Genomic DNA, 142414 nt, shown 5'->3' with positions numbered 1-142414 from the left:
TGCATCGCCAAACTGTTCCAAAGTAACATCTGCATCTGCTTCAATGAATAAGACACATTCGCCTGTACATTCAACAAATAGCTTCCGTCCCGGCCCTTCCCTCAATCTGCCTGCAAAAGGGTAGTAAAATACCAACGTCTCTGCAAGTGTCTTTCGTATCACATCTACAGGATCTCTTCTGTCCATGCTTGGATTATGTGGATAGAAAAATATCATTGCAACTTGAAATCTGAAGCCTTATTGATCATCGATATCTGAAAGTTGTTTAAACTCATATGGTGTCGGTTTTGCTGGAGCACCCAATTCCAGTTGACATCTTTGTACCTGGAACACAAAATTATTCTCAGACGACATAGCCATTAGAAAGAAACGAGTGAGTAAGAACCGTTGTTTGAGAGCATTAATGTTTTGAGTGGTGGGAGGGAAATTGTTGTATTTATAGCAAAAGGACGTACCATTTAAAACTCGGTGGCCTTTCATAATTCAATATGTTTGAATTCACTAAGTTGTTTCCAAATTGAAAGTCTCTTTAAATATGTACACGTTTAAAATAAAAAAAAACATTTTCAAATTTTATTTTTGAATTTATTTTGTTTTTCAACCCTTAAAGTTCTAAATTTAATTCATAAAACTTTCAAAATTTTATTAAATTCATGTTATTTAGAATTTTTTTTACCATACATTTATATTTACTAAATAATTTATTTTTAGAATATTTAAAATTTTCATTAGAAAAAAAAATTAAGATATAATAGAAGTTTAATAAATTATTAAATATTTAGGTCATCAACTAACAACTTTACGTTCCACGAACAAGAAAAAAAAAAGTAACATCAATAAATATATAAAAATTATTCAATAAGTAGCTCGCTTCGAGACTCCGATAATATTTATTTGTTGGGTAAATATGTTCTCCAATTATGGTGGAGAAACAAGTCATATCCCAATGAAGAGTGCTTAGAAGAGCAGCTGAAAAGGACCTCTCCCAATGAGAAACAACTGAGTGGTTCTATAGTCCCTCCCTATCTCTCTTCCTAAGATCATGAATTTTCAATAATTTGCACGATTTTGGATGATCAACCCAAACGTATCAGAATCATCTGAAGCTAAAGCTAGATCGGAAACTGAGGGTTTTTTAGTCTATTAAGTACGATTAATCAGCATTTCGATGATTTTTGGAGGTGATAAAAGAAAAGTTGACAAATAAGAAAATTCCCTTCTTTGACAGCACGGGCTTATTTAAAAAAAAAAAAAAAAAAAAAAAAAAAAAAAAAAAAAAAAAAAAAGAGATAGATTTCCAAACTTAAATAAACCTTTGGACATTTTTATTCTTAAAAAAGTTTTCTATTTGTATGAAGAATGATCTTGTATACATGTATTAATATAAGGTATGCTATAGGATCGACTTCGACCATATCTTATCTTTAGAAAGGCCTGTCTTTTTGCGATGAACAACCTTGATTTTAGCATTAGATTAATCAACACGCTATTGCGGTATGACCCTATGATCGGCCTCAACTAGGTATAACTCTTTGCTTCGCCTTCCATCATGCCTTGCTTCAACCTTCAAAAACATTACCTTCACTTGCCTCGGTGACTCATAATTGGGTAACCCTATTGGGCTAGTAATTATATTTTAACATTCCCGCTTAGCACTAATTCTCATTTGTCGCACCACGTTGAGCTGACAGTGAAAGCCCTCATATTTACCAATATACAACCCTTTTGTAAACAAATCTCCCACTTGATCATTCGTCTTCTTCCTTCGAGACTTTCTCTCTAATTAAATGGTAGTTCACTTCCACCTGATTTGTTCTAGCATGAAACATCATATATTTTACTGGGTAAATCACACATTGGTTGGACATCGGACAGTCAACTTTCTGGTGAAAATCATCCATTAAAAGTTTCAGTCACTTACTTTCTTAAGTTGCTTTAGTCGGTTCTCTATTTATTTTTGTAGTTGCAATGATTTGTTTTTTTTTTTTTTTTTTCTTCACTAAGAAATTATTTCGGAACCAAGCTTGAACACATACCCAGTGGTTGAACTTCTCGTGGTCTCCTTCATAGTTAGTATCATAGTATCCAACTAGCTTACAATCTTTGCTTCTTTTGTCAAAAAAAAAAAAATGTAACATTGACATATATCAGGATCCGTTAGCCGAATCCAAATGAGAATTCTTTGAACTTTACATGTACCAACTAATGATACCAACTACATTTTTAAAGCCCTTTGGTTGGTTCACGTATATCTCTCAGTCCAACTTATCATGCAAGAAAGCATTTTTCCCATCCATTTGCCACAATTTCTAATATTTACTTGCTGCAAACTCTAGCGAAGCCCATACGATAGTGATCTTCGCCAATGGACTAAACATTTTATCATAGTCTAGTCCATATTATTTAGAGAACCCTCGAGCTACAGGTTGAGCCTTGTATATTTTGATTCATCTATTTGATGGACGCTTTATTTTGTAAACCCACCTGCAAAAGATGGATTTCATATCTCCTAATCTTGGCACTAGTTTTCTAGGTTTGATTTTGATCTAAATCTATAATTTTTTCCTCCATCACCATTTGTCCGGCCGAAATTTTGTGGTGCTTTTCTATGAACTTTTTAACTGTCTTCTGTAATAGCTATATTGGCATTACTTAAGATTTGACGTTCTGATTCTTTCTTATCATCTAAGTTGTTACTTTGTTGTTTTCTTTTCACCGGGTTCACTTTGTTGAGTCACTTCTTGCTCACCAATGTTAATATCACTTGGATCTTCAGGTGCATCAACACTTGATCAAATATGTGTCGTTTGCTCTTCTGTCTTCTATTTTAGAATTTCTTCAATGCTCGAGTATGTTAAGCTTTTCTTCTCTGAGAACTATCATAAGTTGTGCCACTTTGATCGCCAGACATGTGATTTGAGCACCCTGAATCAATGATTCAATCATTCTCATAAATGGTAAGCTCACCTACTATCACCATGAGTGTTAACTGTCTTCTTCTAAGGCACCAAGTACCTTTGCATCTCATTCATCCTTCATCTCCTTTTTAGAGGTTGTCACATTCCTTTTGACGGACTTTTTTTTTGGATAAAAAATTCTTGGACATGTAGCCCTTCTTCTCACAATTGTAGCAAATGCATTCAAATCTCTTCCCTTGAGAACTCCTGGTCGTTCTTCTGAGCTCACACAGGTTGTGTTGTTCTTTGGTCACTTCTTCCTTTGTCACTATTTTTATATCCACGCAGCTTATTATTGCTCAAACTTTCACTTGCGTAGAGCACTTCTTCTTTAATCTGCAGCGTGATATTTCTCATTTGCTTAGTGATGACTTCTTCGCAAGCTAGCAAATTTTTAAACTCTACAGGCGATGGATGAGCGATCAATGTGATGTTTCTCATTTACTTAGCCATGGCTTCTTCGCAAGCTAGCAAGGTTGAGCAATCAGTGTGATGTTTCTTATTTGCTTAGTCATGGCTTCTTCGCAAGCTAGCAAATTCTCAAACTCTACAAGTGATAATGAAACTTCTATATTGAGGTTGCAATTCGTTGATAATAATCTAGCTCAGTAATATCCCGACAGATCGGCTTGATCCTATGGAAGTACTAAGCAATTGTTATGTCATGTCGTGAAATTGATAACAACTCATTCTCCAAAAATTGAAATCTCGTATCGTTCTTTGAGAAAAATGCCACGAACATGTCCCATACTTCTTTCTGTGTCTTATCATCTCGAATGCGCTCCAACATTTCTTATTCCACAATGTCTTCAAAGCAAACATTACTCAGCCACAAGGTAAACATTGCACAAGGTTCTTGTTGTAGTACGATATGCCCATAAAACATTTCGTAGTTCTTCTGTCTAACCCCTTCAATCCTTCCAACATTCATTCTTCAGATTTTAATTGATTCTGAGCTAGAAAAGAACATAGATGGTCATTGTTAAGATTTGGACTTGATTTCATAAAACTTGCATTCTCAAACTTCATCCCATTGGCTGATATTATAAGAACATTAAGAATTCCAAAATGAAACAATTTAGAATGTGATATGCTCAAAACAGGTCCAATCAATCAATGTAACTTATTGTGTAATTTCTAAAAAGCAAACCCATCTTCCAAACCACAAGTGATTCGTTTGGGCTTGCGAGCATGTAGTTGTTTGAATTTAGAACAGAGAAGTGCCACATCAATGATTTACCATGTCCAATCTCAGGGAACTCCCCCATGAGATCCTCAAAAGGCCACAACTCTTGAGCTGCTGCTCCTATGAGTTAGAAGCATCCGAGCTTTTAACCATACCCATACCCAAACTCAAATACACTCGACATTGCCTCGTTCGATCACTCACGAGAAAATTTCAAACCTCCTACATAAAAATGGCATTCTATACATGAGCATGTAGAATTCAATCCACAACCTAAGAGAAAACCCTTCATTCTTACATATTTTAGAGCAGGAAACCATGAGGTTCACAATATGAACACGATGCAACATCAGGCTGTTGACATGTTTACCAATAAATATCGACATACGCAGGTCTATATCTGGGAAACATGTAAGTTTCAGAGATTATGACAATTGAAATGTGCACCACATACCAACCAATCTATAAAAACAAGTCAGTTTTAAATGTTGATTTAATCAGTGGCAACTGGTTTGCTAATATCATAGTATCAAGAAGTCTAATGCGACTCAGATTCGGCTTACACCAGAGGAGGATACTGCTTGGCTTGTTGGCGAACCCTCTTCTTGTACTCAACGGCATCCTGCACAAGGACAAATTCTTGCATTTAACAAAAGAAAATCATAAAAGTCAGGTGGTTATCCAATTAACACCTGATTCAAGTACAAATCAAATGGTCGTAGGAACCAACATCATAACTCTCATTTTGAAAAATAACTATTGTGTACTCTTTTGTTGTATCTAATCTAGAACAATTAATATAAAGAATACATGAAATGTTTTCTCTTGAAAAGTGTTTTCACACAGTTCAATCAAACCCACAAGAGCATGCACAAAATCCATTTTAGATATATCTCTACATACTGAAGAGGAATTATACGAAGTAGGAGTGATAGCCAAAATAATCAAGGTGAAGACAACACAACAGTAAGCGGATCACAGGTCTACACATGAACATGTTGAATACCATTACAGAATACGCAACACAACAGTAAGCGGGTCATAGGCCTACATGAACATGTTCAATACCACTACAGAGTACACTTGGCCAACCATCACAAGCAAGGATTGAGCTTCCACTTCCGTATTGAGGAAAATTATAGAGCACACGTGATCAGATTTACATTCAAAAGGAAAAAAATGCATCTAGTGGTTGACGTACCTGGATGAAGAGATGATACCCTTCTGTCTGGGCGGGATCAGCAGGATTTGGTTGATCCAGCAAATCCTGGATTCCCACAAGAATTTGTTTAACTGTTATGGCTGGTCTCCACCCCTACACATGAACGGAGAAAATTCAGGGACAGGTCAGTTGATGTCTTGATAAACATACAGCCATAAGTTTCCATTTACTACTCACACTATCTTCATTGAGAATTGACAAGCAGACTGTTCCTGATGGGTACACGTTAGGATGGAAGAAACCCTGAGGAAATCTACACTTTGGTGGCTTACTTGGGTAGTCTTCACTGAAGTTGAGTGTAAGGGGAAAGAAACCACCCTCCCAGTCTGTCTGTAAAACAATAAGGACTATGTCAACTTTAAATAGTATAAAACTTCAGTGCATGGTAATACTGAGAAAGTTGAGAGAAAGAAGTCCACAGAACAATAGACATCAATGAAAAGAAGGCCTATTGGAAACATCTTAAAGAACAGCGAACCTAACCCGGAAATAGAGGGTTGGGTTGGGTTGTGAAAAATTTTGGGTTGGGTTGGGTTGTGAAAAATTTTGGGTTGAGTTGGATTACCAATCCAACCAACCCGAACTTCTAGGTTGGGTCAAAAAAACCCCTCAACCCAACCCAACCCGGACCATGTACACCCCTACCCCTAGGACTTGAAGAAATGATGAAAGCAGCTCAAAGAACAGAGGACAAAAATATGGCCAAGCTTGCCAAATTTGGGTCAGGGTCTGACCCAAGTAAATTATTGAAACCCATGGAACACGTTGAAAAATCCGAGAGAAGCAACCAATCGTATTGTCTGTGTCAACTACCATTTAGCTAATAAGCCCGTGGATAACAAGGTTCCCAAAATGATACTTCCTGATATTGTATTTGAAGCAATTGTTCGAATATCTTAAGATATGATCGTGTCAAGGGCATATCGGTTGAAGTAGATTCTTCTTGAAGTGATTTTTAGAAGTAGGAAAAAAGATTAAGAGTTGAATCATTCACGAAATCGGTTTATTGATATTGATTTGATCAATGCAATGAATTGTTTCGAGCAAATTGTCAAACATGTTTAAGGTACCTATGAAAGCAATAGAAGCAAATCCTATCCACACAATTACCTGGGCAAACCCACAACCTACCCAACGTATGAAATTATGTTACATGGGGTTGACAAACACTGTACTACAGTCCCAAAAGAGAGTGGATTGTGTTACTGATGTGATGAGAAATTCTTCGTGGGGCACAAATGTAAAAGTTACAAATTAAGACTTAGTTGTAAGCCCGAAGAAGCTAAGATTGAAGAAAGAGAAAAAGGTGGATAATTTGACAAAGACAAGGAGCAATTAATCGAGCTTTCGCAGAACACCATGATGCTCCACACCTAGTACAATCGAAGTAAAAGGCATAACCGAGAACTTTCCTACCTTGAATTGGATAGCATCGATATTATTTTGGGCATGCAATGATTACGAACTCTGGGGGGTGACTAAGGTCGACTAGAAATTATTTTGGGCATGCAATGGTTATGAACTCTAGGAGTGACCAAGGTCGACTAGAAAGCTCTCTTGTACCATGGGTAACAATGATAAAAAGGTGGTAATCCCTCTCTAACAAAGCAAAAGTCTCATTGAAGCGTCTACATTGGTTATGAGAAAGGCAAGATCAGGAGTTTCTTGTGGGACTTTGAGCCCTCATTGCCCAAATGCAAAGGCTCGAGATAGTGGAGTCAGCCCCAACCTCATCCCCACCTTGATCAATCCATAGGATGATAGACGAATACAAAGAAGTGTTCCTAGAACCTGCATATCTACCTCCCCCATGGGAACTAGATCATAAAACCAAACTGAAAAAAGGGACAAGAGCCCATTAACATGAGGCCTTACCGATACCATTTTGTTCAGAAAGAAGAGATCAAGAGGTTGAATAACGAGATGTTGAGGGCAAGCATCATTTGACCAAGTGTCAATCCCTATTTTAGCTTGGTGTTGTTGGTAAAGAAAAAGGATGGGAGTTGGCACTTTTGAGTCAATTATCATGTGTTTAACAATGTTATCATGCTAGATAAGTTTCCCATACTTGGGATGGAAGAATTGTTGGATGAACTACATGGATCTTAGGCATATTCAAGTTGGATTTACGCTTGAACTATCACCAAATAAGGATGTTTGAAGATGATATTTCCAAAATGGCATGTCAAACACATGAAGGCCATTATGAATCCCTAATCACATCATTTGACCTCACCAATGCTCCATCAACCTTCCAAGCACTTATGAACCTAGTATTTCAACCTTTCTTACGCAAGTTTATTCTTGTAATCCATCAAGATAATCTGACTTACATTCCAAATTTGGATACTCAAATGGAACACTTGGTTGTTGTGTTGAATATTTTGCGAGAGAATTCATTGGCCACTAACCTTGAGAAATGTCAATTCACAAGGGATCGTAAGGAGTACTTGGGGCATTGGGTGCCTACTAAGGGAAATCTTATCTCAAAATCAACAACCCATCACTTTTTTCAATCACGCATTATTAGCTCAGGCCCAAACTAAATCAATTTATGAGAGGGAATTGATGGCCATTGTCCTAGCAGTACAAAAAATGACATCCTTACTTATTGGGTCAAGGATTTGTAGTGCTCACATACCAACAAACGCTTAAACAGTTGTAGGGGTATGGCTTTGAAAATCAGTATCGACTTGAGTTAGAAAATAAGGTCGTCAATGCTCCATGTTGAACGTCACCCACATTGGACTTGGCGAAAATAAGGTCGTCAATGCTCCATGTTGAACGTCACCCACATTGGACTTGGCCTTGGCCATGTTGACAACATCTGCTATACATGGTATTGAAGTGGTTAGGAAAGAAGTTAATGAGCTGAAGTTTTGAAACAAATTCAAGGAAGATTCGGGAAAAGACCCCACCAGTCACCCTAAATTCTCAATACACCATGGAAATATGCTTTATAAGAATCATTTGGTTCAATCCTCAACCACTGAATTTTTACCAATTGAGTTGTATTCATTTCATGACTCCATATAGGAGATTATTTCAAGTTCCAAACGACCTGTAAATGGCTAATGGCAAAGTGTACTGGTTGGGCATGAAGGGGAATATAAAAAATATGTGAAGGGGTGTCAAGTGTGCCAACGTATCAAGTCTCTCACTTTATCTGGCATGACTTCTCCAACACTTACCAAGACCTAATCAAGGGCTGGAGGATACTTCGATAGACTTAATTGAGGGTTAACCACCGGCCAATCGCCATGACATGATACTTGTAGTAGTGGACAGATTTGAGTAAACATGCCACTTCTTAGCTTTAAATCACCCCTACATTGCCAAACAATGGTTGCTTTGTTTGTGAAGGAGATTGTTCGTTCATACGACTTCCTCTTCTCCATTTTATCCAATCAGCAAGATCTTTATTAGTCACTTTTGGGCTGAATTATTCTGAGTTCAAGGTCCTCAGCTACGTTGGAGCATAGCATACCACCCTGAGACTAACGGCCAGATCAAGATTGTTAACAAGTGTTTGAAGACGTATCTTCGATGTTTTTGCAAGAGAAAAACTGAAAAAATGGCTGCAGTGTGGCCCTCATGGTAAGAATTTTAGTACAATACTACCTACAGAAGTAACACACCAACTAAGAACCAGCTAATTCTCTCTAAGGACTTTGAATCGGCAACCTTTCCTAGGATGTCAGCTTACCAACTGAACGATGAGATAAAGGAATGGAAACTTTAGATTCAATGGAAAGGCTTACCTAATTATGAAGCTACATGGGAAACGCTTGACATGTTTCACAACAAATTTCCAACATTTCACCTTTAGGACAAGGTGTCTTTCAAGACGGTGGATACGTGAGGCCCCCAATCGTAAATTTCTATGTTATAAAGGGTAAAGATGGAACTAAACCATCCCCTAGTTAAGTGGTTAGTCGTTAGTATATATTTTGGATTATGCCTAGTGTACTCTTCATACTTTTGAATAGTTTATAGAACCAGACTTGGTATTTAAGGGGGAGTCCCATCCTCTCGAAAAGGTTGTTTGAATATCACTAAGCAAGCAGGATCCTTACGGTCATTTCCTACTACAATAATGAGCATGTATATCCTAGAAATTACTAATACTAGTATTTATATCTAAAAATTGAGAGATTCTCAAACGCCTATTGACCCTTGAATGAAAAAGTAGTTTCAGTGTAAAACTAAAAAGAAATGTTAAGTTTCAACCAAAGATCAGGAATAAACCGATAACAGAAAATAAATCTAAGTAGAAATCAAGTTGCGGTGGATCCATTTAGATAGACGAGAGATGCATTTCAACTAATCTTTTCACATACTCGAATCCAACAGATATAAAGCATAAAAATTTAAATGTTAATTTAGCAATGAAAACTCCCAACAATCGTTGCAAAGCAAGCTACAGCCACGTATAGCGCTAAAAGTTACGCAATAGTAGACTTACTTCTACTGGCACGGGAATAAGGAATAAATAGAGAGTCCTTTCCACTTAGTAGTGGAATTTGGGAACTTATGAACTGCTACTTCCTGATGGGATTATATTACCAAATTAACTGCTTCTCAGCCTAGACAATTACTCGAGACTCCATTTCATCCGATTTTCAATATTAACATTGTACAGCAACAAAATATTGTTATATTATATATTGAAGATGCTGGAATAGGGGCATAGGAATTTTCAGTTTGCTATCATAAGAATCTGCGTGATGGTGTCAGCTGATCACCATATACTACTGAAAGAAAAAAGGCAATAATACCCAATAAACTTCGATCCTTTCATCACTGCCAGGTTCGAAAAGCTTGATTTAGTGATCAGAAATTTCATATAGGTGGCCCAAAGGATCTTGAGCCCTGAAATCAAGATAGTTTGTCATGGAAAAGAAGGTTGTGTTCTAGCCACAATAACAGTTGATTGCGGCTATGAGCTTCAAAAGATCAGCCAATTCGTGATCCCAAGTTGAAAAGGAAATAAAAATGGATTAAGGAAGGAAAGAAGCAAAGAAACAAAGCAGATCAAATCACGAACTAAGAGGAGTTCAAAGCTTATCCTTCCTCAAAAACCAACACAGAATTACAGAGAGCAGAAGATGAATTAGGGCGTGCAAGATTGAGAACAAATTCGGAATGAACTTCATAATTTCAAGAGAAAAAAAGACAATCAATCCAACAATTTCAAGCATACCCCAACTTTCCCAGGAATAATGCAATGCCAAACCATCAAATTCACCGTCCCATCAGGCAGAGTCTCCGGTTTCGCAACAAAACCCTAAAAACACAAAAATCATTAAAAAAAAAAAACAAAAAAAAAAAAAAAAAAAAAAAAAAAAAAATCCTTCCGAAACAGAACACATAGCAAAACATGATGAAGACGAACAATAAGGAATACCCACATGCGGATGATTCTTCCGCCACGACTTCCGCTCCTCCGTCAGACGACCGCGTGCAATACCACCCGACATGCCTCTCTCTCTCTCTAGGAACTCAAAATTCCGGCAACGAATCAGAAATCCAGAATCAGCGATCCCAACACAGCCAGAAGCAGAGAAAGACTCTCAAAGTCTTTGGAGCCTTATAGGAACGGAGAGGGAGGAATTAGGAGCAGTCGCAGAGAGAGAGAGAGACTGCAGTTGAATCGAACGTACGGCTGAGATTGAATCGAGAGAAAGGGTAAAGGGGAAAATGGAGGCTGAAGCGGATGGAAGAACATATAAAAATTTGTCTCGATTATGTTCTGAAATTTGGATAAATATTGAGCTGAAATTAAATTGGGCGACAACCTCGCAAAAGTCAAATCAGAATCTGTCGAATTTTCTTTTCCAATTCCGAAATTTCGCTTCAGAATCACGCCAATTTTCGATTTGCCATGATGACGACTTTGGTATGTTCCCTCCAATTTCAATTTTTTTTTTTTTTTCTTTTTTTCAAGAGTTCAAACCCAATCCAATTTTTATGGTTTGGGTTGAGTGGTCCAAGTTAGTCGAATTATCGAATCCTATGAACACTCCTACAATTTTACTCTGTACGCTTTTGGTTCAATTGTAACGACTCAGTCCACCGCTACCAAATATTGTCCTTTTTTAGCTTTCATTTTCAGGATTTCCCTCAAGGTTTTTAAAACGTGTCTACTAGAAAAAGGTTTCCACACCCTTATAAAGAATAAAGAATGTTTTATTCTCCTCTCCAACCGATATGAGATCTCACAATCCACTCTTCTTCAAGACCCAGCATCCTCGCTGGAACTTGTTGCCTTCTCTAATCGATGTGGGACCTCCCAATCCACCTCCATTCGAGGGTAGCATCCGTGCTAGCACACTGCCTTGTGTCCACTTCCCTTTAGAGCTTAGTCTTCTTGCTGGCACATCACCTAGTGTCTGGCTCTAATACCATTTATAACGACTCAAGTCCATCGGTAACAAATATTGTCCTCTTTAGTATTTATTGTTGGGCCGTTACATTAATATTTATTTATTCTCTAAATTAGTTCTTAAACTTTTAAATTTATATTTATGTGGTTTTTAAGCTCTACAAAGTGCGATAAATAATTAAACTTTTAATTTTGTATTTAATAAATCTTAAAATTTTCAATTTAATTTGAATAAAATTTTAAAATATTTGATATTTTTTTAAGTTTAATAAAATTAGATATAAAATTGAAAGTTTATAATTATATTAGCATAAAATTAAATTTTAGATAAAAAAAAATATATTTTTTATGAATCAAGAATTTATTAAAACAAAAGAATTGAGGGACCAATTAGACATTCGGTCATTAATTTTCTCTTGATTTTATCTGAGTAATTCATATATCCGGTCAACATTTAAGTAATCTTCCATATAATAAAACATGTGCGATGGTGATTGGATCATCAAACCTTTTGATCAGACATATAACGTCTTAATTAATTGTGACGTATAACGTCTTAATTAATTGTGTTTAACTCAAATTGACGAACATAGTTCATTAAATAAGGAAAATGATAATTTGATATCTCATTTTAATCATGGTTGAATAATTAAATCAACCGTATAAAGGATTATAAATTAAATAAACTCAACCATCATATTATTAATAAATTTAGGTTAAATTATAAACGCGACCTTTAATATTAAAAATGTTAGAATTAACTTAATGTTATAAAATAGTCGAAGATTCTACTCTCCAACCGATGTAGGATCTCACAATCCACTCTCTTAGGATCTACCATCTTTACTGGCACATCGTCCGGTGTCTGACTCTTATATCATTTGTAACAGTCCAAACCCACCGCTAGTATAATACTATCTGTTTTGGCCCGTTACGTATCACCGTCAGCCTCATGATTTTAAAATGTGTTTGTTTAGGAAAAGTTTTTACACTTTTATAAAGATTGGTCATTTCTCCACCGTAATTGTTTTTTAGAGAGAAGTTTACACGCCCTTATAAAAAATGTTTGGTCATACAGATTTCAACATTCAGATAATTTAATCGACGTATGATCATACAGTTCAATATGTAGTGATGTCGGGGTACGAGGCTCGAGGTCAAAGTTAGTGTAGGTGGACATTTAAAAACATAGTTGTCCTGCTCAATTACTTTTCTCCCCTATTTTAATATTAATCCAAAAATTTTAAAAATGATAAATTTAGATAAATGATAAATTTCTAACGGATAATTATCAAAATAATTAATTATTTTTAAATTTTGAAATTAAAATATATATTAGGAAGGTTTAGATAACGTAATAAAATAAACTTAAAAAAATAAAAATATTCAGAAAATTAACTTCTGAGCACTTTTATATTTGATATATTTTATTTTATCTTTCAGATTTGGTTAGTAAAATATTTTAGTTTGTATTTTATTTAAACATGATGATCATTAATGAAGATTAAACTTTTGATCACATTTAACAGACTTTTATTCTCACTCAAGTTCTTGTTCTTAACATGATATCAGATCATTCTTAACAACATGTTTCTTGTTCTTTACATGATATCAGATCATCATTCTTAACAACATGTTATAATTTAGCTCTACACAAAGGACATGAATTGCTACATTGAAACCAGGTGAGGATGCATGATTTGTGAAACATATGACCGCATGGGATCCTAGCCACCTCCTTATCTCCGCCCTTCTCTTCATCATAGCATTCGTAGCACACGCTGCACTCTTCTCCTGCCATCCCCTGTTTTCCGGCCACCGTTGTTGCCGCCACTCCAGCTTCCTCCAGAACCACTCTCTCCTCCACCATTACACCTCGCCGAACAGGACTACGGCTCTCCACCCTCCAAAACATTTGAATGTAGTCAATATCCGCCACCAATTGGAACTTCGCATCGTAGTCTACAGCGGCCCACTGTGTGACCAACGACGTGATCTTCTGAGCAATGGGGTTGCAGGATATGGAGTCGAGGTTCAAAGAGGACACCAATTCAACCAAGTAAGCATGACAGAATAACGGATCCTCCAGCTCCCGCAGAGGCAGAGGAAACAGAGCATCCGCTATCAGGGTCGACGGAGTTTCTTCCAGGATATCGTAGGAAAGCCCCGAATACGGCGATCGGGAGATCAGACGGCTGGAATAGCCCAGCCGGACTTGGAGGAGTTGATCGGTGCCGTCTTTGCGGCGGAGAGAGTAGCGGAGGGTGGAGGAATTTGCAAAAAGCATTGTAATTGTGAGATTGTTGGATTGGAAAATAATAATATTAATAGGGAATTTGAAGTTTTAATTATCAAATTAGAATTTGTATTTGAAATAATTCTCAATAATTCATTTTCAACCGCTTATTTTATGGAAACTCTCAAAATTAAATATTTAATTTTTTATCTTTATTAATTTGACTTTCGTTACACTAAAATAAATCAATAAAATACAAAAGTTTTTGTTATTCATTTAATTACTTTCCAAAAATACAATATTTTTTCAAACATTTCACGTGACATAAAATTGAAATTATGACATTGTTGCGTTAATATTTATTTGGTTGATCCACGTTTCAAAACGAGCGTTTTAAATTTTAGCTTTCGTCTCAATCTCAACTTGATCTTTTTGTTTGTTTTTTTTTTTTTTTTTTCTCGACTAGGCATTGTAAGTCTGGTACCATCGTGTTGTCCTTCTAGGGTTTTGTACTCGAGGTATGCCCATAGTGTCACCCTTCGCACTTATTATGTAACGTTCCTACTTTTTCTTTTAAAATAAGATCGTTTAATATGTATGTTATGATTATTGTATGCGACAACTCGAGGTATGCTTTAAACGTCTCGTTTTAAATTTAATAATATCATCGTAAAAGTAACGGTTGAAAACTAGAAAAATATTTATTATCTAATTTTGGAAATAGATGCGATCGACCTACCCTAATATAAAAATTGTGACTTAAATGCGCAAATCTAACTATTGTGACGTTTCATGGCTTCCTCAACTGACGACATTATCCGTACATGGGACCCTTACCTTTATATGGAAAAAAAAATGAAACGTTAGTTGAGTATTGAAAAATACCTCCGTAAATGTCCCCACCGTGTGAATCGAGAAATGCAATCATATGAAAATATGGAACATGGTGGGACTTATTTTTCGTGACTATTCATTAGGCTCTACTTTCTGTCTTGAATATGGTTGGATGCAAGTACTTTGTTACACATTGTTCACAAACGCACGGACCCACTGGGCGTAGGGGTGTTCGTGGGTTGAGTTAGTTGAGTGGGGACATTTTTTAAACCCAACCTAATTATTGTTCGGGTTATAAAATTTTTTAAACAAAACAACCATTGTTAAATATTGACCCTAACCCAACTCAACTATAATTTTTTTTTTTTGTGTTGGGTTGGTTCGGATTGTTCGAGTCATTTATTTAATAACATACTCCCTTATGTGGAAATAGACATTTAAAATTTTATCATAAAATAAAACACTGTCATGGACTTACATATTCGAAAACATCTTTAAAACAACGCTACGAAATACTAAATAAAACAAATAAAACATTAAAAGTAAGAACACCCTATACTAACCTAAGTCTAAGAAAATGAAATATCACTATTCTATGCACATGTCAAGGTTTCTACTTGCAATGTCATTATCAGCCGTACATCTTGTCTTTGCCTAAAATAGAAGTAGCACACGAGTTGAGTATTTTAAGAAATACTCATTAATTGACCCACTATTTGGGTTAGGGAATTCAAACACATGCAACTCATTACTAGGGACCTATCCTTAAAACTATCATAGGGGTGGCTTCTTGGATGTATAATACTTTTCTACACACGACTCACACGTGCGAGCGTGAATGGCAGGTGGTTCGCACTCCTTGGACCCATCATAGTCGGGTTAGCTGTCTGTAGCCGGACGTCTGGAGGTCAGCAGACCCTCGAGTATCATTCAAGGCATGATGATCATCATCATCATAGTGTACGTGTCCGTACTCATCATCATAAATTGGGAAGTACGACATAATCTCATCATCAAATAACATAAAACATAAATCACACGTGCAAGGGCCACTGAGTACGTGTCGTCATACACAAGTCAAGTCTTCCGACCGAGCCGATGGTAAAGCCACTTAGTTGGTTGGCCTTAACCGACGTTCTCTCTAAAATAATCACTCAAGTTCGTTTGAATTTTGTCCCTTGAAGTTGCTCCAAGTATCATTGGAAACAGTTTCCTATTAGAACGTCCATCTCGTTTCTTTAATAATTCACATTTCTAACTTCATTCAACTTAAACTTGGTAATATGACGTTATACTAACTTCAATTGCTTTAATTAAGATCAAATTCAGCTCCGAAAAGGTAAAAATATAATGGGCCAGTGTCAAAAATGCCAAATCGAGCTAAATACACCATTTTTTAGCCGAACCGCTGCGTAAAGACGACATACAACTTTACACTTGTTTTCTCTAAGCTAAATCCAACCAATCAAATTATGTCACGTGGTGACCGAACTTAAAATAATTAAGATCGAGATCAATTAATGAATATGAGCCAAATTTAAATATTTTAAATTTATTGAAAAAAAATTAAATTAAGCTCAAATAAATTAAATTAAATGAACTTAAAATAATTTATTTATACAAATTTTTTTTAACATAAATAGTTATTTTTTTATTGGCTTTTAAACCTTGAAGTATTTTATTTAAGCACAATAAACTTTTATTTTACTTAATTTATTAAAAACTATAAATTATTTTTTTAAATTAAAAAAAAAAAATATGTAAACAAATGACAATCTTATCCAGAAGCAAATACTTTCCTTAAAAAAATATATATAAAATATTATTTTTCCCTTAAATCAAATCTCAATAATAATAATAACAATAATAAAAAGAATATTAAACCTTTTTATTTTACACGTTGACATTTTAACATGTCTATGACAGACATTAAGAAATGACGCTTCCAGAAGTGAAAGGTCAAAAAGAAATATCGTCCGTAATTTATATTTTTGCCATCGAGAAACTGTATCAAAACTTTATGGCTAATTTATACTCTTTGTTGGATGATGAAAGTCGCACATCTGCTAATTTAGGGAATGATCCTGAGTTTATAAACAAAAAATACTCTCTCCATTGGAATGTTGCCTTTTGGGGAAGCTAGAGTAAAGTCATGAGAGTTTATGCTCAAAGTGGACAATATCATACCATTGTGGAAAGTCGTGTTTATCTAACATGGTATTAGAGCCATGCCCTAAACTTAAGTCGTGTTTATGTAACATGGTATTAGAGTCATGCCCTAAACTTAGTCGTGCCAATAGATTGATAAATCCATAAACAAAGAATAGTTTGGATTTATAAAATATAACGAATGTGAATATAAATAATAAATATTTTAAAAATATAAAGTGAAAAAAAAAAGTTTATTAATCGATTGAATAACTAAAAATAGCATTCAGTGGAGCAGGCGTAATTCCTCTCGGCGTTGCAGAGCCTTTGCCGTCAAAGTATCTGCGGAGCTTGAGAACACCAAAAATCATCTGATTATTCCTTTTCTTCTTCTTCTTCTTCTTCTTCAATCTTCACTCATGGCTACCGACTTCACATCCTTTCCTATAATTGGTAATCGCACGGACGAATTCTAATTTCAAGTTTTTCTGAATCATGGATTTGGTTTTGTTCTTCTAATTAACTCGAATCTTGTTTTGTTTAGATGTTGGTCCAATTATGGAAAAGAAAGATGACCCCCAAATGTGTGAGGATGCGAATGTGTTGGAAGTCGTGAAGCAATTAGATCAAGCTTGTAGACAGACTGGCTTCTTCTACGCGGTACATTTATTGTTCTCTCCCTCTCTGATTGATTTGTCACATTTTGTTGTGATTGTTAGCCATCTCTTTTTCGAAATGGATGTTCTAAGGAACTCATTCTACAAGTTCTTCGTACATGATTGACTTGGTGTGTGAATTAATTTAGGAATCCCTTCATTCCACACAACAAAACAAGACGTTTCTTTCAAAACCCCAATAATTACTTTTGATCTTTGATTTATCTAATCTCTTGATTCAAGAAATCTATCTATTTGAGAGTGACTTTGGATTAACCAAAATCACTTATTCCGAGCATGGAAAAAATTATTTTGACCATTCCAAAACCACTCTAAAAACAGTGTTGGACCTAAGAATGGACCAAGGAAATCTTCCATGAACCAAAGCGAGGTTCAATGAGGCCAGATCTTATATTTAATCTCCAAACGGCCTAAATTGACTTGTAACTTTGCCACCATTAAATTTTCCTGAGGGAAACCTTGTTCGTTAAAATCACTTGCCGTGACTTGTGAGTCAATTTGACAAGGTTTTGTGAGATACTAGAAAGGGTTATGTTGGAAACATTAGTAGGTTATCAATAAGGGCAGAGTCATAATTAGTTAGGGGTGTCTTAATTATAAATAAGGAGTGTTATTGTAACGGCCCAAGCACACTGCTTGTTGTCTTCTTTGGGCTTTCCCTTTCGGGTTTTCCCTCAAGGCTTTAAAACGTATCTGCTAGGGGAAGCTTTCCACACCCTTATAAAGGGTGTTTTGTTCTCCTCCCCAACCAATGTGGGACATTACAATCCACCCCCGTTCGGGGCCCAGCGTGCTTGCTGGCACTTGTTCCTTTCTCCAATCGATGTAGGACCGCCACCAAATCCACCCCCGTTCGGCGCCCAGCGTCCTTATTGGCACACCGTCTCATGTCTACCCCCTTCGGTGAACAGTGAGAAAGCTGGCACATTGTCCGGTGTCTAGCTCTGATACCATTTGTAACGGCCCAAGCACACCACTAGCAGATATTGTTCTCTTTGGGCTTATGACTTTATGCGCTATTATTTTTTGAAGATGTAATCCATTGTGAGATTTGGGAGATAGTCCTCTCAAAAGGCTATGATTATATTGGAAGTATTAGTAGGTTATCAATAGGCTAGCTGCATTGAGAGAAATTATCACAGGAAATATTCTCTTTCAGTGCTAATGCCTTTAGGTACTGATGATATCCCTTCTTTTTACTTGCCCCCCATTTCTATATGTTTCTAGCATAAATTTGTGTCTATTTAAAAAAAAAAGCATATATTTGTTACTATAATGTTTGACAATAAAATATCTTGTGATTTATCAGAAGGGCCACGGTATTTCTGAATCCCTCCTTGGTGAGGTAAAGAAAGCAACACGCACGTTTTTCCAACATCCTTATGAAGAAAAAGTCAAGATCAAGTTGACTCCAGCTAGTGGATACAGGTTTGTTCTAGAGGATAGCAGGCTACTAGCCAAATGAAATATTCTGTTTATAATATGAATTTATAACTTCATATGCAGAGGATATCAAAGAGTAGGAGAAAACATAACCAAAGGAGTACCAGATATGCATGAAGCTATAGACGTGAGTTTGCCCTCATTTCTTGAATGAGTTGTTCATATCACTTTTGAGAAGTCATCTGTTCTTATATTTTTGCATTGCTGAACTTCTATGCTATCACGTTTGCAATTGGACAGTGCTATAGGGAATTTAAACCAGGGATGTATGGAACCCTTGGCAAAACTATGGAAGGGAGTAACCAATGGTAAGCATAGTTCATGCATTTCAAACGTAGTTTTAAACAATTTGTCTTTAATTGCCTCTTTTGATCAATATTGTAAGAAAATGTTGGGAATTTGCGGTATTGAGATAAATTCAATCATGAAAGACATTGTTTTAATTTGTGTTAGGCCTCTTGATCCTCCCAACTTTAAGGAACTGATGGAAGAGTACATCAATCTCTGCACAGGCAAAGTTTCTTTATAAGCTTCCCTCTTCAACCCAAAAAAATAATAATAAACCAAGATTTTTACTAGTGAAATTTAATGCGTTATTAGATGTTTCGAGAAATATTATGCGCGGAATTGCTTTAGCATTGGGTGGATCCCCATATGAATTCGAGGGGGATAGAGCTGGAAATTCATTTTGGGTTATGCGTCTTATTGGTTATCCGGGCGCCTCCTCTTTGAAGGCTTCTGATATCCCAGAAAATGACATTGGATGGTAATTTACAGCATTAGTGGTTTTCTGTACTTATAATCTTTCTGGCTCTAATGCTGTCTTTATTTGGTTCATCTTCTTCTTTGCTATCCCTTTGCTTTCAACTTTTCATCATTGAGCGACGTTCAGCGGGGCTCACACCGACTATGGTAAAAAGAACAGTAAAAAAGAAAAACGTGTCTTTTAGATCATTAGTATCTGTTTAATCGATTGTATATTATACTAACTATCGGTCTTTGATAGGTCTGTTGACATTGGTTAATCAGGATGATGATATTACTGCACTTCAGGTAAAGGTTAAAACAATCATGGTGTTGCTTCTTTCCTTTCCTCCATTCTTCTGCTGCTCTAGTTTTGTTTCATAAACTGATGGATAAGTTGGTGGAAGGTGAGAAACTTATCTGGAGAATGGATATCAGCTCCACCAATTCCTGGAGCTTTTGTTTGTAACATTGGCGACATGCTCGAGGTACATGATCACGTCTGAATATCGTACTCTAGATTAGTCGATTATTTTCATCCATAAACTTCTTAAATTTGTAGATCTACTCGAATGGGCTGTACAAGTCAACTTTACATCGAGTTATCAACAAGTCTCCGAAATATAGAGTTTGCGTCGCATTTTTCTACGAGGTCTTTCCCTCTCTCTTTCTCTTACTCTCTGTTATCCATTAACGTCTAATCAGCTTGCTATTGTTTGGAAAAGCAGACGAATTTCGACACGGCAGTGGAGCCTTTGGAAATTTGCAAGAAGAAAACAGGTGGAGAATCAAAATTCAAGAGAGCTGTTTATGGGGAGCATCTGGTTGGTAAAGTTCTCACAAATTTCGTTTGAAAGTTCAGAACTGTAATCCTCGTTGATCTGTTGTCTTTATATTTACACTTCTGTGTATTTTATGTTGGTTTATGTTGTAAACTTTCTTTTGTGTATTATAATAAAGAGAGCTTTGTAGGGAAGCATCTGGTTTGCAAATTCATTAAAATCAGTTGCTATGACTTGTGAGCCAATTGGGCATGGTGAGAGTACTAGCAAGGGTTAAGTTGGGAGTATTAGTAGGTTCTCAAAAGGCTAAGTAATAATTAGCTAGGGGTGTCTTGATATAAATACGAATTGTTATGAATCGTTTTAGTGGAATTTGGACTATTATTATGTCATAACTTCTCTTTGACATTCCAATATATTATTCTGTTGTGTTTTTAATCTTCGATTACCTAACAGGTGGTAAGCTTATTTCACTTTTGTAAGTTAAGATGACTTAATCTATCAATATTTTGAAGCTTATATTAACTTACAACAGATTGAAAAGTGTTGGAAACTTTTGTATATTTGTAAAGAATATATTTTAACTCTAAGGATGAGAATTACTTGTTAAGTTCGAGCAAATTATTACTTCAAAAACATGGAGATAATCTCTTGAGCACTTATCCTAAGAAATAAGAATCAACTTAGTAGGAAGAAATTTTGACTTGATAATGTCATTTTCGAAACCTAGCAGTTAGAGCGTCCATAAACATACAACAATTGATATGAAATGGAAGTGAGCATTTAGTTGATATCAATCGTTTCTAGACTACCACATACCAAAATATGCCAAACAGTCTCATCTCAATCCAAGTTCTAATCATGGTGAAAAGATGTTTATAGAAAGATTGACCTCGAATAATTAGGAGGTTAAAAACACTACTAACAATCGAACTCTTTCAATACAAGAAACGTTTTTACCCAAGAACGGCGAACAAGATGTAACAAGAATAAATGAGCATAGCCAAAAATGTAGCTGTTCAATCTCTATATCGTCCTTAATCTAATCAATTAAGGCTACAATTTGAACAATAAATACAAAATCTTATCTTCCTTGTGCAATTAAGGCTACAAGAATGATAATTTTGTGTGAATATTAGTGGTACAACAACAGAATGAATCTAGTTTTCGCAAAGAATCCTTCAAGTTAAGACCAGTAAGCCTATCAATCAATCTGTGAAGCAGTCAACCATTGGCCAAAATTGCAGATGCAGGAGAAGAATCCTTTATATAAAGAGGAATTTTTACCTGCAACTCTCTCAAACGCTCCACCATATTATAAAGAAATTCAAAGGTGAGCTTGGATTGAGCATTGAAGTCTTCTCTAATGTGTGGATGAAGCTTGAACCAATCTCCCAACAACTTGTGTACGTGTGAACGAATTATTCGCCATGGGACGGGGTATTTTTCACAAAGCTTCAAGTAATCCACCAGCAGATCGGCTTGATCCAGGTTTCCATCCCTGGTACTTTCTTCATAGCCCTCAATCCATTCTGCTGTTCGAAACCCAGCAAAAAGTGCAGGATTCTCAAGAAGGGTTTCGGCTGAAAGAACACCCTCGACCCCGGTCTCTTGCAAATAGTCGTAAACATCTTCCATGTGCCTTATATTCCCATTGGCAAGAACTGGAATTCGTACAGCATTTTTAACAGCAGTAATGGCACTCCAATTAGCCCGGAATTTCTTACCATCTTTTTCATCTCTTGTGCGGCCATGAACAGCTAAAAGAGAGCAACCAGCATCCTCTAACATTCTTGCATAGTTAATTGTATCCTGTAAATTTGGGAAGATTCGGATTTTGCATGATACAGGAACCTCAAGATTGGAAGCCAACTTCTCTACTATTGCTTTTACAAGAGGTAAGTTATCCATTAAAAACGCCCCATAATTTCCTCGCTTGGCGATACGCTGAGGACACCTGCATAAATTAGTACAGCGCTCAATTCATGTTCAGAAACTGTAAGTAAACAATATGGACACAATGTAACATATTTGGCATGCAATACATTTGGAAAAACAGGTGACATTAGATTATCCTTAATGTTGTTTCTGTTAGTTTCAGACACATAATTGAGAGGGAGAACCATGTAGAAAATAGCACAAAAGGAATAAAATAAGCGGCATGAATTTCTTTAAGAAAAGTTTCGTGGCATGAATTTCTTTAAGAAAAGTTTCGTAATTTTAATTCTTAGGTTAATTATGTAACGGCCTAAGCCCAGCGCTAGCAAATATTGTCCTCTTTAAGTTTTCCCTTTCGGGCTTCCCCTCAAGGTTTCTAAAACATATCTGCTAGGGAGAGGTTTCCTCACCCTTATAAAGAATGCTTTGTTCTCCTCCCCAACCGACGTGGGAACTCACAAAAAATTAGAAGTTATAATAAAAGCTACTTTAATCATAATAAGGGTCTACAGTGTCTTGATCTCTTAATATCAATTAGATACCCAAATCCTACTTGATTTCAATGTACTTGCTTAAGTCTAATAGAATTGTAAAGCATGATAGTGGTAAATATAGTTAGTCACAAAGACGTATAAATACCGAAGTTTTATTTGTCAATTTTGAAACCTTTTTGAGTTCTTGAGGTACTTTCAATTTTTCTCGTGATATCTACTGATATTGAAATTTCTACCCGTTAATATTATAAGTTTAAAATATAATCAACATGGGTTTATGCTACCTTCCTCTTTGGCAGTGACTTGAGAACAATGGAAAGTTATACAAGGAGGAGAGCCTCTCAAATTAAGGGAGACAATAGAGAGGAAATCAAAATATAATCAAGTCTCCATAATTCCTTGTTGAAGTTTTTTTCTAATCCGATTTTCCAAAGCTCCCATGGCCTTGGGTCTGATAACGAACTAATTGAACCTTTCAAATATGGATAAAGTATCAATTCTACACGAGGAAACAGAGTATGAACAAACAAAAAAGAAGAGGAAACAAAATCAAATCCAAAGCTCCCAAGGCCTATTAGGATAACATTTTGCAAGGACACCTCTTACTTCGAAGAAGTTTTTGATCGACTAACGATGACTCTAGCTAGGATTACACCTGTTCAAAATTTGATCCCCAAAGTTTAACATTCAAAATAATCTTGCAGAAGAGGAAATTCCTTGAACCAATGAGCCCAGGCTACTCTTCTACAGAAATTCCCATGAACAGATAAAAGAGAGCAACCAGCATAATTAATTGTCTCCTGGAAATTCTTTAAACCAATGAGTCCAAGCTACTCTTTTATACAGCAACCAGCATTCTCTAACATACCAAATCAAGAAATTCAATGGGTAATTTTCCTTAGTAATAGGAAAGCTACATTAACTAAGTTGGCAAGCTTCCTCAAATTGGGGCTAGACAAAGTCAATTATTCACCTTAACACAGGCACAAGCTTTTTCATTTTCAAATTTTCCTTCAATTGCTCTCCAAAACTACACTTGGTTAGGATCTTCAACCAAGAGTGTCACACAAACCAAGAGTATAAGAAATTTCTAACCAGTTACCACAAGCTATGCTCCTTGTAGCAAAACAGGGAGGATATATGTGTCTAGACTCAATATGGTTTCCTCACTGCACCCAAGTAAAACTAATAACATCACTGAACCATTGACACATCTTAACATCAAACCGATTAACAACCAAATGGATTTCAGGCTATCCCACGTAGTATCGAACCCGTCAATCAACCTATAATCAGGTATCAACTTTTCAGTCATGACGTTAGTTCACGTATATTCCTAGTTTCAAGTTAAACCGAAATACTCAGAGTTTGCAAGCCCTTAGGCAAGATAGCATTTTCCCATCGTTGGCTCTCAGTGAAACAAATTAGGATTTGACAAACATATAATGGTTTGCGAACACAATACCAATAGTCACCTTCAATTGATGTAACAAATTGAAGCTAATAATTAGAACTTGGGAACAGTTTCCCCAGTATTAATCAACAAAAAAATATTTTGGTAAACAAATTCTGACTCCACCAATCCACGAGAAGCATAGCAGGTAAGCATTTGGCATATAATATCATAAGGAATGCAAAAATTCGTATGAGTTGCCCAATAGAATACGAATTAGAGAGATGATCAATAGAGATTACCCAAGGTTAAGATCGACGTAATCACAATATGGCTCCACTCTTCTAGCAGCTTCCAACAAAACATCAGGATCATTGGCACAAAATTGAACAAACAATGGGCGATCCTCCTATAAACCATTCCAAAATTTCAAAAACAAGGAAGAATGAACAGAAATACAGAAAGAAGGATAACATAAACTTGGATTGAACTTTTCATATACCTGACAAGTGGTAAATTCCACGTTCCTATACTTGTCGTTCTCGGTAAATATCCGTGAATGCAGCATAGGCGTATACGCGGCCTCAGCACCATATTTCCTGCAGAGCAAACGGAACGGTAGCTCCGAATTATCCACCATAGGAGCTACAATCAACTTCGGCCGGCCAAGCTTCGACCAATGAGCCCAGGCTCGCTCAATTCGCGACCCGCCATTCAAATATCCACTCCGCGAGACCACGAGAAGTGATGGGTCATCGGATTTACTTTCCTCTTGTTGATGTTGCTGTGGATCGGAGCAGAGAAGGTCATCGAGGTCTTGAGGGAAATCTGGTTTAAGGGTTTGGGTGACAGAGGAAGCCATGAGAGACTTATGGAGAGAGATTATGGCTTTGAGATGGAGATTAGAAGTGGAAGGGGATCTCATAAGCTAACGATGACGATGGTTGCGCAGCCCATCGCCGCCGCCGCCGCCGCCGAACACTCAGCAAAAGACATGTATTTAGGGCTTACGGATTAGAATTAGTTTTTTCATTTTCGCACGAATTTTAAATTTTAAAATGGAGAATTATATTTAATAAGAAATACTATTTTATTTTTAAAATGCTCTTAAATTTAAAACATCTAATAATATCCTTAAAATAAAAAATAAAAAATTTATAATTTTAAATACACTTCAATATATTTAGTATGGTACTGACTAAAGATACCCGAACACTCAGCAACTTCTTCATTTTCGATTTCTCCATCGCAATGAGTTACAAGTTTCCTTATAGAGTCTACGATTGCATTTGGATTGCTCCAAGCCGTTTTTTTTGTTCGTTATCAATAAATCACAGAGTGTTACAGACATAAATTGATATTGAAGTTATTGATCTAAGTTGGTTTGATTGGACTAGTCTCGCAGTCCAATTCAATTAAACTAGTTACGGGAAGGTTAATGTACTTCGATTTTTATTTTGTTTCTGCATTTCGGAGTTTTACTAGTAGTTGAGAACTAAATTTGTGAGATCCCGCATCGGTTGGAAAAATGAACGAAACATTCTTTATAAGGGTGTGAAAACTTCTTTCTAGCAGACATGTTTTAAAATCGTAAGACTGGCAACGATACGTAACGGGTCGAAATAGACAATATCTACTAGTAGTGGGCTTACGCTAACAAACACCTATTTAGTTCGAATTTTAATATATTTACTTCATCACATAATATTTTTTTTATTAAGTCAAAGATTCAAACTTCTGACCTCTTATATTAAGCTACGAATATTGACATTTCTTCTTTGTCGCGTAACGTCGAAAAGTTTGGTAGAACGTAAATAATATTACGAAATAACATTACTCTTTCTTGTAAATAATTATGTTGCAACTAATTAAAGTTAAAGTTCATTAGACGACAACAAAAAGTTGTTTTCAAAGTTGTTTTCAAAGACAGTTCGCCCATCAAAATAAACCAAAGAAAAAGATTGCTAAATGGCAGAAAATCAAAGCAATGTAGGGTCCTAAGCCACAAAAGTCAAAGCTGTATGATTACAAATAATTGAATCCATGCATAGTTTGACCACTTTACCAACAGAATTTGTACGTTTCCTTAATCAAATCAAATCAAACACTCTAAGTAATCGTGTTACTTACATATGTCATAATACGAACGAGTATTATAAGATAAACGCCTTCAGACAGTGTTGGATAACATGGGTATGTCGACTAAACACCCCAACCCATGAATTACAGGCTGGTACATAAAACCGCTCTCAAGTTCGATTTTCTTTACGTATTCTTAACTCTATATTCCAGATAAGGCTAGTAACCTTATCCTTTGAACCGTTTCTACAAGTTTAGAACTATCTGCATAGACAGGACGTGGGGCAAGCACGATGGGTCGGGTATGGTCGTGGGCATATTCTTGCCCACCATTTTTGACTTTGCTCCATTACTTCTAGTGTGTGGCCTTAAATTCTTCATCTTTGAAAAGTTCCAATCTTTTCTTCAATACCAAACAAAACAAGATTCATTTCTCTCTTAGACTGCCCAACCCACTTCCAATTTGTTTCTTCAAGCCATTGACCAATTCCACTTCTCAAGTTTTCTGTGTTCATATTAAAGAACAAACCCGAAAAGAAAATCGAAACGTTTCGACCTCGTGATCGAAGATATATGTCTAAAAAGAACAAAAAACGAAAGCAAATCCATGATCTTCTTCATTTCTCTTCTTCTTCTAAGCTCAAAACTAAAAAATTAATTCATTTTTGGAGAGTTTCTCACAAGAACTAAGAACTATGATGTAAACAAATAACTATTTCTATTTCTGTATGAATCAAAAGAAAAACAGAGTGATTTTTTTTTTGTTGTGATTCTGTTCTTTGTGTTCACCATGATTCAAGGATGAGACTTGAGGCCTCTGCCACTGATTGAGAGTGATTATGATCGCCTTCATATGTCACTATTAACATAGATGGATCATCTGAAGCTCTCTCCACATGTTTTCTAGCAGGGCATCCTCTTAAACTGCTGCATTTATAGTAACCTCTGCAAATCACAAACCCCCCCCATTATTAATCTCCAAGAACTTGATGAATTTCAGCAACTTTGAGTGAATTTAATGAATGTTCTATGATCATTACCTTGGATATGGAGAACCCTTTATTGGCTTCTGTCCATACTTCCTCCATGAATAATCATCAGGAGGGATATCAGCGTTCTTTGAGCTAATAGCTGGAACTCTCACCACTCTTTTGAACCTCATTTTTCTGCTATTCATTGCATAACAAAACATGGGGTTTGTTTGTTTAGTTCATATCCATTGAAGATTAAACAGATAGCTACTTGAAATTCATACAAAACCCTAGAAATCTAAAGTTCTTGGCTATGTTATGTCATGATTCAACATGTTAGTATCAGATCCGAGGAATTAATGGATTTTAAGTTTAGAATTGTACCTCTTCTTGGAGCAATGGCATCGACCACCGGAGGATTCGCCGCACTTCCCAGAGCCCAAATTTTCAGAGCCGCACTTTCTCTTGGAGCCAGAAGAGGGCTTAGAGACAACAGAGGAAACCCTGGAGAGATCAGTGATTTGAAAAGAAGAGGAAGAGGGTTGGTGTTGGAGGTTAATTTCAGAGTCGGCGGCGGGAAACGAGGAATGAGAGAAATTAATGGTGGTGGCTGATTCGAGAGGCGGCGGAGGGATTTGCTGAATGGGGGTTGCGTTGTAAATTTGAGAGGAATCTAAAGGGGCGCGGCGGAATCGAGCGTGGCCGGTACGAGGGGAGTGGCCGAGGAGAGAAATGGCCTTTTTGAAATGGGAGACGGCGGCGTTAGCAACGGCTTGGCAATCGGAGTCGAGGTTAGAAGGTGGGGAGTGGGAGAGTAATGAGATGAGCTTTTTGAGGGTGTGGATACCGGAGGCGGCTTCATGGACGGCGGAGTCTTGGTCCATTGCGGCGGAGAGATGGGCGTTGGTGTAGGCTGAGAGAAGCTCCACCGCCATGGAAGGAGGTGGACGGAGAAGAAAAGGGTATTGGGAATACAATTGATTGAATGAGGAATTAACGCATTAATATAAATAAAAAAAATTAAAAAATAATAATAATAAATAAATAAATAAATAAATAAATAAACACTTCCATTCATCCTCTCTATATGGTCTTCTCATTTGACCATTGCCCTGCCGACTACTGAACTCTTTTTATTTATTTAAATAAATAAATAAATAAAAATAAATATCCCGACTCCTTCTAAGAGTGAAAACTATCTCTACAGACCAACACAAACACGGGTCATTCCAACATGTTTTATTCTCACTCATGTAAAGGTCAATCAATTTCTATGATTGAGCTACTGAAAATGAATGTACACCTTATTGTGATCTTATCTTCAAAATTCCTCTAATTTAGATGTGGTCCTAATTCATTCATTGAATCTCCGTAATTAATTTATACATTAATATATATTATTTTTATTGATAATATTTTTAATTATTGTATTACTTCTATAAAGATAGATATTCATAAATATAGTAGAAAGTTATGGGTATTTTAATAGAATTGTCACCATTTTTTTTATAAAAGAAAACTTCATAATAAATCATCTTAAATGCTAAAAAAATTATTTGAAAAAACTTTATTTAATTATATTTTCCATTTATGTGAAATGACCTAAAAACCCTTTCTTCTAAACTTGTTATAGAATTACAACATTGATTGACCATAAATATCATAAGAAAATAAAACTTTGAAGTTTATTAAATTAGTATTATTTAAAGATTGTATTAAATACTAATATTGTCACACGACTCATGTTCTAATTTGTTAGGTTTATAAATACAGAACTTATGTATAACATGCAAATTTCCTCTCCGCTCCTTCTAGAAAGTAAACCTGAATTAATCAGTTAAAATATATATTTTTAACAAAAGGGTTAAAAGTTTGATTTTTTACTGACACGAGTTGGAACGATAAGAAAATTAACCTCGAGAAAATCTGTGAGGGATCATAATTTTGATTAAAAAAATGAATAAATACGTATGTCATTATAATAATAAATTAAAATATTTTGTCGTTAATAGTATATTATAAGATCGAAAAAAGAAAAAATATTATTTATTTATTTTTGAATAAAATATGTGGGAGGAAAATACCATGAAACCTAAGAATAAAAAATGGGACATTTGATTGTGATTAGGTCAAAAGATTGGACTTTTCCAAACGTCCCAACTACGGCAAAGGAAAAATAATGGTAGAATAGGCTGAGCCGAGCCGAGCCGAGCCGAGCCAGCATGATTCAGTTGACTTTCTTCTGTCCTCTTCCTTTCCGTTGTCTTGTTCTTATCCATCATTTTACATTAAATTTACCAAAAATTAAAAACATTATTTATTAAATTATAATGTTTGATGATTTTAACATTATAACGTGTAAATTATTGATTTTGAATCTGCCACTAATAATAATTTATTTTTTTGCTCTATTTTAAAGCTCACTTATTTATCATTATTTATGGTTATATATATATATAATGGGACAAGATTTTGAATGTCACATGAGCATAACAAGTTGCAACATGAATATATAAATTTGTATGTCAGCCAATAATTGAGGCATAATTTCATGATTTAATTTTAGTTTTTAAATTTTTTTTTAATTATTTATAAAAATTTTAAGAAAAACTTAAAATTTATCAGCTTGATCAACCCATTTTGTCGCTTATTATAATTTCTCTTAATATAAGATCGAATTTGTGCATTTATTGATACACTAGTTTGGATCCAATCTAAAAACTGAACCTAAGCCTTGGCAAGCTTTCTTACAAACCACAAATCTGAATTCGAAGCAATGTAGGTTCGGAGAACTCGACCGCATGTCCAACCCATTCCACGCATAGTTTGCGTGTCCATCCCACGTACATAAGTATATTTTGTTGATATCGTTGAATGATTTGAATGGTACATTATACCTTAACTCAATGTTGTAGGCCCACACAGTTGGAATTGGACTTAGAAGAGCAGATCCAAGTTAGATCCAATGATGGTAACTCCGCTTTAGACTAGTCAAGTAATTGGCCTTACTTTTGATTTGGTTGGATGAATTGAATGACGTATGAACGTCCTTTATATTTCATATTTTACGACTCTATGTAATAACCCAAACCCACCGCTAGCAGATATTATCCTCTTTGGGGTTTTTCTTTCGAGCTTCCCTCAAGATTTTTAAAACACAGTCTCCTAGGGAGAGATTTCCACACCCTTATAAAAAGTGTTTCGTTCTTCTCTCCAATCGATGTGAGACTCCCCAATCTACCCCCTTTGGGGCTAGCATCCTTGCTGGCGCACCGTCTCGTGTTCACCCGATATTTAAAACTAAATCATATTTGATATTTTATTATAGACAAATATCTAGATATTTACCTTCTTACCATAAGTATCTTTTCATATATTGTTTTTTTCTTCTATTTATTTATTATTTCCACATCCTTATAATTCATTTGATTATAAATAGAGAATTTTCACACACCTTAGATGGGGTGGTTTCAGCAAATATTCTCATGGTACTAGAGCCATTTCGGTTTAACAACCTGATCCTTCCTTTTCGATGGCGTCTGAATGTTTTGCGGTTCTTGTCCACCACCACTGCTGGCTTTGATGCAGCAAGGGCAGTCACCATGGTTGCCACAAGTGGAGCCGATTGATTACTCTTCGGCTCTACCCTTTTGACCTCCAAATCACCCTTCGCCATACTCTATACATACAACCTTACCTTTTCCAACACAATTGGTTTTCCTTTAGCCAACAGTCTCTTTCATTTTCTTCACAATCTTCCCTTAGCCAAAGAACGAGGGTACGAACTCCATCATACATTTATGTCATGATTTAAAGTTATAGGACCTCATGCATTTTTATGTCACCTGCATCAAGATATTTATTATGGTAAGTACGAACACGTATATTACAATATGTATGTATGCTATGATATTATGCAAACTCCTTTCTCTTCGTGGCTTTGACAGCGTGAGTGTATGCTAGCTGAAGGGCAGACCCAGGAGGTATTTATACGCCCACCTTATGGGTCCATATAAGCATACATGGGTCATGTCTAGAGAAGTATTACACATCAAATTTTTGCCCCGAATGGAAAGCAGAGATCAAGACCATGAAATGTGTTTATGAAAGAATAGGTCCTACCATGTTTGCTTGTGTATGCATTTTTCGACCCTAAGAGTGAAGTTACTTTTGAATATTTTTTAAAATACTTAAGCCACGTGCTACTTCTATTTTTTAGGTAAAATGTATGACACCCCTTATGAATGACGGCGTCGCGATGAAGGCCATAGAACCGGGGTTAAGGCAGTTACATTCATGTCTGTTTTAATAGCCCCTAGATTAGGTCGGAACATTATTTTTATTTTTAGTTGAATTCTTGTTATTTATTTTTCCACGATTGTTGATAACATTATTGTTTAAAAATAATCTCTCATGAACATTTAAGTCCATAACTCCATTGATGAAATGTTTTCAGAAACTTTTTCGCACATATTAAGCATGTCATGCATGTGTAACGTCTCTATCCTGTTAGGAAAATAAGATCCTTACCAAAAGAATGAACATTAGCGTGATTCTAAGTCACCTACACTATGATGCTCAAAATGGTAATTGAGTTTATGAAACATCTAAGCTGGCATTTGACTTACCTTACATTTGAATATTTCATTGACATTTATGACAAATTACGTTTTAATTGGTAAAACTTTGAACTTTCCAAATAATTTAGATACGAAAGTCAAAAGTTTTTATCCAAATCAATGGACTAAGCGTTCATACATACATGTATATAAATAATATGCTACAAAATTTTTAAATCTAATCCAATTTTAATTTTTTTTTTAATTTTAAAATAATAATATAAAGGGGTCGAGATATTTAAATATAACGTCTCGACTTTTGGTTTGAAGTATGTACATTAACGAACATATTAAAAATTATTATCATTATATTATTATTATTTAAAAGTTATATTTCAAGTAAATAGATATGATTGACAAGATATGAAAGGAATAATTTGGTTGACCCATTCCTATAGGAAAGAACAAAATGTAAATGGTTCCTACGCGTCATAAAAGGAAGAAGACAAGCATTGACCTTAGTCTATAAGCTATCTAAGTCAATATTGAAGAACTTTACGTCAATTCAATCGTTGAAAATGTGTGTATCGTGATTCGGCTTTGTAATTTTGTGTTTATTTGATTTTGGTTAATTCGACTTTACTCAAAATTCTAAATGACCAAATATAAACACAAATATTGACACTTCGGGACAACTCTCACTATGATCGCGTAACTCTCAAATGCTCCCCACCTTAATCGACAACTTGTGAAAACCTAAAAAAAGAAAGGAGAAAGTGGTGACTATAAAAATACTCGGTAAGCAACTTACTTGTAAGCGCTCATCGTATCCAACTCCTAATGGGTTACCATGAATTTTTCTGGAGGAAGTTTGAACCTAGTTCACCTGTCTTAATTTCTCGGGAGGCCTTGAAGGTCCAAGCGACTCTGATGACCATTACAAACCCACTTGACCTTAGATGCAAACTCATACTTGCTTAGTTTAAATTCGACTTCCAATTTGCTATTTACATTAAATCGAGCTTGTTTTTTGGCCAATAAGAAATTATTATATTTTTGTTCTTTTAAAAAGAACCAATGTATAAATTTGAAAAGATTAATAAACAATTGTTTTTATAAATTATAAAATAAAAAATAGTCACAAACCACGAAGAAGAAACTATAATATGTTGTTATTTGATTACATAGCAGAATTTGCAATAGAAATGAAATGTTCTTCAAGTGGTGGGGGTTTTATTTGCGAGAGATGGCTTCCTTTGCAGACTGGAGGGTGTTTGCGACCGCTGCGGCGGCTCCAGCCAGAACGCCGCCGCTAGTGGCGAAATTTTGCGGCGTAGAATGAACCTGGTGGACAACCTGCACGTTCTTCTTTTCTAACCCTTGCCCTGCTGACGATCGGTACTCTACTGTCTCTACTTTTTTCTCCATTAACTCACCTTGTGCATTTCTACGTTCTACTTCCTGAAAATCCATTTCACATATTATTAGTATACCCCCAATGTGATATCCCACATGGGTGATTGGAGAGGAGAACGAAACACCTTTAGCGTAGAAATCTTTTCCTAGCAGACGTGTTTTAAAGCCTTGAGAGGAAGTCCGAAAGGGAAAGTCCAAGAATATAATATCTGCTAGCAATGGGTTTGGGCCGTTACAAATGGTATTATAGCCAGACACCGGACTATGTGCCAGCGAGGAGGCTGTTCCCCTTAAAGGGGTAGACACGAGGTAGTGTGCCAGTAGGACACTAAGTTATGAAGGGGGGTGGATTTGGTGCTAGTGAGGTGGCTGTTCTCCGAAGAAGGTAGACACGAGGTGGTGTGCCAGTAAGTACGCTGGGCCTCGAAGGAGGGTGAAGATGGGTGTGAAAGGCTCTTAAAGCCTTTAGGAAAAACCCAGAAAGACAATATATGCTAGCGTTACTAGAATTTTATGTTTAGGATTTAGTTTGTAGTTTGAATTCTATTTAAAAGTTATGATAATCGAACTTTCAATCTCACTTATGTTTCTCATTCTTAACATGATATCAGAGCTTCTCGTTCTTAACACTTATACTCATACTTAACATGTCCAAGGTGATAGATTCAAACCGAAAAAACTGAAATACCAAGCCATGCAATGAATAAAAGGATTGAAACACGATAATTTTTGAAAAGTACGAGAGATACCTTGGTTGCTTGCATGTTCATCTTGATTTTCTCTATTCCAAACAAAAAGACAAGGAAATTAGCTCAATCCTTCCTTGTAATATGAAGCAATTTTGTCTCTCTCTCTCTCTCTCTCTCTCTCCATATCTCTGTCAAAACATTTTAAGATTAAAGACTAAAACTTTTGGGTCAAATTCAGTGGCTATTTTGTTGGTTTGAATCACCACATAATGAAGTTCTGTGACCCATAAATTATGGCGAACGACAAGAATGGCCTAGTGATATCTTCAATACCATCATCCTAAATTTGGTCCCACACTTTGAAATATTAGCCATATGTTTTTGTTTCTTCAAAACTTTTGTTAACATTTCGGCCCATATCTTAAATCAAATTGGACTTACCTTGTGTGCACGTCAACAATAATCATAAAACAACCATTCGCCTCTATTATCTTTGGTTCTTGAGGAAATTTTTCATTATACCATCCACTCTTTCTCGTTTATATTACCTTTTTGATAATTATGTTCTCGTTTATATTACCTTTTTGATAATTATGTAGTCAACCCATGATGAGTTACAAAAGATTAAAGATCTATTTGATGCAAAATTGAAAGTTTAAGAACGTAAAATTGGATTGAGAGACTGATTAGACAGTTAAAGCTTTTTGCTTTTACTTGACAACTCATACTCTAACAACTACAAAACTATGTAACATTTCAATTTCGTGCAACTACGGAATTGAGGTCGTTATGTAGCCATTGAGTGCTTGGCTCTGCAAACTTTTCTCTTCTTTCTAAAGCACTATAACTGGACAAGAAACATAACGACCCATGTTTGGGATTTAGATTAGTATTCGGAATTTGGATTCGATACTTGATGGTCCAGACATTTTTCTGCAACATGATTATGTTACTTACTCCTCGCTTCCAAAAGTTAATATTAGCCCCCACATATCAACACCTGATGGTCTCTGACATTTTCATACATCCCTTGCGACATGGTTACGTTACTTACTTATCACTTCTAAAAGGTATTCTCTATGGACTGACACATTCGACACCTGATGGCCCCGACATTCCCCTGCGACATGGTTATATTACTTACCCTTCGTTTATAATTCACTCATATGCATCTTAATTTCCAAGAGGTCACTTAACAAAGAATTTTTCTAAGCAAAACACACTTAACTATGAAGTTCTTATGATTGAGCTAACGAAAAAAAGGCACTTTATTTGTATAGGTAGTAACTTCATTTCCTCTAGTGTAAAGACCCTATTTTTGTACTATAAAAAAGTCATTACCTTATGCATGACCTGACCCTAAACCCTTAAATCAAAACAACAGCATTTAAGAAACGAAAAATAAACAAATTAACGAAAACTAGGAAATAAATCAATGTCATATACTAACCTAAGACTAATAAGCAAAATAAAAATCCAGCTACACTAGTACCAATTCTATGGTCTCCAATGTGATGTCGTCATCCATACGAAGGTGTCTTACCTTTACCTGAAATGTAAGAGTAGCACATGACTTAAGTATTTTAAGAAATACTCAATAAGTGATCCCACTACTGAGGCCAGGGAATGCAAACACATATAACATGGGGGGACCTATCCTTTTATCGTAGCATATCACGGCCTTAGGCAGCTTTTCCATCCGGGCAAGATTGGATGTGTAGTACTTCTCTACACATGACTCACATTTGCGAGCTTGGGTCCACCAGGCGGGCTTGAACACTGCCTAGGTCTGGCTTATCAGACCAACACTCGCTAATGGACTCTTTGCTGAACATCACATAGGGAAAGGGCCATCAATATATCACGGAAAACATAATGTCATAAATCATCTATCATATTGTACATGTACATGTCATAGTGGAGAAGTATCCCATTGCATGTGTCATATAAAACATGCATGAGGTCCCCATAGCTTATAGTCATAGCATAATAAGTGATACAAAACAAACCTCTAACGTCTCTAACATAATAAGTGTGCGAATCATGCTTACATAATCCCTGTGCATTTCTTATTACATAGCTTAGCTTCCATGGCATTTTCTATGGAGGTTTATTGTGAGATCCTACATTGGTTGGAGAGGAGAACGAAGCGTTCCTTATAAGGGTGTGGAAATCCCTCCCTAGTAGACGCGTTTAAAAACCGTGAGGTTGACGGTGATACGTAACGAGCTAAAGCAGACAATATCTCCTAGTGGTGGGCTTGAGTTGTTACAATTTTGCATCATACTCGTCCAAATTTCATATCACTTTTATACATCATGGCATGATCATGACATAACACGCTTGTCATGGTGTAACACCACATAACATTGCATAACAAGGCATATCATAGCCTAATACCACATAACATAACATGATTGTATAGCATAACATATCATATCATAACATAACATCACATAGTATAACATAGCATATCCTAGCCTAACATCTATAGTATAACATAACTATCCTAGCATAACATCACATAACATACTGTAATATAATATAACATTCAAGCATATGACAAATGCACGGGCCACGGGCCACATGTCATCATACATAAGACAATTCTTCCAATCGAACCGTTAATAGAGTCTCTTACTTGGTTGGCCTGAAACGAAGTCACTCAATAATCCTAAAGCTGATTTAAGGTGCTCTCTATCGTTGACTTTAGCCTATATTTTCCACGATATCATATCAAGATACGACATGAGCATACTTAGTTAAAAGTATCCCTTAATTCAAATTTCTAACTTAAAATAACTTAATTTGAGCAATTTAGGGTTAAACTTACGTTAAACGCCTCCAATGAAATGAAAAACAGCTCCGAAAGGGTATAAAACGTAGGAAACTGTAGAAAATGCCCTATACCAAGCCGAATAAGCCGCCAAGTTAAGCCACACACAAAGTTGTTTGGTTACTAGCTCAACACTTGCTCTTTACGAGAAGGGAACTTGGGTGACTAGAGCAGCTCAGGTCAAGTACGCAAGTTGCATGTTGGCCTGTGTCTACCGTTTTTTGTGTGCTGAGCTAGTTCTCGTATTGGGTCGATAATTTTAGACCTAAAAACTCAACTCAACTCGAGACATAAACGTACGTATTTAAAGGAATTGAGAAAAATGAGTGCACCCTCGTGCCATGTATAGAACTTTGAAACCTCCCACAAGTAAATGGTATTATATTTTAATAACATTTTATACAGCTAGAAACTGAAACATCATCCAATGTCATCACTTAGTTTAATACATAAATTAAAATGATTGATTCCTTTTGTTACATCTCCCACAGTAGTAAAGAGTGGTTGGATGTTCTTGAAATTCCCATTATTATCTCCCAATTCTCAAACCATTCGTCTTTCCCCGTCTTATTTTATTATTTTCTTTCTCAAAATTGTCAATTCTTTTCGATCAATTTCAAAATCAATTAACAATAAAATAAAATAAAATAAAACGAATATTTAAAAACATTTCTATTATAATCATATTTGTATTATATCTTCAAATAACTTAATCTATTAAATGTTCGAATTACCGAAACAAAGCTCATTTCTTTACAATGTCATTATTGAAACGAACACATTTGTCACATCAGAAAAAAATCGAGACGATAGACAAACTAGGATAGGAACAAAAATGTGATTTAACTAAAAAATGAGTGGGTCATAAGTTCACATAACAAAGGCTAATCTAATAAAAAAAAAAAAAAACATCAAATCATAGTAGGCACAATTATAAACATGGAACATAGTCAACATTATTTTCACTTGTTTTTAATCGTCTAGAGACCATAATAGTGTGATGACGTGGATATAGTTGGAAATTTCTCCAAAACCTGTAAGGCTTCCTTCATGGATGGTCTCTTTTGTGGGGTTGGAGATGCACAAGTATAACCTAATTTAAAGAATGATAATAATGCATCTTTTCTCCCCTCCACGTCAGCTCGAATCGCCATGTCAGCCATTCTTAAAGCTCGACTTTTATCGTGGACTGCAAGCTCAAGCCCTTGACCCAACTCATCCAACACAATGATCTTTCCAGTTAGTAGCTCCAGTAGTATCACTCCAAAAGAGTACACATCCCACTTTGGAGTAGGCTTCAAGCTCCGAAGCGATTCTGGTGCTAAGTATGGTGACACTCCACTGATCGAGCTAGGACTTGGACTTGGTCCAGGGCTAGGTCCAGTAACGAAGTCTTGGAAGCTATCACGAGATGCAGTTGACCTCTTACTCCCGAAGTTTCGAGTGGAGCTACCCGTTTTGTAAGTCGAATCGCCGAATAAGACCTTGTCGAGACCCAAGTCGCCTATCTTGGGCTCCATATCGTAGCCCAAAAGAATGTTGGTAGGTCTTAAGTTGGCATGGACGTGCTTCTTGTCATGGAGATAAGAAAGGCCACGGGCTACTCCTTTTGCTATTCTCAATCGGGCCTCCCATGGAAGATGACAAGGTGAAGAGCCCACTTTCCCTAGAGCAAAATTAAAAGGAAAAGAATGAACATCATTTTACGTGTTCTAATTCAATGCTCTTCACTGCTATCAATGCTGAATGCTAAATGCAAATGACCATAAAAAATTAATGGGTACACGCTAAGAAACTCGGGATCGTCTGGTCTAGGTCTAGTTAGGATTGGCTAATTTAAGGAATGATCATGAGTTTATAAAGAATACATCTTCATTGTTACTAGACAAAACCTCTAGAGATTATGCTCAAAATGGATAATGAAACTAAGTAATAGAGAGAAATAAACTTACTGTGACGAGCATTGGCAAGGCTACCATTGGGAACGAACTCATAAATGATGAGCTTCTCATCGACGCCCCAATAGAACCCACGAACACGAACCAAATTTGGATGAACCAATTTGGCTACAACTCGAATTTGATTCTCGAAATCCTTATACTTTTCAACTCCGCCGTCGCCGATTCTCCGCACTGCAAATGCAGTGCCGTCTTCCAGCACTGCCTTGTACGTTATGCTCGATCCGGTAGCGCCGAGGATGTACGCCGACGCTTTCAATAGCGTCTCAAGTTCCAGCTCTTTCTCTCCGCCGTCTACTGTCACTAAAGTTCCCCTTTTGTTCCCTTCTCCGCCCTCCTCCGTTGTGTCGCGGCGGCCGGAGATGGAACCGATACTAACCTGCTCGGAATTTCCCTCTTCTGGATACTCTTTTTTTCTCAGGCAGGACCATCGTGAAAATCCTCTGGATTCCGATGAAGATGTGGACCAGCTGTCTTTGGCCAAATTGGATTCGTTTTTCAAATGGGTTTCGTCGGTTTTGTTTTTTTTCTTCAAGTGGTAGACGTAGAAGAAGAGGAGGCACAGAATTGCGAATCCGACGACGTCGCCGAGTACAATCGCGACTATAGTTGAGGATTTTAGCCCTGTTCCGCTCTCTTTTTCCGGCGAGGTGGTTTCTGGCGTACTTGGGTCGATTGGCATGGCGGCGATTGCCGGTGGGAGAGACGCCGGCGACGAAGGAATTGGGCATGCAGTTTTCGTTATCTCGCCGCAGAGTTGGCGGTTTCCGGCAAAGGAGTTTGCTTCTTGGTTCATGAACACGTCGGAAACAGGGACTTCACCGGTGAAATTATTGAATGAGAGATCAATCGTGGCGTTGGCTGGGATTTTGTGGGCGAAATCCGGCGGGATTTCGCCGGAAAGTCTATTATACGAGATGTTGAAGTAACGTAAACTGTCGCCACCAAAATCGAACGGCAAAGACCCATTAATCAAATTAGTAGACAGATCTAAAACCTCAACCGTTCCGAACCGACCAGGAAGTTCCCCGGAAATGTAATTGTTCTTAAGAGATATAACCGTGAGATTACCCAAATTCGCAAGATCACTCGGAAACTCCCCGAACAGAGCATTGCCGGAGAGGTTAAGAACTTGCAGATTCCCAAGTCGACTCACCGCCGCCGGAACCTCATCGGAAATCAAATTCTCCGACAAATCAAGAAACCGAAGCATGGAATTGTTGAACAGAGACAAAGGAAGAGACCCATTAAAGGAATTGTTCGAAAGATCAACAAATTGAAGGCTTTGAATCAAACCCAGATCAGATGAAACAGAGCCCATAAGCAGAGAATTGGGTAGCGATAAAGCTGTAACCGTAGCACCATCACCGCCGCAGGTGACACCCCGCCATGAACACGGCGTGTCATCGGAGTAATTCCAGTTCTGAAGCACAAAAAGAGGGTCGTCCAAAACGCCATACTTAAAGGAAAGCAAGAAAACTCCATCAGAATTCAAGCCATCACAACAACATTGAAGAAGAAGAAGAAGAAGAAGCAGAGCAAGAACTCTGCAGCTCCAATGGCAGCTCATGATTAAACACTAGAAAAGAAATCCGACATCTCTGAAACTGGAACATAGGAGAGAGAAAGGTAGAGAGAGAAAGGGCATGTGAAGTAAGAATATTAAGAGAAAAGAAAGGGAAGTAGGTGACCGATATGCGCTTACTGGATCTCTGCAGAAAGCTATAAATTCTATGCTTCACAATGATTCATAAGGCACGTTATCTGCTCCCATTTCAATAATTTATATCAAAATTATATACCTAATTCATCATCGTTACTCAGATTCAAGAAACATATGAGGAGAAGAATACGCATCTTTTGGCTATGTGACATATGATAAACTCCAAACAGGTTGCAGAGGACCTGTTTTTTACCCACAAATTAAATTCTACCATCCCTCAAGTTTGGAACATTAATTACCATTAACCCAACTCATCAAATAATGGTACTAAGTTAGTTAGGTTGAATTGAATTCATCCCCATCTTTTGAATCCTCGTACCCGTTGGTAACGTGGTTTTTGTTAGGAGTTCAAGTAGGATACCATGGAGATTAATCAATTAAAAGAACTTGGTCCGGTAGAATAACTAGTTGTAAGCAAAAAGAGACTATCAATTTTCAAAAGTTTCAATAATACTCTTTAAAAAAAATTAATATTTTATTTTACCAAATATAATACTAAATTTCTTTCATTTTTTTTTTTTAAAAAAAAAAAAACCCTAAAACTAATGAAAACCCTAAACCGTGAACCAAACAGAGTCAGATCCATTCAAAAAAAAAAAAAAACCCAACTCAAACCTTATGATTCGAGTTGGATCAGTCAAAATCAATTAAAAATTAAAAATAAGAATATCTTATAAAAATATTTAATTTTAAAGAATTTCATGAAATGATCATAATTTTTCATTATTGTCCTCAAGCAAATAAATAATAAATAAAGTAGAAAATAAAAAGAGTGAGAAACATTACATGTGATTTAAAAAACCATTCATATGATATACATTTATTTTGTAGTAATTACTAATTTATTTCAATAATATCTTTGTCATATTTATTATTATTATCATTTAATTCAATAAATCAAAATTTCAAGTTATTATAATCCTCTAAATAACTTGCATTAATTATGATTTAACAATAATTGGTTTCATATTAGAACATATTATTGAATTGATGGGCCAATAATGATTGATCAAATCAATTTTAAATCCAAAATTATCATCCCAAAAGGGTTAAGAATGTAATTTCATAGTACATTTAAATAATAAAGTACTCCATTTACTATTTTGACTTTAGGGTCCATTTCAAACTTCAATATTTGTTAACCCAAACTTTAAGTTATAAAAAGAAAATTAAATAATTTAGTAGGTATGCTTTGGATCTATGAAATTAGGTTTTAAATATATATATTTTTATATTCTTCGACATCTTGTATATTCATTCCCTATCACGTGATCCTTAATTTTTTAGGTTAATCTCAGTTTAGTCAAACGTCTTCAAAATTATCGATTAAGTCATTTCATTTAACACCTACTATGTCAAGACCGACTAAATCTAAAAAATGATATTGTCTTCCTTGGATTTTCCTTTTCGAGCATCTTCTTGAGGCTTTAAAACGTGTCTGTTAAGGGAGGGTTTTCACACCTTTACTTATAAAGGGTGTTTCATTTTCCTCCTCAACCAATGTGGGATATCACAATCCACATCACTTCAGGGCCCAGCGTCCTCGCTGGCACTCGTTACTTTCTCCGGTCGATGTGGGACCTCCACCAAATCCATTGCCTTTTAGGGCCCAGAGTCCTTACTGGCACATCACCCCGTAACTTGGCTCTGATACCATTTGTAATGGCTCAAGCCCACTGCTAGCAGATATTGTCCTCTTTAGATGTTAGCTTCCCAAACTTTAAAACACGTATGTTACAGAAAGGTTTTCACACTCTTATTGAAGGTGTTTGGTTCTCCTCTCCAATTAACGTGGGATAACACAAATGTTGTACTAAATATGAGCTTAAAAAAACATTATCGTTACAAACACGACAATCGTCAGCTTATATCCACTCGAGTCTATTCGGAATGACGATCAAGGGGACTTGAAAAGAAAGATGATAAAGCACATCAGGTGCAGTGGCAGAGAGCAGGAGGAAGGCGACGGCTATGGACGGTAGCGAAGGGAATGGGACAACCAATATGAATTTCAGTGCATGGATTTGATACCCCAAACAGAGGAAGGGCATTGGGTTTGTTTTCTCCTTTTCACTAAACTCCAAACCACACCCAGTGGATTTGGCCTCTATTCCACTAATTCCGGATCCAATTTGGTTATATGATAAATTATTCCATAAGATTCTTACAAGCAAGTAATATAATTGTTTAGTAATAATCGGATTTGATGGGAGAGCTTGCCGTCGTGTGGTTTAGCCTAGAAGTGGCTATACAGCATGAGTGCCACAGTTGTATAAATATGATGCTATCAACTCTTCATGGTGAGCGCTCGATCATGTTTTAGATTAAGCTCGTGCATCTAATTCTGGTTCCGACTTCATCTCACTAACCATTCATCTTCTTAGTTCTTTGTGTGATTGCTCACGTTCATTGTCGTTTGATCTTCGTCTTGTTCGTCATCTATCACTCTTATTCCTTGATTTCAGTTACTATGTTGTAGATTGGTGTCTATAATTATTTTTCTCACAAATTCGTTTCAATTTGTACTCTTGAGTATTTTTCGTAGTGTCGATGCCTCTCGCTAGGAGATCTCTAGGGTAGTTGTGCCACAGAGTGTTACACGTTATTTTCGTGGTTGTCATTTTAGATTTAGATTGTTGCGGTTTGTCGAGGAAGGATGTGTGCATAACCGCTAGAGGAATCATGCATTATCATAGGTTGACACACCAAAATTTGGTTATGTTGTCTTGTGGTTCTGTTCAGTCAGATTGTTTTGATTTGACTTAATTGGATCAGTTTAGTTCGACCATTTTTCTTGGTTCGATTTGCAAGGTGAGTATATCTTAATACCCTTATTTAAGTTTGAAAGGTTCAATTAAGATGTTTTGGTTAGGGAACGACAAATGACTTCAAGCTAAAAGTAGTATTAGAAAGAATTTACGATCTAGATGGCTACGATCTCTATGTGTCAGTTATGGTCAAGCTAAATGATCCAAATCAAGGGTAGATCACAAGTTAATCTTACTTTGTGAATATGCATATCTAACTTTGTCGGGGCTTACTTACACAATATTTCAATGCTCACACTTTTAAGGTAAATTTAAGGGTGTGCCAGGCACGATGTGGAGGACATTTAGTGTTGCCATGGGCTTTCCCTTTCGGGCTTCCCCTAAAGGCTTTAAAACGTGTCTAATAGGGGAAGGTTTCTACACTCTTATAAATGATGTTTTGTTCTTCCCCCCAACCAACGTGGAACATCACAATCTACCCTCCTTCGGGGCCCAGTGTCCTAGCAGACATTCGTTTCTTTCTCCAATCGATGTGGGACTGCCACCAAATCCACTCCCTTTCAAGGCCCAACATCCTTACTGGCACACCGCCTTGTGTCTACCCCCTTCGTGGAGCCACGAGAAGGCTGACACATCATCTGGTGTCTGGTTCTAATACCATTTGTAGCAGCTCAAGCCCAAGCCCAAGCCCAAGCCATTCTGATGTTCCACATTGGTTGGGGAGGAGAACAAAACACCATTTATAAGGGTGTGGAAACCTTCTCCTAGTAGACGCGTTTTAAAACCTTGAGGGAAAACTCAAAAGGGACAATATCTGCTAGCGGTGGGCTTGGATCGTTACATAATCTTTTTTTTGTGGTTATCACGTTATTAGAGCTCGAGATTGGCTTTATGCTTATCTTTTTTGTTCTAAATGTTTTCTAAGGAGTACCCCGATCATCGTCCGATACAAAATTATATATAAAATGGATGTCCCCATTCCTTTATGAATATCCTAAATATCCTTTCTTTCTACATTAAAAGAAGAGAAAAAGAGTTTAAAAAAAGCATCTTTTTATCATCTTTTCTAATAATAAAAAAGCTTCAAACAGCTAGAAGAGATGGGTTGGAGGCATATTGAAATGTTTCTTCTTTTTTACCTTTTTTTTTCCCCTTTTTTCTTTTTACTTTTAATAATAAGGTTAAAAGTAGTTCAAGTTTTAATAGAAAAAAAAGTTATTGCTTGATAGACTCATTAGTATGAATAATTGATACATAAAGTCATCAATTTAATATAATTAACCTTACTTAATGCTTAAGTCATGGCTTAAGCAACAATAATGTCCATGCTGTTACTTTGAACTTGGGGAAAATAGAATATACTTTTGACATTATTATTAATTTACATTCAATTCATTAAATTTTTAATTCTTTGTTTAATAAGCTCGGGATAAAAAAAATTGTGTAATGACCCAAAAAAAAAAAAGCACGTAAAGTAGAGGTCCCTTGGCCTTTCTTTTATCCCACTTGAACGGTTCGAATTAGAATATATTTTTTTTACTGCTCAAGACCAAAATTTTGGTTGATCCGACTTGAGTCTGATATGTTTGGACCCTTTCTAGTTTCAACTATTTTGAAGCATTTAAGGTTAGTACGTACCTTGTTTAAATTTTTGGAGTCAAAGTATAAATTACTTTATGCAAAATTTGTTTTAGCTTGTTTAAATTAATTGGAGTCCAGTTTAAATTATTTTATGCAAAATTAGGTTTAGGTTATCATATTACGATGATATACATGTATGAGATGTCATGTTGCATTATGATAATAATTCGTTTTCTGATATACAACTCCTAAGTAATGCTATAAATGATGAATGTACGAAAGTTTATGCATGCATGTTATCTAGGGTAATATGGGAAGAATGTGTGGGGTTATATCGCATGAATGATTTAAGATGAAAAGTACAGAGACCTCGTGCACATTATATGCTCATTTACGTCGTGATACTTCCTTTTTTTTATGAGTACGAACGCATACACTATGATGATGATCATCATCATGCCTTGCATGATATACGAGGGTTTGTTGTATATCTGGATGTTCGACTACAGCCAACTAGCCCGACCATGCAGGCCTAAGGGGTGTGCGAGCTTGCCTAGTGGGCGTTCACGCTCGCATACGTGGGTTGTGTATAGAGAAGTATTACACATCTAATTTGTTCAGACTGGAGGCCACCTATATATACAAAGTTATGTCATGCATGTGGTAGCGACAAAATTAATGGGTTATTTGTAAGCTTCCTCTTGAGATAATGTAGAATAAATGAGAAAGTGGGTTGAGGTGTACTTAAAATAAATAAAATTAGTGAATCACAAAAGCACCAAAAAGAAAAGCTAAGGCCTTTAAAGAGACCTAGCGTCCTTTCTGGCATATCGTCCGGTGTCTGACTCTAGTATCATTTGTAACGATCCAAACACATCACTAACAGATATTGTTCTCTTTGAGATTTCTCTTTCGTGCTTCCCCTCACGGCTTTTAAAACGCGTCTGTTAGGGAAAGGTTTCCACACCCTTATAAAACGTGTTTCATTTTTTTTTTTTTAAATGGTTAGTTTTTAAAGTATAGTTTTGGATGGTAATATATAATGATAAGTCAACTACTTAGGGTTATAGGGAGAGGCATGGTAGGGAAAATAACCAAATCCTTAATAAATATTTTTTTATTTACTCATTTTAAATTAAGAAGAAAAGTCATTCTTACATTCTTTTTTATTCTAAAAGAATCTTTCAATTAAAATATAAGTTTGCTTTTCTTAAACAAGATTAACTTTCAATATTATATTAAATGGTCATGGAATATAATCTTAACTCATAAAATCTTTCAAATTCTTCTTTTAATCATCTTAAAAATTTATTATAAATTCTTAATTTTATAATTAGTAATTTTAACCTATTAAATAAAATTAATTTGTTCGAACTGGAGTATACACGTGTTGGATTGGACTTTGGATTGGTCGAATTGGCTATCTGACGTTCACCTGTATCCTTTACAAAATGGTCGTTCCAGCATGCTATGTCCTCATTCACGTGTATCTCAATAAAATTCTTAGGAGGTCACTCAACATAAAAGTACTCAAAGTAAAAGTACGCTTAGTTATAAGTATATGTAGTGACTTTCAATTCTTTTAAATATTTTTTTAGCTATCATACCCTCAGAATCTCTCTTATTTGGATAGTCTCGGTTCATCCATGTACTATTTCTTTACTCAGAGTGTCACACTTAATTTTTCTAACAATCCTAGAAGTAGTTGTGTACACATGTTTGGTTGATTTTTTTTTTTTTTTTTTTTTGGTGCAACCCATGGTTTCAGATTGAACGCGATGAACCAACCAAAAAAATTCCAACTCATAAACCGAACGACATTTTTTCATTCCACAACAATCCAACCTAACCCAAACTGAACGAAAAAAAAAAAAAAAAAAAAAACTTTAACCTAACCTTTACGATTTGAATTGAATAGTTCAAATTGTTTGAATTATCGAGTCATTTAAACGCGCCTAGATCTAGCTATTCAATCAAATATGATTCGAGAAGGATGCTCCAATATTTTGCCTTTTTGACTTTATAAGCTTAAAACATTAATAAACAAAAACATGATTTTCATGAAATTTTGTACTATTAAGAATGAATGGATAATTAGATTCCACTTTAATTTGAGTGATTAAGGTTAGGCATTAAGATGTTGTTGAATCTCTACAACAAATATGTTGAACATTATAAGATATGCAAATTAGTAAACAAAATTATAATGAAATGACTATGGGAGAGCTTGTGAGTGATTGTGTTTGAATACACTCCTATGCCTTTGCTTGGTGTGTGGGACAAGTGTATTGACTTTTTTGCCCTCTTTTTTATCTCCATTTTTCTTTTCTTATTTGTCGTGTCGGGTTCTAAGAGAAGCTCCAATTCGACAACTATTTGACTTTATAATATGTGACCGACACAACCTACTTACTCCAATAATTGTTGGTTATCATTTTTAGAATTCAAGGCAAAGAATATCGTAACTAATTGAGCGTTTACGACTATGATAGTACTAGTCGAGCGTTTACCATAAGTAGTCAAGCATTCGGTAAAGGCTCACTCATCACATGAGATAAGATGTAACGGCCAAAGTCCACTGCTAGCAGATATTGTCCTCTTTAAACTTTTCTTTTTGGACTTTTCCTCAAGGTTTTTAAAACGCGCCCGATGGGGAGAGGGTTCCACAACTTATAAAGGGTGTTTTGTTTTCCTCCTCAATCGATATGGGACCCCACCAAAGTCCACCTTCTAGCACTTCATTAACCTCCTCGTTGGCACATCACCCGACGTCTAGCTCTAATACCATTTGTAATGACTCATGTCCAACACTAGCAAATATTGTCCTCTTTCGGCTTCCCTTACGTGTTTTCCCTTTCGGGTGTGTTTTAAGATGAAAATTATATTTTATGAAAGTTTAAATGAAGTATTTCCGCATTCAATGTTCATGATATGCATACAGCAGTAACCTTGAATTAAGTAGAAAATTTCAAGTCGTTACATAAGAACCCAGTTCTAACTTTAAATTGTCATAAACTACGAATCAAAAAATAGTGTGCCTTAGGTGAATCCGAGTGAAGTTGAAGATATGTACCTATCTATCTATCTATATCTATATCTATATCTATATGTATATATATATATATATAAAATAATAATTTCTTAGGTTTGAAAGTTGGGAAGAACAAAGCCAAATTGAATTACTTGGAAGGGGTGGGATGCCCTAAGTTTAGCGTCGTGTTGCCCTTTGTTTTGTAATGCTTTGGCTCTTTCTCCTCTATTTTGTACGCCACCCTTCCCTACTATGTCCTCCACCTGCCTCACTATATTATATTTTCTCACTTTTTTTAGAATAGGTCACCCAATCATGACTAATAAAATTTTAGTATGTATATATATATAATCTTGTCATAGAATATAAATATATTATCGATGAGACCAAAAATCTGTATTTATTTATAATCTCTCTTGATGAATTGATAAACCCGAAGTAACTATTTATGATACCATGCAATATGTATGAGATTAACTGCTTAATTTAAATCTTTATTCTTGTCGAATAAGAAATTACCAAATGTCGGTATAATAGAGTTTTAAGTCACTAGCTATTCTAAATGCTCGCCATACTTGTAAAAAAAAAAAAGTAGCGGTTATTTGTATTTCTCGAAAACCTCCACCTACATCATCATTCAATATTTCTTGGCTCGTTATTGGCCAAACTTCTTGAGAATTAGGGTCAATGTGAGTAGGAACACCGAACCATGCTTACCTACATATGATAATTTAAATAAATTGAAATGGAATGAACTTGATTGAGAGGGAAACTTGATTGAGAGGGACATTTGGTAACATTCCATTTCATGCTCTATCATTTTCTTCAAAATCAATTTAATAATTCACCTTTTAATAATTATAATTATGAATATAAGTTTTAAAGAATTCTCATTAAATTTTATTCCAATAAAAAGAAATAGTTTTCTCAAGAACAAAAAGGGAAAATTAAATAATTGGGATTTTAAAGTTTATTATAGTGCAAGGGAATCTTAATTCTTGACGCATAAGAAATTATTTGGTGCCTTAAAAAAGAATTATTGTTATTTTCATGAATAAATATAAAGGGTTTGTTGTAAGCTTTTCCACTATCTAATCCCTTTTGCTTTAAATTTTTTATATTCAATGAATGCTACTTTCTTTTTGGCATTGCTTTTACTTCTTTTTCATGTCAAAAAGGCATTTACATTTTGTTGAAATTTGACCTTATTTGACAAGTTTTTGGGTCCAATACCTTTTTTGGTGAATTATGCAAGGAATTGGCAGCGGAATATGATGCATAATAAGAGACCCACGTTGGTTGGGGAGAAGGTAACGATGGCTTCCAGGGCCTCAGTGTTGGCCCAGTATATAGCAGCCTAGAGTGGCTTCCTATCTCCCAATTCGGCGTTGGGATGGATGGGCCTTTGGAGTGTTCGGAGCATGGGAAATAATGGTGGTTTGATGTTGTTGTTGTGGCATAGTGATGTAGCTGTTCATATCATTTCTTATTCTACGTTACATATCGACATGGTCGTCGAAATTATTACAAGTCCAACGCTACTAAATATTGTCTTTTTTAGGGTTTTATCTTTCAGTGTTTCTCTCAACATTTTAAAAAAGTGTTTGTTAGCGAGAGGTTTTCACACTCTTATCAAGAATGATTTATTTTTCTCTCTAATCGACGTGGGATCTCACAATCCACCTTCTTTCGAGCTTAGCGTTCTTGCTGACACTCGTTTTCTCTTTCCAATCGATGTAAGATCTCACAATTCATCCTCATTCGGGACCCGACATCCTCGCCGACACTCGTTCATCTGTTCAATCAATGTAGGATTTAGCGATGGGCTTGTTACAAAAAAAAAAAAAAAAAAATTAACAAAAATAATTCTATAAACTTAGTAAAAGTGAAGTTTTAAAGAATGGTTAACATGGAGTATTAAAAATGATGGAGAGTGAAGATTGAAAGATGGGAAAAAGGGAAATATATGAAAATAATTTGAGAGAGGAAGTCTCGCAAACAAAAACTATAGATATATGTTGAAGAGTAAGTTTTTTTTTTTTTTCTGCTTCAGAACTAGACCTCGACGAGTAGAATCAAATGCACATCAACTCATAACATTTAGTAATATCGACTTAGGCCAACCAAATAAGTGACTCTATTGTTGGCATGGTTGAACAAATTGTATGATATATGATGACACACGTCTCATGCCCCTACACGTGTCATGTCATGTTTATAAGTTATGCTATAATGTAATTATGTCATGTTTATGATATTGATAACTTATGATGCATAAACTTCCATATACTATGCTATATAAGCTATGTTAAGTATGAAAGTTTGACAGAAATTGTATATAAATGATTTATAAGCTCGTTATGTTACTAATGCACGGAGGTTTGACTTGTATCATAAACTTATGCCATGATTTTAAGCTATGGAGACCTCATGTATTTTTGTGTGTCATATGCATTAGGCTACTTCCTCGTTACGATTAGTACGGACGCGTACCTTATGATATTTATGTTCGCCATGATATTATGTGAGTGTTTTCCCTCCGTGATGTCTTGTAGCATGAGCATGTGGTAGCCTGACGAGCTAGGCCCAAGGGTACATATACAAGTCCACCTAGCAGTCCTGCCTGATGGGTCCATATGCGCATGCGTAGAGAAGTATTACACATTCAACTATGTTCGAACTGAAAAGCAACCTAAGGCCATACCATGATGTTTTATAAAAAGATAGGTCCATCCATATTGGGTCCATGTCCTGTAGCATGAGCATGCGCTAGTCCGACGAGCTAGGCCTAAGAATACGTATACAATCCTGCCTGGCGGTTCGACGAGCTAGGCCCAAGAATACGTATACAGTCCTGCCTGGTGAGTCCAAGTATGCATGCATAGCGAAGTACTACAAATCCAATCTTGTTCGAACTAAAAAGCAACCTAAAGTTTAGGGTTGGATGGAACTAAAAAGCAACCTAAAGTCATACCATGATGTTTTATAAAAGGTTAGGTCCATCCATATTGGGTCCATTTCTTTGTAGCATATGCATGTGCTAGCTCGACGAGCCAGACCCAGGGGTACGTATACAAGCTTGCCTTGCGGTCCTGCCTAGTAAGTCCATGTGTGCATGCGTAGAGAAGTACTATACATCCAACCTTGTCCCGACTAAAAAAACAACCTAAGGCCATACCATGATGTTTTAAAAAGGACAGGTTCATCCATATTGGGTCCATGTCTTGTAGCATGAGCATGAGCTAGATCGACGAGCCAGACCCAGGCGTACGTATACAAGCCCGTCAAATGGGTTCATATGCACATGAGAAGTATTGCACATCCAACCCTATCCGGACTGAAAAGCAACCTAAAGTCATAATTATGTTTTACAAAAGGATAGGTCTCCCATATTGTAGTGTGTTTGCATTTTCTACCCCAACAGTGAGATTAAATATTTCTTAAAATACTAGCATCACAATGAAGGTCATAGAACCAACTGGCATCACAATGAAGGTCATGGAACCAACTGGCATCACAATGAAGGTCATGGAACCAGAATCAGGGTAGTCGCGTTCATGTATGTTTGACAACTCTTATTCATGTATGTTTGACAACTGACTATTTTTATTTTATAGATCACGACTATTTTTATTTTATTTAAATCAGTCATGTATGCAACGATGACTTGGTTGTTGCAGAGAAAGACCGTGCAAGTTATTTTTTTAGAATCATCATTTAAAGTTTGTTATCATAAAAAAGTATATGGTATAACTGAACCTCGTAAGCAGCTTCGACTCATTTAGTGACTACGAAAGAGTCCAGCTCTCCATCAATTTAAGATTTCACTTCAAAAACAAATGAAAGACTTGATACGAAGGTGAATTCAATGTATACGTTAGCTCTACAATGATGTATACATTAGCTCTACAATGATGGATCTCACCTTGGAGTGGTTGCCCTTTTTGTGATACCACGTCAAGGAATGCTCGATCGGGACCCACGTGATCTAGGTCAGGGTGAATCAAGCCTCCATCCTGAATTATAAGGTCATGGCATGCAAGGTGACACAAACACCCAAGCTCTCAATCAGTTCGGGTCAACTCGAGTCCAAATCGTTCAAATTTACGCATAATGGAGGGCTATTTTGAAAAATTGAACCAAAAAAATCTTCTACTCCACAAGCTTTGATATTTAGTTGATGGAATTGAAATGCACATTCTTTTCTCTAACGCCCAACTACCCATTAAATTCTAAGCCACATATTTTACACATTACAGATATTACTTAAAAAACTTTTAAATAATGATTTTACCTCTTTCCCTTCAAATTTGAATTTTAAAAAACATAAAATCATTTTTCATCCTGCAAATATTTCTGGAAATTTGAAGGAAAAAAAAAAAAAAAAAAAAATGAAGAATCACAAAGCTTAGGATTCAAATTCATATATATCATATTATGTTCTTTATATTTGTTTAATTTAATTTTTTGTTTCCAAATTCATCGATATTCAAAGGGGAAAAACCAGAAACAGATCCCAAATGGTTTTTGAAACTCTGTCATCGATCCATCATCATCATCTTCTTCTTCTTTTTCTCGGAATCCTTCAAAATCCCCCAAATTTTCTCGGCATCCAAACACCCTTTCTTGGATTCACAGACTACATCAACAAAAAAAAAATAAACAAACAAAACGCTGATTATTGCCTCCATTATTACCATCTTCTCCTCTACTACTAATCTTTTTCTTTAATTACAATTAACTTTCTCAGTCGATCAATCCGACGACGTTTCTAAATCCACCGGCGGCGGCGGCCTCCTGGAAACAAACTCCACCGCTAACGTTCTGTTCCATTAATCCATCCATGTAATTTCTCACCTCCTTTCTAATCATCTCTTGCATCACCGCCATTAATTCCGGGCTAAAACATTCCAATCTATTACTACTTCTTTCCTCTTTCTCACCTGTTGCCGGCAGCATCCAAATGCCTCTCTCAGACGACTCCGCACCGGGAAGCGACAACGACAATAATGTTTCTGGATCATCGTTCGAAGACGACACCGTTTCGACTGGAGGTACAACGCCTCCAGTTCTAGCTACCGGTCGGTAAACGTGCGGGGACGAAACCGCGGGGAAGAATCCAGAATCGCTAACATCGGATCCAGACGGACTGTGACCTGCAGAAACAGACCGCTTCAACGGCGGTGAGCTTGTGTAACAACCGCCGCTTTCGTCAGCCATGGATGAGCACTTACGTTTCAAGGTCGAGTTCCAGTGGTTTTTAATGGCGTTATCGGTCCGACCAGAGAGGAGTCTAGCGATGGCCGCCCACTTATTTCCGTACAGAGCTTGAGCGTTAATGATCGTCTCGTCTTCCTCGAGCGTGAACGGTCGGTGCTCGACCTGCGGGGAGAGCTGATTGCACCATCGGAGGCGGCAGGACTTGCCAGAACGGCCAGGAATGGACTTACTAATCAAGGACCAGTTGCGAGGGCCGTGTTTCTGAACCAATCTCTGAAGCGCTTCGTCCTCTTCGGGACTCCATGGGCCCTTGATCCGGTCGAGTTGTTTAGCCATGGAAGGTCTTTTAAGGAGGAATTTTAATGGCGGACTGGAGAAACCAGGACAATGGAGAGGGGGGATATATAAAAGGAAGGGGAAAGGTAACCGGAAGAGGAGGTTGAAGGTTGGGCGTTGGTGAGGGATCGGTTACCGGGAGTTCCTGTAATGCCGTTAGAAAGGGGCGTTGGGATACAGCTGGCGAGGAGACACGCGTCACATCTTAACTGCTCTGATTTACACAAGTCTACTCTCTCCATTTCGAAATCTATCTATTCCTTCTCTGGTCCTTCCTCCATCCCTTATTTCTTCCACGCGCCTACTCTAGCGCGTGTTCTTCCTTTTTTACATTAATATAATAACTAAATTATAAAAACCAACTGGGAATAAAAAAAAATTATTAAACTTTTAATATAATTATGATAAATGAGCATGGGAGACGCGTGTGGAGCACGCTGGTGGACAAGAGAGTGGGAGAAAGAGGTATAGTAACTGTTTGGAAGATGGTAAAATATATACATATATATATATATATTAAATAAAAAAAAGGGAGAGTGCAGTGTTGTTGAAGTAAAGGGAGGGAAGAAATTATGGATTAAAAAAATAAATAATGAAAATAAAATAAAAATATAAATATAAAAGGGATAAAGATATGAGCGGTTGGCTATGATTTCCGAGTCATAGTTTTTGACTATGAACCAATGCCAGCCTGTTTACCATTTTCAGTTGGGAGATCTTATCCTAAATCATTTTTTTTTTTTTCAAATAATAAAAATAATATTTCTTTTTCTTTTTCATTTTATTAAAGTCGGTTACACATAACATATTCCGATTCTGTTATTTATTTCAATTATCCAATTTTATAGCTTCAAAAAATTATATATATTCTAATAACATATAATATATTTTAAAATAATTCTTAACGGAAAATTTAAAAGTAGCAATAATAATTTTAATTTTTATAAAAAAGAAAATTCAAAAAAGTTATTATCAACTATTATTAAAAAATAAATATCATAAATAGTTAATTGTTTTGGAAGGTGAGTTGTTTATGTTTATACTTGATGATTGGTTATATAATAATGAACATATTTATAAATAAATAAATAATAAATGATTAAATTTATTTTAATAATTTGATTTAATAGTTATAATGAAATTCTGATAACATTTTTCATACAACACTCTCGGACAGTTATTTGATTACAAGACATTCTTTTTTTACGCATCATAAACAAAACTTTCAATAATATTAAAAAATATATATTTAATAATATTAAATACATGAAATACAAATTTTTATTAAATTTTATTTCTAAACACACATTTACATGTTCGTGTTCCTAATTTTGAAATTATTTATTTGACTTCAAAATATGTCCAATATTATTTAATTATTAACAGCAGAATAAAATTAAAGTTCAATATTTTTAAAAAATATATTTGAAAAAATACTTTAAAAAAGTTTATAATTAAGGGAAAAAAAAAAAAGAGAATTTCGAGAGACGCACAAAGAGGTGAAGAAAAAACTGTCTTGTAACAGGAGGATTTGTAGTTACCGGACACCGCTTCTATCCGTATTTGGTTTTGTTTAAAACCTTTTTTTCTTTTTCCTCAACTGCCACCTGTCGGTCAACCATCCTATTCTATTCTCATTTTCCAACTTCTTATTTCGTTTTTTTTTCTTTTCCAATTAAATTACAAAAATTAGTTTTTATAATTTAAAAATATTAAATATTATAATTATTGATAAATATTTCATAAATAATCTATAATTTAATAAATATTTTTAGAAAATAGTTTTAATTTATAATTTAATAATTTTTTTTATTTTATAAATAGGTTTAAATATTTACAAGAAGTCAATAAATATGAATAGATTGGTCTTAACCAATATTACAAGAATTTTTTTAGTATTATACTATTTAAATTTAAAAAATTAATATTTGTGTTTCGAAATAATATTAACGATCAAAACAAATCATTAGTATTAAGGAGATTGATGAACTATACAAACTCGAAAGGAAATAGAATATTGTGGCAAGTCTTATTAAATCAATAACAACCCGACTAAAGTCGGACGTGTAAAATTATTTAGTTGCAAGTATAAAAAGATTAAGTAAAGGGGACCACAACAAACACGACCCAAATGGGACATCACCTTGGTGGTTGTCCACATATACCTTCGCGAACGATTTAATGTTTTTATCGCATTTTTAATACAACATGAATCAAATTTAAAATAGAAATAACTTAATATAGTTTATGATTTATAGGAAAGAAGGATGAACGTAAATTTCTCAATTTTTTTTTTTTTAAATTTAATGCAACAAATCATCTATCATCCCAATAATTACGTTCTTTCTATCAATTATACATATAAATGAAATTTATGACTTCATTTCATTCATAATTAGAATTAATAATTCGAGTAATTCGAACCAATCCAACCCAATATTTTATGATTGAATTAGGTTAAGTTCATTGTTTAATAAAAATTACTTGTCTCGACAAAATTTACAAATTCAATCTAATCGAACTATGAACACCGATAAAGAGAACCAATTGTTTTTAGTTTAGGTAATAAAACTTGACGTATATGTAATATCAAATTGTACCTGTTTTTTAACCCTTCAAAACTTTCATTTATTTGGATTTAATAATGCTTTTAACCCAATAAATCATATTAGATTTGTTAAAGGAGTGGAGTCATGCTAGGTGTCACAATCGCGGTTTCTTGGCAGTGGATTTGGCGATTATGCGACACTCACTCTTAGCACTGAGTGACTTAAGCCTGCTTCGAGTCACGTTGCCTATGGTCGGGCAACGTGAATATAAACCTCAGATCTCGATTTCGAGAGAAGATTTTAGAAAGTGGGGAGAGAGGTTTTGGAAAAAGAGTTTCGAAAGAGAGAGAGAGAGAGAGAGTGGTGTTATATACCATGCAAGCAAAAAGACAACAACAACCGCTTAAACAGTATATAACTTTTCGGGTAAGGAGAATTTGACAACTAGTCGCATCTCTCTAAAGTATATTTTGAGGCATTTCATGTCTACCAGGCGTAGCCATGACTTCGCTGAAACGTTATACTCATAAAGAAAACAAGAAAGAAATAATACAACATGAAAGTGGTAAAAGAAAGCAATAAAGTAGTGCAAGGCAAGGGTTTCGGCGTGTCACGGGCATGTGGGCATGGGCAACATGCCTTAGACAAGCATGACCGTGACACCAAACACATCTCCCAACAAAATTCTAAACAAGTTAGGTCACATATCATTTTCTTTGACGCCCTCAGAAAATACTCTCTTCTCTCTATTGGTCGAGTTGCTTCACTTTTATGCAAGACGACTTTTCGCTTTGTCTAAGATTGTAAGAGACAAATTTAACAACACTCTCTTCTTTCTATCGGTTGAGCAGCTATGCTCATTCTCTTTAACTTTGCTTCTATACGAGACGCCTTTTTAGCTTTACTTGGAATCGCAAGAGGTAGGTTTTTTTTCTTTAAAACAATAAAAAAAATTCGAAGTTTCATAAAAAAATATAAATTATTGTTGAAAAGAGAGAAAGAGAGTAGAACTTTTGTGTTTTGTTGTTGAATTTTGAGGTTGTTTTAGTGAAAAAATGTGATGAGCCCCAAGAGATGCTTTGTTTGGGTACATAATATATGAATATATCCCTCAAAATCATGAACAAAAGTAGGTTAAATAGAGCTCACTTTGGAATCATTTCTAACTTCAATTAATTCACATCTACCCTTAGCTACCCACTTGGTTGGATATCATAAATCTACTCTTAATTTCCGCAATCTATTTCGTGGTTTTGATTGGTACGTTACGATAGATATCAAAGCTGCTATTCTTGACAATGAAGAGAGTCGTACATTTATTTGAGCTGGACAAGCTAGCGAATGGGCCAAGTCGTGAACAAAGTGTATTGTGATGAATCTTGTAAAAGATGAAACCGTGAGTGACTTACTAAAAAGCAATTAAATACTACATTCAATGTTGGTCAAAATCTAAGGGGATAGCACCCAATGTTGGTCAATGACGTTAAGACGCTGAAATGCACCAAGCTAACTACCTACAAGTGTAGCGTTGATATACTACATTCAATGGGTCTCAACGCTACGATAATCACCAATGCAAAGCTCATGTCATAACAAAGAAGCCTGTAGTATCATCTACTTTGAATTACTAGCGTTTGTCTCCTAAGCCTCTTGTTACCATATATATATATTTTTTCCAAATGGGTGTTAGGGCACAATGTTGAGACGTTGCCCCTACTGTCTCAACACTACAAAAATCGCTATAACGTGTTGTTTTGAGCTAATTTTAGGAGATACTCTCTAAACCCACTTCCTCGATATAATCCTCGTCACAAATGTTATATTTTAAAAAACCATAATCATATTATAACGTTATCTCAAAATTGAAATTATAAAACTAAATTATGAAGACAACTCACTCCCACAAACTTATTCATTTGGAATCATCTCATTCTTCACCAAACTCCCAATTATATCCAAATCTTTCTCTCCCTCTTGTTTCCTTCCTCAATAATTGTTAAAAAAAAAAAAAAAAACAATTAATTTGTTAAATTATACTTTTGTTTTTGAATATTCTAAATTCGATTGGATTGAAGTAAGACATTTTTTTTATATCAAATTCAATTGTTCGATGTGCAAAATTTTTTTAATGAAAGCAATTTACTCAATCCAACCCAATCATAAAATATATTGAGTTGGATTGCTTTGGTTATTCAGGTTATTTGTTCAAAATTTTATTTTTAATTTAAAGATTTGTGACTCAATTTTAATTTAAAGTCCAATGACTTAAAATTTAGACTTCAAATTTTTACTTTTAAGAGTGGAAAATAAATAATATAAAAAATAAAAATAGGTTGCTACCATTTTTGTTTAATCCAAAACTAACCAAATTTATAAAGTTTTTATTTATTTGAACCTAACTCAAACTATATAAATTGAATTAGGTTAGATTGATTGTTTTCTTCAGGTTGATGTTTCACATTAGCTGGGGAGTAGAACAAAACATCATTTATAAGAGTGTGGAAACCTTCCCCTAGCAGACGCGTTTTAAAGCCTTGAGAGGAAGCCTGGAAGAGAAAATCCAAAGATGACAACTAGTGGTGGGTCTCGGTCGTTAAAATGGTATCAGAGCCAGACACTGGACTATGTGCCAGCGAGGAGGCTGTTCTCTGAAGGGGGTAGACACGAGGCAGTGTGCCAGTAAGGATGTTAGCCTCGAAGGAGGTGGATTGTGATGTCTCACATTGGTTGAGGAGAACAAAATACCATTTATAGGAGTGTGGAAACCTTCTCTTAGCAGATGCATTTTAAAGTTTTGAGAGAAAGTCCAAAAAAGATTTGGATAGTGACACCGAACCTTTTGAACACTAGTTAAGACGTAAGTTGAGGCATTATTTAGAAGAGAGGAAATGTGAATTGGTGGAGTAGTAGCATATCCCTTTTGGATGCTTCTTTCTTTCTCTTTGTCCTTCATTGATTTTTGTCCTTAATTGTGGGTCCATGGCTGCAACTATGATTGCAGCTGGATTCACCATTCTTAGCTCATATCCAAGTTGCCCATGATCCATATGACGTGGGAGTTTCCTAATATGGAAATTGACTTTTTTTTTTTTTTTTTTTTCCTAACCAATAAGCTAACGAGGTCTAACCCAAATGACCAATAAGAAATTTGGATAATTGCTAGATCGTGTTGGAAATGACTTAGAATTGAAATGGAAGGGACAAAGCGTGAGTGAAGATGAGAAGGGAGAGTGTAGTGACTTGTTGCAGAAGTATTCAAACAAATTTGATAACCTGAACAAATCGAAGAACACAATCCAAATTTATTTGAGCTGGGTTGAATTATAGTTTCTAAATAGTTTGAACGAAAAACATTGACCACAAAATCGAGCTAGGTGATTGAGTTATCAAAATCCTTCAAAATATTTACTACATATACAGTTCTAACATGTAGAAATAGTGGAATTAGGTCAAATCCAAAGGAACATCGATTTCACTTATCTAAATAAAGGTTGTCCTTTGGACAAATTTCCTCTTCCTATGATCAGTCAATTGGTCAATGAAATAGTTATTTTATGTCTCATGATATGCCTACTCGTGTACATATGGTTTTGAACTAGATTTTAGAGCATATAAGAGAGATCTTTAAAGTGATATTGAAGAGTATTTTTACCTCTCTGATTTCATCCGTACATGTAACAAGCCTCACATCAAGTCATCTTTTTTCTTTAATATAAAAATTCACAATAAAATCACGGGTCAATCAGATGAGTTCATTTTTTCAAATTTGTACATCAACAAACCTATCAGTAACTTTATTTTAAGGTTTTTTTTTATTATATAAAAAACAATGATCATATTCTAACTTATCTCGATATATTTCTATTTTAATAAGAAGCTAACTTGAAATGACGATAATTATTTTCTTATGAAACGCTCCTTTGGAAATGTTAATTAGGCTCAACATTAATTATTGATACTCAATAATTGATGCACGAAAGAAAAGATATTAACTTTAGAAATTGTGTTTGTTGAAAGGAGGAATTAAAAAATCCAATCCTTTCATCATAAATCACAAAATTATGAAGACAGCTAACTCCCACTAACTCAATTCATTTGGAATCATCTCATTCTTCACCAAACTCCCAATTATATCCAAATCTTTCTTTTCCTCTTGTTTCCTTTCTCAATAATTGATTTTAAAAAATAATTAATGGCCTAAATTATACGAGTATTCATTAAATAAAATTGGGTTGAATTAGCCAGACATGACATAAAATATACTAATAAAAATGTTGTACCAGTATCGTATTAGTACTGTTATCGAAGATAAATAGAATAATATACAATGAACGTTATTCATCTAAGGCTGAAGATTCGATCTCTTGCTTTGATTTGACAAGTTTATGACCCAAGTTGAGGCATTATTTGAGAGTGAGAAAGGAGGGATTTCCGTATAAAAGAAAATCTCTTTTGGATGATTCTTTCTTCTTTTTCTCACTAATTGTCGATCAGGGATGACAACTATTGACTACAATTGGACTCGACTTTCTTAGCTAATACAAGTTGCCCCATGACCCATATGACGTGTGATTTGCTTATTACGAAAATTGAATCTTTTTTTTGTTAACCAAAAAGCTATCGAGATCTAAGCGAAAAGAGTAGTACTTTTGATTCTTGTACCTAACCATCATGGAATAGTACTTCAGAAAGAATAGATTTTTAATCTAGAGCTAGGCGATCAGATCCTCACTAATATCTAAGGTTCATACTAGCGACTCCCACCAGAGAATTTTCTTGCCCTTCATTGGGATAGTTCATTTACGTAAACATTAATTTCATATATTCCAACTATGTCTCGCAGTAGGGTCCACAACTCGTTCGTTCAACTTTAGTGGATCGGATTTTCTAAAGTCCCTTAGGCATCTAAACTCTCGAGGTGCACCACTACTCTCGATGCACCTTGTCCTTCTCACTACCCATAACAACTTGGACTACTTGGCTCACATGGTTGGCCATGGTGGTCTACAACACTGCTTTTAAGGCTTCTAGGGGCAAGATCGCTGTGGGTGCGCCTGAGATGTTACTATTTTGGGCTATGGACCCTATGGTGTCTCTATCTCAAGGGTATCTTGAGTGTGGTCGAAGGTCTATTTCATGCCACCCCTGTCTCGTCCTCTATTAGCTTCGTCCCTCTTTCTCGAGGTGTTGATGTATTATTAATAAACAAATTTGGGTTATATTCAAAACTCACTTATTCTCCTAATATCTTATTATTCAATGTACCAAGATTAACCTAAACATCGATCCATGTCAATAGGATGAATAAATCATTTAAGCATAACTACTCGGTGTTACTTGAGTTAGGCTATAGAAAACTCTATGACTCTCTATCGAGAAGAAGTCAACAAAATCTATAACATAGAGCTCTGATACCAATTTATAGCAACCTGCTATTCCAGACTTTTAAGCTAAGAATTATGAATAATTGATACAAAATTAAAAATGATTCTATAAGTTTGATCAATTGAAAGCATGACTATATAAAATAAAGGCAAAACGGTACAAGTTCATATAGAAGAAAACACTAGGGACATAGTCTACAAAATACAGTGTCGAAACATGTACACCAAAATAATCAAAACTCAAACATCAAGACTCAGAACTATCTTAACCCTATAGCTCATGCACGTTTTACCTCGATCACGTAATTTAGTTTTTACTTAAAAAGTAAAAAATAATAGAAAGAATATCAAAATACTCAATATATAGTTTGTTTGTAGGTTCTTAATTGGTTCTCAAGGTTTATGTCATATTTTTTTATTAAATAGTTCACAAGTTTTATTTCATAACTTTATAGCATTTAATCCCATAAGAGCTCTTACTAATTCATTGGTTCATGTTATTCGTCTCCTTGTACTTCAACTATTTCGCTTGGAGTATTTTAGGGTTCTAGGATAACTTGATTAGCTCTTTACTAGTCATTTCCATCATAATCTACCTACATATCATAGGCACTAGAGGTGCGATGTCATCATGGTTCCAACTCACGATCTCATTATATTGTTATGGATAATGTCAATCGAGATAGATTCTCTATTAGGGATTAGTCAAAGTCTTCCTAGTAAGTTCCATAATGTCCTCATCATTAAGGAGGGAACGACCCTTGTGCCTGCCAACCATCATCTATCTATGTGGTCTCTTGCCTTCATCTGAACAAGATCATGCTATGGAATACTTGGAGATTCTCCTATCGCCCTCACATGGTACTCATATGACACTGAAAAATTTCATTTCAAGGTTCAATTCTATTCATACCAATTCATAATTATAAAGATACTAATATGAACCTCCATCGATCGAGATAGGTTCACTACTAAATGTTAATTGTCGACCCTCAAATTAGACCAGTTCGATTGGACCAAACTAGCTAGTCCAACCGAATCAAATTAGACCAATCGTCTCCTACCTCATGCTTCACCCAATTGCGACCATTATCTCATCCGGTTGTTTACCTCATTTTTAAACTTAAAACAAATCTAATGAACCAAAAATCAATTAGTACAGAGAAAATGACAACATAAGTTTCGAAAGCTAAATCCTTACCCAAACTAGGGCAAGGTGTTATCTTCTTCGATTGTTCATGATATCTTGTAATATTATAGCTAATCAAAAGATGGTTGTAATATAATGTAGGCAGCTACAAACGAAACATGATTGTTCCAAAAGTGGTGCAAAGTATTATGTAGGGATTCTTCTTTTCTTGTCTAAAGGTAAAGACTAATTATTGTTTTAAAGAAAGTTGATGGACAGCGATTCTTAACCTATTTTTTAAGGTAAATATTTCAACCCTTTCTAATTTTCAAATATACAATTTTAAAAAAATATATATTTTCTTACATTTATGTATAACTTCATATAATAATCCAACATATATGTTATCTATTATGAATTTCTCCATATTCGATATATTTTATATTTAATGTATTTGTTCATCAGGTTCATTATGTCATGTATAGATTTATACATTTTTTTAATAAGTATATTTAATGTATTTGTTCTATCATGTCATGTATAGATTTATATTTTTTTTAATAGGTATATTTAATGTATTTATTCATTAGGTTCATTATGTCATTTATGTATTTTTTAAATAAGTATAAAATATAACTTCATATTATGAAATCTACACCCTACATTGGAGATAAGGTCTTTAACTCAGTCTCAAACATGTCTGTCTCGTAAAGACATCAAGCTCTCGTACTCTCAATAATACATGAGAGAGAATGTAGGGGGTCTAACCAAGTGTATCAAAACTAATTTATTGACCTCATGTAAAGGTTCAGGTTGAACCCGAAAACTCACACAAGTGAACAAGTAGAGAATACCTCCCCCAAACTGACTTGACGAGGAATACGTTCTTGCACCAAGTACAGAGGAAGGAGGTTGATGAGAAGGCATAATCTGGTGAAAATTCCAAGTATAGAATGATAATGAATAGAAAATATAAATATAGTTCGAAACAACTATATAACAATATACACGATATAAAGGTCATTTGTCTAAAATAGAACCTTTGTTCATCATACTTCACCACCGAAAATTAAATGCAATGCCTAATCTAAATGTAAGGGAATTCGAGAGTACATAAGACCTATCACAAGGCTCTTATTTAAATAAGAAATATGAACAGAAAAATCTTTAAACATTTCAATGCAACATTCAACGAAAATGAGCACAAAAAATGTTACTTTGACTACCTTACCCGTGCTTCTAAGAATTTTCGTCTTTCAAACACCAGTGACTAACTTTGAGAGTGATTTTGAAATTATAAAAAATTATTTCTGTCACATTCAAAATCATTTCCAATCAATTAAAATCACATTTAAAATTATAGAACTGAACATATAAACAAATCACACATAAACAAATGACACAAACATACGCAAATGAAAAATTGATTCAATTATACAGTAGAAAACCATAATTGTATTTTGAATCTCTCTGTTAATAACACACCACAAGTTGAATTAGCAAATAATTAACTTAAAATAAAAGAGTTTTTTACAGCTTAAATACACTACCTTTCTAAAACAAATATATTCCTTCCTGGTTTCTTATAAATTATACCCCATGAACTACTGAATTAATATACACGGAAGGCACCCCCACAAAATCGAAAGACTAAAACTCATTAAGAAATGGTCTGACATTTTACAGCCCAAATGTAGCTTAATGAGAGAGAGAGAGAGAGAGAGAGAGAGAGAGAGAGAGAGAGAGCTATAAACGGGAAGCTTGTACAGATGTAGAACAGAGCTATACAGGGGAAGAGTGTACAGTGGTAGAGATGGTATTAAGGCTTGGCTGCGAGCCCCTAAATTTGAGCTTCAGTAGCAATTGACTAAAGTTCTGCCTCCAGGACCAACTGGGATTATTCAGAGCGCGTATGGAGTTGAGGCAAACGAGAAGAGTACCACCTTCATGCAGAAGAACCTGCATTTTTAAATGAAAAAAAGTACATTTACATTCTGGAGGGTATGGATAGCATCTGCCAGGCTTTTGTAAAGAACATCCATGAGAACATAAAAAAAAAACGAGTTGGATTCATACCGTTAACCACAAAGGGAGAAACCCTAAAACTGTGGGAAGGGAGGCGATAAATATTGAAAATAAGGCAAGACTAGCATTCTGTTTAACCTGCAAGCAAATAAGTAGAGAGTTAGTACTAGTGACGATTAATAGAAAGAATGTCAGAGCACAATGGTTGTCTTGTAATTACTAGGGCAGTCGTCTGACGTGACTTGGAGATGCAGAATGGTACACCAGAAATGTTATCCCGCAGCAACAGAACATCTGCCACAGCTATAGCAGTTGCACTAGCACGCTGAGCGAGCACTATTCCCACGGTGGCAGCAGCAAGAGCTGGTGCATCATTAATGCCTTCACCAACCATGATTAGCCCTCCTCCTGTATGTTCAACAGCAAACGAGGAACAAAGAGCCTTAGCACACAAACAAATATACAGAAAGCAAGAATTGGACTGTCCCCTGGGAACCATCTTACCATTACCATGATACTTCAATAGTAGGAATGAGTATATGCTTTATTAACACTTTATAATTAAGTCAAACGGTAATGAGGACGAAGAAAAAAACACCAACCATGCTCCCTAGAGATACTTTTCACGTGACTAAGCTTATCTTCAGGTTTTAGACTGAAGTAGACTTCCTTGATGCCCACTGCTTTTGCCACTCTCCTTGCACTTGATTCATGATCTCCAGTCAACATCATAACATGAAGTTTCGCTATATCCGTTAATTCTGCAATTATACTTGAAACTCCAGGATGAGGTCGATCCTCAAGATGAATAAGTGTAACCTGCACCCTCCCAGCAGTAAGTCGAAACAGTAAGCCACAAACATGGATTTATGACGGCTAGTTTAGGATAAATCATATGGTAATTCGAGTCGGGGATTAAATTTAACTACCAATGATATATAAATGAAAATGATCATTCAGAGCTAAAACTAGATGTCATTTTTCAGTTTTGTCTCTAATATTCCAAAGTATCAATTTTACCTCCATGGTAATAAAAAGTTTTCAACCAAGTCCATACTAAATAACTGTTGAATTTGAATTACAGAATCGGGACGTGGCATTCAAAAATATTTTTTCTATGAGCTGCCATTTCTTTAATACTAAATATCTACCACTCTATACACAATTATAAAATGTAACCAGTCCTACCCTAATAAAAAAATCAACCCACTCCAATTACTAAATGTAAATAAAGAAGGGTTGTACAATCGTTTAGAGGCTTCCAAGTTTCAAAACATCACAAAAGAAGATTGAGTTGCAACTTGCAACTGTAAAGAAAATGAGCAAAATAAGAGGTATTGTAGTTCCAGTAGGGGTTTTCACAGGAAGCTGTAGAGAAGTTTTCCTGGGGATTTGCAAAGCTTTGGGAAAGGGAAGTGATGCAAGAATTGTCCAAGAATGTTTGTTGGGTGATGGGGATTTACAAGCTTCAGAATTGAGACATGGTGTACTCACAAGCATAGAGTTGTTCAGTCTACTAGTTCAACGTTGGGGAGTTTGGATATTTTGACGAGGAGAATAGTTCATTTGTACAAGTAGTCAAAGGTTACGGACAGATTAAAAATATAAATAGTTCGTTGCAGTTCAATGGGCTTAAGATGGGAAAAAGCTGGAGAAAAGAAAGCAAATTATGTTCAAATTGATAGAAAAGGTATCAGTGTTTTGCATCCTTGATAATTGGTTTGCCATATTTAAAGCTTTTAGAAGGTGACCCATGAAGATTGTATGCTTAACCCATGAAGAAAGCAAATTATGTTCAAATTGATAGAAAAGGTATCAGTGTTTTGCATCCTTGATAATTGGTTTGCCATATTTAAAGCTTTTAGAAGGTGACCCATGAAGATTGTATGCTTAACCCATGATATAACCACGCTTAGAGAAGTTAATGAAGAAGTGATGTAACTGTTCAATAATATTGGTTGGTGGTGGGGGGGGATATCTAAATCAAAGCTTGAGAGATGGTCTGGAATTTTTCAGTCTACCAGCTGAATTGTTTAAAGCTTTGACTCCCTTCCAGATTAACGTATTCAACTCTCTCCCTCCCCCTCTGCTGCCTAGTTTACTCTGGTTTCCCTCACCAGAATGTGTTTGCATCAATCGTTCAGTCTAATTCCTCATGCTTCTTTTGAAATTGACTCATCTCATAATCTTTTATAATAGCGCCAAATCAATTTTCATCATTTGAATTCTTTGAACATCATTGGAACTACTAATTGAGATTCAACGACCATAATCCTATCGTATATTTTACATCCTTGTGACATGTCCATGACAGAGCTATGTTACCAAATGTTAGATCTCGGAGAGACATATACACTGTTTGATTATAATATAAAGATTACAAACTTCAAAGCTATTTGAGAGGTACAAATCTATTCCAAACTATGCTAGGTCTCCCTAACTTATTCTACTACAACCTAGTTCTCATGTACAACTCTTTTAATTCTCACCATTCTCACACTAACAGATTCTATTCTCATCTGTTATAAACCAAATTACAGGAAAGCTTACACTCTTCCCTCCCACAAAACTATTTCCACGGTCCATAATCAGCTCTACAGGACCCATGGAGTTCTCTGCTAGCCATTAATAGAATGGATCAGAGGCTTAGCATATCAATCAAGTCGCTCCGCAAGACAATGACTACAGATGAGGTCTTGGTGTAAGATTGAATGGTTAAGAAAAAGTGACTTCTGGTATATAATTTTAACCCAATTATAAATGTATAGCAGGAAATGTGTAGGGGGAAACTAATCACTTTGTAAGTTATGAGATGCATTCAGTTGGGGTCTTATAACTGAGTGACTGAAGGGGGCACATATCTAGAGAGTATATTGGAAGCTCTTTTGGATACTGGTGATAAAAATGGATATCAAAAGTCGTGGGGAGGCAAATTATGTTTTTACAGTGGTGAGAGTCTGGCTTAGGGAGAGACAGGAAAGGGAAACTCTCGGAAATTTCCTTATAGGTTGTAGTCCTATAAAACTCCTTTGAAGCTCACAGATTCTATCAGTCAGTGATGCATTCTTGCATTAGAGTAAGAAAAAAAATCAGAGACGATTACAGCACCAGAGCCAACCTATAACATTTTTAAATGAACAAAATTCAATTCTTAAATCAGATCTCAAGAAATAAAATCCGTTGAGAACAATCAATCCTAACATGCAGGCTCATTGGGGAAACCACACCATAGGAACTATCCTTGTTTCAAATACATTAAACATTACTTCATGAGAAAAGAAAATCAGACAAGGCTACGATAGATTATATCTTGCCAAACTAGAAAGGTATAGAATAAGCAGGAACCTAATCCATTCTTTAAATTTTAAATTCTACCTTCCCATCAACTGCAAGAGCAGCATGAACAAATTCACTTCCATACGAAGACGTGCTCGCAGCTTCTTTGATCTTTTTTGATTTGGTATCTGATTCGTAGAGTGACGTGATGAAATCCAAGGAACCCAGAGATGCTTTCAATAGTTTCCCACCTTCAGTTCCTGACTATAATCAACCAAGAGGAATGAAAAGTCACCTTGCCAGTGACTGACTATACAATACGATAAATTCAGTTATATTTAAAAAAGACTATGCATAAACAACTGGTCCTATGTATTACTAGTTGATTTTCTGAATGATTTATGTTATATGCTTTGTTTATTAGCAGAATTGTTGCGTTTCAATTCATAAACCACAATATCATGCAAAGATTAAACAATGTCACAAACTTATACAGAAGAAAGGACGGGCACAAGATACATGATAGCATACAGAGAGTATCAAATATTAACTGTGTTTATTTGATGTTATGCATCCAACTCCAAACCCTTATGATGAAGTCACAAGTCACAACTCACAACAGAATAAATCATGGATTAATAGATGTGGCTGGTTGTATGGATGGACAAGAAGCACATGACAGACACACACTTATATGAATTGTAATCATCTAATTATTAAAACCCACACCCAAAAAATAAAAAAAAATAAAAAAAGAAAGAAAACAAAAAATAGAAAATAGAAAATATAACAAATTAAAAAAGTGTAATTAGGAAAAGACAATGTACGCAAGAGAAATTGGAAAACACCCACCAAAAGTATATGTATAACAGTAGACAAATCAATTATTTGGTATAGCAGAATCATTACCTCAATACCTTGCAGCATTGCAACGAGTCCTCTACCCGGAAAATATTCCAAATTTTGGACAGAAAAGGAAGGGAGGTCTTTTCCCAAACTATGGTCAACCACAGCTCTGAAAGGAAATTTTGAAAAAGGAATACGTGGGTACTTGAGGCATAAAATAAATGCATGTTCATCTATTATCCTTAGATTTATTGCCCGCAAATAAATACCTGTACAGTTAATTAATTTATGTACGACCTGCCGTGTTTTTCTTTTTAATGTGTGTGTGTGTGTGGGGGGGGGGGGGGGGGGGGGGGTTGGGATGTCTGACTAATATTTCTTCATCTCATTTTTTGGTATCTTATAACCACTAGAACACAAGTATAGTTGCACTTCTAAGATCTCCGAAAAGGAGAAATTTCAAGATGTATATTAGTATTAAGCCATTCCATATGTATATCATCAATATTTGGCCAGCTCACTTATCTAATGTTGCACGCAGTACACAAAAATAAAACAAGACAAAGTGGTAAAGTGGCTAAATATAAGTTACAGTCTACAATCGTAGATGAAATTTCCAGCATTTGGTATGCACATTTCAGACGTATCCCAGATCTGGCGATCTGCAGCTGCCACCCCCCAAACCCACTAAAGACTAAACTGATAATATTATGTATATAAAAAAAAATGATAATTTCCAATCAAATCCAGCTAGACCTTTTTCACAGACCTTTTTCAGGTAAAGGAGAAACAAAAAATGTTAAAAAAGGATGACTATAGTCGAGGAAATATTTCTTAAAAAGTACCTTCCTATTGGGTGGGTAGTACCCTTCTCCATTGCAGCTGCTACAGCAAGTGCTTCTTCTTCACAGCAGGGAATGCAACAGGAACCAAAGTCTGATTTGTTTTCTCTGACCTGATGTCCGTAAATTGGTTCAATTGCTTTGAAAATAAGGCTTCCAGTAGTCAACGTCCCAGTTTTATCAAATGCTATAGTGTGACAAGAAGATAAAGCATCTAATACATGGCCACCTTTCAACAATATCCCCTGCATTGAAGTGAAAACAAAAGAGATGATCGTCACAAATGCTTGTAACAAAAGGCTCTCATTTCACCTAACAGAAGAATCTATCTTCAAGAATTATTGGAATTTTGAAAGCAAGAGTTGCATGACAGACTACAAGGCAATAAGTTACTTGGTTGTCTGAGGACAAAAAATGCTCAGAAGTCGGTTGCTGGAGTGAAGTAAGATGAAGTTTACTAAATAAAATTAAATTGCACTTCTACAATACTAGGAAAAAGAACAATTTCATCTGCCACCTAGTTAACACGTCTTAGCTGACAAAAGCGGGCCAAAAAAAATTAAAGGACTAGAAGGAAGGAGAAAAGTAAAATCGGATTTACCACCTGTAGTAATAACCTAGTTCACCATGTTTAACTAGAAGCCCAATCGTAGTCCCAACCAAACAACCTATCGAGTGAAACAAGATCCTAGACTTTCTTGTCCGACAACTCTGGTTCTCAAAGGTTATCAAAGAAGGTGTGGGCCCTACCGTGCCCCCAAGTTGTTAACATTAGCAAAGTTGAGTTTAGAAAGGCAGGTCACAAAAGTGTGTCAAAAAATCATGAAGGCCTAGAGTGAATAGAGGAAGAAAAGGTTACCTTCCTTGATACAACCCAGTCTCACTAGTTTTAACCAAAAACCCATTCTTCGTTTCAATCCAAAACTACATACCAGTGAAACAAGAGCCCACACTTTCTTTGAACATATATTTGATGTTTTGATCCTTTGAAATATCAATCTTTAACGAATGGCTCATGAACATGAAAAAGTTTACAGGATAATGATAGAACCAGTCTAATATTATTGATATTCAAAGAGAAAGAACACTGGCCAAGGGAGAATTCAAGAACTCACTATTCTCTCCAGCCAACATTCACTCAAAAAACAGCTCAAAGAAACATCTCTCTCTCTCTCTCTCTGTCCGCAAGCTAAATACAGCCAAATACTGACTATGCCCATGATAACTTACTCGGACTAACCTTCTAACAAGTTCTCATAGCACTCAATTTCCCTTTACATGATTACCCTCTCCCTTGTACCCCTTTCTTAATTGGAGGCCTATCAGATAATTATTATATTTTTAATCAAAAACATGAAAACTGTCTTTAAAGGGCAACCGTATCAGTTTGAATAAATCAGATTTCATATTCCCTTTTATATGTGAAAGAATCTTTTTGAAAAAAGGAATTAATGTCACAATTTTTTAAATAAAACTGTAAGTGGACAGATTTTTTTTTTTTTTTTTTTTTTGGGGGGGGGGGGGGGGGGAAGGGGAGAAAAGATTGAAAATCGAGAATATCCTATACCATATGTTCAAGGGTAGATAATCTTTGTTGTAAAAAAAAATGGAACCAAGATATTAAAGTAGTTTGTAGAACACTGGAAATATCAAAAAGCTTATATCATTATTCAGAGAGGCGGAAGGATATTTGTCATCTTATATATTATGGGGCAAAATTTGTTCACTTGACTGCTCAATAAAGTGCAAGTAGTTCAGATCGTTTTATGATCAATTGATTTAGTTATACCTTTCTTGCACAGGAACTAATTGCAATAGCATAAGCCAATGGTGCAACGGCCAAAGCACAAGGTGATGCTGCTACCATGAGGCCTAGAGCTCTGTAAACCGATCCTCTACAAGCTAAAGAATTAAATAGGCATCATACCAGATAGGATAATTTGTAGTCGAAGAAAAATCATCAAATCACAATTGAGAAAAGTAAATAAAGACATGTTAGATAAAGAGGCGAAGAGAGGAATGGAGAACCATAGAAATGTAAGAAATTCACCTAGTGAACTTGTAACAGAACCTACATTAAGGTCAGAAGATCATTACCACAAGCTATAAGTTAGGTTAAGTGAATCTAATTGATATTCTTTGAATAATAATTCAATTAAATAACGCCATCTGAACCACATACTATGACGGAAAGGTCCAAGTAGGAGATGTCACAAACTTGTTGATTTTGAACGAGGGAAAACTGCAGAAATTGAGTTGTTTAAGTTCATTTTTGGATCATATTGAAGCTGATAATAATTTTGTCAAAAGCTGGTATTTATGCTAGGAGGTTCGAAAAAATAAACATATTCAAACTTATAAAAAAATGCTCTTCTTTCTCCCAGCCATAACTAGCCATTCCTTTCCATTCGCAAAGAGCTTTAACGTTGTCCCCAAGCTTAGGAAATTAATCTTTGTTAAGTGGCATACCACTACGATAGACATCAAAGATCGATAATACAGAAAATATCGAAAGATAACTCTTGGACCCTCCCCTCTGTTGAGCATACTCAAGCCTAAGCCAACTAAACTGATGCTATCTTCATCTCATCCACTACTCTTTATAGTCAAATCCTAACTAATTACTAATATCCCCTTACTATTCTAATAGCATTCTACAATTAATTGTTTTATGTAATTATTTTTATTGATATGATACAATACCAAAGATGCCGCGATACCAAAATAACAGATGACCGGGAAGGTTTGCACATGATTGGTCCGTGGGGTAAGGTTGGAACTCCCATGTTCACATCCTAATAGCAATATAAAAAAAAAAAAATCCATTTCTTTCTCATTTTTTTAAAACTTGTCAAATTTGAATCCATAACTAATACTTGTGATCCAATTTATAAACCATATTAGTTTATTTATTTTAATTCTTTTATTTTACATTTTTTTAAAGGAACACTTTGCATACGGAAGGAGTAAATGCAATTTTTAAACCATATAACAACATATGCCTCAGAGGTTCTGGCAATATCATATAGCAATAATTATTGTAGGCATAAATTATTAAAAACTTTGATGATTACCTGATGTACCAATAAATGGCCACTTGAACAACATTGGACCAACAAGCGCAACAGCAATGGACAAAACCACAACTGCTTTGCTATAATGCTCGCCAAATTCATCCAGCCACCTCTGAAGTCTTGGTTTATTCAGTTGTGCCTCTTCAGTCAAGTTCACTATCCGGCTCAACGTCGACTCTTTCCAGGTCTTTGTGGCCTGCATCAAGTTTCAAACTTAACCGGGTGAACTTGCAAATCCAATACAAAAGTCGAATCATTGGGAACTCTCAGATTTCAACCATTGGAAGGAAAAGAGCAACAAATAAATGTAGGCAATCTATCTATCTATAAGCTTCTTTAAAAAAATGTCTTCAAAAATTGAAAAAGCCTTTTGTGATTTCTTCTGAGCATGTAAAAAAACAGTAAAAGATTTCCTTTGTTTAACTGGCAATCAGTTTCAAACCAGTAAGCCGTTTTTATATATATATATATATATATATATATAATTAATTTAATTTTCATGAGAAAACAGGCAACATATATAAACTTCTTTCAAATATGTTTCAAAAATTGTAAAGGCCTTTGGTGGTTTCTTCTGAGCAGGAAGAGCGGTAAAAGATTTTCATTGTTTAACTGGAAATCAGATTCAAACTAGTAAGCTTTTAATAGTCAAACTGGTTAAGCCGTTAACACACATATCCTTGACCAAGAGATTTAGAGGTTCAAATACTCCTTACTCACACATTGTTGAACTCAACAAGTAAACTTTAAATCTTAAGAAGCAATGTTAAATTGAAGGAATTAAATTACATCTAAGAAAAGGATACAAGCATACCTTAACGATTATCCTACCATCCAAGTTTCTTGCACCACCAGGAACTCTGTCTCCCACCGTAATCTCCAAAGGTTTGATTTCACCTGTTAGGTGCTCAATAGTGACTGTAGCACTACCTTGGAAAACTTCACAGTCTACAGGAACAGACTAGTAAAATACAAGTTTCCATTATGATCATGTCAACACATTGTAACAAAATTTAATAAATTTAGGCACTCAAACTGTGAGAGCAGCTACTCATAGAAATTGTGCATTGGAAAAAAATTATTTCTACAACTTCAAAAGTGCCAACAAGCGAGAAAGTTAAGTCAGAGAGATTTTAGACTTCGCTATTGGTGGGGTTAGTGTCACGATGAGTCAATTCCATGGTAGGCTTGCGAGACTCATCCCAAGGGTGCACCATTATGAGAAGCTCACAAAATATGTATTGTGGTCGAAGTGGCCAATGAGAGTTGGGCGCGCTCCAGTAGCTGAGGGGAGAGTATGCCAAAGCTAATAGTCATGGGACGTCAAGTGAGTCCTAGGCTAAGTCTGACAGTAGGGGCACGAGAGGGTCTAGTGTGGGATAGCCCAACCCCATTGTGCCTTGAGAGATGCAGGCAAGATTATGCCAAAGCTAGTTGTCAAGGTATGTCAAGTGAGTCCTAAGCCATGTCCGACAGTTGGGGAGCATGAAGGTCCAGTGTGGGATAGACTAACCTCGTTGTGCCTCGAGGGATGCACCGCTATGTACCACTCAGAGAATCTGAGTTATGGTCAAAGTGGCTAATGAGAGTTGGGTCGAACTCCACCCAGCATGGATAGCCATTGTGCTCCCAGGGATACCCTCAGCACCATCAAAGGGTAGAATAAACAAATCTTTGATCAGTGTTCGCACAGTCCCATCCCCTTTCTTGATACACCCATACCCATAGTCACTCCACAGTATCAGGATTCGGTCATTGGTATGTTTAACTCCCCTCAAACCAACTACTACCTCAAAAGAATAGTCAAGAGTAGCCTCAATGTCAATCTAAATCAGTATGATCAGCTCCAATGTGCATCTTCTCTCAAAGCAACATCCAATGACAAAGATTACAAGCCATATTATCAGATTTGAGAAATCCCTCTTCCTCAAGCATATTCATAAGCTTGAAAATAAGAACTAAAAAGAAAAATATAGCTTTTGTATCTTGTGAATGCATTGTGCTTAATTCATTTTCTCTAGATAATTGTTCATCGTAATGGCAAAAATTTGAAATCACATACCTCACCAGCACCAACCAATAGATAGGAGTCCACTTGTACATCATGGACAGGCACCTTCTGGTAGGACAAATCTGCAATATTTGGAAGTTTACCCTCATTTGTATCTAAAACAAGGGCAGAATCTGGATAACTTTCCTTCAACTCTTTGACATCAATCATTGCACGACTTATAAAATACTCTTCCGCTACAATCACCATTAAAATTGTCAAGTTAAGGTCGACAACAAGTCTAGGTAATTCAGCTATGCTAGCATTGAGTTTCTTACCAATGTGAGACAAATTAAACATGCCAAGCAATATCCCTCCTTCCAAGGCGTTCCCCATAAAGATGGATGCAAAGGCTGCAAGAGCCATAAGTACATGGATGTTGACTTTTCCTCCACTAATATCAGTTAAAGCATCAAGGGATGAGGAGACCTAACAAGCAATGGCATAAATTAGATATATCACAAGTTTTTATAAAGAAATATCATAATATATAGAGAAACAAAAAGGAAGGTAGGCTATCCCCGGAGAAAGAAAGGTCTTATAGATAAAGAATTTAAAATAGACGCTTGGGGAAAAGAAAAGAAAAGTAAAACTGAGGCTTCATTTCCATCTCCACTCTTTTCTTCAAATATTCAACGATTTCGCTCAAGCCTCATAGTCCTCGTAACAATACTTTCATCTTAAATCATGTGAATCGATTAATTGATATGAACCATCACCAGGTGAACACCCAAATTTTCGAGTTAGAACTGTATCAAATCAACAGTTTATTATACCTTGACAACTCGTAGTAGTTCCAGAATTATAAAAACCACATTAACATCAAGAAGTTTTAAATATAGAAGGGATTCAGGACTAAATTTACAACAATCACATTCATTCAAGCAATTGCAAAAAGAAGAAAATGTTGGAGTGGAAGAGATCCATACCCCGACTAAAGGAAAAGCAATGGCAATGAGAGCATTTTGGCAAGGCTTCACAAATAGTTTCGGCACCAAATAAGGGCAAACAGCAGCAGCAACAAACAAAGCCATTGAGCAGCAACATAATTGCAAATGTTCCCTCAAATAATTCGCCAAGTCCGTCCATCTAATAGCTTTAGCGAATCCAATCAGCGCTCTCTGAGGCCCAGTCAGCTCCGCATCATGATCGCAATGGTGGTGACCATGGTGATGGTGGTGATGATGATTATGAACACGATGGTGTTCCTCGTGATTCGAGTGATCATTTACCGCTGTGGCGCAGAGAACAAGCCGCCGAAGGTGGAGATTGGGAAAATTAGGAACGGAAAACGCAGAAGAAGGGAAAGATGGTTGAAGAGAAGGATTTGAAAACGCAATTCGGCTCCGAGACGGTAACAAGCGGGGTTTGGAGGACGCAATTGGGAAGGAGAGGGTTCCCATATGGTGAAGAGACCAGAAATCTTGCGTTCATGCGCAGTTGAATTCAGTTCATATGGAGAGGGAAACTGAGAGACAGAATTTGATTTCACCAGAGATTGAACTGAATGTCTGTTGAATAAATTTCTGCTTCCAAATTGCGACGATGGCATCACAATGTTGGCATCATAATCTCACTTCCACATGTCCACTTCACCAGGGGACCCCTCCAAATGGGGTGGAGATTCACAATTACGATGCACTCGAGATTATTTTGTCTGAATTAGATAAATATATTTTAGTTATAATTATACATGGATATATTAAAAATTTAATTAATTAATTTTAAGACTCTGATTTTAATATTTAAATTAAAATTACGTTCTAGATTTTTTTATTAATTTTTTTAATTGTTAAAGACGTTGTAATAATAAATTTTTAATTTTTAGAAATTATGTTGGTACTTATTAAATATATTAATTTATTATAATTTTTTTTATTTTATTTAAATTTAGTGATTAATTAGACATCATTAAAAACTTTACTAACTAGACATCATTAATAATTCTAGTAGTTATAAAAATAAAAATAAAAAAATCAAATTTATGTCAGGTTAGTTCCAATTTGATAGGAAGACTCTAGATCTTAGGAGCCTAGGTATGAAGAACTCTAGAACTCTATCTAGATGGTCTCCAGAATCTATTAACCTAGAGCTCTAATACCAATTTGTAACGACCCACTTTTTGAGGGACTCGAGCCATGGACGGTTACTTACTAACGTGGGAAATAAGAAAAATTAGTAAAATTTAAAACATTTCGACACGTTCATGCATTTTGAAATTTGATTAAAATAGTAATGAAAATTTTAGTTTTACAAGGAAACAAGAAGTTTGTGTTCTACAATGAAGTTTAAACCCTTGTTTCCGCACAAAATGATTATGTTATGATGACTGTAACGACTCTAGGTTACTAGAAAATCTAGGGTCGTTACAACATCATCATAACACATCATAATATCATATAAACATACACGACACGTGCAAGGGCAACTGAACACGTGTTATCATACATAAGACAAGTCTTCCAACCGAGTCGATAGTAAGGCCACTTGCACGTGTCATCCTCCCACCCATCTTGATGCTAGTTTAACGCTGCTCTTTGAAATTTAATTATACCTCACGAGTCCAACAATCTTAAATTAGAATTCTATTGTTTGAATTGTCTCACCTAATCTTGCACAAAATAATTCAAAATTACCTATAATAATTTAAACTAACCAACTTAATTGTGCATAAATGATTTAAACTTATTCGTAATAATTTTAATTAAAACCTGCATAAAATAATTTAAACTAATTCCTAATAATATAAATAACGAGGGCATAAATAATTTAAATTTGACTCAAAAGGGCTAAAAGTAGTCAGGGTAACCAAGCGGGATCAACCCAAGCGGGATCAACCGAGATGTCGACCTAGAGTCGTTAGAAAATGTTAAGGGTTTAGGGTTTATGTGGGGGATTTTCTTATTTCGCATAAAAAGAAAAAATGCATGTTCATGCAATCTCAGCGTTTGCATGCACTTCGGCCGTCACATTTTTGCCAACAATGTCAGCTATAAACAGATCAAGATTCCGGTGAGAAGAACCACCGTCCTCCACCGCTCTTTTGCCCGCCTCCATCAGCTCAGCCGCCCTTTTCGCCATTGCCTTCGCGTTCGGGCCGTCGGTCATCTCCCATATGCATCTCTCCACCTCTTTTGAACTAACAATTCCACCATCTCCCTTCCTCATCCTCACACCCATCTTGAAAACATCCGTCAACAATTTGGCATTCGTAGGTTGATCCGTCCACTCCGGAAATGCTATCACTGGAACTCCGGCAACCACCGTCTCTAGCGTTGAGCTCCACCCACAATGAGTTAGGAAGCAACCAACCGCTTTGTGCTTCAGAACCTTGTTAAGAATACACGTACAAAACACTAAATATTCCCTTCATCAGGTCATAATTTATAGCTCTCATTTCCAAGAAAAAAAAAGTTATATTTGGTAATGGTTACCAAACAAAACACTATCATTTCTAAATAAAAAACAAGATGTTTATCATGAATCACGACTCTACACGATGGTATGATATTGTCTACTTTGAACATAAGTTCTCATGGCTTTATTTTGGATCACGTGTTTGTTATAAACTCATGATCATTCCCTAAAAAGTTCTTATGACTTTATTTTGGATCACGTGTTTGTTATAAACCCATGATCATTCCGTGTCAACATGAAACTCATTCCCAATAATTCTCAACAATCCTCCCCTAACAAACTACACTGTAAGCCTCTCCTGAGGTTTATGAAGCTCTCGAATAGCCTCCCCTTTCTCTAGAGCTCTCGAACAAAGTACACCCTTTGTTCGACATTTTAATCACTTTTGACTACACCTTCGAGGTTCACAATTCTTTGTTCGATATTTGAGAATTCTATTGACATGGCTAAGTTTAAGGCATGGTTCTGATATCATGTTAGGAAGCTTTGGGCTTCCCAAAAGGCCTCGTACCAATGCAGATGTATTCCCTCACTTGTAAAACCATGATCATTCCTTAAATTAGCTAATATGGGACACACTCCCAACAATTCTCAACAATGTTAAACAAACCTGTTCTTGAGGGCACCAATTCACGACGAGCCCTCTCCCACTAGTAGCCTCAAGAAACCCATCCGGTAGTCGAACGGTAGACTCCTTCTCCGGCGACGGTCGCTTTAACACCCAAAGAAATGGCTTCCCACTCATCAACAACCCGTTAGCAATATTGTCAATTTGCTCCTGAGACAAAACAATAAGACTCCCAAACGACACATAAACAACCAACCCTAAATCCTGCCCATCGAGCCATTGCAAGCAAGAATCATCCGCCACCCACATGTCTACGCTCAACCCATAGTCCCTCTCTTCCTTCTCCTCCTCCTCCTTCCCCAATAAAAACGGCGACACCAACGGCCCGATCGGAAAAACCATCGGCCGAACAACCCCGCTCATGGACTCCAAAACCTCCTCCTCCAGCTCGTAAAAGGAATCCCCAAGAATCCACTTCACGTCGCCCAAAAATGTGAAAAAATCAGAGATGAGTTTTTGGAGGCTGGGATGAGCCTTGGGGAGGATGAAGGAAGGGAGGTCGTCGAAGTCGAGTAACGGCAGACCGGGTAATCGGAGAGCCTCGTTCGGGTCTTGTAAAATGGTGAAATCGTCGAGTTTGTTGAAGAAATGGTAATAGATGGAATAGAGGGCACAAGGATGGATCCAAAGCACAACGCAAGGGAGGTTGTTTTGTTTGGCGATGGGTATGAAAAAAGGATTGAATTGGTGGAGAATTATGCACGAGAATTTTGTGCGTTGGGATAATTTGACAATGAGGTCTGATAAGTTTTTGCAGCCTTTGGTTCTCACGACGTCGATCCAATAGTCGTAGTTACTGTGACGGTCGAAGTCGAGATCGAGTCCGTCCGAGAAGAACTCGAATTGGATTGACGGGTTCGTAGCATCGGGATCGGCGGTTGTAGTGTGTTTGAGCATGGTGTGGCGGGCTGGCTCGGTGGTGGCGATGGTAACGTGAATGCCCTTTGTGATAAGGCATTTGGCGAACTTGAGCATGGGGTTTAGATGGCTATGTACGGCTGGTGTGGCCATGAGAACATGGATGTTTTGATGGAGCGCCATTGTTTCTGAAATTCCTATGTTTTGGTTATTGAAATGGTTAAGGAGAGATGATGAGTTTATATATTGCTAGTTTTTTATTTATTTATTTATTTATTTATTTAAGAACACTTCAAACTAGAGTGTTTCAAACCATAACACTAAAATTTAAAATTAAAACAAAAACAATTATAGATGAAATAATTTAAATAATGAAATGCAAACGTTCTATTATAACTTAAGGCTAGAAATTTAAACATTCAACTACTCTATGCACGTACCATAGTCTCTATTTGCGATGCTGTCGTTATTCGTACGTGTGTGTCTTGCCTTTACCTGAAAAATGATATGACACAGTATTTGAGTATTTTGAAGAATACTTAGTAAGTGACCCCACTATAGGGTCATGCTAATACAAACACATGCAATCATGCTCTTGGGACCTTGGAACAAACTTCGAGGGACAAAATCAAGCGTAGTTGAGTATAAGATAGAACGTCGACCAAGGCCCTCCAAATAAGTGGTCTTACTATTGGAATGTTTAGAATTTTGTTTTATGTATGGTGACACATGCTCGTGGCTCTGCATGTTTCATATGTTTGATACGTGAGATATTTATGATATGATATGTGATAATCGATGATATGATATATGTCTATGATATGACATATTTGATGATATGAGACATGTTGAACTCTACTATATGTTGAATGATATGACATGTAGAACTCTATGGTATATCAAAGATTATGATGTGTTGCATGACATGACTGATATGCAATAAAGTGTTTTGATATGATGCACAACTCCGAGATACGTTTTAAAGACTATACTATAAAATGATATGATATGAAGGAAAAATTGAAAGAGTTGTCTTACATGATTTAATTAATATAAAAATGTTGGAACGTTATGCATAATCATCTGTCACATGCATCGAAATATTTTCCTCTTATGATGAGTACGAACGCATACGTTACGCAAAGGAAAATGATCGTCATGTTTAACATGATACTACAACGGTCACTACTCCTTCTAGGTGTCCAACGATAGCACCAGAAACGCTAGCCCGACTAGTACGAGGCCTAGGAGGCATGCAAACTGTATGGTGGGTCCATATTCGCACGTATGGGCAATGTGTAGAGTAGTAATACACATCCGATGACTCGGTTAGGATAGTCACCTAAGGGAATATGATTCTAAAATGATAGGTCTCATTCATGTTGTATGTCTTTGCATTCCCCAGCCACAACCGAGTTGAATAGTTCTCATAGATGAGTGTGAATGAGGGATTGAGGCTTCTGAACATGACTCGGTTATAGACTTTCTTTTTATGAAATATATTTTTATTACTTTAACATATATATATATATATTATAAATGTATGGACAAGTGCATGCAATTGACTTTGAAAAATGGTAATTTGTTTGAACAATAATGATTAGGAGTAAGCTCTAAAACAAAACAAAACAAAAAGAGCTTTAAATCAACTTTATGATACACAGTTACACCACGCCACAGAGCTTTATTTAACTGCCTTATTCACAATTTGAAGAACCCACCTGGTTTGTTTTTACCATCCCAAAACGATGCCAATATCGACGACTTCACATCGACGACTTCACAATGGACTGTCACTTCTACATGTGATCCATATCTGTTTTTTAGACTCATCATTATCGACCCCTGGACCATTTTAACTTTCTAAAATTGACTTGACTTGTTTCTCGAAATTTGTAACGTTGACCTACACGGAGGTATTCCACCATATTAAGAACTTCGAGACTTATCTGATAAATGAAATTCCTATTTTTTAATAAAAATGAAATTATAATTTTTTATACTAAATTTAGAAATTAATATTTAATATGTATTTAATATCTTTCAAGTCTTAAATGGATGCATTTAGTCCAATATTTGATAAATGATTTTGAATAGTGTTTAAACTAAAATTAATCATTAATTATTAATTGATTAATAGAGAAATGTGACATGTAAGTGATGATTAAACTTTCTCACATGAATAGTTATATATTAATTTCATATTAATTTCAATGAATTAACTTATAATGCCCTTTATTTAAATTTGGTTTGCCAAACTGATGTTATGTTTGAATTGAAATTGAGATACGGATGCAAGTTCTAGATTCATATTTGAAAGAGGTTGACAATAAATTCTTTCAAAAATTTTGAATTGGCATTTCCTCTTATTCTCATGTGACTATGTGACTATTGTAGATAAAAAAAAAACATGCATGTTCATGCAATCTCAAGATTTGCATGCACGTTTGTCGTGTCCTTTTCGCCAACAATGTCAGCTATAAAAAGATCAAGATTCCGATGAGAAGAACCACCGTCCTCCACCGCTCTTTTGCCCGCTTCCATCAGCTCAACCGCCCTTTTTGCCATTGCCGTCGCGTTCGGGCCGTCGGTCATCTCCCATATGCATCTCTCCACCTCTTTTGAACTAACAATTCCCTCATCTCCCTTCCTTATTCTCACACCCATCTTGAAAACATCCGTCAATAATCTAGCATTCGTAGGTTGATCCGCCCACTCCGGAAATGCTATCGCTGGAACCCCGGCAATGACCGTCTCTAGCATTGAGTTCCACCCGCAATGAGTTATGAAGCAACCTACTGCTTTGTGCTTCAGAACCTAAGTACAAAGGAAGATGACTTTTCATAACAGTATGATATTGTCCACTATGATCATTATTTGTTGTCAAAGACACTAAGAAGATGTTAAACAAACCTTTTCTTGAGAGCACCAATTGACGACCATCCCCCTCCGGCCAGCAGCCTGAAGAAAGCCATCCGGCAGCCGAACAGTACCATCGGTAGACTCCTTGTCCGAGGAGGGCCGTTTGAACACCCAAAGAAATGGCTTGCCACTCATCAACAACCCATTAGCAACATTGTCCATTTGGTCCTGAGACAAAACTACAACACTCCCAAAGGACACATAAACAACCGACCCTAAATCCTGCCCATCGAGCCATTGCAAGCAAGAATCATCCGCCTTCCACATGTCTACGCTCACCCCAAAGTCCCTCTCTTCCTCCTCCTCTTCCTCCTTCTCCTTCCCAAATAAAAACGGCGACACCAATGGACCGATAGGATAAAGCATCGGCCGAACAACCCCGCGTATGGACTCGACAACCTCCTCCTCCAGCTCGTAAAAGGAATTCCCCAAGACCCACTTCACATCGCCCAAAAAGGCGAAAAAATCAGAGAGGACCTTTTGGATGGCGAGGTGAGCGTTGGGGAAGATGAAGGTAGGGATGTCGTCGAAGTTGAGTAACGGCATACCGGGTAATTGGAGAGTCTCGTTCGAGTTTTGTAAAATGGCGAAATCGTTGAGTTTGTTGAAGAAATGGTAATAGATAGAGTAGAGAGCACATGGCTGGATCCAAAGCGCGACGCAAGGGAGGTTGTTTTCTTTCGCGACCGGTATGAACCAAGGCACAAATTGGTGGACGATTAGGCACGAGAATTTTGTGCGTTCGGATAATTTCGTCACCAGATTTGAAAAGTTTTTTCTGCCTTCGGTTTCTAGTGTTTCGACCCAATAGTCATAGTTACTTTGACGGTTGAAGTCGACGTCGAGTCCGTCCGAGAAGAACTCGAGTTTGATTGATGGCATGGTGGCATCGGCATCGGCATCGGCATCGTCGTTAGTGGCTGGTGCTGTTGTAGTGTGTTTGAAAATGTTGTGTCGGGCTAGCTCGGTGGTGGCAATGGTAACATGAATGCCTTTTGTGACGAGTATTTTAGCGAACTTAAGCATAGGGTTTAGATGGCCTTGTAAGGCAAGTGTGGTCATGAGAACATGGATGTTTTGATGGAGCACCATTGTTTATCAAACTTCTATGTTTTTGGTTGGAAAAGGTTAAGTGGAGATGGTGAGTTTATATATTGCTACCCATTGTTTTCTTCTTTTTTTTAGACAAAACATTGTCAGATGATGATGTAACCCACTTGTTGTAATGGAAGATGTAAGCTACTTTTACGCCTATTGAATAATCAACATACTTATAGGCTTTCATCCTAGTCAATCCTAGTAACATACTATTACTACGTGTTTTTCTCTAAGCTTTACAAAGTTCAGGTCTAAGATCTATAGCTATCTAAACTTCTAGGGAGGTCTCGAAGTTCTCTTGCTTATCATAGATATAATCAGAGTTAGAAGTTGTTCACCGAGTTTTCGTGTCACAGATTATATTTCATCTCTAAGTAAACTAATTTTTCTGTTCTTTAGACTTAGTCAGCTTGCATTACTACAGTAATGAATGATGGGTATTGTCGGTTCATACTCGACCTCATCATATGTAACGACCCTAAATTTTTCTATTTAATCTAAGACCATTACTATACATTTAGGTTTACATTTAATGCAGAATTACTCTAATGAGTTGTGACAACCTTAAATTTCCTTATTTAACCTAAGACTATTACTATACATTAATGCGGAATTACTTTAATGAGGTGTGACAATCCTAAATTTCTTTATTTAACCTAAGACTATTACTGTACATTCAATGCGGAATTACTTTAATGAGTTGTGACTACCCTAAATTTTTGTATTTAACCTAAAGGTATTACTGTACATTTAACTTTACATTTAATGCCGAATTACTTTAATGAGCTGTGACAACCCTAAATTTCCTTATTTAACCTAAGACTATTACTGTACATTTAATGCAGAATTTCTTTAATGAGTTGTGATTGACCATAAATTTCCCTATTTAACCTAAGGTTATTACTATGCATTGAACGCAACTCATAAATTTCCCTATTTAACCTAAGGTTATTACTATGCATTTAACTTTACATTTAATGTAGAATTAACTCTTTACAATTTCAACGTTAATTTATATTTTATTAAATGCAATTACAACCAATCGGGTGCAGGTAAGCGACCCGACGATAGCTCCTTGTATGCATCCTACCTTATACTAACCTACTACATTTAGTATAGGCTAGTATATGTTGCATTGTATTTGCATTAATAGTATATGCGACACCGATAATAGCTATCGGGACTATGCATCACCGACGATAGCTCCTCCTAACTCCTCGTATGCATCCTACACTATCGTTGGTGCTGCATAGCGCCGATAGAAAAGAAAAAAATAAATAAATTGATTTTGAACTTTAAACCATTCACAATAAAAATCAAGTATATTTTATATTAAACAAGATTAGGAAAAAAAAAATCTACTTAAGAATTTCCTAATATTATATTTTATAAAGAAAAATATAATATAATATTCAACCTAATTTAAAAAAAAAAAATTAAATTTCAATATTATACCATATTCTTCTTACCTTAAAGAATATATATATATATATATAACGACCCTAGTTTCTAAAGAGAACCAGAACCGTTTTTCCTTTAAAATAGTTTCTTAAGATAATGTCATGGACTTACATATTTAAGGAAAAGATCTTAAAACAATACAGAAAAACAATTAAAATAAACATATTTAAAAATAAAACAACAATACTCTGTACTAACTTAAGATTTAAGAAATAAATGCGACTACCCTATGCATGTGTCATGGTACGTTGTGATGCCACCGTCAATCGTGCAAGGGTATCTTGCCTTTATCTGAAATATAGAAGTAGCACGTAGCTTGAGTATTTTAAGAAATACTCAGTAAGTGACTTCACTATTAGGGTTGGGGAATGCAGAAGCATGCCACATGAATGAGACCTATCATTTTAGAACCATATTCTCTTAGGTGACTATCCTAATCGAGTCATCGGATGTGTATTTACTACTCTACTCACTACCCATACATGTGAATATGGACCACTAAGCAGTTCACACAGCTCTTGAGCCTCCTACACACGGCCTATACATACGAACATGGACCCACCAGGCAGTTTACACACTTCCTCGACCTCCTAGGCCTAGTATAAGGCAAGAATTTTTAATAAATATGAGTTACCATTTCTAAAGGTAACGTGCGCACTACCTTTTAAAAAAAATGTGAGGTGTATTGTCATTTAAAAAAAATGCAATTTTTTATTTTACAAAAATATGTAATAGTTTTAGAAAAGTATATGGTTATTGGAAAATATATGCTAAATTTAATGCTAAAACAATTAATTTCTAAACTTATATCAAATATATAAGGAAATTAAAATATTTAGTATACAAGATTTTAATTCAAAATAAACTTAAGGATAGATTAAATATTTGTTTGATTTTATAAAAAAATTAAACTAAAACTTATTCTAAACATCTTTTGGTTGTGGAATTTTTACAAAAAATTTCAATACTTTAGGAGTTCTTGAAATAAAATGTAACGAACGGTTAATTAAAAAAAAAAAAAAAAAAAAAAAAAAATATATATATATATATATATATTCGTGGAATCGCCGGAGGACGTGAGAATTCCGGCGACGCTCCACAGACTCTGGAGCAAGCGGAATTCCTCAGCATGTCTCCCAGCCTTCAGCTGCACCTCCCCACGACGCTAGAGTATCTGCAAACGAAGAAAAAGGACGTGTAACGATGTCGGAAACCGTCGCACAGAGGAGAGAGAAAATGGAACCGGAGAATTCCGCTGAGTCGGGTAAGGAAGACGAATCCGATGGATCCAGGTTGAACTCGAATTAGGTACCCAAGGTCCAAACCCATCGCTGCCCAATAGTTCAACCTGCAACCCGTTTCCAGCCCATTTGTAAAACTCGAAGCCCAAGTTCCCTCGGCCCAACCAATTTGGCCTGCGGCCAAGCGCGCCCGCAGACGGAAACCCAACAGCCCACGCCTGCACCCAACAACTCGCGAGCCAACCCGAACTGGCCTCGACCTGCACCTCGACCCAATGCCGCATGCACTACGTGGCGCGTCCTGCAGCTACCACGTGGCACCCAGCAGCGCAGGCACGCCCTCAACTCGGCTCAGCGTAAACGGCTCGTTGCGACGTTCCGGGGACGCTTCGGCAGCTCCTCGGCTTATCCAACTCTGCTTTCAATTTTTGACCAAATTTCCACCGTTCTGCCCCTCCCAAACCTGTTTTCGGCCATGTTTCCAGCAGCTCCTTGTTAGTTGGATTATTAATTAAAATATGAAATACTAACAAAAGGTGACGAATGGTGCGATAGGAAGCGAATCCCGACAACCTTTGGAGTAGCTCTCGAGGAATGAGAGCTTACGTTAATTAAATTTGGGAGTACTTTAGCTAAGGCCAACCAAGTAAGTGGCCTTACTATAGGATAAGCTATAAATTGTATGAGTATGATGATGTATGAGTTGTATCGTATTATGTCGTATATTAGTATATGAAGATGTATGAGTTATGATGATGTATGAGTTGTATCGTATGATGTCATATCCTAGTATATGATGATGTATGAGTATATGTTGATATATGAGTTATGATACTTGATGATGTGTGTAGTATATATATTTCGATGAATGACGTACTTGATATGATTGATGCACTTTATGGCAATATGATGAGTATGATGATGTTTTCCATATTAAGCATGCTATATGATGATGAGTGTCATATTGCATCTGGTCGTTATATCGACATAGGACACAACACTAGGAGCATGAAAATGATATTAATATAAATATGCACGAGCATGTGTTATTTAATGTAACAAAGAGATGAGACTAGAGGATTGTGTCAAAAGAGATGATAAGATGGACATTAGAGGGACCTCATACATATTGTATGTTCATAAGCATAGGGATACTTCCCCTAGAGATGATGAGTGCGGATGCGCACAATGACGAGCAGGGTGTTCATGGGGAGCATGACACTATGGGGTTTCACTGACCTCTGGACGTCGCTATAAATTAGCTTGACCAAAGGGTCTAGGGAGTGTACGAGTGCCCTGGAGATTCACATCACTCACACATGTGGGTCATGTATAGGGAAGTACTACACATTCAATTTGTTCGAGACTGGAGGTCACCCCTAAATGACCTAAAGATAGGTCCCAAGAGCATGATTGCATGTGTTTGCATTAGCATGACCCCTACAGTGGGATCACTTACTAAGTATTCTTCGAAATACTCAGGCCCTGTGCCATATAATTTTTCAAGTAAAGGCAAGGCGCCTATGTACGGATGAAGACGACATTGCAAATAGAGATTGTGTTACGTGCATAGGGTAGTTGCATATTTAAATTCCTTGTCTTAGGTTAGAATAGGATGTTTGTATTTCATTTGTAATTGTTTTTGTTTTAATTTTAAATTCCAGCGTTATGTTTTGAAATATGTAAGAACAACAATATTTTCTAGCAGTTTGAAGTGTTTTTTTGAATGTTTTTAAATTTTCGTTATTTATGATGAGCATTTAAGAGTTATATTCCGCATTTAACTAAGTACAATGGAATATAAGGTACGTAAGTATGGTGGAATGTCATGATCACATTCGAAATTCGGATTTGACATTTGATGGTCCGATATTCTCTTGCATCCCCTACGACATGGTCATATTACTTATTTTTTTCATTTTATGTAATGACTCATGCCCAAGATTCGAAATACGACACCTAATGGCCCAACATTTCCTTGCAACATGGTCATGGTACGTACATTCTTCGCTTCTAAGAGTGGAGACTTCTTTCATGTAACGATCCATGCCCAAGATTTGGAATCTAGATTCAACATTTGATGACCTTGACATTTTCCTGCATCTTCTGCGTGTAACAACCCAAGCTCACTGCTAGTAGCTGATATTGTTCTTTTTAAGCTTTTCTTTTCGAGGTTCCTCTCAATGTTTTAAAACACTACGCAATTAAAGTGTTTAGTGACCAACATTATATAGCTCAATTTCAATGTTGTTGTGGTTTTGTGTTATGAGGAGCATGTTGAAACTTTGTGTAGTTTTAAAGACTCTCAAAAGGCATGACTTTAATGCTATGAGCATGTTACATAATTGTTTGGCATATATTTGTAGTCTAAAATACGTGCACAATTCATACATTTTGAAGAGGCTTGTATATGGTCATTTGCATTCCCTTTTTGAGTATCGGTTAAGAATGAGATAGAAAATATAATTGGGAAGGTGTGTATTATCATTGATATTGATATCCTCTAAATAGGATACAAGCGAGTACAAATGAGGAAAATATAAAAGAATTAAATACTGATAATAAAATAAAATATACTCTAAATCAATTCATAAATGGAAGAATATTAAGATATAATATCTAAGATATATTCCATAAATAATATATCTCAACACTCCCCCTCAAGTTGGAGAGTGTATGTTAATCACGTCCAACTTGTCTTTAACTTGTCTTTACGGTAGGTCAATAACACTCAAGTTGTCTTTCACTCTTGTCTTCCCAGTAATGAAAATATCCGTAAAAAAAATAGACGGCCTTTGATTGGTTTGCATTTTTAGACTTTCAAGAAATTATTGAATGTACAGTAAAGATGCAAAACCAAAAAATAGACTGCCTTTGATTGGTTTACATTTTTAGATTTTCAAGAAATTATTGAATTTTCAAGAAAGATGCAAGACTCAGAAATAGACAGCAATGATTGACTCGAGGATTGGTAACTTGTCCTATTTAATTTGATTTGGAACAAGTGAATATCCTCCCTGATCACTTCTTGGTCCATGCATAAATGCTTTAGAAATAGACCGCAATGATTGACTCGAGGATTGATAACTTGTCCATTTAATTTGATTTGGAACAAGTGAATACCCTCCATGATCACTTCTTGGTCCATGCATAAATGCTTTAGTGGATAATAACACCAAGATCGGTGCTTTGGATCACTTGAGAGGTTGTGAAATAAAATACGAACATCTTGAATATGTCACCTTTGAGCTTGGTGAGAAATTTAAAGATGCTTATAACGTATTCTTGATATTGGATGATCGGCGTAAAGGCTTCACTGATTGAGTTAGGGTTTGGCTTTAGGTTTAATACTCCCCTTGGATTCAGAGTCCAAGGGTGTATTAGGAATACCACGATCGGTGCTTTGATATTAGTAATATCAAGATCGGTGCTCTGATACCATGTTAAGAATGAGATAGAAAATATAATTGGGAATGTGTGTATTATCATTGATATTGATATCCTTTAAATAAGATACAAGCTAGTATAAATCAGAAAAATATAAAAGAATTAAATACTGATAATAAAATAAAATATACCCTAAATCAATTATAAATGAAAGAATATTAATATATAATATCTAAGATATATTCCATAAATAATATATCTATAAACTTAGAATCTTGACATCGACAAACAAACGCATGAAAACCCCCATTTGCATGCACTTAAGTTGTCACCTTCTTGCAACCAATGTCAGCAATAAATACATCAAGATTCCGGTGAGAAGAACCACCGTCCTCCACCGCTCTTTTCGCCGCCTCCATCAGCTCTACCGCCCTTTTGGCCATTACCTTTGCCGTAGGGCCATCGGTCATCTCCCATATGCATCTCTCCACTTCTTTTGAACTAGCAACTCCCTTATCTCCCTTTCTCGTCCTCACACCCATCTTGAAAACGTCCGTTAACAATTTGGCATTCGTGGGCTGATCCGTCCACTCCGGAAATGCTATCACTGGAACTCCGGTGACCACCGTCTCAAGCGTTGAGTTCCACCCACAGTGAGTTAGGAAGCAACCCACTGCTTTATGCTTGAGAACCTTGTTAAGAATACACGTACAAAATATTAAATATTCCCATGATCAAATGATAATTTGGGGAAGATCATGGGTTGAGACTTTTTGGGAAGCTAGAAGTAAAACCACGAGAGCTTATGCTTAAAATGGACAATATCATACCATTGTGGAGAATCGTGATTCCTAACATAATATCAAAGTCATGCCCTAAACTTAGTCACGTCGATAAAATCCTCAAATGTCGAACAAAGAATTGTGAGCCTTGAAGGTGTAGTCAAAAGTGCCTAAAATGTCGAACAAATGGTGTACTTTGTTCGATGGAAGTCCAAATCAAAGCCAGGAGAGCTTATGCTCAAAATGGACAATATCATACCATTGTGGAGATCAGTAATTCCTAACAAATTTAGGAGTAAAATATTAAACAAACCTGTTCTTGAGAGCACCAATTCACGATGAGTCCCCTCCCACCAGCAGCCTCAAGAAACCCATCCGGCAGCCGAACAGTGCAACCCTTAGTAGATTGCTCAGGCGACGGTCGCTTGAACACCCAAAGAAACGCTTTCCCACTCATCAATAACGCACTAGCAATATTGTCAACTTGCTCCTGAGACAAAACAAGAATACTCCCAAACGACACATAAACAACTGACCCCATGTCCCGACCATCCAGCCATTGCAGGCAAGAATCATCCGCCTTCCACATGTCTACGCTTAGCCCACCCTCCCCCAATTCCTCCTCCTTCCCAAGCAAAAATGGCGATACTAATGGCCCGATTGGTGATATCATCGGCCGAACAACCCCATCGTTCATGGACCCCAATACCTCCTCCTCCAGCTCGTCGAACGAAGTCCCCAAAACCCAATTCACGTCATCCAAGAAGGTGAAAAATTCTGAGAGAAGTTTTTGGAAGCAAAGATAAGCATTTGGGTGGATGAAGGTAGGGAGGTCTTCAAAGTTGAGTAATGGCAAGCCGGGTAATTGGAGAGGCTCGTTCTTGTTATGTAAAATGGCGAACTCATTGAGTTTGTTAAAGAAACGATAGTAGATGGAGTAGAGAGCGCAAGGCTGGATCCAAAGCACAGCGCAAGGGAGGTTGTTTTCTTTAGCAATAGGTATGAACCAAGGCACAAATTGGTGGAGTATTAGGCACGAGAATTTTGTAGTTTGGGATAATTTAGCAATGAGATTTGAGAGGTTTTTGCTAGCTTTGGTTCTTAGAGCGTCAATAAAAATGTCAGAGTTGGCGTCCCGGTCGAAGTCGAGGTCGAGACCGTCGGAGAAGAACTCGAATTGGATTGATGGGTTGGTGGGATCGGAGGTGGTAGTGTGTTTGAGCATACGGTGGCGGGCAAGGTCGGTGGTGGCAAGGGTGACATGAATGCCCTTTGAGATGAGGGATTTGGCGAACTTGAGCATGGGGTTTAGATGGCCTTGTAAGGCGGCTGAGGCCATGAGAACATGGATGTTTTGATCGACCACCATTGTTTTTTTGAAGTTTCTATGTTTTGGGTTGGAAATGGTTTAGGAGAAGTAATGAGTTTATATACACTTAGCTTTGTTCTATCCTTTTTTGTTAGAATGTTGTGTTTATGAAACGTTCTAACCTATGAAACTGTGTTTATTTAAAATTGTTACCCATTAGTTTTCTTTGTATGTTTTTAGGTTGGAATTAGCGCTCATAAAACTACCTTTAATAAAAAGAAAAAAACCAAAACAAAGGGGGATCTAAGCTTTTGAATTTGTTTTACTTTAATCTTTAGTTTTCAAATAAAAAAAATGGTATTCATTTTTGTTAGTAATATATATTTTTAGGTTTATTTAAATATGTGGATAGAGACCTTCATTTAACTTGCTTAGTGACCTGCCAACAAAACGGGTCATAATTCATTTAGATGGAAAATGGAGAGAAAGTGAGGAAAGATTTTTCTCGGGTAAGAGATGAGAATTATATTTGCTGCCCAATTCCTAGACTTGCTCCATTCTCGCCTCACTTAATATAAATATAGATATATGTTCAAAAAAGAGATTTCAAATTCTACTTCCAAATTCTAGGAGGGAGAAACTTTGTTGTAACACCTAATAATTAAATACTTGATTTACCTTTTGAAGACAAATTTTTGGAGAATTTATTAAGGGTGTTAGAAGTTGAATTTCAAGATTAGGAAGAGGATAAAAAATGCTTAAAACCATCCCAAAAATGCAAATATATATAAAAAAGACATTAGTGAAAATTTGAGAAAGTTGGTCAAATTAATTTTTCGGAGGGTAAATTGGTCATTTTGACCCGTTTCTAATTAGGGGTGAGAGTGAACCCAACATATGTGATAAATTGATATATTTATGATATGATATATTATGATATGATATGTTATGGTTTGAGCTATGAAATGCATACACGATTATGCTATATGACTGTTGTGATATAGGATATGATATGATATGTACTTGATGAGAATTGCTATGTCTGGAAGCATGAAACGTTAATGATATGACATATGTATGAAATGATTGACATGCAAAACGATGAACTAGCATGAAATACAACTTCGATATACACATGAAAGTCGAAAGATATGATAAATTATATGAAAAACAATATGAGAAATGAAATGGCAAAATGATATGATATGAAGAAAGATCGAGGTTGTATTAAAATGATAATGAAAATAAAAAAATGTTAGGACCTCATGCATTATTACGTGCTCATGCATTGGGGGACACCTCTGATCCTTCATGATAGTATGAACACGTATGTTACGAGGCAGTAGAACGATCATTATGTTTATCATAATGTTATCAGGGTGTCCAACATCAACAGCTACCAGAGAATGCTCGCCGACTAGAAAAAGGCCCCAGAAGGTGTGCGAACTGACTGGTGGGTCCATATTCGCATGTATGAACCGTGTGCAGGAAAATTAAGTACACATCCAATTAATCGTTAGGATAGCCGACGTTGAAAAATAGATCGATATGATAGGTCTCATTCATGACATTGTATGTGTTTGCATTTAACCCCAAAGAGTGACACGTTACTTGAATACTCTCATGATTTTCGGATGGTAAAGACAAACAAGGTGGCTTCTTCAAATTGTGAATAAGGCAGCTAAATAAAGCTCTATGGCGTGGTGTCAGTGTGTATCATAATATTAATTGAAAGCTCTTATTGTTTTGTTTTAGAGCGAGGAAAAATAGGGACAGTTATAGAAGTAGCTTTTTCAAAGGCCAAACTTTAAACAAATGGCCCAATTGCTTCATCCACACTCATATGTGAGAACTATTCAACTCGGTTGTGGTTGGAGTATGCAAAGACATACAACATACAACATGAACGGGACCTATCATTTTAGAATCACATTTCCTTTGGTGACTATCATAACCGAGTCATCATCAGATGCGTATTTACTACTCTACACATGACCCATACATGTGAATATGGACCCAATAAGCAATTTACACACCTCCTCAGCCTCCTACACAGCTTATACGTACGAACATGGACCCACCAGTCAGTTTGACCTTCTAGGCCTCGTATAAGGCAAGAATTTCCTTATTCAATTTTCTAACCTATTTCCATATATCAAAAAATTAGAAAAATATTTTAGAAAACAACCTAATGCATGATCATGATTAATTTAAAACGAATACACCATTCATAATTAAATTAATATGAAGCAAAATTAACAGATATATGGAAAGAGTTTGAAAACTCAATTCTTTTTTCCTTTTATTGCTTAAAATTTACACAACCTTTTTAATAAATATGCATTACCATTTTTAAAAGTCTAAACTGCCATTTTTAAAAGTAACGTCTGCACTGCCTTTCAAAAAAATATGAGCTGTATTGTTCATTCTTTTATTAAATGCACTATCATTTAAAAAAAAATAATAATAATAATTTTTTATTTTATAAAAATCTTTATTATTTTTTAAAAACTCTATAATTAATTTTAAACTTTATGACATATGTAAAGAAAATAAAATACTTACTATAAAAGATTTTAATTCAAAATAAAAATCAAAGAATATAAATGGAACATAAATATAAACCTTTGACATTTTAAGAAACAAACACTGATTTATTGGATAGCATTACAACACATAAAAAACAAACGTAGAACTCCATTTGCATGCATCTAAGTTGTCACCTTCTTGCAACAAATGTCAGCAATAAATTCATCAAGATTCCGGTGAGAAGAACCGCCGTCCTCCACCGCTCTTTTGGCTGCCTCCATCAACTCTACTGCCCTTTTTGCCATTGCCTTTGCTTTTGGGCCGTCGGTCATCTCCCATATGCATCTCTCCACTTCTTTTGAACTAGCAACTCCATTATCTCCCTTTCTCATCCTCACACCTATCTTGAAAACGTCCGTTAACAATTTTGCATTTGTTGGTTGATCCGTCCACTCTGGAAATGCTATCACCGGAACTCCGGCGACCACCGTCTCAAGCGTTGAGTTCCACCCACAATGAGTTAGGAAGCAACCGACCGCTTTATGCTTGAGAACCTTGTTAGAAATACACGTACTAATTATTAAATATTCACGAGATCAAATGATAATTTTGTTGAGGATTATTAGGAGTGAGTCCAACGTTAGTTAATTTAGTAGAAGATCATGGGTTTACCAGGGGAGAATACTATCTCCATTAGTATGAGGTCTTTTGGGGAATCCCAAAGCAAAGCCACGAGAGCTTATGCTCAAAATAAACAATATCATACGATTGTGGAAAGTCGTGATTTCTAATATGGTATCAGAGTCATGCCCTAAACTTAAAATGTCGAACAAATGGTGTACTTTGTTCGAGGAGGGCTCCATAGAAAGAAGTCGAGCCTCGTTTAAGGGGAGGCTATTCGAGAGCTCCATAAGACCTCAGGAGAGACTTTAGAGTGTACTTTGTTCGAGGGGAGGATTGTTAAGGATTATTGGGAAGTTGAGTCCCATATTAATTAATTTAGTGGAAAATCGTGGGTTTATAAGTGGAGAATACTGTCTCCATTAGTACGAGGTCTGAGATCTTATACTCAAAATGTACCGTATCATTCCTGGAGAGCCATAATTTCTAACAAATTTATGAGTAAAATGTTAAACAAACCTGTTCTTGAGAGCACCAATTCACGACGAGTCCCCTCTCACCAATAGCCTCAAGAAACCCATCCGGCAGCCGAACAGTGCAACCCTCAGTAGATTGCTCAGGCGACGGTCGCTTGAACACCCAAAGAAACGGCTTCCCACTCATCAAAAACGCACTAGCAATATTGTCAACTTGCTCTTGACACAAAACAATAATACTCCCAAACGACACATAAACAACTGACCCCATGTCCCGCCCATCCAGCCATTGCAGGCAAGAATCATCCGCCTTCCACATGTCTACGCTTAGCCCACCCTCCACAACTTTCTCCTCCTTCCCAAGCAAAAATGGCGATACTAATGGCCCGATTGGCGATATCATCGGCCGAACAACCCCACCGTTCATAGACCCCAAAACCTCCTCCTCTAGCTTGTCAAAGGAAGTCCCCAAAACCCACTTCACCTCATCCAAGTAGCTGAAAAACTCTGAGAGGAGTTTTTGGAAGCAAAGATAAGCGTTGGGGTGGATGAAGGTAGGGAGGTCTTCAAAGTTGAGTAATGGCAAGCCGGGTAATTGGAGAGGCTCGTTCTTGTTATGTAAAATGGCGAACTCATTGAGTTTGTTGAAGAAGCGATAGTAGATGGAGTAGAGAGCGCAAGGCTGGATCCAAAGCACAGCGCAAGGGAGGTTGTTTTCTTTAGCAATAGGTATGAACCAAGGCACAAATTGGTGGAGGATTAGGCACGAGAATTTTGTAGTTTGGGATAATTTGGCAATGAGATTTGAGAGGTTTTTGCTAGCTTTGGTTCTTAGAGCGTCAATAAAAATGTCAGAGTTGACGTCACGGTCGAAGTCGAGGTCGAGTCCATCAGAGAAGAACTCGAATTGGATCGATGGGTTGGCGGGATCGGAGGTAGTAGCGTGTTTGAGCATACGGTGGCGGGCAAGGTCGGTGGTGGCAAGGGTGACATGAATTCCCTTTGAGATGAGGGATTTGGCGAACTTGAGCATGGGGTTCAAATGGCCTTGTAAGGCAGCTGAGGCCATGAGAACATGGATGTTTTGATCCAACACCATTGTGTTTGAAGTTTCTATGTTTTGGGTTGGAAAAGGTTTAGGAGAGGTAATGGGTTTATATACAACTAAATCACTTCTTTGTTTTTTGACAGTATGTTGTGCTTATAAAACATTGTAACGGATTAAGTTAAAACTATGTTTGTTGAAGGTTGTAACGGATTGCTTTCCTTCTATGTCTTTGGTTGGAATTAGTGTCCATAAACTAGGGTTTAATATATATATATATATATATATAATTTATATTACTTAAGTTTATTTAAATATGAGTGAACTCAAATCATTAAAATTTGTAAGGGTGGAACTAAAAAAAAAATGAAAAATAACTTTAAAATTAGAACACGAAACCTATGTTCAATCATACATGTCTTGGGTTGATTTTTGTAATATTTGAACAAAATATTGAATAATTATTGTTCTTTATTTTATTTTATTTTCTATTTGTAAATGATATATTTATTTATTAATTTTTTTATTATCTAATATTACAAAAAAGTTATCAAAATTATAACTAAATTTTAAAAACCGAAAAGAAAAGTTCAATGGTTTGGGTTTATAAAATTTCAAAAATGCTTTTAGAAAGTAGAGAAGTATATTGTAATAGCTTAAGTACACTCCTAATATGTATTGTCATCTTTGAACTTTTGCTCAAGTTTTTTTTAAAGGGCATGGAGAGGTTTACACACTTTTATAAAGAATTTTCATTCTCCTTTCCATCGATGTGGGATCTCCCAGTTCATGATGTTGTTTTAAAAAAGAATGATAAGAGGCTATTGATGGTGTTAATGTAACACATGCGGAAGCAATTTGGATCTTAGGCACTTTTAGAACATCAATTATTGTAAATGACTAGCATGTTCATAAGTATTAAAACTTAATGAGTTTAAATACTAACCTTTTGTAGTTCAAACTCCTTTTGCCTCACTAACCGATTTCGAACCACCACTAGTGTCTTCTCCACTATTCTCCGGCCTTAGAACGGGATTGTGGAATCCGGTGAGTGACTAAACTTGGGAGGGATTTTGTATACGTGAAAGAGAGTGCTTGTGAGAGGTTTTTCATCAAGATGAAGAATCCCTTCCAAGTATCATGATCACTCTATTTAAAGAGTCAAGTTTGCATGTTCATGCAAACTTGAGATCACCAAATCTTGACCCTTAAAATTCCACTCAAATGTTTGAGATTATGTGGCAAGCATGCATGTTTGAGTTAACCAAATTTTGACACTCAAAATTCCACTCAAACTTGTGGGGTTTATTTGGCAAACATGCAAGTTTGGTTAAACCAAATTTTGACACCTCAAAATTCCACTAACATGATTTTTCCATTAGATGAAAGTCAACATTTTGACTTTCTTCATTTTAATTAGATGAAAGTCAACATTTTGACTTTCTTCATTTTAATTCAACAATTAATTTGAATAATGAATTTCAAATTAAAGTAACATTAAATAATTAATTAAACTATTTAATTAATATTTAATATTAATTCAAATGCCAATCCCAGTCAATTCCGACACATAATTGATTAAGATATTTAAATCTTATTTAAATATCTCAGATTCTCTCTTTTCGCTTATTTCGTAAATAAAATAAAATTGCGGTTAAATATATCGTATATATGTAACGCATATTCCCTAATTTGAATTCGAACACTTCGAACTCACTTGTCACACTGTTCTATGGTTTAGTCCGATATGAGCTAGCAGAGGGACCTAATGGACCTATAGATCATGGGCTCCAACGATTCAAGATTAACCGATTAAACTCATTAACCTGGTTAACCAACATTCGTTAACTACTAGGACACTCCACTATAGCCTAGTAGTTGCACTCCCCTCACTATAGATATATTTCTGTCTATCTGATATAACCATGATTAGTAAGTCGATCCTTCACAGGTTGTTCGTAACTAGAGCTGGGTCAATTTACCGTTTTACCCCTGAAGTTACTTCTTGTTCCTTATGTCTCACTGATCCTCTAATAAACAATTGGTTTGTGGTCCAACCAGTAAACCGAATCCCTCTCAGGCCAATGAGAGGGTGGGGCCCCTTGTTCAAGACCTGGAGTCAGTGCTTAAGGGAACTACCTTTCTTCTATCCCTAAAAGTGGGTAGGAGTGAATTCCGTCTTGCACCCCACGTCCCCAGCCATTCACCCAGTCTTACCCCTGAAATGGGAGGCCTGTTGAGTCGGCGAACTAGAGCCACTCTCACCCATGCAAATCTAAGGATAATTCCGAATAAACAGGAGTTCATGGTTAGCTCAGGATTAAAACCGAGTTACCTAGGTTATCGAATGAAAAGAAAATCAGTCTCAACAGTAAACGACTTTATAAAGTGAGAGTGGTTTTCTTCATGGTCCGATCTTATGCAATACTCATTGCATAGGACGCCCCCACTCACATGTCTCCACATGCACAATTTAGTGATCGCATTGTTTATATCATATACAAAAGTGGGCCGCATCCATAGTGTCCCCAGAATAAGGTACTCAGCCTTATCCTTATACTATAGATCATTTTGACTATATACTTGAACTTGATCCACTCTTATGTCTCTACATATAGTTCAAGTAGTCATACTATAGCCAGAGTGTTCTTAGTTTATTGGATTTAGATTAATGATCGTAAAGTTCACTTTATTCAATAACAATTTTTTCTGAATAAACAACAATAATAACTTTATTGAAAATAGAATATATCTTTGTTTACAAACTATGAGTTTTAGGACATAAAACCCAACAAACTCCCACTTGGACTAAAACTCTAGTGGAGTTTTATAACGTTGAGTAGAGAGAAATACAATAAACTAGGACATCACATACTCATGCCTTTTCTCCCACTTGCCCTAGATTGCATAACTCGTAGTCCTAGACTCACTAGGTGCCCTTCAAACACTTTAGCCATGAGGGGCTTTGTAAATGGATCAGCAATGTTGTGTTCTGAAGCTATCTGTGTGACGATCACATCTCCTCGTTGCACAATCTCCCTTATGAGATGATATTTGCGCTCAATATGTTTTCCTCGCTTATGGCTTCTTGGTTCTTTTGAATTTGCAACTGCTCCACTGTTATCACAATAAAGAGTGACGGGAAGATGCATATTTGGAACGACTTCCAAATCAGTTAAGAACTTCCTAAGCCATACAGATTCTTTCGCTGCTTCACAAGCAGCAACATACTCAGCCTCCATGGTGGAATCAGCAATGCAACCTTGCTTTATGCTTCTCCATATTACTGCTCCTCCGTTCAGAGTGAAGACAGATCCTGATGTCGATTTCCTTGTATCTACATCGGTCTGAAAATCTGAGTCAGTGTACCCTGTAAGGATCAGATCCTTAGCACCGTACATTAGCATATAGTCCCTCGTTCTCCTAAGATACTTGAGGATATTCTTAACGGCAGTCCAATGAGTACGTCCCGGATTGGACTGATATCTGCTGACAATTCCCACAGCATAGCATATGTCGGGTCGGGTACATAGCATAGCATACATCAGACTACCGACCGCTGATGCATAGGGAATGTGTTTCATATCCTCAACTTCTTGAGGTGTCTTAGGACTTTGTTCCTTCGACAAATGAACTCCATGCCTGAAAGGTAATAATCCTTTCTTGGAGTCCTGCATCTTATATCGAATCAACATTTTGTCGATGTACGATGCTTGAGACAAAGCTAGTGTTTTGTTCTTGCGATTTCGAACAATTTGGATTCCAAGAACAAACTGAGCCTCTCCCAAATCTTTCATTTGGAATTGTGTCGCCAGCCAATGCTTAATGTCAGTCAGAATTCCCACATCATTTCCAATTAGTAGGATATCGTCAACGTACAACACCAGGAAAGCTACTGTAGAGTTGACTATCCTTTTATAAACACAAGGTTCGTCAACATTCTGTTTAAAGCCATAAGATTTGATCGCAGTATCAAACTTTATGTTCCAGGATCGAGATGCTTGCTTCAACCCATAAATGGATCTTTTAAGCTTGCAAACCCTTTGCTCGTGATCCTGTTCAATGAACCCCTCTGGTTGAGCCATATAGATACTCTCTTCAAGATCGCCGTTTAGAAAAGCTGTCTTAACATCCATTTGCCAAATTTCATAATCATAAAATGTGGCAATAGACAAGAGTATTCTAATTGATTTAAGCATAGCAACAGGTGAGAAGGTTTCTTCATAGTCCACCCCCTCTCTTTGGGTATAACCCTTTGCTACTAGTCTTGCTTTAAAGGTCTGTACCTTACCGGTTTGGTCTCGTTTTCTCTTATAGATCCATTTGCAACCAATAGGTTTTACCCCATCTGGTTGATCTACAAGTTCCCAGACTGAATTGAAGTACATTGACTCCATTTCAAGATTCATGGCTTTAATCCACTGATCTCTATCAACATCATTCATTGCCTGTTTATAGGACAATGGATCCTCAACGCCATCATCAGGTATGATGACTTGAGTTTCTATCAAACCCAAGTAACGATCGGGTTGAGTTATAACCCTCCCACTACGTCGAGGCATTCTCAACTTTTGAGAAGGATGTGATTGACCAGAAGTGTCAGCTCCATCAACAACTCTGGTTGAACGACCAGCTTGATCAACAACTCTTGTTGTTTTATCAGTAACTTCTTTAGAAATCTCACTTAATACTAGTTTGCTACGAGGTTGATGATTTCTTACGTGATCTTCCTCTAAGAATGTAGCGTTCGTTGATACAAACAATCTATTTTCTTGAGGATCATAAAACAAACCACCTTTCGTCTCTTTGGGGTATCCTACGAATAGACATAATTTTGAACGACGTTCTAATTTCTTGGGATTTTGCAACAACACATGTGCTGGACATCCCCAAATTCTGAAGTGACGTAAACTACCTTTACGCCCTTTCCATAACTCATAAGGTGTTTCTGAAACACTCTTAGTAGGAACCATGTTCAAAATGTATGTAGCAGTCTCCACTGCATATCCCCAAAACGGATCGGGTAATTGAGCGAAACTCATCATGGACCGAACCATGTCCAATAGAGTTCTATTTCTCCTTTCTGATACACCATTTTGTTGAGGCACACCAGGGGCTGAGAGTTGAGACCTTATTCCATGTTCTATCATATAGTCCTGAAATCTTAAATCCATGTACTCTCCTCCTCGATCTGATCGAAGTGTTTTAATAGTTTTACCTAATAGATTCTCAACCTCAGTCTTATACTCTCTGAATTTTTCAAGAGCTTCCGACTTGTGATGCATTAGGTAAAGATAGCCATACCTTGAATAATCATCAATAAAACTGATGAAATATTCATACCCTCCTCGTGCTTTGACATTCATTGGACCACAGAGATCTGTATGCACGAGTTCTAAGGTTTCTTTGGCTCTATAGCCTTTTTCGCAAAATGATCGTTTAGTCATTTTACCCTCAAGACAAGACTCACATGGAGGTAAAGAATTGTCTTCTAACTTATTTAGAAGTCCTCTTTTAACCAATCTCTCAATCCTATTGAGATTAATGTGGCCTAGTCTTAAGTGCCAAAGATAGGTATTAGGAGAAATCTTTTGTCGCTTATTTTGAGTTTCAGCTGTTTTAAACATCTCAATATTTAAAATAGCTTTTGTTTTGCTCGGTTTTAACATATATAAGTTGTTTTCTAGTTTTGCAGAACAAATATGAATACCTCTTTTGCAAATGAACACTTCATTGATTTCAAAAGATACTTTATACAACTGTTCTAATAAACAAGAGATGGATATTAGATTTCTTTTCATTCCAGGAACAAAAAGTACATTATCTAATATAATGAATCTATCTCCAAAAAACAACTTTAAATTTCCTACTGATCTTGCTGAGACAACCTCTCCTGTTCCAACCCTGAGTGTTATCTCGCCGTCCGCAAGCATTCTCCAGGAGCTAGTTTCCTGGTAAAAAGAACAAATATGATTAGTCGCCCCTGAATCTAGTATCCAAGTTGAGTTGTCATACTCTACTAAACACATTTCTACAACGAGTAAATCATATTTACCTTGTTGTGTCTTTTCGGCTTTCTTCTCTGCAAGGTATTTTGGGCAGTTTCTCTTCCAGTGCCCGTTTTCGTTGCAATGGAAACATTTTCCTTTATCTACCTTTTGAACCTTGTTCTTGCGGTTAGTAGGAATCTTATTTTTCCCTTTTCCCTTCTTCTTCATCAAAACACTTTTAGAAGTTGAAGGTCCAGACTTATTTTTGGAGGACGATCCTCGTAGTAATTTCTTGGAGATGGCAACATTTGCTTCTCCTGTTTGTCCCTTGTTTGTTAAGAGGGACTGATAAGTCTGTAGCTCATTGAGAAGAGCAGTCAAGTTATATTCTATTTTGTTCATAACCACATTGGTGCGGAACTGGAAGAAGCTCTTCGGAAGAGACATCATGATAAAACTGACTTGACTCTTCTCATCAATGACAGCTTCATTTTTTTCTGCCACATTGAAATGGACCATCATGTCCAGGACATGTTCTCTAACTGAGGTCCCTTCTTTCATACGGCAGTTGTAAATGTATTTTATGGCTTCATGTCTAAGGGAGAAGGACGGTTGTCCAAACATCCCTTTTAGAGATTCCATAATCTCTTTAGCAGTACCCATAACATCGTGTTTCTTAGCCAAAACATCAGATATGCTGGCTAGAATGTACACTCGGGCTTTGTCATTTGCCTTTATCCATCTGTCATATGCATCCCGAGCTGTTCGGTTTGCATTTGAGTTTGGGTTTGGAGGACACTCCTCAGTTAAAACAAACTTTAAATCATCAATGACCAGTATTGTGTTTAGGTTTGATTTCCAAGTTGTGTAGTTGTCGCGGTTTAATTTCTCAGAAGCGAGTAATTGTACTATTGAGTTTGTCATGCTGTGATATAAAGAAAATTCTATTAGTGATTTTGACTTAATCCTGTTTAATCCAATCAGTTTTAGCAAATGTAATAATGTACCCAAATCATTATTGATTTGCAACGATACTTTAGTGACTTAGAGCAACTGCTACCGAGGGGCAGTCAATCACTCATTCACTAAACCAAGACATTCTTGACTTAAACACTAATCCCAGAATAACTCTTGTTCCTATAGTGTTTTAGTTATCGCTATTTTGGTCAAGAATATACTAACTCTTAGTAATTCTTCGCAAGTGTGACCCACCAATTTCAGACCTCAGAAATCGGCCCCAACAACGCTATCGAATGAAAAGGCCAAAGTTGGGAATGGACCTAAGAAATCCTATCCATTTCTGGAGTTTGCGTTGTTCCGACTCCCATGTTACGACCCTCCGAATGGGTAGTTGCTCTAGGGCAACATGCAGGCGGAACATGGGAATCTCACGGTGCAACCTAGTGGTGGAGACCATAGGACGTGTTGACTTCCTTCTCCCACTTACTATAAATACTTTCTCAATTCCCCTTGTTATTGACTCATGCAAATACCTTCCGAATGGAGGACGCTCCCAGGGCGACACGAGGCCGAGCATGAATCTCACTGTGTGAATTTTACAGAGAGCGTGAAGAGAAAACGATGTATCTTATACACCATTTTCCTCCCACTAAGTATTTTATATGGTTGGGTATACTCATTACTTAAGTATATTCTGGCTAATTAAATATAACTTAAGTCTAGGTGATTTTTCTAAATCTTAAATCACTTAAGCATGCTCATAAAACTCGGCTAACTAAGCTCAAGTACTGGTCCGATCTCCAGGTAGTAGGTGTTCCGTAAACCGTCAACTTAAGTACCTTCAGCCTTAGACAAGATCGTGCCAGGTGAGCTTTCTCGTAACCGCAATTTTATAAGACATCGACCCCTTTTAACTGTTAAAATTGATCGTGCTCGGTTCTTAACCCTTAGTGAGCATGCTGTTATCTTTATTATAGATTTTAACGTCTACCTCATTTTATGACGTTGAAAATAACCTATAACATGCTTTATATAACAATTTATATAATCATCCATTCCATGCAATAATATAACAATTTATATCTATCACTCATGGAACCCTAAGACATGCATACTATACATTATAACACTTATAACATACTTGGAATGCATGAAACATGCTTAGCCTATGGTGGGATTTTAAATCTATATGACATACTTTATGCATATACATTTACTATTTAATTAAAACATACATTCATAATGCATAATTAATTAAACACACTAAAGTGGGTTGGTTTTGGCATTTTAAAGCAAGCAATTAACTAAATTATTACATTAATAACTAAAAATAACTTGAGCCGCTCCCGACGATCACGAACTGGACCAACCAACCCTTAAAAACGTTCAATCGGTCCCCAACGACAGAAAAATCACCCGAACCGCCTCTTCCATCCTCTTCGGTTCAGCTTGCTTATCTCTTCCATTTTCGATCAATTACAACCTAAAGTGGACTCTAATGACTTTATAAAAATTACAGACCTTTCTTCATTTATTAAAGCCCATACACCTTAGGCTTATTACAATAATTGTATCAAATGGAAGAATAAAAAAAATGCCAAAACCAAAACCATCCACTTTAGCAACCACAAATTTCATGCATGAAATGGTACCCACCATGATCAAATTAATGTAAATAAAGTGCCTAAAACTTGCTCTGATACCAATTGATGGTGTTAATGTAACACATGCGGAAGCAATTTGGATCTTAGGCACTTTTAGAACATCAATTATTGTAAATGACTAGCATGTTCATAAGTATTAAAACTTAATGAGTTTAAATACTAACCTTTTGTAGTTCAAACTCCTTTTGCCTCACTAACCGATTTCGAACCACCACTAGTGTCTTCTCCACTATTCTCCGGCCTTAGAACGGGATTGTGGAATCCGGTGAGTGACTAAACTTGGGAGGGATTTTGTATACGTGAAAGAGAGTGCTTGTGAGAGGTTTTTCATCAAGATGAAGAATCCCTTCCAAGTATCATGATCACTCTATTTAAAGAGTCAAGTTTGCATGTTCATGCAAACTTGAGATCACCAAATCTTGACCCTTAAAATTCCACTCAAATGTTTGAGATTATGTGGCAAGCATGCATGTTTGAGTTAACCAAATTTTGACACTCAAAATTCCACTCAAACTTGTGGGGTTTATTTGGCAAACATGCAAGTTTGGTTAAACCAAATTTTGACACCTCAAAATTCCACTAACATGATTTTTCCATTAGATGAAAGTCAACATTTTGACTTTCTTCATTTTAATTAGATGAAAGTCAACATTTTGACTTTCTTCATTTTAATTCAACAATTAATTTGAATAATGAATTTCAAATTAAAGTAACATTAAATAATTAATTAAACTATTTAATTAATATTTAATATTAATTCAAATGCCAATCCCAGTCAATTCCGACACATAATTGATTAAGATATTTAAATCTTATTTAAATATCTCAGATTCTCTCTTTTCGCTTATTTCGTAAATAAAATAAAATTGCGGTTAAATATATCGTATATATGTAACGCATATTCCCTAATTTGAATTCGAACACTTCGAACTCACTTGTCACACTGTTCTATGGTTTAGTCCGATATGAGCTAGCAGAGGGACCTAATGGACCTATAGATCATGGGCTCCAACGATTCAAGATTAACCGATTAAACTCATTAACCTGGTTAACCAACATTCGTTAACTACTAGGACACTCCACTATAGCCTAGTAGTTGCACTCCCCTCACTATAGATATATTTCTGTCTATCTGATATAACCATGATTAGTAAGTCGATCCTTCACAGGTTGTTCGTAACTAGAGCTGGGTCAATTTACCGTTTTACCCCTGAAGTTACTTCTTGTTCCTTATGTCTCACTGATCCTCTAATAAACAATTGGTTTGTGGTCCAACCAGTAAACCGAATCCCTCTCAGGCCAATGAGAGGGTGGGGCCCCTTGTTCAAGACCTGGAGTCAGTGCTTAAGGGAACTACCTTTCTTCTATCCCTAAAAGTGGGTAGGAGTGAATTCCGTCTTGCACCCCACGTCCCCAGCCATTCACCCAGTCTTACCCCTGAAATGGGAGGCCTGTTGAGTCGGCGAACTAGAGCCACTCTCACCCATGCAAATCTAAGGATAATTCCGAATAAACAGGAGTTCATGGTTAGCTCAGGATTAAAACCGAGTTACCTAGGTTATCGAATGAAAAGAAAATCAGTCTCAACAGTAAACGACTTTATAAAGTGAGAGTGGTTTTCTTCATGGTCCGATCTTATGCAATACTCATTGCATAGGACGCCCCCACTCACATGTCTCCACATGCACAATTTAGTGATCGCATTGTTTATATCATATACAAAAGTGGGCCGCATCCATAGTGTCCCCAGAATAAGGTACTCAGCCTTATCCTTATACTATAGATCATTTTGACTATATACTTGAACTTGATCCACTCTTATGTCTCTACATATAGTTCAAGTAGTCATACTATAGCCAGAGTGTTCTTAGTTTATTGGATTTAGATTAATGATCGTAAAGTTCACTTTATTCAATAACAATTTTTTCTGAATAAACAACAATAATAACTTTATTGAAAATAGAATATATCTTTGTTTACAAACTATGAGTTTTAGGACATAAAACCCAACAACTATAACTTCTAAAGAACGAGATGTTATCAATCTCACGACGTAACATGACAATTGCTCATTACTTCCATAGGGTAAAGTCGATATTGTCAGGAGATTACTGACCTAGACTCAAAGTTCTTTTATATCTCTCCAAAACTAGAGTTTTTTCATTAATGGCTCATTTTATTCTAATTAATTAGCATGAAATAGCCCATTGTGGTTCAAGCCTAATTATAATTCCACATTTAATTGAGTTATTTGGTAAAATTTCAGAACATTTATGTTGAACCGCAATGTTCTAGCAATTTTGGAAAAAAAAAAAAAAAAAAAAAACCGGCTATCAATCTAGAAACAAATGAATGCAAAATTTTTTGGGGCTAACATAGAAATTATAATTCAAATCAGCAAGGCACGTGGGTCATTACGTACCAAATTAGGAACACCCTAATTGGACTACTTATATTTTTCCCACTCTAAATGGGAAGAAACAAACCATAGAAAAAGGAAAAGGTTAAAAGAGATGATAGCCTCCAAATAGAGGAAAAAGTGGAATAGACAAGAGAGGGCTTTGCCGCTCTTAAACCGCTCTTAAACCAGAGAGAAAGAAGAACCCTAATCTAGTAGCTGTTGACAACAAAAGGAAAAGAAGATGAAGAATGATAGATTAAGGCGAAGAGGTGGAGATGAGAACTCAAAGGAAGAGAACTGTCATCAACAACAAAGCTTGATAACTCTCTAATTCCTTACTCTCTTTTCTTATTCTATTAATTTTACATGATTGAGATGTGGGTTCTTCTGTTTAATTCAGTTTGTATGGAGAGCTAAATGGAGGCGAGAGAGTCTTATGAAGTTTAAATATGTTGACGATATGATTTTAGTTTATTAAAGTGTTGTTGTTAATGATTTACATGTTTGTTTAGTTGGTCATTTTACCTAAATAGTTGTTCTCTTATTCGAGAGAAGAGAGAACAATGAAATTCTCTTTAATACTTCAGTTCCATTGTAAAGATACTGGAAAGTAATGGAAGAAACCATTATATAAGTAATCACCCTCCATGAATAATTCAATTCTCTTTAATACTTCAGTTCCATTGTAAAGATATTGGAAGGTAATAGAAGAAACCATTATAGAAGTAATCACCCTCCATGAATAATTCTTCTCTAGAGCAGGAGAAATCTATTAAAATTAACTAAAATTCACCACAAAACTCAACAATTTATCTATTTAATCTCTATTTTCTCATTGTTTCTACTTTTAGGACAGTAGCTTTGCATAATTTTGTTTACTTGTTTTAGAATCACCGACACCCATTTGAATGATATCAAAAATTCACTTAATTTCGAGCAAAAAAAAAAAAAAAAAAAAAAAAGAAAATTAATAAAAAAAGAATAGGTTCCATGTGAAATTGATATTTAACTTATCATTTGCTACTTGTGATAGTGCATACTTACACTTTTTCTTGTGAATTTTACACCAATTTATTATATACATCCACAAACGATCAAGTTTTTAGTGCCGTTGCCGAGAAACCTAATTTAGTTACTTTATTGTTGAAGATTATAGTGAGTTGGAGCAAAAAAGAAGCTATAGTAAGTTGAATGTTCTACGGCTGAATTTACTGCTTTCTACTACTGAACTTTCTGCTCCAGAATTGAGTGTATGAACCCACCTATGAGTTTGAAATTTATTTTGGATCCTAGAATAGAGAGAACCTTTAGAGAAGGTTGAGTGAGCAAAAGAGAATGACAGAACAAAATATACAGAAAATAGACCTTGGAGCCCAACTAATCAAGAGAGAATTATTGCTAATGCTATTTATTTAGCAAATGAAAGGGAAAGAGCAATTCGAGCATATGTACACCTAGCTGTAGAAGAACTAAATTCATACATTATTAGACCCAAAATGCAAGAAACCACTTTTAAGGTAAAACCTGCGATGTTTCAAATGTTACAAACCATTGGGCAATTTCATGAACTACCGTCACAAGATCCCCACCAACATCTAAAGTTATTTTTGGAAGTTAGTGACTCATTTTGATTCAAAGGAGTGGATAGAGACGTGATTGGATTGAGCGTATCCCTTAGATTGGTGCTAAATCATGGTTGAATACCTTAGCACTGAGAACAATTGATTCTTGGAATAGTCGAGTAGAGAAATTTTTTATGAAGTATTTTCTACCCATTAGAAATGCACATTTAGAAATAAGATTGTTACTTTTCAAAAATTCAAAGATAAAACACTACGGGAGGCTTGGGAGAGACTCAAGGAGATTTGATTGAATATTTCTATTAAACAAACGAGTAGTAGATGTTTCCACCAATGAAGCTATTTTGTCAAAGATATACAATGGAACTTCTGAGATTCCTAAAAGAATAGCATCTAATAATTGACAATGAGCTGATGTGAGGAGCAATCCAGGAAAGAAGACTCGAGGAGTATTTGAAGTTGATGCTTTGACCTCTATTAATGCTCAATTAGCTTCAGTAACTTATATTCTACAAAATCTAGTGTTGGGACAAGGTTCCAAAGCACGAGTTCAAATTGTTGCTGTAATGACCCAGACAACAACTAAATCTTGTGTATAACAACAACTAAATCTTGTGTATATTGGAAAGGAACAAACTTTTGGTCAACGTTCAAGTAATCTCGCTTCAATTTTTTATGTGGGGGAATCAAGCTAGTCCAAGCAACTAGAAAAATAATCTCTTCCCAATCACTTAAAATTCGTTCTCCTCCCCAATCGACGTGGGATCTCACAATCCACCCCCTTTAGGGCTTAGCCTCCTCGTTGGCATATCGTCCGGTGTCTGGCTCTGATACCAACTGTATCAACCCTAAATTTTCTACTTAACCTAAAATCGCTATTGTATACCTATCATGAATATCTAATGCAAAAATACTTCACTGAAAACTTTATAATCAAAACATGAACTTGGTCTTACCGGCCTTTAAATAAAATAATAATAATTGAAATAATAAAAATAACATAAAGTAACAGTGTCCTACACTCACCTACATACTACTAAAGAAAATGCAACTAATCTCTACTAATTCAATTTGCAAAACTATTCTAAGCATGTGCTACTCCTAGATTGTAATACCATTGTTAGCTGTATAGGTGCGCCTCGCCTTTACCTGAAAATAAGAGTAAAACGTGGCTTGAGTATTTTAAGAAATACTCAGTAAGAGACCACCCTATCGGAGCTAAATGTAAACACATACATCTCATGAATGAGACATATCATAACAGTCTATTTTTCTATATCAGCTATCCACAAAAATCTATACTCACCTACATGAATTTTACGTTTTATGTTGTAGTTTCAAATGACTATATCCACAAAAATGAATAACTATAGCAAATTTAGACTATAAAAAATCTAGGGTCGTTAAGAAAATGAATTTGGATGGAACTGAAGTCATATGACTAATAATTTATCTAATAAAGCCGTAAGGCATTCCAAAAGTAACTTCACCTACCTTAGTACCTTAGTAAGTCCATTTCAACAGTTTTATGTTTAATCTAGCTAATATTTGCTTAAGTTCATCAAATTCCACCGTAAACTTAAACTTTAACGACATACAAGCATCAATCTTATAACTTATAATGCATATATCATACTAGAAAAGCTTAAATAATTTTTGAACCTAGAAGGGAAAACTCTTTAATCAAAACAAAAGGAAAACCAACTTGGAATGCTAAAGAACTTTCAAACTAGACCTAAATTTATCGTATATATATATATATGTTGATAGCATCAGGTAGAGACCTTCGCTATTTTGGAAAGATGATAGAAGGCATTTGATTCTCAGTAAGATTTTAGTATTTTGTTCTGTTTTCGTACTCATAAAATTTTATAGATAGTAACAAAATTAATGAATAATAATGTGGGTAAGAAACTAATATTAAAAATCCAAAGATAATAGAAATTAAAGAAATGAAAGCATAGATAATAACATTACAATAGTAAGAATCTAAAATAGCTTTCTAGATTAATTTTATAGATAGCATTATAACATTACAATAGATAATAGATAACAAAGAAATGAAAGCATGTTCATGCGATCTCACAAACCCCATTTGCATCCATTTTACTCGCTTTTTTGCCCAACAATGTCAGCAATGAACAGATCAAGATTCCGGTGAGAAGAACCACCGCCCTCCACCGCTCTTTTGCCCGCCTCCATCAGCTCAGCCGCCCTTTTCGCCATTGCCGACGCGTTCGGGCCGTCGGTCATCTCCCATATGCATCTCTCCACCTCTTCTGAACTAACAATTCCCTCCTCTCCCTTCCTTATTCTCACACCCATCTTGAAAACATCCGTCAACAATTTGGCATTCGTAGGTTGATCCGTCCACTCCGGAAATGCTATCACTGGAACCCCGGCCAACACCGTCTCTAGCGTTGAGTTCCACCCACAATGAGTCATGAAGCAACTCACTGCTCTATGCTTGAGAACCTTGTTAATGTTGAAATATGATTCAAAGTATTCATAGATATGATATGATTAAAAGTTTTCAAAAGTAGATATCTTGGGAGATTGACAATAGATTTGAATTTATCTAAGGATAATAAACACGACAGTTTCATCTATTTTATATTTTCTTATCTCTTTCACTATTCCCTCCCACCCGTTAAGAATCTGGTACAAAACATTAAATACTTGCTTGAACAGTGATAACTTATAAGTTTTTTTTTTTCTTTTTCTTTTCTTCTCCAAGAAAGAAATTATATTTGGTAATTGTTACCAATTATTAACCTTTCTTAGAAAAAAAAAACAAAATGTTCAACAAACCTGTTCTTGAGAGCACCAATTCACGACGAGCCCCCTCCCACCAGCAGCCTCAAGAAACCCATCCGGCAGCCGAACAGTGAGACCCTTAGTAGATTCGTCAGGCAACGGTCGCTTGAACACCCAAAGAAACGCCTTCCCACTCATCAACAACCCATTAGCAATATTGTCAACTTGCTCTTGACACAAAACAATAATACTCCCAAATGACACATAAACAACTGACCCCATGTCCTGCCCATCCAACCATCGCAGGCAAGAATCATCCGCCTTCCACATGTCTACGCTTAGCCCACCCTCCCCCACTTTCTCCTCCTTCCCAAGCAAAAATGGCGATACTAATGGCCCGATCGGCGATATCATCGGCCGAACAACCCCACCGTTCATGGACCCCAAAACCTCCTCCTCCAGCTCGTCGAACGAAGTCCCCAAAACCCACTTCACCTCATCCAAGAAGCTGAAAAAATCTGAGAGGAGTTTTTGGAAGCAAAGATAAGCATTGGGGTGGATGAAGGTAGGGAGGTCTTCAAAGTTGAGTAATGGCAAGCCGGGTAATTGGAGAGGCTCGTTCTTGTTATGTAAAATGGCGAACTCATTGAGTTTGTTAAAGAAACGATAGTAGATGGAGTAGAGAGCGCAAGGCTGGATCCAAAGCACAGCGCAAGGGAGGTTGTTTTCTTTGGCAATGGGTACGAACCAAGGCACGAATTGATTAAGAATTAGGCACGAGAATTTTGTGCATTGGGATAATTTAGCAATGAGATTTGAGAGATTCTTACTACCTTTAGTGCTTAGAGCGTCGATCCAACTTTCATAATCGGTGTTCGTGTCGAATTCGAGATCGAATCCATCGGAGAAGAACTCAAATTGTATTGATGGGTCGGCGGGATCAGCGGCGGTCATGTGTTTGAGCATACGGTGGCGGGCTATCTCGCCCGTGGCAATGGTGACATGAATGCCCTTTGAGATGAGGGATTTGGCGAACTTGAGCATGGGGTTTAGATGGCCTTGTAAGGCGGCTGAGGCCATGAGAACATGGATGTTTTGATGGAGCACCATTGTGTTTGAAGTTCCTATGTTTTGGGTTGGAGAAGGTTTAGGAGAGGTAAAATGGTGAGAGGTTGGTATGATGAGCTAAAAAGCAAATATTGGAGAGCACATGGAGAAGTTCCAATACATTGTGAACTCACCGGTGGATATAGGGACAGTAATAAAACTAATTTAAAGCTCTTTTTGTTTTGTTTTAGAGCGTTGAAAAATAGGGACATTGTAGAATTACATTTTTCCAAAGGCCATACTTTAAACAAATGGCCCAATTGCTTCTTTTTAATTATAAATCATTATTTAAAAAAAAAAAAAAAACTATTTTGCAATATTTTATATTTATATCTAGAAGCCTCAATCCTTCGTCCACGCTCATCTAAAAGAACTATTCAACTTGCTTACGCTGCCTTATTTGGTTTTCGTAGTTATTACCTGCAACAATCCATGCTTAGAATTTAGAATCTAATTCAGCATCGGAGGGTTCTTACGTTCACCTGCATCTATTATGACATGGTATGTTACTTTTCGCTTCTAAAAGTGAGGATTGTCCCCACGAACCAACACAAGTTCTTTTTATCATGTTTTATCGTCACTCACATGCTTCTTAGAAAAATTCATAGGAGGTCACCTAACATAGAATTGCTCCACGTAAAGTACAGTTAATTTTGGAGTTCTTGTGATTGAGACACTAAAAGGAACGACGCTCCTTGTTTGAGTAAGAAGTAACTTTCAATTCTTTTAAGCATTTCTTAGTCATCCGATCATTAATATTGCTCTTATTGCAATGTAGTATCGGGTTATTCACGTACCCCTCTTTACTCAGGTGTCACGTTTGATGGTGTTAATATAACACATGCGGAAGTAATTTGGATCTTAGGCACTCTAGGTACATCAATTATAGTAAATTAGCTAGCATGTTGAAAAGTATTAAAATTCAATGAGTTTGAATACTAACCTTTTGTAATTCAAATTCCTTTTTCCTCACGAACCGGTTTCAAATGACCACTAGTGTCTTCCCTACTATTCTCCGGCCTTAGAACGGGATTGTGGAATCCAGTGAGTGACTAAACTTGAAAGGAATTTAGTATATGTCAAGAGAGAGTTTTGAGAGAATTTTTCAAAGCTTTTTTTTTTTAAAGTACTTTACATGTACCTTGATCACTCTATTTATAGAGTGATATTTGCATGTTCATGCAAATTTGAGATTACCAAGCTTTGACACTCAAAATTCCACTCAAATTTGTGGGATTATGTGGCAAGCATGCAAGTTTGAATTAACCAAACTTTGACACTTAAAATCCACTAAAATTTGTGGGTTTATTTGGCAAACATGCAAGTTTGGTTAAACCATATATTGACACTCAATATTCCACTAACTCAAACATAGATTTTTTTATGAAGTGAAGTCAACATTTTCACTTTCTCTCTTTTAATTCAACAATTAATTTAAATAATTAATTTCAAATCAAAATAATATTAAACAATTAATTAAACCATTTAATTAATATTTAATATTCATAATCCATATTCATAATTAAAATATTTAAATCTGATTTAAATATCTCTAATTCTCTCTTTTTGTTTAATTCGTAATTAAAACAAAATGCGGTTAAATATACGCTATATATTTAGCACATATTCTCTAATTTAAGTTCGAACAGTTCAAACTCACTCGTCACACTATTCTAAGGTTTAGTTTCGATATGAGCTAGCAGGGGGATCTAATGGACCTACAGATCATGGGCTCCAACGATCCGAGATTAACCGGCTAAACTCATTAACCTTGTTAACCAACATTCGTTAACTACTAGGACACTCCACTATAGTCTAGTAGTTGCACTCCCTCATTATAGATATATTTCTGTCCGTTTGATATAACCATGATTAATAAGTCGATCCTTCACAGGTTGTTCGTAACTAGAGTTGAGTCAATTTACCGTTTTTACCCCTAAAGTTACTTCTTATTCCTTAAGTTCCACGGATTCTCTAATGAACAATTGGTTTGTGGTCCAACCACCAAACCGAATCCCTCTTGAGCCAATGAGAGGGTGGGGCCCCTTGTTCAAGACCTGGAGTCGGTACTTAAGGGAACAACCTCTCTACTATCCCTAAAAGCGGGTAGGAGTGAATTCTATCTTGCACCCTATGTCCCCAGCTATTCACCTAGTCTTACCCTTGAAATGGGAGGCTTTTATTGAGTCGGCGAACAAGGACCACTCTCACCCATGCAAATCTAAGGATAATTTTGAATAAATAGGAGTTCATAGTTAGCTCAGGATTAAGGTCGAGTTATCTAGGTCATCGAGTGAAAAAATCAGTCTCAACAGTAAACGACATTATAAAGTGAGAGTGATTTTCTTCATGGTCCGATCTTATGCAATACTCATTGCAAATGACTCCCCCACTCACATGTCTTTACACGTACAATTTAGTGATCAGATTGTTTATATCATATACAAAAGTGGGCCGCATCCATAGTGTCCCCAGGATAAGGTACTCAGCCTTATCCCTGTACTATAGATTATTTTGACTATATACTTGAACTTGATTCACTCTTATGTCTCTACATATAGTTCAAGTAATCATATTATAGCCAGAGTATTCTTAGTTTGTTGGATTTAGATTAATGATCGTAAAATTCACTTTATTCAATAACATTGTTTACTGAATAAACATCAATAATATATTTTTTTTAAAATAGAATATGTTTTTGTTTACAAACTATGAGTTTTATGACATAAAACCCAAGAACATTATCATAACTAAAATCACTATCACAACTAGTTACTGGTCTGAATCATGACCTTAGTGACTCAAAAGAGATAAGGAATTCTAAATAGACTTTAACGTCCCTATTTTTCTACTGACCTAAAATTGTTATCGTCATCATAACATAATCTCTTATACGGAAATAAACATTTAAAACTTCATCATAAAACAAATAAACATTAAACGTAAAAACACCCTATTCTAACCTAAAGTCTAAGAAATGAAATACTACTATCCTATGCATGTGTCATGGTTTTTACTTGTGATATCGTTGTCAGTTGTACGTAGGTGTCTTGCTTTTACTTGAAATAGATGTAGCACATGACTTGAGTATTTTAAGAAATACTCAATAAGTGACCTATTGTTAAAACCATCATAGAGATGACGTTCTGACAAAATTGGATTTGTAGTACTTCCCTACACATGACCCACACGTGCGAGCGCGAGTCCCCAAAAGGTTCGTACCCTCCTGGACCCATTATAGTCAGACTAGCTGTCTGTAGCCGGACGTTCAGATGTCAGCAAACCCCCAAATATCATGCGAGACATGATCATCATCATCATAGTGTACTCGTCCGTACTCATCATCATAAATAGGGAAGTAACCCGATGTATATGAACACACAATATGCATGAAGTCCCTATAGTTTTCATCTTTAAATCATTCTTATGACACAACCCTATACATCAATCACACATTACTCTAGGTAACATGCAGACATTAGCCTTCATACATTCATCATCATTAACATCAATTAGGATGGAGCCTTAGAAAACTCATCGTCATAATGCATCATGACATTTAACACATGTGCATCATCTTATCATACATCATCATCATGTCATCATATAATGTCATCATATAATGTCATCATCATGTCATAATCTCATATGATCACATACATCATCATATAACGTCATCATATCATCATATAACATCATCACATCATCATAAAACACCTTTACGTCATCATAAAACATCATTACACCATCATATAACATCATCACATCATCATAAAACATCATTACATCATCATATAACATAAAGCATAAATGACACGTGCAAGGGCCACTAGGCACGTGTCGTCATACATAAGGCAAGTCTTCCAATCGAACCTAGTAAAGCCACTTACTTGGATGGCCTTAGCCGATGTTCTCTTTAATTTGAATCTGCTAGAATATGTCCCTCGAAGTTAGTCCAAGTGTCGTTGAGATTCGCCCTATCAGAACAACTACCTAATTTTCTTAGTAATTCTAATTCCATAGCTCAATTTAACTTAAATTGAGAAAACGGACCTTATACTAACGTTAATTGCTTTAAACAAGGTCAATTTTTAGATCCAAGAGAGTTCAAAACATAGGAATGGATATCAGAATTGTCAACCCGAGTCGAACAATAGAATTTTGAACTGAGGAGCTGCGCGAAGCTGAGCCAAGCCAAATGAGTCGGCACTTACAGGTAGTGACATTTGTCGTTGGGGGGAGTTGACGCACGGGGATCGCAATCGGGTCGAGGCATAGATCTTGGGTCAGATAATACGGGCGCACGGGTCGCAAAACTGGACCGTGTAGGCGTGGGCCATGTTTAGCTATTGGGAAGTGGCTGTGATAATGCTTCTATGTACTTGAGGTCGTCACTAACTTGCCACTAAGTACGCACCGTTGGTCTTGCATCTTGTGAATCAAGAGGGAACTTATTGCATTCAATTTTTCAGTCTCTTCTATTATTTTTAGGTTACTTTTGAGTTGTGGTTGACAATGACTTTTGATATTCAACAGATTTGGCTCTTAAAAATACTTTATTCTCTAGTTTTATAATAGATTTTCAAGGTTATATAAAATGATTATATTGCAAATCAAATTTGTTTCCACAAAGCACTTTTTTTACGCACAGTATTATACGAAATTCTTATAATTTTCAATTTTGTATTTAATAGATCAGAGTCAAAATACTTTTAATTTTGGAGTTCTTATGATTGAGTCGGTGAACAAGAGGTAAAAATTATTGGTATAAGTATGACTTTCAATTCTTTTTAAGTCTTTCTTAGTCATTCTATTTTCAAGATCGCTCTCATTCGAATGTAATCTATGTTCATATGTATCTTTCACTACTCGGATGTTACACGATCTAAATAGATCTTTTAAACGTAAAATTGAACTTTTGGAAGAGTAAGATGAAGATAAGAATTAAGTAAAGTTATAATTTTTTGAAAGTATGAAACAAGCTGAACCCAATATTATGACAATAACTTATAATCTGTGAAAAGAATTTTGTACAATATGAGTAAAGCGTACTCTTTCTTACAGATTACAACCGGTGAGTAATAATTTGAAGAGAGCAACAAAATCAAACCAAATCCATCCCAACTTCACTTGTGCCCATCTCCCCTCCTGCTGGGTCCTGATGCCAACGTGAACACCCGCTCATCGAACAGCTCTCTCCGATACGACATGTCGGAACCACCACCGGCACCGCCGCCTTCACCAACGTTTTGTGTCTTACGAGTATCGACCCAGACCGCTCTCCCGTCGACTAGAAAATTAGAGGTCGCAGTTAGAAGTAGGAGAAGGAGGGAGAGAAGGCAAAGATGCCTCATTATTTTGTTGTTGGTGGTGGTGTTGAAATTGATGTTGTTGGGGTGGTGGGGTTTGTTTGTAAATGTTTTTAAGTGTGTTATTGAAAAAAGATTACAAGATTCTGCGACAGCAAAAAGAATGGAGCAGAAAAGATAGTATCAAAAATGGCATCTCAAATTAATGGAGGAGGAGGAAGGAGAAAAGGGGGTTGATTTCATACGCTCAGTCATGACTCGATAACCTAACCAATCGGGTTGGGGAAGGTTATGTTTTTTTTGTTTGTTTGAATTGGATTGGATTGAATTTAAAAAAAAAAAAAAAAAAAAAAAAAAAAAAAAAAAAAAAAAAAAAAAAAAAAAAAAATCGAATTTAGTTCGTAGGTTGACATTTTTACGACGAAGAGTAAGAATATTTGACATTTATAACTGTTGATAGTGATGCATCGTAATTTGCTAGTGATTAATGCATGGTTGATAAATAATAAATTTTAAAATAATTATAAAAAAAAACATGAGAACGGTACCACCTAACTTGAAAATAAAGAGTTAGGTTGGTTTTGATTGTGAACTCTATTCTAGTTGCCTAATCACTAATATAACCAACTTAAAATTTAAAGTCGGTCCAAAAGATTTTTCTAACTCAACTCAGGGAGAACCCGAACCATTTTTCTAACTCAACTCAGGGAGAACCCGAACCATTTTGGGAGCTCATGTGTTGGTGGGATTTGGGTATAAAATAGGACTTAAAACAACATAAATCCAACCAAAATGTCCCAAATGTATTATTAGGCTTGGCTGTGTGGATCACCATATTCCTTTTGATAAGCTTTGTCTGTGCCATGGACCAATTCTCACCAGTCAAATGGGAATAACTATAATGCATTTGTGTTCTCCCTTTTCCTTCTTTTCCTTCTTTGGGGGCTATAAAATATGGTGGCTGCCATGCCACACGAGTATAGTGTCGCGGTATCTTTCTTTGTGTCGTTGAGTCGTCGACGTCACTACAAGAATAATAGATATAATAGCTAACAACAAGCATTTTTTTATAAAGTTCTGAGAATTTATATTATCGAAAGTCTAAAATATCATAACTTAATAATTGAAATTTTGTAATCTATTTACGTTACAAAATATGGTATTAAGTAGTTTCTTAGAATAACAAAGTTATTCAACAAGATAATTTAGTTCACAAAATAGAAAATTCATCGAGCGTTCAAGATTATATAGTTTGTCAGCTATAATCTTTTTGCATGGGTAGAAGTATCATTTCATTCACTTGCAAATAGACTTGTGCTTGACTTGGGAAATTGTCGGTTTAGTACAGAGAGAAATTTTTTGTGAAAAGCTATCAACTTATATGTACATAGATATAGTGAGTATGTGTAAACTATAGGTATACCACTTACGAGAAAGAAACTCATGTCAATAAAGAAGTTAACCAAATAATACAAGTTAGTGTTTGTTAGTCCTTTCACAGATGCCTCTCGTTCATTCTAATGAATAAAAAAAAGCTGTCAGAGGCTCGAGCGAGAAAAGGTGGTGAAGGAAATCTATAATTAAAATATGGGTACCTAAACTCAAGTAAACAAGAAAAGTCATTTCAAGAAGATCGATAACTTGGAGAAGACAAGTGAAGAATATTTGAAGGTTTCATCGTGAGAATTTCATTAAAATTTTTGCCGCTTTGATAAATAAGTTTCAAAATCTTACCAAGATGCAACATAATTTTTCTCTAAAAACTCGTAAAATTCCACCAAAAATAGTTTGAGATCCAACCGTTTGGTCTTTTGAAGTCGGTAACATCGACGATCCAATCACTAAATTCTAAAGGAGTGTTGAGTAGCGTTTGAAAGAAGGCTTTTTGTTGTCAAGATCATTGTGGATATATATATTTCTTTTGCAAAAGTAAAAAATGTCATTGGTTGTGGGAAGGAATCTAATTTAGATTTTTGAAGGATCGGAGGAGTTTCGTCCATATGCATTAGACACACGAAAGGAATAACTTTTATTCCCATATTTGTGATACACATCAAAAGCTTCAAATTGCATCCCTTCAAACAATTCATTTATGTTATTGTTTGGAGGGAAATACCTCGATCAATTAACGGGTTAATTATGAGTTTATAAATAAAAAATACATTTTTATTAGTACGAATCTTTTTATGATTTACAATTATGTGTCTTATTTATTAGGTCACTAACCTACTATATAAAGATTGTACCTTCTTTTAACATACAACCAAGTTTATGTTTCCATATCATTGAATCATCTCACCCTGATTCCTTATAAGGAACTTATACGGTTTTGCTTACTCATTGACCAGACACAATACATTATTCATGTGGGAATTTTTGTTGTAATATGTACATCGATGAATTGTTTTCCTTTCGATATTACTTTTGTTATTGAATGTTCTTCGTCTTCACTGCACTCACCGGATGAAAACACTTGTTAAGAAAGATGCAAAAGTTTATAATTTCCAAATTTTTCAATATAAACCATGTGTTCAATGCATATCAAACTCATCTATGCATTTACACGAACATTGCCTCATTCCTTTCTATTTAAGCTTAAATTAGCTCATTGAGGGCAACATTAGGCAAATTTAGACACCCAATAAAGTTTTTGTTATCATAACATTGATCCAAGGATGGTGGGTCTATTCCCTTACATTGGTTCGTACCGTCTAAACTGCATTGAATTCACACAACAACCCAAACTATTATATATCAATATCCATCCATGAGAAGTAAACAATCATCGAGCACAATCAATCTTGAACTCTTCAACCAATTCTCTCGCATTTATAGTCGTGCTATCCTCATATACGACCGAATCATCAAGCCCTCTCGAACGAATGCGGTCAAGAATCCCTGAATCAATATCCCATGAAGCATCAACAATGGTAGTGCTTCCCTCATACCCTTTCCCACCGTCTACAGGCGTGAACTGAAACTGCAACGCCAACTCCAAATCATACACCACGTCGTGCATTGAAGGCCTATTTGCCCCAACTTCATCCACACATTTCTCAGCAATTTCAACAAATTTTCTCAATGAGTTTGCTTCAATGGTACCTACAAGAAACGGATCAATTACCTTTTCAATCTCTCCTCTTTTTTTGCACAAAATTGCCCAATCGGCTAAGTTTATCTGTTCACTTGGAAGGGTCTTGATGATTGGAGGTCTAGCGGAGAGAACTTCAAAAAGCACGACACCGAACGAGTACACGTCAGATTTCTCTGTTAATTGAAACGTGTTGAGGTATTCGGGATCGAGATACCCGAAAGTGCCTTTAACCGTGGCGTCTAATGCTTTGGCGTCGGGTACTCCAGCTTTTGATATCCCGAAATCGGCTACCTTTGCGTTGTTGTCTTTGTCGAGCAAGATGTTGGTGGTTTTAATGTCTCGGTGAATAATGACACCAAAGGTGGAACCAATGTGTAAATAATCAAGCCCTTTTGCTGCATCGATGCAGATTTGAAGCCTTTGTTTCCATGACAATGGAAGATGATCGTGGATCTTTGAACCGTATAAATAATCTTTTAAAGTGCCCCCTGCCATGTACTCGTACACTAAGATCATCTCTTCATTTTCATTGCAGTACCTGTCGAGCGTATATATATATATATATATAAAGATTAGCAATTAGCCGAAAATATTAGCAACACAAAAAGAGCTCGACTTCCTTTCTAAATTAGCCAACGTGGGACTTCATCCCAACAATTCTCAACAATTCTTTCCTCGAACAAAGTGCACTATAGAGCATCCCATCCCCTGAGGCCTATGGAGCCCTCGAACAAACCCCCTTTATTCGAGGCTCGACTCCTTTTATGGAGTCTTCGAACAAAGTACACTCTTTGTTCGACACTTTAGTAACTTTTGACTATACCTTCGAGGCTCACAATACTTTGTTCGACATTTGAGGATTCTATTGACATGACTAAGTTTAGGGCATAGATATGATACCATGTTAGGAATCACTACTCTCGGTATGATATTGTTCTCTTTGAGTATAAGCTCTCGTGGCTTCCACAAAAGGCCTCGTACTAATAAAGATGTATTTCTTTCTTATTGAGTCACAACTTATCACTGAGATCAATTACAAACATCAAATATTCTTAATGTTCCGAATAATATGAAAGTATGATTGGATTAGGTTGGGTTGTAACTCTATTTTTGGGTTGGTAAAGTTGACTCGACAAAAACTATGTCTAAGATATGAATCCAAAATTTTCAATTTTTAAAAAATTTAACCCAACCCCAATTGAAATGACAAAAAAGAAGAAAAAAAAAAATCCAACCAAACCTAGATTAGATAGTCTAGATTGATCAGATTATCGAGTCATATCAACGAACACCTCTACGGTATAGATTCCATCCCTAAAAAAAATGTCAATTGTCATCTCATTTTAAAAAAGAAAGTAACTTGAGAAAAAAAATGTCGGTTGAACATACCCGCATAAAGAAACCAGATAACGATGTCGGATTTGAGACAAGATAATGATCTCTGTCTGAAACTCCTTAAGACCTTGTCCAAGCCCCGGCCGACTTCGTTTCACAGCCACCTCTTTACCGCCAATAGTGCCCACATAAACACGTCCAAACCCTCCAACACCGATCACTTTCTTCTCATCAAAATCATTAGTACCCTCAATTATTTCATCAAGCGAGATCTTCAATTCAATGTTCAAATTAGGAGCAAGATCCTCCATTGACATAACTTTCTCCGATGGATCATTTTGAGGTAGCGGCAAAGGCCGATGCTTTCTTGATTTCCGACCTCTAATCAAATAAAACAAAGCCAACCCAATTATTAAAGCTATGATCACCACCCCACCAACACAAACCCCAATTATAATCCACTTTTGATTGTGTTTATCTTCTTTTGGCTTCAAATCAATTGAACCCACAAATGATTTCTCAATCAACTCCATAATTTCAACTCCGTTCATGAAGGCTTTTGACAATGGAGCTTCTTTGGTGTGCGCTATGCCGACATTTAAATATCCTGTCCTGTCTGTAACAATGATACATTCAAACCAGAGTGGCCTCCCAAATTCACTCGATTCTTCCTCGGAATCAATGTATGTTCGATTAACGCCGAGGAAGTAATCGAACCGGAATGGCGTGCTTCGTGGTTCGATGATGTCGCAAAAATGGAACCGAATGAAATATCTGGTTGTCTTCTTTACCTTAAAGACCCATGTTATGTTTGGATCTTTTGAGGTTTGAGTAGAGTTCATGTCCAATGATTTTGCATGACTATACACGTAACTTGGAGCTGTGTAAATTGTTGTTACTTTGAAGTATTTTATGTCTTCTTTGAAGGTGACGTTTTTTGCTGGCGATGGATGAGTCATAAATCCTTCATCTGGCAACCATGTCCTCCATAATGGATCCATGTCTGGAGTGACCAAGGGACCACCCATCGAGACCCTGTTGTTGAGAGTATATATATATATATATATAAGATTAATATTAAATGGATGGATTTGATTTTTGCTAATAGGGTTTTGAGCTAATAAGCTGACTTACCAAAAGAAGTTATTAACTTTGAGCATTGGTAGGATAATTGTCCGTAGTTATTAGCTTGAATAAATTTAGAAAAATTGTTACACATAATTGTTACTATTTTGCGGGAGAAAATTTAAGAAATTTGTTCATACTTTTCCTATTATAAATACAGATCATGTGTACGGTCTATTCATAACCACAGAAAAAATTGATTAAGATTCCTAGGTTCAAAAGCTCTCTCCCCTCGAGGTAATAAAAAACATAAATGTTTAAGATCTATTCAAACTCCCTCCCCTCGAGTTATTGAACAGCATAAGTGTTTAAATTTTCTAGGTTCAAAAGCTCTCTCCCCTTAAATATGTAAGGTTTCTCTGTTTAAAAGTTCTCTCCTCTTAAATGTTTAAAGTTCCTCTAGTCAAAAGCTCGGTTCAAAAATGTCTCTCTCCTTAAATGCTTAAGGTTCCTATGTTCAAAAGCTCTCTTCCCTCGAGTTATTGGAAAGCATAACTGCTGCTTAAGGTTCTTATGGTCCAAAGCTTTGTTCAAAAGCTCTCTCCCCTTGAATGCTTAAGGTTCATATGTTCAGCTCTCTTCCTTGAGTTATTGAAAAGCATAGTGCTGCTTAAAATACCTCTGGTCAAAAGTTCCGCTCAAAAGCTCTCTCCTCTGCAATGCTTAAGATTTCTCTATTCAAAAGCTCTCTTCCTTTGAGTTATTAAAAAGCCTAAGTGCTGCATAAGGTTCCTCGAGTCAAAAGCTCTATTCAAAAGTATTCTCCCCTTAAATGCTTAAGGTTCCTCTTATCAAAAGTTCTCTTCCCTCGAGTATTGAAAAGTATAAGTGCTTAAAATTTATTCATTGAAAAGCTCTCTCCTCATAAATGCTTAAGGTTTCTCTGTCCAAAAGCTCTCTCCCCTTAAGTTGTTCTTTAGTTGTTTGTTTCGACATATTCTAAGTGTACTATCTCCGACCACGTTAAGATATCTCTTTTTTTTTTTAAATGTTTATAGTTCCAATCTCTATCCTATATTATTTGGAGTAGTTTAACATGATAGCTATAAATTAAATCCAATTTTGTCTTCCAACAATAACATTTTTGTTGTCCAATCCAATAAATTATGATAGAAATTAAAATTATTGTAGTCCACGAAACTTTTAAAAAAGTAACTCTCTTTTCTAAAATTGAAAAAAAAAAAAGAAAAAGAAAGTAAAAAGATCATTTCAAGATCAAAACAAAACATAATCATAGATTGAGGGAGAATCAACACCTGTAAACAGCTTGAAATGCCTCAGAGGTAATCATATACGTAAAGTTGTCGTTTGTGTTTAGTTGTGGAGAAAGAGCAAAACCCGACTCTGGTTTGAAAGCTTCAGGAGCTTCAAAGACTTCAATGGCGTTCACAAAAGCCAAAGACGATTCATGAGGACAAAATTGTATGCCAAAAACCCCTTTTTTAATCTCAAAAGCGAACTCCTTAACAATTGGTGTGCTAAGATCGCTGCTTTGGATTGAAAAATTTGATAGCAACTGAAACCCATTACTGGCCGAGACATTAAAGCGAGCTTGAAGGAAGCTTTGAGATGTAAGAGCCAAGAAATGGAGACGAACCACATAGGTGCTGTTTTGATTGATGCTTTCAAAAACATACCATGTTGGCTGATTGTAAACTCTTGATGTGTGGTATATTTCATTTATGGATTTTGGGATATTGGTTTCGTTTCGAACGGATTTGCTTTTTCCGGGGTTGATCGACCAAGGACCGGGCTTGGCATCTCCGATGAACTTCCGGGTGCCTCCGAAGGTGACATCGGATTCCGATCCGCAGTTGAGAAAATACTTATTAGGAGGAAAGTAAGCTGAAGTGATGAGGAAAGAGGAAGAGAATTGAAGTAGTAGAGGAATGAGGTAGGGGAGTGAAGGCATTATTTCCGTTGGTTGGGAAAGAAAAGCTTGGCTCATTTGTTTTATATTACGAAAAGCTTGGCCTTTAGACCGCGGTAGAGGATGCAAAAGCTTGTTGAGTCACTCGTGGCCTTAGTGAAAGGAGATGGATATTGGACAATAGAATATTCAAGCTCGGGTACCTACAACAGCTACAAGGGTTGATGGAAGAAAAGTTACTCGGTTGCAAATTGAAAGGGACACTGATTATAGACTATAAAATCAGGAGTCTCGAGAAAACAGTACACGATAATTATCGAAATCATTAGACTAAATGTAACAGATTTAGCTTGTATGAAGAGTTCAAGTGCATCTAGGTATATAAGGAGACGAATGTCTAATTGGATCATAAGACTACTACTACGTCCTAGAACCACCACCATTTAACGTTATAAGGGAGGTGTTGGAAGAGGGGACGTTGGAAATACCAACCATTGGACATATTGGAATTGGAAAGTCGTCACGACCGAGGCACGAGGAAATTATTTCCTAATAATGATTCACATTTTACAAATGACAATTTAAATATGATTAAGTTAGGCTTGGAACAATGATGGATATGAACTTTCTCAAATTATTAATAAAGGAAAGACTTTGCTTTTCACATTGTTATTAAAGAAAGACTTGCTTTAGGGCTTCATTCATACTAAAAGCTATCAATAAAAGATCTTTTTGATATCAAAGAGATAATAAATAAAACAAGACCCTTTCTTTAACTTTAAAAAAGATGTTTTCAACTTTCATACGTTCAACGAAGCACCACTTACATTGGGACCCCTACCTGTCAATTAACTTATATTGGAAATTAAGTTATTTTACAAATTATTATGCACACAACTTTGGAACTTATCTAGCCTAAAGACCCTCCACCGACACTTTTAAAACGTGAAACTGACGACGATCCATAGCTAGCGCTATTTTTTCTTATCACAAAGTGTAACCGTTAGTAGATACTGTTCGCTTAAATCCATTATGTATCGTCGTCAGTTTCATGTTTTAAAACGTATCTACTAGGGAGAAGTTTCCACACTCTTGTAAGAAATGTTTCGTTTTTCTCTCCAACCAATGTAGGATCTCTAGGTTAATATGATATGATAAAATTTTAAAACGTATCTCCAAGGGAGAGGCATAATATGATATGATAAAGTTATATATGAAATTTACTGGTTATGGGATAAGGATAAGCAACTAAACCAAGTAACATGCAAAATGATCATAATGCTCCTACGGTAACTTACCTTCGGTTCGCAATCCAAAAAACCTCCAAATATCATGAAACTTTATAAGAAGCCTTATTTTATGATTTCTAAGAATTATGTAAATTTTTAGAACCATTGGATCATGTTTGGGACGTGAGCCAAGTTTAAGTTGATAAATGATCAAAATGCCCCTAAGGGTTCTTTGAGATATTTCAAGGTTCAAACACCCTCCAAATGTCTCTAAGATTCAAGGAAGCCTATGTATAAGGATATGAAGGTTTACCTATAATTTTAAGACCATTTAGATAAAGTTTAGAACCTAAACCAAATTAGGGGTATAAGTTAAGGCTTAAGAGAAATGACTAAAATGCCCTTATCGGTTAACCCGAAGATTCATGCATGTAAATGATTTCAATGGGCCTAGAAGTTTAATATGACTTGTGCTCACATGGGCCACCAATGTTATCAAAGTTTTATGATTCAAGTACATTTTAGGTATTTTTTATTTTTTAAGCAATCAATACGTTACCTTAAGGCCATGAATCAATACAAGTAACTTTATTACACATTCATGATCTAAAGTAGCACTATATAAGTCTCGAAGTCCTCTAAGATATGAAGATGACTAGGTACTATTCAAGAAACGAGAATCAAAGACAAGAACCAAGAATAAAGACTAAGGACAAGGATAAGGACAAGAATCAGGAACAAGAACTAAGAATCAAGTATAAGAACTAGAATAAGGATCAAAATCCAAGTTCTCATACTTAAGAACATTAACTACGGGACTAAGGTCCTTAAAGCATAACCAAGGTTAAGAAATCAAAACTCAAAACCAATATCCTTCGGCTAAACCATAATAAGAATTCAAGAACAGGATCTACGGTAATGTGTGAATAATATATATGGTTGTCATAAGAATGACTTAAAGATGAAAACTATAGGGTCTCATGCATTTTGTGTGTTCATATACATCGAGTTACTTCCCTATTTATGATGATGAGCACGGACGCATACACTATGATGATGATGATCATCATCATCATCATCATGCCTCGCATGAGACTTGGGGGTTTTTTGACCAATAGATGTCCGGTTACGGACAACTAGCCCTACTATGATGAATGTAGGCGGTGCGAACCACCTGGAGATTTATGCTCGCACATGTGTATCGTGTGTAGGGAAGTACTACACATCCAATTTTATTCCGACTGGAGGCCACCCCTATAATGGTTTTAGCGATAGGTCCTTGATCATGAGTTCCATGTGGTTACATTCCCTAACTTCAACAGTGGAGTTAGTATTTCTTAAAATACTAAAGTCGTGCTACTTCTATTTCAGATAAAGGCAAGACACCTTAGTACGAATAACAACAACATCGCAAGTAAAGACCATGACATGTGCATAGGATAATAATATTTCAATTCTTAGACTTTAGGTTAGAATATGGTGTTTTTACTTTTAATTGTTATTTATTTTATTTAATATTTCGTTATATTGTTTAAAAATATTTTCTAAGTCTATACAAAATCATGTATGTTATCTTTATAGAAGAGACTTGGAAAAGGAATCAAAAGAAGATTTGGTACATTTCTTTACAATTCTATGTAGTTTAGATTACATGTTTAGAATCATTCAAGTTTGACATGATCAAATCTTGCTTGTGTAGTAATTCAAATCTCAAACAAGTGTTATTACCGTGAGATATTCGTTCAATAAGATAATCTGAATCTCTCTTGTACTGATTCCTTATCAATGGTAAGTTTTTACTTTGATTGATTTTTTGTCCTTTGGTATCAGAGTTTTTGTTTGGCTTTATATGAAAATTATATTAGAATATATATAAATAAATAACATTTATATTTGGTTCTCAATAGAAAAATGTCATAAAATTTTATGGTAAGAAATTATATTTGTATTTATTTGATGAAATTAATTATGGTAAGCTTATTTATATAACGTTAATGGGTTACCTAATAAAACAATTCAAATTAATTCCAAATATCACTAAAAGTTAAATTTTTTTTTGGAACCACTAAAAATAAACAAATAATAATAAAAGAATCTTATTAATTGAATAATTGGTTATGATTTTAGTAATTAAGTTCATTAAATATTTCCTTGGATAAAAATGAATTAAATAAATATATAATTATTTATTATTACAATATGGTTCATTTTTATTAACTGTAAATTTAATTTAAATCAATTAATTATATTTAAAAATATAATATAATAATAGTGATAATGAATGAAGCAATCAAAATTTTGTTGGATGAGACCTGATATTAATAGTTTTCTTTGAATATCTTATCCTAGGTTCTTATACAACGTTGAGGTGGAGATTTTGTGTGAGGATCACACGTGTCTCGACTCGATTCATACTTATCTCAATAGACCCATTTGCCTTCATTCTTCGATGTGAGTTCCACATGGTCATAGGGCGTATGTGAACCATTGCCCACATAGACTTCTCATCTTTGTACTCGTAAACTAATAGTTGTATCCATTTAAATGCTAACTTTTTTTTATAAATTAGTGATTTACTATTACTGTTTGGTTGATTTCTTGTCCTGCCTTCAAACCCTATTTTCAATCGTACAATATATTAGTCTGTAAAAAAAAAGTCAAATATGATACCTGTGTTAAACCATAATTCAAGATTAAGTATCGTTAACAGATACAATTGCTAGCTTGAGATTTTAGTGATGATACAATCTTCATAGTTTAGAGGCATAAATTGATTTTTTTTCCCTTTATTATTATTTCGTGATGGAGCGTGAAGCGTTCAACAAGCATGTTTCATGCTCGAAACAATCATACTATTAGAATTCTCAACCATTAAATCTTTCTAAACTTTTCTTTTCGTTCTTTTTTAAAGTTGTTTATTCAACGTTATTCAACCTTTTAGTTTTCTTGATTAATTATAGTTGTTTTGTTTTTTGGAACGACTAATATTTATTTGATTGCACTGGAGTGCGTTACGGTAACAAATTTGACAATGTTGTCGTGATTGTTACACATTGTTATGCTTTAGTCATAAAAAAAAAGAAAAGTGTAGCAAACTAGGTTTGGAGATGGAGAATAAAGTTACTCATAATAGAGTTGTCATTGTCTACTTTATTTAAGATGGACCTATAGTTTTCTCTCTTTATTTCAAATTAAGCCAATACATGGTTGAACACAACCTCTCCCGACTATCCTTGGGTCGTGGACCAGCAAACCGACACCCGTGAGAGGTTTTTTAGCCAAAATATCATCTCGTTAGGTTTAATTAAGACATTAGAGAACGTTTAATTAAGACTTTTATCTCAAAATTTGAATTTAGTTGGTAGAAATTTTGAATCAAATTGGGGTTAAAAAGGAAAAAGATAAAAGAAATGGGTGTGGCATTGCACTATGTTATATAATGGATTACACGATGGCACGGGCGGGCCACGGCGAGAGCATTCACAGGCACGCTCTGTCCACACACTTGGCATCATCAAACTCGTCCATGCCTCTCGCTCGCCTTCTTCCATCGCCCATTTTCCTTTAAAATAACCCAAAGAATATCTCCCCATTTGGCTATTTCCATTCCTCCCATCTCCACGTCCTTTTCGCTTTATCTCCACGCTGGCATCTTACCTCATTCTCACCCCATAATCCCACTCCCCTCACGGATCCCTATTCAGGACCCAAATCTTGGAGGCCGTGAGTTTGATTCCAGCCCCGTTTCTGTGGTTCAGTCAAGGTGAATGAACATCGACCTGGGTTCTTATTCTTTTCATACTTGATGTTCTCAAATTTGTACGATACCCTCCAAATTCTCTACCATTCTGAAAAGGAAAAGTGAAAAAAAAAAAAAAAAAGGAACAGCAACGTAGCGATGACCATTGACGGTTTTTTTCTTTTTCTACCTCGCTTCGATTGAGGATAAAGGTTCAGAGCACGATTTGTGGGCATATCTCTGATTTTTCGTTTTCCCCTCGTAGCCAAAGCTCTGTAATCCACTCTCTAGGGGTTTTCCGACACCCATTTCGTTTTATTGGACAATCATGCATCCTGATGATCATCCGCAGCAGCGGTTGTTAGAGGAGGAAGAGGAAGAAACTGCTTATGACTTAACGGAGAAGGTTGTGGTAATTGGGATCGATGAAGTGGAGTCCGATTCCGATGTGGGTATGCTTCCGTTTTCATGGAGGAAGCTCTGGCTGTTCACTGGGCCGGGGTTTTTGATGAGCATAGCGTTTTTAGACCCTGGGAATTTGGAGTCCAATCTTCAGGCAGGTGCGATTGGAGGGTATTCTTTATTGTGGCTTCTGTTTTGGGCTACGGCCATGGGGCTTTTGATTCAGTTGCTTTCTGCCAGGCTTGGCGTTGCCACTGGTAAGCACTTGGCCGAGCTGTGTAGAGAAGAGTACCCAACTTGGGCAAGAATTGTGCTGTGGGTTATGGCGGAATTGGCCCTTATTGGTGCGGATATACAGGAAGTTATAGGGAGTGCTATTGCTATTAAGATTCTGAGTAATGGAGCTTTGCCTCTTTGGGCTGGAGTCATCATCACTGCTTTAGATTGGTAATTTTGATTCAAACCCAGTTCTCAAATTGAGTTTGTTATCTATGATTATCTGTTTTTTCCCTAGTTGATAGTGTTTGTGTTGATTCTTGCCAGTTTTATCTTCCTGTTTCTTGAGAATTATGGTGTGAGGAAATTGGAGGCTGTTTTTGCTGTTCTTATTGCTACTATGGCTATCGCATTTGCTTGGATGTTTGGTGAAACGAAACCAAATGGGAAAGAGCTTCTATTGGGTGAGTCCTGAGGACCTTTTTTGTGGGTTTTTTGATGCTTGATATATGTCATCATTGTTCTTGCTACTTGTTTACAGGTATTTTGATTCCCAAACTTAGCTCCAAGACAATTAAACAAGCTGTTGCAGTTGTGGGCTGTGTCATTATGCCACACAATGTGTTTCTGCACTCAGCTCTTGTGCAATCTCGAGACGTTGATTCGACGAAGAAGGGGCGGGTCCGAGAAGCTCTCAGATACTACTCCATTGAGTCCACTCTTGCACTTTTTGTTTCCTTCATCATCAACTTGTTTGTTACAACTGTGTTTGCTAAAGCTTTCTATGGCACAGACATGGCGAATAGCATCGGTCTCATAAACGCAGGCGAATATCTTCAAGATAAATATGGTGGAGGACTTCTCCCTATTCTGTATATCTGGGCTATTGGTTTGTTAGCTGCTGGCCAAAGTAGCACCATTACTGGTACATATGCAGGACAGTTTATAATGGGAGGCTTCCTTAACTTGAAGTTGAAAAAATGGCTTAGAGCTTTGATAACTCGGAGCTTTGCGATTGTGCCGACTATAATTGTTGCTCTCGTGTTCGAAACCTCCGACGGGATGGTCGATATTCTTAACGAATGGCTCAATGTCCTCCAGTCAATTCAGATCCCCTTTGCTCTGATTCCTCTTCTCTGTTTGGCTTCTAAGGAACATCTAATGGGCACTTTCAGAATTGGCCCCGTTTTAAAGGTATGTGTACCATGTTCACTAGACACGTGCATATTGTTCATGTTTTAGGATCATTGATGATAGCCTTGCTCTCGTTAAATCAAACCTTAAATCCAAAAAGTAGCTCGATTGGTTAAGATATTTCCTGTAACAGTCCAAGTCCCCCGCTAGCCGATATTGTCCTCTTTCGGGCTTCCCCTCAAAGCTTTAAAATGCGTCTGCTAGGGAAAGGTTTCCACACCCTTATAAAAAGTGCTTCGTTCTTCTCCCCAACCAATGTAATGTAGGATTGTGTCCCCAACCAATGTGGGTTCTCACAATCCACCTCCTTCGTTCTTCTCCCCAACCAATGTAATGTAGGATTGTGTCCCCAACCAATGTGGGTTCTCACAATCCACCTCCTTCGGGGCCCGGCGTCCTCACTGGCACTCATTCCTTTCTCAAATCGATGTGGGACCACCACCAAATTCACCCCCCTTCAGGGCCCAGCGTACTTACTGGCATACCGCCTCGTGTGTACCCCCTTTCGGGGAACAGCCTCCTCGCTGGCACATCGCCCAGTGTCTGGCTCTGATATCATTTGTAACCGTCCAAGCCCACCATTAGCCGATATTGTTCTCTCTGGCTTTCCCTTTCAGGCTTCCCCTCAAGGATTTAAAACACCTTTGGTAGGGAAAGGTTTCCACACCCTTAGTAAGGGTGTTTTGTTCTTCTCCCTAACCAATGTGGGATTGTGTCCCCAACAACGTGGCCTCACATTTCCTTTGCTGTTGTTAGTGTTTTAGGCCTAAGATCATTTCAAAACCTCCATAGCTTGTAATTTTGGTCTGGAAATAAATATTTTGTAAACCAAAAATTGTAGTTGAAGAACTCACATTGTTTTTATGCCCCTTTTCAGATGTTCTCATGGCTGGTGGCAGTGTTGGTGATGGCCATTAATGGGTATCTTTTGGTGAGTTTCATCTCATCAGAAGTGAATGGACTGCTTATAGCCATTTTCGTGTTTGTCTTCATTGCTGCATATGTTGCCTTTGTTGTTTACCTCGTCTATCAAAGTATTTCCTTTTCAAGTTGGAACAACATTAACTGGAAGGCCTCCACGGTCGACGAAAACTGAGAGGTCATCGTTGATTCAATCGTTGAATCGTTGAATCGAGTTTTATAGACCACAGATCGATAATTATCAAATAATTGCCTTTTCCTCAAGCATCTGTTAAAATGCAGTCAGAGAACAAAGGAGTAACATATCAGTTAGTTTTAAGATATATGAGTTATGATTTGACATGTTTTTCCTTGAGAAAATCTGTTATGGATACAGTGAAATGAAAGGATTGTGAGCCAGTGAATCTGGTGAGTGAGTTGAGGTTATGTTGTTATGGTAGTCTTAGGTTATATATATTATGGTATTCCCGTGCTTGGTGTCACGGTCATACTTGTCCAGAGGGAGTTGGCTGTGGCTGTATGTTTATGTCATGCCAAAAAAATTTTTTACTTGCTTTCATGTTGTATTACTTTATTATTATGTTTTCTGTGTGTATGAATCGCCTCAAAATGTATTACGGGACTAAGTAGTCAGGGAACCTCTTCAAATTGAGTATTCTAATCTCTCTTGCTTACATGTCTTCAATACAATTGATTTTCACAATGCTTTCTTTAAACTTGTTTTCAATAATTTTCTTGCTCACGTTTTGTAAAACATTTTCTCTCAACATGACACGAGATTCGACCATACGGCCAAAAGTGTGATTTTTAATTGAATGACTTGTTAACAGTGCTGCATAATCATCATTGTTGAAAGAGTGTGACTTTGACAAGTGATATTAGAGCGAATCTTTTTTTTATTTAATATTTCTCAAGGTTAGGTGTTCTAATGGACCCTAGAACTAGCCAATTCTATGGATAAGTTCATTTACTCACCTCACTTTTATCCTAGGGGTGTAAGTTACCATTCAAAATTTCCTCAACGTTCTAGGTGCACTTCACCCTTGATTCTCTAAGTCCTTATGCGTTTGTGTACAAGTTGGGGAGCTGTCATATCTCAGGCTCTAGGGTGGATCTAATAGGTATGAAATATCATATATTACTATTAGCAACCTCTCAATCTCTCTGATACGAGTCTAGTTTGAGTATTAATCGAAAGCTTCCTTAATGGCACCTAATAGACTCCCTAGTTTTACATCATTATGATAAAATAATCATTATGTCTCAAGGTTGAGATTTTCAAGAAGCATGTTGTTTTATGTATTATACAAAGCTAGAAAGAGAATATGCATGACTAGAATACGAGTGGAGCATTGAGAAAGAGTATGTTGAGATTTATGATGAATATTATGTTATATGCTTTCCGCTATGTTAGAAAGGAGAATGAGCTATTGTGATATGTGCTCCAGGTGATTGAGTGATGTTATCTCCCTATTGAGTTTATTTCCTTGTATGTTTGCATGATATCGTATGTTTTAGTTCTAGTTGTTTGACTCTGTGTTCTCCGTGTAGAGCGTATTTATCTGCATAGAGCTAGGACGTAGAGTCAAGTTGGCTAAATGATGATCCAGGTCAAGATGCCTCTAGTAGACTGAATACCTTAGAATCATGAGCGATGGTCAGAGGGTCTAAATCCTAGTGCTCCATGACTAAGAAATAATCGAGGAGTCATACCAGAGTACCCTAGAAGTTCGCGTTAAGTTACCTAGTCGCCTTAGGAATCCAAGAATATCACCCTAGCAAAGCATGCATGAGAGAACTTAGTTAAGATTAGGGCGCTACAGCTAGTGCGGCTTATGTGTTGACTTAGGTTAGTACGTTTCCAGTAGACCTTACACCTCAAGATCGTGAGCAATGTGAGGTTTAGACCTGTGTGTACCCATAGATTGGTTTAGCCTGATGAGCTAACCCTGAACATCCTGGAAACTAGTGATAACCACCCAGACGCCCTAACCTAGTAGGCCTCCACGACATCTAAACATGATTAAGGAAGCTTAACAGAACTCTGAGCCCACTTGAGTCACTATTGAGTGTAGGATCGAGACGAGGTTGATGTCGTAATCCTGTTAAACCGGTTCTGAAGAAGGATTAGAGATAACACATGTAGTTAGCTCAAGGTAAGAACTCTTATTGAGTGTAGTAACGAGATAAGGCTTACACTGCAACTCTCTAAACCAATGTGAGAGAGACTAGGGGCTACTTAGGTAGTTTTCAAGATTAGAACTCCTACTATGTGTACAAATGGGCCAAGGCCCATAAACTTCGTTGAGAGGGGATGAGGGTCTACATGAGCAGGTGATGTGATGAATTACCACTATATGTAGAAATGGGTCAAGATGAATTACCACTATGTGTAGAAATGGGTCAAGACCTGTAAACCCATTTTGAGAGGGGATGAGGGACTACATGAGAACGGGTAATGTGAGAAACTGCTACTACATGTAGAAATGGGATGAGACTTGTAAACTTGCTTTGAGAGGACTCGGGGGACTACATAAAAAGAGAACCTAAAGAACCACTACTATATGTAGAAACAAGTGAAAACTCACCTTAATAAAAGGACGAGGGACTAGATGAATAGGTGACACGAAAAATTATATTATGTGTAGATGTAAACTCGTCTGGAGAGGGGACGAGAGACAACCTAAGGCATGAGTAAACAATATGCAGATGATAGACAGAAAGCTTAATTATGTTTAAGCTCATTGACATAAAATATTGCCTATACATAAAATAATTCATGAGTTTAATTATTTAAGCATCTTTAGGTAGCAATTTCTTATTCGTACAACAAAATTCATAAATATATGTAAATGACTTGAGTAATAGTGTTGGTGATCACTCAAAGACTTGAGAGAGACACCCAGGCAACACCTAGGTCAAAGATGGGAGAGTTTTGATCAAATTGAGGTCAGATCAATCTCGAGATAAAAACAACCAGAATCAAAGATTGGTATGAAATTACTATGGACCAGTCAAAGTTATCCACAAGATCGAAGACTTCATACAGGATCCAATTGCTCCCATGGATGCTAACTAACCCTGCTGTCCACGTCAGTAACTCAAAACATTAACATCTCAACCAAGAAGACGTCAAGCACAAAGAGACAACACAACCTTATGCAAAGAAGAAGAATTTCTAAGTGAAGAAAGTAGGAGAGACTTTGACAAAGAAGACGCCAAGAGTCAACAAACCGAAAAGTAATTTTCAACAGTTCCTTGCAGATTGGAAGAGACTCCTCAATGCTGAGATCAGCTGGAACCAGTGTCGAGAGACCTGAAATCAGCCTCAACCTACATCGCTAAATTCACAAACAGTCGGTTGATAGAGACGTCAATCAATTGAGTGGGAGGAGGATGTCGCGATCATGTTTGTCTAATGCGTGTTTTCTATGGCTACATGTCGGATGTCCCGATCATGCTTGTCGAGGTTGTGCTGTCATGGCCGAATGCCCATTTCAAACCCCCTTTTACATGCTTTCATCTTAGATAGGCCTTTACTATTTCATATTGTGTCAATACGAGGTGTATGACCGGTCATCAAAATCATGTCTACACCCCTCAGGGCTAAGATGCTCCAAAATGTATTACCTAGAGGATGTGACTAGTTGTCAATTCTTCCTACTCAAGTTGTATGCTATCAAAGTCGTTGTTTCCTACTCACTTTTAGCATATAACATTTCTTTCTTTACAATTGTTTTCAATGTATTTTTGTACTTACATTTTCTAAAATATTTCTCTCAAAGGTGACCTGAGGTTCAAACATATGTCGGTATCCCACTTAGTGGGTCCATGTACGTGTGCGTGGATCGTGTGTGGAGAAGTGCCACATATCCGACCCTGCTCGGAACTAGAAAGAGCTCAAGGCCATGCGACAGTTTGAAAGGATAGGTCTCATCATGTATATGAGTGTTTGCATTACCTAACTCCAAGAGTTGGGTCACTTACTAAGCATTTCTTAAAATACTCAAGTCAAGTGCTACTCTTATTTTTCAGGTAAAAGTAAATCACATCTAAACGGATAACGGTAAATTTTGGAATAATCATAGAAGCTAAGATAGGATAGTAGTATGCAAGGTTTTATTTTGACGATGTTATTTCTATTTCTTGTTTTAAACTAAACGTCTAAGTCCATGGCTTCGTTCGAAACTTTTTGTTTAAATTTTCGCATATGTTATTAAAGACTTGCATGTAGTAACGTCTCTGATTTAGGTAAGAAAATTAGGTTACACTACTATAAGAAACCCTAAGAGCAAACTTGAGATAAAGTTCAAGAAAAAGAGAAGAATAGGAGGCTCATATATTCTAAGTAGTATAGGTGAAGTCAAAATCATGCATCACATAAGGGGCTAAACCTCTTGAGTCCATTCTTGGCTATGAGGCAACCCTTTCATTCACTTTGGAGTTTGTCTATGAACTTAAGGGAGCTAGGGCATGACAGTGAGAGAAAGTTACAAGGTTTCATCACCTCCACACCTTTGAATATGTTGGTTGTTGCATATGTATAGGCTATTGAATAAAGTATGTGATAGCTTTTATGCATGAAATGACTAAAGATAAAGAATAAAACATAGACAAATGAGGTTCTATATGTGAGGTTGTATGTCGGCCTAATTACTCAATAAGGAGGGATTGGGAGTCATGTCAAGTCTGAATCTTACTTTTCTTAAATCAATGATAATTTTTAGTTTATTTGGATCCCAACTCAATCGAGAACGGTTCTTGTTTTTTTTTTCCTACTCATTTTAGGATTTGGAGTTCGGAAAACCTGAGAGCTGAGCCCCAGAACATGTCCAAACATATAAATATTCTTTTGAATATTTCTCGAAGAAATACTCGTAGGAATCGACTAGGACGTGAGAAAAACGACTATGAGCATATTATATGACTACTTTAAGCAAAGAATTAAAGATTTAAACTTAGTAAAAGGGAAATTTGACCAGTTTAACTCGTATGCTTGAATTGATTCTAATTGTTTTGAATGATCTCTTTGAACTTTAACGTATGAATGACGTTTTATTATGTTGATCCGATTCCCTAGAAAGCATGCGAGGTTGGAATATCTCATTATGCCTATCAATCAATAAGAACAAATATTATAATTTGTTTTATTGGTTTTGGAAGTTATACATTTCAAATATTATCAATTTCTACGTTCATAATGGCTTTCATGATTGGTCGTGGTTTACACTTGGCTACCAAAGGTTGAGCTTTGGGCATAGTGAGCCCTTGACCTTCACTCATATCAACCAACGAGCTGCTCACTCTTTCCCATTCAAAGCCTTGTATCAACGAAGCTAAAGCTAAGCCAACCACACGTTGCGCCATTCCCACACCAGGACAAGCTCTGCGCCCCAACCCAAATGGTAATAGCTTGTAAGAATCAGCTCCACTCGTGTCACCATGTCTTTCTGGTTTAAACGCCGTGGGATCTTCCCATAGATTTGGATCTCTATGTATAGCCCAAGCATTAATCAATACAATTGTGTCACGAGGAACATCATATCCTTCTATTTTGCAGTCTTGAAATGCACAATGTGGCACAAGAAGAGGAGCTGCTGGGTTCAGCCGCAATGTCTCTGAGATTATTCCTTGAAGATACTTCAAATTTGGAAGATCACTTTCATTCACTAGCCGCTCTTTCCCTATCAAATCATCTATCTCAGCTCTTGCTTTCTTTAACACGTCGGGATTGTTGAGCAATTGCGATAGCGCCCATTCTAATGTCACAGCTGACGTGTCAATCCCTGCTAAGAATATAACCTACAATGAACAACCAAACACTTAGATTATAAACGGAGAAACATGTTGGAGCGGAAGCAGAAACAAGATCGACTGTACTCACACACCCACAAACATGAATTAAACAAAGAGACAAAAATTTACGTGGTTCGGAGAGAAGAATTTCTCTTACATCCACAGACAACAATCAATCTCAATAATCAAAGTGTTTAGAAAGTTTATATCTCACACTCTCATACTAAAAATCTCTCAACAAAGTTCCTCCCGTGGTTCGGAGGGAAGAAATTCTCCTATGTCCACGGATAGCAACTAATCTCAATATTCAAAGTGTTTACAACGTGTATATTTCACACTCTCACGCTATAAAATCTCTCAATTAAGTGGTTCGGAGAGAAAAAAATTTCCTATATCCCCGGATAGCAATCAATCTCAATAATGAAAGTGTTTATAAAGTCTATATCTCACACTCTCACACTACAAAATCTCTCAACAGAGTTCCATAGTTCAGAGATAAGAAATTCTCATATGTCCACCGATAGCAACCAATCTCAATAATCAAAATATTTACGGTATATCTCACACACTCACACTATAAAATCTCTCAACAAAGTTCCTTCCAAATGTTTCTCAACAAATACAAAACGACATTCAAACTCAATCAAACTCAATACATCTCAATCATCTTAGACAACCCTTTCTATAGTCGATGATTTAGGAATCAAAATGGAAAATGAAATGAGAGGGTTATGAACTAAATCAGTTATGAATCAAATAAATGTCAATACATGCACCAACTTATTAAAAAAAAAAAAATAGAGAGGGAGAGAGAAATACTTGAATAAGTCCTTTGATAATAAGGTCACTATAATACTCCGGCTCATCTTTCTGCAAGCAAAGTAAATGATGAATCATAGTGTTCCCTCCATCCTTTCCATCTCGAGCTTCATCAATTAGTTCTTGAAGAACTTCATCTCCTCTTCGTGCAAGATTCATTATCCTCTTCTTAAAACCAGTTGGATCAACCCAATTCCATAAGGGTATGAAATCCCCCGGATTGGACGACCCACCATGCGCCATAATCTGTGTCACCAAATCTCTAAACTTCTTCGAATACCCCTCATCATAAAACCTCCTTCCACCCACCATTCCCATAACAACGTTGAAAGTAAGATCCGACAACATCGGCTCCAATTCCACTTCCCTAGCCTCTTCCAACCAACCCCCACATAACTTCCTCAGCAACCGCTTCACTTCATTTTCTCGGATACCCACGAACATATTGAGGCGGTTGGTCGAGAATATCTCGAGGGAGCAAATCCGGCGGAGGTTTCGCCAGTGCTCGCCGTAAGGGGAGATGGCGAGGGTTGTGTGGTTGTATGCTAAGTACTTTCCGGTGTCGAGCAATGGGCGATTTGCGAGAATGATGTCGTTTTTTGTGAAGCATTCTTGAACGGCTGAGGGGGAGGATATGACTACGACAAGGCGTGAGCCGAATCGGAGAGAGATGACATGGCCGTGCTTTTGTGAGAGGGTGTGGAGTGATCGGTGGAGGGGGTGTTTGAGGAGATGGAAATGGCCTATTAGTGGAAGGGAGAAGAGTGGGGTTGGTGGGAGGTTTAGGCGATGAGGGGTTTGGAGAAAGTTGAAGGCGAAGAGGAGAGAAAGTAGAAGGAGGGGAATTGAAAGTAGGAGAATATCCATGGCTTTCTTGCTTGCTCTTGGGATAAGGTTCCATGTTATATGCACAAATGCTTCGCAACCAAGGAACAAACTTTTTCCACCATCCACTCCATCACTACTGTTTTGGATTGCGTTGGATTCGAATAAATGAAAATTTTATAAATTGGCATAGGTTCTCCAAACGTCCTCGCTCACACATCATCTAGTGTCCATCTCCCTTCGGAGCTTATGACATATCACCCGGTGTCCACTCCCTTCGAGGCTTAGCCTCCTCCCGTGTCCACCCCCTTCGAGGCTCAGCCTCCTCGTTGGTGCATCGCTCGGTGTTTAGCTCTAATATCATCTGTAGAACGCTGATACATCACCTAGTGTCCATCCCCTTTGAGAGGCTCAGCCTCCTCGTTGGTGCATCGCTCGGTGTTTAGCTCTAATATCATCTGTAGAACGCTGATACATCACCTGGTGTCCATCCCCTTTGAGAGGCTCAGCCTCCTCGTTGGTGCATTGCTCGGTGTTTGGCTCTAATATCATCTGTAGAACACTAATACATCGCCTAGTGTCCATCCCCTTTGAGGCTCAACCTCCTTGCTGGCGCATCGCCTAGTGTTTGGCTCTAATACCATCTATAGGACGCTTGCACATCTCTTGGTGTCCATTGCCCTTAAGGCTCAACCTCCTTGCTGGCACAAAGCCAGTACTTAACTCTAATATCATTTGTACAGCTCAAATACACGGCTAGCCGATATTATCCTCTTTGGACTTTCCCTCCAAATTTAAAAAACGCCTTTCCATACCATTATAAATTATGTTTCCATCTACTCAATCTCCTCAATCTCATTGTTTAACTTTTAAAAAAATATATTTTTAAAATATATATTGAAATTGAGTTATAAATTCTAATTAAATATTTAAAATAAATAAATATCTAACATTTTATCTTTATTTAAAAAAAAAAATGGAATAAACGACCCAAACCATCCAAACAAAAATTTATCTAAAAAATTTATATAATTAAATTAGATTGTGTTTATTATTTAATAAAAATTGTTTAGGTTAAAATTTTTAATAATTGAGTCAATATTTATTTTATTTAAAAGTTGACAAACAATTTGTAATAGCCGGCTTATTTGAACGAAGGAAAATTTGCGACCACTTAAATTGAAAACTTTATCTGTGTGACATCTTTGACAATAAATAAAAATAAAAATAAAAGACTAAAATTTAAAGGAAAAATAAAATTAAAAAAATACTTACATTTTAACTTTGTCGTTTTCTATTTTGGCTTATCTAAGGAGAAAATTTGCACCAACACCATTATCAACGGACACAAATTTTAAGATATATTATAATTGTCTTTTAACAACTTTATTCCATCTGCATGATATAACGTTACTCGCATGTATGTTTGTGAAATTCATTTCAAATAAAAGACCCAATTTTGAAATGAAAATGCTCCTCCTCTAATTTAAGGGCTACAAATTAAAAAATGTATAATTACCCTAGAA

The 142414-nt window shown here is 36.2% G+C and overlaps 16 protein-coding genes and 1 pseudogene across 20 annotated transcripts in view; 2 read left to right on the top strand and 15 right to left on the bottom strand.

Moving 5' to 3' along the window:
- The window catches only part of LOC111795915 (benzyl alcohol O-benzoyltransferase-like), a 1341-nt pseudogene extending 924 nt beyond the window's left edge, over positions 1–417 (bottom strand). The window contains exon 1 of the transcript XR_015421188.1: positions 1–417. This exon is cut by the window's left edge and continues 73 nt beyond it. The product of XR_015421188.1 is annotated as a benzyl alcohol O-benzoyltransferase-like (transcript).
- A 4000-nt stretch (positions 418–4417) lies between these two features.
- LOC111795750 (SUMO-conjugating enzyme SCE1) lies at positions 4418–11159 on the bottom strand. Its single transcript, XM_023678316.2, has 5 exons — positions 10777–11159; positions 10569–10652; positions 5543–5695; positions 5345–5458; positions 4418–4765 (listed from the first exon to the last, which is right to left on the bottom strand). Exons 1-5 carry the CDS (start codon positions 10843–10845, stop codon positions 4703–4705), a joined length of 483 nt encoding a protein of 160 aa, XP_023534084.1. The 5' UTR covers positions 10846–11159; the 3' UTR covers positions 4418–4702.
- Positions 11160–17256: 6097 nt separating this feature from the next.
- On the top strand, positions 17257–20808 carry LOC111794770 (2-oxoglutarate (2OG) and Fe(II)-dependent oxygenase superfamily protein). The gene is made up of 12 exons (XM_023676907.2): positions 17257–17421; positions 17513–17628; positions 18955–19073; positions 19152–19215; positions 19329–19396; positions 19542–19600; positions 19689–19854; positions 19981–20000; positions 20095–20141; positions 20240–20320; positions 20395–20484; positions 20561–20808. Exons 1-12 carry the CDS (start codon positions 17388–17390, stop codon positions 20684–20686), a joined length of 990 nt encoding a protein of 329 aa, XP_023532675.1. The 5' UTR covers positions 17257–17387; the 3' UTR covers positions 20687–20808.
- Positions 20809–21595: 787 nt separating this feature from the next.
- Positions 21596–25492, bottom strand: LOC111796167 (uncharacterized). The gene is made up of 3 exons (XM_023678890.2): positions 24942–25492; positions 24742–24848; positions 21596–22571 (listed from the first exon to the last, which is right to left on the bottom strand). Exons 1-3 carry the CDS (start codon positions 25362–25364, stop codon positions 21839–21841), a joined length of 1263 nt encoding a protein of 420 aa, XP_023534658.2. The 5' UTR covers positions 25365–25492; the 3' UTR covers positions 21596–21838.
- A 1622-nt stretch (positions 25493–27114) lies between these two features.
- LOC111794762 (putative WRKY transcription factor 15) lies at positions 27115–28481 on the bottom strand. Of its 2 annotated transcripts, none has more exons than XM_023676898.2 (3): positions 27874–28481; positions 27559–27687; positions 27115–27463 (listed from the first exon to the last, which is right to left on the bottom strand). In XM_023676898.2, exons 1-3 carry the CDS (start codon positions 28422–28424, stop codon positions 27304–27306), a joined length of 840 nt encoding a protein of 279 aa, XP_023532666.1. In that variant the 5' UTR covers positions 28425–28481; the 3' UTR covers positions 27115–27303. The 2 variants fall into 2 exon arrangements, with proteins under 2 accessions (XP_023532666.1, XP_023532667.1); XM_023676899.2 differs by having other exon boundaries at positions 27559–27684.
- A 4661-nt stretch (positions 28482–33142) lies between these two features.
- LOC111794336 (uncharacterized) lies at positions 33143–34364 on the bottom strand. Its single transcript, XM_023676290.2, has 2 exons — positions 34214–34364; positions 33143–33509 (listed from the first exon to the last, which is right to left on the bottom strand). Exons 1-2 carry the CDS (start codon positions 34232–34234, stop codon positions 33282–33284), a joined length of 249 nt encoding a protein of 82 aa, XP_023532058.1. The 5' UTR covers positions 34235–34364; the 3' UTR covers positions 33143–33281.
- A 3449-nt stretch (positions 34365–37813) lies between these two features.
- Positions 37814–40825, bottom strand: LOC111795706 (putative LRR receptor-like serine/threonine-protein kinase At4g37250). 2 transcript variants are annotated; one of them, XM_087123647.1, is made up of 3 exons: positions 40653–40825; positions 38942–40554; positions 37814–38655 (listed from the first exon to the last, which is right to left on the bottom strand). In XM_087123647.1, the coding sequence occupies exons 2-3, from the start codon at positions 40515–40517 to the stop codon at positions 37970–37972; spliced, it is 2262 nt and encodes a 753-aa protein (XP_086979773.1). In that variant the 5' UTR covers positions 40518–40554; positions 40653–40825; the 3' UTR covers positions 37814–37969. The 2 variants fall into 2 exon arrangements, with proteins under 2 accessions (XP_086979773.1, XP_023534034.2); XM_023678266.2 differs by having other exon boundaries at positions 38942–40824.
- An 11633-nt stretch (positions 40826–52458) lies between these two features.
- LOC111796162 (transcription factor MYB44) lies at positions 52459–53663 on the bottom strand. The gene has a single exon (XM_023678884.2). The coding sequence runs from the start codon at positions 53604–53606 to the stop codon at positions 52797–52799; it is 810 nt and encodes a 269-aa protein (XP_023534652.1). The 5' UTR covers positions 53607–53663; the 3' UTR covers positions 52459–52796.
- A 10496-nt stretch (positions 53664–64159) lies between these two features.
- Positions 64160–76408, bottom strand: LOC111795369 (putative cadmium/zinc-transporting ATPase HMA1, chloroplastic). Of its 2 annotated transcripts, XM_087124116.1 has the most exons (13): positions 75711–76408; positions 75060–75210; positions 74794–74978; positions 73546–73692; positions 72732–72927; positions 71447–71559; positions 69661–69902; positions 68879–68984; positions 68069–68233; positions 65296–65512; positions 64914–65101; positions 64745–64831; positions 64160–64627 (listed from the first exon to the last, which is right to left on the bottom strand). In XM_087124116.1, exons 1-13 carry the CDS (start codon positions 76182–76184, stop codon positions 64451–64453), a joined length of 2448 nt encoding a protein of 815 aa, XP_086980242.1. In that variant the 5' UTR covers positions 76185–76408; the 3' UTR covers positions 64160–64450. The 2 variants fall into 2 exon arrangements, with proteins under 2 accessions (XP_086980242.1, XP_086980243.1); XM_087124117.1 differs by lacking the exons at positions 71447–71559; positions 74794–74978; positions 75060–75210; positions 75711–76408 and having other exon boundaries at positions 73546–73685.
- Positions 76409–77662: 1254 nt separating this feature from the next.
- On the bottom strand, positions 77663–79877 carry LOC111795901 (UDP-glycosyltransferase 84B2). The gene is made up of 2 exons (XM_023678532.2): positions 78809–79877; positions 77663–78111 (listed from the first exon to the last, which is right to left on the bottom strand). The coding sequence occupies exons 1-2, from the start codon at positions 79865–79867 to the stop codon at positions 77713–77715; spliced, it is 1458 nt and encodes a 485-aa protein (XP_023534300.2). The 5' UTR covers positions 79868–79877; the 3' UTR covers positions 77663–77712.
- Positions 79878–82046: 2169 nt separating this feature from the next.
- LOC111795805 (UDP-glycosyltransferase 84B2) lies at positions 82047–83788 on the bottom strand. Its single transcript, XM_023678393.2, has 2 exons — positions 82598–83788; positions 82047–82501 (listed from the first exon to the last, which is right to left on the bottom strand). Exons 1-2 carry the CDS (start codon positions 83696–83698, stop codon positions 82103–82105), a joined length of 1500 nt encoding a protein of 499 aa, XP_023534161.2. The 5' UTR covers positions 83699–83788; the 3' UTR covers positions 82047–82102.
- Positions 83789–90113: 6325 nt separating this feature from the next.
- On the bottom strand, positions 90114–91944 carry LOC111795108 (UDP-glycosyltransferase 84B2-like). Its single transcript, XM_023677357.2, has 2 exons — positions 90889–91944; positions 90114–90485 (listed from the first exon to the last, which is right to left on the bottom strand). The coding sequence occupies exons 1-2, from the start codon at positions 91942–91944 to the stop codon at positions 90114–90116; spliced, it is 1428 nt and encodes a 475-aa protein (XP_023533125.2).
- A 2541-nt stretch (positions 91945–94485) lies between these two features.
- On the bottom strand, positions 94486–96886 carry LOC111794761 (UDP-glycosyltransferase 84B2). Its single transcript, XM_023676896.2, has 2 exons — positions 95554–96886; positions 94486–94967 (listed from the first exon to the last, which is right to left on the bottom strand). Exons 1-2 carry the CDS (start codon positions 96607–96609, stop codon positions 94596–94598), a joined length of 1428 nt encoding a protein of 475 aa, XP_023532664.2. The 5' UTR covers positions 96610–96886; the 3' UTR covers positions 94486–94595.
- A 14250-nt stretch (positions 96887–111136) lies between these two features.
- On the bottom strand, positions 111137–114115 carry LOC111785944 (UDP-glycosyltransferase 84B2-like). The gene is made up of 3 exons (XM_023666321.2): positions 113958–114115; positions 111962–113031; positions 111137–111625 (listed from the first exon to the last, which is right to left on the bottom strand). The coding sequence occupies exons 2-3, from the start codon at positions 113015–113017 to the stop codon at positions 111257–111259; spliced, it is 1425 nt and encodes a 474-aa protein (XP_023522089.2). The 5' UTR covers positions 113018–113031; positions 113958–114115; the 3' UTR covers positions 111137–111256.
- A 6837-nt stretch (positions 114116–120952) lies between these two features.
- Positions 120953–125866, bottom strand: LOC111795104 (putative receptor-like protein kinase At2g23200). Its single transcript, XM_087124358.1, has 3 exons — positions 125134–125866; positions 122807–123787; positions 120953–121955 (listed from the first exon to the last, which is right to left on the bottom strand). The coding sequence occupies exons 1-3, from the start codon at positions 125823–125825 to the stop codon at positions 121106–121108; spliced, it is 2523 nt and encodes an 840-aa protein (XP_086980484.1). The 5' UTR covers positions 125826–125866; the 3' UTR covers positions 120953–121105.
- A 4704-nt stretch (positions 125867–130570) lies between these two features.
- Positions 130571–134111, top strand: NRAMP4 (natural resistance associated macrophage protein 4). Its single transcript, XM_087124349.1, has 4 exons — positions 130571–131564; positions 131661–131797; positions 131875–132527; positions 133405–134111. Exons 1-4 carry the CDS (start codon positions 131044–131046, stop codon positions 133621–133623), a joined length of 1530 nt encoding a protein of 509 aa, XP_086980475.1. The 5' UTR covers positions 130571–131043; the 3' UTR covers positions 133624–134111.
- A 4452-nt stretch (positions 134112–138563) lies between these two features.
- Positions 138564–140990, bottom strand: LOC111794784 (cytochrome P450 81Q32). Its single transcript, XM_023676921.2, has 2 exons — positions 140064–140990; positions 138564–139250 (listed from the first exon to the last, which is right to left on the bottom strand). The coding sequence occupies exons 1-2, from the start codon at positions 140928–140930 to the stop codon at positions 138621–138623; spliced, it is 1497 nt and encodes a 498-aa protein (XP_023532689.2). The 5' UTR covers positions 140931–140990; the 3' UTR covers positions 138564–138620.
- Between the last annotated feature and the right edge of the window lie 1424 nt (positions 140991–142414).

This window comes from Cucurbita pepo, chromosome 5 (genome assembly GCF_057944985.1).
Source record: "Cucurbita pepo subsp. pepo isolate OVF chromosome 5, ASM5794498v1, whole genome shotgun sequence".
Classification (NCBI taxonomy): domain Eukaryota; kingdom Viridiplantae; phylum Streptophyta; class Magnoliopsida; order Cucurbitales; family Cucurbitaceae; genus Cucurbita; species Cucurbita pepo.
Note: the sequence above shows the minus strand (reverse complement) of the source record. Positions and strands in the feature narration are given on the sequence as shown.

Excerpts from the sequence above, each read along its gene's own strand:
- LOC111795369 (XM_087124116.1), bottom strand. The coding sequence starts at position 76,184 with ATGGGAACCCTCTCCTTCCCAATTGCGTCCTCCAAACCCCGCTTGTTA. Across the intron at positions 75,211-75,710 it reads TTGCTTTTCCTTTAGTCGGG|GTCTCCTCATCCCTTGATGC; the intron begins GTATGGATCTCT and ends ATTGCTTGTTAG. Across the intron at positions 64,832-64,913 it reads CACGTCAGACGACTGCCCTA|GTTAAACAGAATGCTAGTCT; the intron begins GTAATTACAAGA and ends ATTTGCTTGCAG.
- LOC111796167 (XM_023678890.2), bottom strand. The coding sequence starts at position 25,364 with ATGAGATCCCCTTCCACTTCTAATCTCCATCTCAAAGCCATAATCTCT. Across the intron at positions 24,849-24,941 it reads TGGAATTTACCACTTGTCAG|GAGGATCGCCCATTGTTTGT; the intron begins GTATATGAAAAG and ends AATGGTTTATAG. Across the intron at positions 22,572-24,741 it reads TACGTCGATCTTAACCTTGG|GTGTCCTCAGCGTATCGCCA; the intron begins GTAATCTCTATT and ends TAATTTATGCAG.
- LOC111795108 (XM_023677357.2), bottom strand. The coding sequence starts at position 91,944 with ATGGTGGTCGATCAAAACATCCATGTTCTCATGGCCTCAGCCGCCTTA. Across the intron at positions 90,486-90,888 it reads ATTGGTGCTCTCAAGAACAG|GTTCTCAAGCATAAAGCAGT; the intron begins GTTTGTTTAATA and ends ATTCTTAACAAG.
- LOC111795750 (XM_023678316.2), bottom strand. The coding sequence starts at position 10,845 with ATGTCGGGTGGTATTGCACGCGGTCGTCTGACGGAGGAGCGGAAGTCG. Across the intron at positions 10,653-10,776 it reads GGCGGAAGAATCATCCGCAT|GGTTTTGTTGCGAAACCGGA; the intron begins GTGGGTATTCCT and ends TTGTGTTTTTAG. Across the intron at positions 4,766-5,344 it reads GGTATCATCTCTTCATCCAG|GATGCCGTTGAGTACAAGAA; the intron begins GTACGTCAACCA and ends GTCCTTGTGCAG.
- LOC111794784 (XM_023676921.2), bottom strand. The coding sequence starts at position 140,930 with ATGGATATTCTCCTACTTTCAATTCCCCTCCTTCTACTTTCTCTCCTC. Across the intron at positions 139,251-140,063 it reads TTATCAAAGGACTTATTCAA|GTTATATTCTTAGCAGGGAT; the intron begins GTATTTCTCTCT and ends TGTTCATTGTAG.
- LOC111796162 (XM_023678884.2), bottom strand. The coding sequence starts at position 53,606 with ATGGCTAAACAACTCGACCGGATCAAGGGCCCATGGAGTCCCGAAGAG.
- NRAMP4 (XM_087124349.1), top strand. The coding sequence starts at position 131,044 with ATGCATCCTGATGATCATCCGCAGCAGCGGTTGTTAGAGGAGGAAGAG. Across the intron at positions 131,565-131,660 it reads ATCATCACTGCTTTAGATTG|TTTTATCTTCCTGTTTCTTG; the intron begins GTAATTTTGATT and ends GATTCTTGCCAG. Across the intron at positions 132,528-133,404 it reads GAATTGGCCCCGTTTTAAAG|ATGTTCTCATGGCTGGTGGC; the intron begins GTATGTGTACCA and ends GCCCCTTTTCAG.
- LOC111794762 (XM_023676898.2), bottom strand. The coding sequence starts at position 28,424 with ATGGCGGTGGAGCTTCTCTCAGCCTACACCAACGCCCATCTCTCCGCC. Across the intron at positions 27,688-27,873 it reads TGCCATTGCTCCAAGAAGAG|CAGAAAAATGAGGTTCAAAA; the intron begins GTACAATTCTAA and ends TGCAATGAATAG. Across the intron at positions 27,464-27,558 it reads AAGGGTTCTCCATATCCAAG|AGGTTACTATAAATGCAGCA; the intron begins GTAATGATCATA and ends TGTGATTTGCAG.
- LOC111794761 (XM_023676896.2), bottom strand. The coding sequence starts at position 96,609 with ATGGTGTTGGATCAAAACATCCATGTTCTCATGGCCTCAGCTGCCTTA. Across the intron at positions 94,968-95,553 it reads ATTGGTGCTCTCAAGAACAG|GTTCTCAAGCATAAAGCGGT; the intron begins GTTTGTTTAACA and ends ATTTCTAACAAG.
- LOC111795805 (XM_023678393.2), bottom strand. The coding sequence starts at position 83,698 with ATGGTGCTCCATCAAAACATCCATGTTCTCATGACCACACTTGCCTTA. Across the intron at positions 82,502-82,597 it reads ATTGGTGCTCTCAAGAAAAG|GTTCTGAAGCACAAAGCAGT; the intron begins GTTTGTTTAACA and ends CTTTGTACTTAG.
- LOC111785944 (XM_023666321.2), bottom strand. The coding sequence starts at position 113,017 with ATGGTGCTCCATCAAAACATCCATGTTCTCATGGCCTCAGCCGCCTTA. Across the intron at positions 111,626-111,961 it reads ATTGGTGCTCTCAAGAACAG|GTTCTCAAGCATAGAGCAGT; the intron begins GTTTGTTGAACA and ends AACATTAACAAG.
- LOC111795706 (XM_087123647.1), bottom strand. The coding sequence starts at position 40,517 with ATGAGCTGCCATTGGAGCTGCAGAGTTCTTGCTCTGCTTCTTCTTCTT. Across the intron at positions 38,656-38,941 it reads CCTTGCCAATGCTCGTCACA|GGAAAGTGGGCTCTTCACCT; the intron begins GTAAGTTTATTT and ends ATTTTGCTCTAG.
- LOC111794770 (XM_023676907.2), top strand. The coding sequence starts at position 17,388 with ATGGCTACCGACTTCACATCCTTTCCTATAATTG. Across the intron at positions 17,422-17,512 it reads CACATCCTTTCCTATAATTG|ATGTTGGTCCAATTATGGAA; the intron begins GTAATCGCACGG and ends TGTTTTGTTTAG. Across the intron at positions 20,001-20,094 it reads CGGGGCTCACACCGACTATG|GTCTGTTGACATTGGTTAAT; the intron begins GTAAAAAGAACA and ends GGTCTTTGATAG.
- LOC111794336 (XM_023676290.2), bottom strand. The coding sequence starts at position 34,234 with ATGAACATGCAAGCAACCAAG. Across the intron at positions 33,510-34,213 it reads TGAACATGCAAGCAACCAAG|GAAGTAGAACGTAGAAATGC; the intron begins GTATCTCTCGTA and ends ATGGATTTTCAG.
- LOC111795901 (XM_023678532.2), bottom strand. The coding sequence starts at position 79,867 with ATGGCGCTCCATCAAAACATCCATGTTCTCATGGCCACACCAGCCGTA. Across the intron at positions 78,112-78,808 it reads ATTGGTGCCCTCAAGAACAG|GTTCTGAAGCACAAAGCGGT; the intron begins GTTTGTTTAACA and ends ATTCTTAACAAG.
- LOC111795104 (XM_087124358.1), bottom strand. The coding sequence starts at position 125,825 with ATGAGCCAAGCTTTTCTTTCCCAACCAACGGAAATAATGCCTTCACTC. Across the intron at positions 123,788-125,133 it reads GCATTTCAAGCTGTTTACAG|GGTCTCGATGGGTGGTCCCT; the intron begins GTGTTGATTCTC and ends TCTCAACAACAG. Across the intron at positions 121,956-122,806 it reads TATCTGGTTTCTTTATGCGG|GTACTGCAATGAAAATGAAG; the intron begins GTATGTTCAACC and ends TACGCTCGACAG.